This window comes from Cenococcum geophilum (genome assembly GCF_001692895.1).
Source record: "Cenococcum geophilum 1.58 unplaced genomic scaffold K441scaffold_20, whole genome shotgun sequence".
Taxonomy (NCBI): domain Eukaryota; kingdom Fungi; phylum Ascomycota; class Dothideomycetes; order Gloniales; family Gloniaceae; genus Cenococcum; species Cenococcum geophilum.
Genome location: NW_027137578.1, coordinates 214,984 through 359,162, shown reverse-complemented (window position 1 = coordinate 359,162; position 144,179 = coordinate 214,984). Strand labels below are relative to the sequence as shown.

At 38.4% G+C, this 144,179-nt stretch overlaps 12 protein-coding genes across 12 annotated transcripts; 9 read left to right on the top strand and 3 right to left on the bottom strand.

Moving 5' to 3' along the window:
* Positions 1 to 51,938: 51,938 nt before the first annotated feature.
* K441DRAFT_107697 (uncharacterized protein) lies at positions 51,939 to 54,048 on the top strand. Its single transcript, XM_067639938.1, has 2 exons — positions 51,939 to 52,697; positions 52,749 to 54,048. Exons 1-2 carry the CDS (start codon positions 52,214 to 52,216, stop codon positions 53,888 to 53,890), a joined length of 1,626 nt encoding a protein of 541 aa, XP_067504158.1. The 5' UTR covers positions 51,939 to 52,213; the 3' UTR covers positions 53,891 to 54,048.
* Positions 54,049 to 54,205: 157 nt separating this feature from the next.
* On the top strand, positions 54,206 to 55,651 carry K441DRAFT_719900 (uncharacterized protein; the record flags this gene model as incomplete). Its single annotated transcript, XM_067654033.1, has 4 exons — positions 54,206 to 54,352; positions 54,406 to 54,597; positions 54,665 to 54,952; positions 55,033 to 55,651. The coding sequence occupies 4 exons, from the start codon at positions 54,206 to 54,208 to the stop codon at positions 55,234 to 55,236; spliced, it is 831 nt and encodes a 276-aa protein (XP_067504157.1). The 3' UTR covers positions 55,237 to 55,651.
* Positions 55,652 to 55,984: 333 nt separating this feature from the next.
* On the top strand, positions 55,985 to 57,796 carry K441DRAFT_559767 (HET-domain-containing protein; the record flags this gene model as incomplete). Its single annotated transcript, XM_067643468.1, has 3 exons — positions 55,985 to 56,525; positions 56,583 to 57,459; positions 57,532 to 57,796. 3 exons carry the CDS (start codon positions 55,985 to 55,987, stop codon positions 57,794 to 57,796), a joined length of 1,683 nt encoding a protein of 560 aa, XP_067504156.1.
* A 12,879-nt stretch (positions 57,797 to 70,675) lies between these two features.
* On the top strand, positions 70,676 to 71,281 carry K441DRAFT_696235 (uncharacterized protein; the record flags this gene model as incomplete). The annotated part of the gene is made up of 2 exons (XM_067652868.1): positions 70,676 to 70,804; positions 70,853 to 71,281. The coding sequence occupies 2 exons, from the start codon at positions 70,676 to 70,678 to the stop codon at positions 71,243 to 71,245; spliced, it is 522 nt and encodes a 173-aa protein (XP_067504155.1). The 3' UTR covers positions 71,246 to 71,281.
* A 1,070-nt stretch (positions 71,282 to 72,351) lies between these two features.
* On the top strand, positions 72,352 to 72,779 carry K441DRAFT_677227 (uncharacterized protein; the record flags this gene model as incomplete). The annotated part of the gene is made up of 3 exons (XM_067651041.1): positions 72,352 to 72,381; positions 72,423 to 72,576; positions 72,640 to 72,779. 3 exons carry the CDS (start codon positions 72,352 to 72,354, stop codon positions 72,777 to 72,779), a joined length of 324 nt encoding a protein of 107 aa, XP_067504154.1.
* A 688-nt stretch (positions 72,780 to 73,467) lies between these two features.
* Positions 73,468 to 77,623, bottom strand: K441DRAFT_559809 (PNTB-domain-containing protein; the record flags this gene model as incomplete). The annotated part of the gene is made up of 14 exons (XM_067643471.1): positions 73,468 to 73,763; positions 73,834 to 74,002; positions 74,089 to 74,627; positions 74,692 to 74,862; positions 74,923 to 75,084; positions 75,129 to 75,269; positions 75,338 to 75,490; positions 75,549 to 76,010; positions 76,062 to 76,179; positions 76,233 to 76,493; positions 76,549 to 76,611; positions 76,662 to 76,665; positions 76,733 to 76,822; positions 76,881 to 77,623. The coding sequence occupies 14 exons, from the start codon at positions 77,621 to 77,623 to the stop codon at positions 73,468 to 73,470; spliced, it is 3,372 nt and encodes a 1,123-aa protein (XP_067504153.1).
* Positions 77,624 to 79,444: 1,821 nt separating this feature from the next.
* On the top strand, positions 79,445 to 82,605 carry K441DRAFT_610648 (P-loop containing nucleoside triphosphate hydrolase protein). Its single transcript, XM_067645543.1, has 7 exons — positions 79,445 to 80,736; positions 80,791 to 81,118; positions 81,177 to 81,257; positions 81,309 to 81,464; positions 81,521 to 81,586; positions 81,653 to 81,850; positions 81,920 to 82,605. Exons 1-7 carry the CDS (start codon positions 79,696 to 79,698, stop codon positions 82,276 to 82,278), a joined length of 2,229 nt encoding a protein of 742 aa, XP_067504152.1. The 5' UTR covers positions 79,445 to 79,695; the 3' UTR covers positions 82,279 to 82,605.
* A 1,856-nt stretch (positions 82,606 to 84,461) lies between these two features.
* On the top strand, positions 84,462 to 85,836 carry K441DRAFT_687014 (alpha/beta-hydrolase; the record flags this gene model as incomplete). The annotated part of the gene is made up of 3 exons (XM_067652051.1): positions 84,462 to 84,786; positions 84,858 to 85,058; positions 85,142 to 85,836. The coding sequence occupies 3 exons, from the start codon at positions 84,462 to 84,464 to the stop codon at positions 85,834 to 85,836; spliced, it is 1,221 nt and encodes a 406-aa protein (XP_067504151.1).
* Positions 85,837 to 87,386: 1,550 nt separating this feature from the next.
* K441DRAFT_610642 (TPR-like protein) lies at positions 87,387 to 89,192 on the bottom strand (the record flags this gene model as incomplete). The annotated part of the gene is made up of 2 exons (XM_067645542.1): positions 87,387 to 88,507; positions 88,764 to 89,192. 2 exons carry the CDS (start codon positions 89,190 to 89,192, stop codon positions 87,437 to 87,439), a joined length of 1,500 nt encoding a protein of 499 aa, XP_067504150.1. The 3' UTR covers positions 87,387 to 87,436.
* A 228-nt stretch (positions 89,193 to 89,420) lies between these two features.
* Positions 89,421 to 91,433, bottom strand: K441DRAFT_107515 (HET-domain-containing protein). The gene is made up of 3 exons (XM_067639937.1): positions 90,597 to 91,433; positions 89,890 to 90,516; positions 89,421 to 89,842 (listed from the first exon to the last, which is right to left on the bottom strand). Exons 1-3 carry the CDS (start codon positions 91,342 to 91,344, stop codon positions 89,649 to 89,651), a joined length of 1,569 nt encoding a protein of 522 aa, XP_067504149.1. The 5' UTR covers positions 91,345 to 91,433; the 3' UTR covers positions 89,421 to 89,648.
* A 405-nt stretch (positions 91,434 to 91,838) lies between these two features.
* K441DRAFT_659487 (uncharacterized protein) lies at positions 91,839 to 93,310 on the top strand. The gene is made up of 2 exons (XM_067648545.1): positions 91,839 to 92,366; positions 92,437 to 93,310. Exons 1-2 carry the CDS (start codon positions 92,187 to 92,189, stop codon positions 93,100 to 93,102), a joined length of 846 nt encoding a protein of 281 aa, XP_067504148.1. The 5' UTR covers positions 91,839 to 92,186; the 3' UTR covers positions 93,103 to 93,310.
* Positions 93,311 to 94,051: 741 nt separating this feature from the next.
* K441DRAFT_659486 (tannase and feruloyl esterase) lies at positions 94,052 to 95,801 on the top strand. The gene is made up of 2 exons (XM_067648544.1): positions 94,052 to 95,614; positions 95,665 to 95,801. Exons 1-2 carry the CDS (start codon positions 94,098 to 94,100, stop codon positions 95,732 to 95,734), a joined length of 1,587 nt encoding a protein of 528 aa, XP_067504147.1. The 5' UTR covers positions 94,052 to 94,097; the 3' UTR covers positions 95,735 to 95,801.
* Positions 95,802 to 144,179: the final 48,378 nt, after the last annotated feature.

Here is a 144,179-nt window from a genome sequence, read left to right as displayed (position 1 = left end):
AAGTAGAACTAATATAGCCGCCTTAAGACTATTAGAGCTCTATATAATAAGAAGCCGCTTATTTATATACTTAGCGGGCTAGCTTTCTACCTCCTATACTACTAAAACCTTAGCAATAAGCCGTTCCTAAACTTTAGTAAGTAGTTAGTATAGTATAATATCCGCCTAATTAAAAGCAGCGCTAGGGACCGTAAGATGGCCTTCTTGTATAACTTGTAGTGGAAGTAGGTTACTAAGGCATTCTAGGCTATTAGCGTCTTCTTATAAAAGAAGACCTATATTAGGCGAAGCGCTAGCACTAAAATAGTAGAGCTAAAAGGGGTTAGTAAGAACTAGATTAAACGCATTAGTAGGTAAAATTAGGAGTAGATAGTTAGCTACTATTTAAACTTATTACCGCGGGAGTTTATACGGATAATAGCTAGCCATTCGCTATAAATAGGCTGCTTTAAGATTTATAGGGTAAGCGTCGCCCCCTTTAATATATTACTGTTAATAATCTAGCTAAAGCTAGATGCCTAAAAGGGTTAGTTTAGCCCTTAGGTTAGCTAGGTTAATAACCTTGCGGCTATAGGCGCTATAAACCTCTTATTTTACCTCTGGGAGGTTATCCTATAGGACTTAATAGTCTTCTATAAGATGTTCCTAAGTAGCCCTATATAAAACCACCCGGTCTTTTAGTATAAGGCCTATTTACCCTTTATATAAAAGGTTAAAGCCTACCTATAGTAAGAAGAAGAAGGCCCTAGCTAGCTATTAATACTCTACTAGGCTATACTAGCTATTACGGACCGCCTAAAGACTATAAACGCCTAAGTACGTAAGCTATAGGCGTTATTTAACTATATAGCTAAGTCCTAGTAGGCGCAGTCTTTATAGCTTTAATTGCTTACGTCTAGCAGCCTTACCTTTTAGCTTAAGGTCCCTTTGGTATCCGTATATTCGCGTTTAATAGTATATTTACTAGTACCTCTATCTATTGCGGAATTAAGCTAAAATATATTAGCCTAGGTAAGCGCTATAGCTTCCCCTTTGCTAGCGCCACTATAGCTATAGCTATAGCTATTGTTACGGCACTGGCAGAACTTGGCAGAACTTGGTAGAACTACGCACCGGCAAGTTGCCACAGATTGCCGCATATTGCGGTCACGTGACGCGAAGATCGTATATAGCTTCGAGCGGCGCTCCCCTTCTTCTCCTTTCCTTTCTTTAGCTTTAGATTCTCGTTTATAGACAATCCAATCGTATAGGCTTGCGCGACCATTTTGCCGTACTTATGTCTTAATTAACTGAGTCGCTAATATTATCTAAAGCTCACTCTACTCTTTCTTCCTAAGAAGGAACTTAAATATATCTACGAGAATACAGAATAGGACCCTAAGGATATTACTAGGACCATAAGGACAGGACCTAAAAGAAAAGAACAGAACCCTAAGGAAAGGACCTATAAGACACACACAGACCAGAACCCCTAAAGAAATTACCTAGAATTACCTAACACCCCTACCACTATGCCACGAACTATAGTAGTAGGTAAAGCAGCTGTAGGACCCTTAAATACTTTAGATAAAGAAATAATTAACGTTTTAACCCCCTAGGCGGAGCTTGCGGCTGCTAATGCCGAAATTAAACGATTGCGAGAGCTGCTTAAAGCCAGAGATACCCCTATATCTAATAATGAGTTATTATTAGATAACTAAAGACTTACTATAGTCCTTTAGGCCCTATCCTAGCGCCTTAGTAGATCTACTAAGGCCTATATAGTACCAAAGCGGTTAGCAAAGGTTGCGGACCCTCTACTACTTATAGACGGAACCGACCCTATATTTAATAATTAGAAGCTCTAATTACGGGATAAGCTTAAAGTTAATGCAGACTACTTCCCTAACGCCTAAGCTAGAATGGCCTATATCTTTAGCCGTACTAGCAGAGACGCCTAGACGTATTTACGCCCGCGATACACTAAAGACTTAGTAGACCCCTTTATCTCTAAAGAAGAAATAATTAAACACTTATCTTCTATTTATAAGGACCCTTTTAAAGTATAAAACGCCCGCCTTAGCTATAAAAGCCTAAATATAAAAACAACGGAGACCTTTTCGGCCTTCTAAACCCGCTTTCTATACCTGGCCGAATAGGCCTAAATCCCCTAAGAAGACCTACTGCCAGACCTCTTCAATAAGCTTACCCTGGACCTATAGCGGGCTGTATTACCAGCTTATACTACGGCATAAACGTTAAAGGAACTTACGGACTATTGCCTAGCTATTAACCAAGGCCTCCGTTAAATTAAGGCACGCGCTAACCAGCTAAAAACTAGAAACCTTGCAAACTAGGCCGCAAGTACTGCGAGTACGGCCCGTAGTGCCCCAGTATAATTGGCAACTTCTATAGCCAACCCAGCAGCTGGCCGCGCAGCTACCCCTACTGCGGGCCCGGTGTATACCCGGCCTATATATAGCAACCCCCATATATAGGCCCTTAGCAATTAAGGAACTTGCTTCTCGTGCGGTTAAATAGGCCACCCTATAAGGAACTGCCTAATAAAGGCAAGGATAAACGAGGTCCTGTTAATTTAGGAGGACAGTACGGAGCCGGAAAAAGAGGAACCCTAGAGGAAGACTCCTTTTTAGGGTTAAAAGGGATTGATATGTTACATATTAATCTAGGTTAACTAGTTGGTAGAAAAAGCTGCACTATCCCTTATACTTTATTTCGCAATAAATATTAAGTTTTAACCTCTACTTTAGCTAACTTAGAAGTAAATGCCTTTACCTTAATTAATATAAAGTGCGCTGTAAAACTGGCTGACTTTTTAAATGCACCCCTTAAAGAACTGCCTAAACTAATCCCTATTCGCGGTTATAACGGACGGATAGGGCCACCTATTATAACTATCTTACGGATTTACCTCCGCGTTAACGGACGAAGGTAGTATAACGTCCCCTTTCTTATTACGGACTTAGGAAGCCACAATATAATCTTAAGAAGAAAATGGCTAGCCTATTTAGGCTTGCAGCTCGAAGTATGGAGTAGACGGCTTATCTGGCCCAAAACTCTACCCCTGACCCCTTCCTTTATAAAAGAAATCAGCATTATAATAGAAAACCTCGTACGGCCCTAGATTAATACCATTTACTAAGCTAATGCTATGCGCAGAGACCAGGCCTTTAAGAAGGACGTATAGCTTGACCTGTAACGGATCCGTATACTATGCCGCCCCTAGACTACCTATATTACGCCACCCGCACCAAAGACCTAGGAAGTTGGTAGTGACCTAGCTAAGTTCCCTATGGAGAACCCTATAAAGTTATAAAGGAAAGCTAGGGATATCGGACGCTATACTAAACTAATAGATAGGAAGGATAACTTATGGAAAATAGAACGTGAGCTAAGGAAGACTATAAACCCTATACCGCAAACTACGGCCCGATGGACGCTAAAGAAACCTACAAACCTCCTACTAGTTAATATCTGCTGTATTGGCGCTATAGGATTCTACCAGAACCTGGTTCAGCCTAATACTATTACCTTTATAACTAGCCTATATAAAATTAACTAAATAATTAAGGAAAAGGAAAACGAGCTTAGTGGATAGGAAAGCGGGCTTACGGATAAAGAACTAGTAGAGTAAAAACTACTTAATTAATACCGGAAATTTAAGAACGTATTCTCTAAGGCAGCGTCTAATATGCTTTTACCCTACCAACTGTATAACTACAAGATTAAGATCGAGCAAGATAAGAGAAGCACCCTTAGCTTTAGCCCTCTTTACCTACAGTCTATTGCTGAATTATAGGCTATAAAGTAGTACCTTATCGATAACCTAAATAAGGGCTTTATCGAGCCTAGCTAAGCCCCTTTTAACTTACCTATTCTCTTTATTAAAAAGCTAAATAGAGGACTGCGCTTCTACATTAACTACCGTAAGCTAAATAATATAACCCGTAAGGACCGCTACCCGCTACCCTTACTTAATAAGACTCTTACCCAAATAAGTAGAGCTAAGGTTTTTATAAAGCTTAATATCCACTAGGCCTTTTACCAAATTAGGATAAACCCTAGGTTTAAGAATCTTACTACATTCCGGACCTATTACGGGACGTATAAATACAAGGTACTTCCTTTTAGACTAACTAACGGACTAGCTACGTACTAGCGGTATATAAACGATGTACTCTTTAACTACCTTAATGACTTCTATACGGCCTATCTAGATAATAATATTATAATCTATTTAGAGAACGAACTAGAACACAAGGAGCACGTCCATAAAGTTTTATAATGGCTCCGCGAAGCTAGCCTCTAGGCCAATATTAAGAAGTTGGAATTCAGTGTCAAGCGTATAAAGTACTTAGGTTTTATTATTAGCACGGACGGAATTAAGGCCGACCTAGAGAAAACGACCGTAATTAACTAGTGGACGCCCCCTCGGACCGTAAAGGGGGTGCAATTATTTTTAGATTTCTGTAACTTCTACTAACGCTTTATTAAGAACTACAGCAGGATCGCTCGGCCTCTTAACCGCCTTACTAGGAAAGACCAGCCCTTTTACTTTAACGCCATGTATATGCAGGCCTTTAATAAGCTTAAAAAACGGCTAGTATTGGCCCCCCTACTTGCCCACTTTAACCCGGAATGGCCCTTGATGCTAGAAACTAATGCCTTAAACAGCGCGATAGCCAGTATTTTTTCCCAGAAGCAACCGGACGGAGAATAGCACCCTATTGTATACTATTTAAAGACTATAATAGATGCTAAACTGAACTACCACATCTATAATAAAGAAATGCTGGCTATTATCTCTAGCTTTTAGCACTAGTGTGCACAGCTAGAGGGGACCCCTAAACCTATTAAAGTAGTGTCAGATTATAAGGCCCTAGAATACTTTATAATAACCAAGGCCCTTATAGCCCAGCAGGCACGCTAGGCGGACGTCCTATCTTAGTTTAACTTCTTAATTATATATAGACTAGGCGCTGCGAACCGTGCGGATGCTTTTACTAGGCGTAAATAAGACCTAGGTGACTATATGGCTGCGAAGATCTTATTACGGACCTAGACACTACTATAACCAGAGCACCTTAACCCCTGGATATAGGCAGAACTAAGTACAGACCCCTTAGGCGCTAAGATATATCCTATTAACCCTTTAGGACTTAACTTAATTAACGAATTGCTGTAAATAAACCGTACGGCCCCTTCTCTATAGGAGTACTATAAAAAGGTAAAGAACGTTACCAGCCCATGGTCCCTCGAAAATGGATTACTTAAGCATTAGGAACGGCTAGTAGTGGCAGAGGAATAGAACTTACGGACTCGGCTTATTGCTGAAGCATATACCTAGGTCTCTATGGCCTACCCTAGAAAGAATAAGACCCGCAGGATTATTGGCGACCGCTACTACTGGCCCGGAATGGTTATAGATATCGACCGCTATATACGGAACTATAACGACTGCTGTAGGTCTATAATCCCACGAGATAAGACCCTAGGACTATTAAAACCTCTCCTAATACCCGACCGCCTCTGGCAATATGTCTCTATAGACTTTTATAAGCTACCTCCAGACTGTAACGGATATGATATAGTTATAATCCTAGTTAACCGCTTTAGCAAGCGCCCGTTCTTAATTCCCTATTACAAGAATATTGATGCTAAAGAGGCAGCCTAACTGTATATCCACTACGTCTACCGAATTTACGGACTATTAGATACTATTATATTTAACCGCGGGCCGCAGTTTATATTAGCCTTTTGGAATGAGTTTACCTAGATCCTAGGCATTAAGCTAAAGCTTTCTATAGTATATTACCCCCAGACAGACAGTTAAACGGAGATTATAAATTAATACTTGGACTAGAGACTCTGGCCTTTTGTTAACTACTTCTAGGATAACTAGGCCAAACTGTTACCCTTAATAGACTACGCCCAAGCGACCCTACCCCATAACTCTACCGGATTTGCCCCTATTTAACTAGAAATAGGTTACCTACCCCGTATAAGCTTTAACTGGGAAAGACTAAAAGGGCCCCAGACCGTACGCGAAAAACTATCTTATGAGGAAGCCCAGCAGTACGCTAAGCGCTTAGAAGAAGCCTAGAAAGTAGCCCGTACGAACCTAGAAAAGGCCTAAAAATTAATAGAATAGTAGGTAAATAAGCATAAGCGCGAGCCTGACTTTACTATAGGCGATATGGTCTGGGTTATAATAAAGAACTAGAAGATAGAATGGCCTAGCCGTAAGCTAGACTATAAGATGGCAGGACCGTATAAGATTCTTAATAAAGTAGGCAACTCGTATAAGGTTAAGCTCCTAGACTTAATTAAAGTCCACCCTATCTTCTTACCGGATAAGCTACGGAAAGCTATAAATAACCTACTGCCCGGACAAAAGAATAAACCTCCCCTGCTAATTTAAGTTAATAATAATAATGAATGGGAAATTAAAGAAATACTAGCCTATAAACTTGTAAAGGGAACGTTAAAGTATTATGTTAGTTGGAAAGGATATAACCCGGACCCTACTTAGTACCCTATATAGAACTTTATAAGTAGCCCCTATAAGCTTTAGGAGTTCTATAGCCGTTACCCTAATAAACCCGGACCGCTAAAGTACCTAGATAAGTGGATATAGTGCTAGTATAACGAAGACGATAAGCTACCAGAAGAATATAAGGACAAAAACGCCCCAGAAATTTCTTAGTTACGTAAGGTGTTGAGATATCCAGGAACTTTAACCGGCGGTTAAAGTTGTCTAATTGGTTAGATTCTCTTGCCAAGACTTTTAGCGGCAAAGCCTAAGGGCAGGCTTTTTTAGAGGGGGGGGTAATGTTACGGCACTGGCAGAACTTGGCAGAACTTGGCAGAACTACGCACCGGCAAGTTGCCACAGATTGCCGCATATTGCGGTCACGTGACGCGAAGATCGTATATAGCTTCGAGCGGCGCTCCCCTTCTTCTCCTTTCCTTTCTTTAGCTTTAGATTCTCGTTTATAGACAATCCAATCGTACAGGCTTACGCGACCATTTTGCCGTACTTATGTCTCGATTGACTGAGTCGCTAATAGCTATAGCCGTAGCAAGGGCCCGAGCCTAGTAGCTACCTAAGTAGCCGCCTATATATTATATATACTATATAGTAAAGTTTATATAAGCCCTTTAGTGCGGGTAAACTAAAGGGCTTAGAGGTAATCCTTTTATAGTAGCGCTAGATTTTAAATAGGGTAGTAAATAGCGGGCTAGCTAGTAGAACGAGCTCTAATAGTACTCCCTATAGCTTAAGGTTATTAAGGAGATTAGGTAAGTTATATAGGCCTAAAGGGTTAGTAAGGAAGCGGCTATATAGTAGGTTAATTAATAGCAGGAGCGGATATAGTACTTATTAAATTAGCTTTATAAACGGCTTTAAGCGGGTAAAAAAGCTTTAAAATAGTATATATATCTAACTTTTAAGGAGTCCTCTTAAAGCCTTTATCTATAGCCCCTTAGGGGCTTATTTTAGTGCGGTATAAGTTTAGTAAGGTACTTATATAATAGCGGCGCCTAATCTAAAACGTAAATATCTCTATTAACCTACGGCCAATTCTTACTATCTTAGTGCGAGTAGAGAGCCCTCGGATAGCTCTACGTATACTACTTAATAGGTATTAAGAGCGTAACGTTACTACGGCGTTACTAGCGATTAAAGATCAATTATGGATATAAGGTAATATCTATATACTACTAAGTATATAGGCCTCCTGCCTACTAAATCGTGACTTAGCGGCTAATTTAGCTATATAAATTAAACCGTAAATATACTATTAGTGTTTACGGCTTAGCTAAGCGCCCGCTTAGTCGCTAAGCCGTATATAATATATATAACCCCTATTAATATTCGCAGATATTTACAGCCGAGCCTATAGCTAAGCCGTAGACATCTTTAAATATCTTTACCCCTACTAATTAAGTCGCTAATACGCGCATACTATTAGCCTATTAGCCTAGCCGTGCACCTATATATTTACCCTATACGGTAAGGTTACTTATTTAGTAGGTATACTTTCTCTACCTCTTCTCCCTAGTTTATATCTGCGTATATAGGAAAATAGTGTGGGAGGGTACGACCACTCTCAGATAGGAAAGTCACAGTGCTGTCTGTTTATTGGTCGGTTGGTCGGTCGGTTGGTCGTTAGTTATAATCAATCAGTAGGAAAGCAGTTAGTAAGAAGAAAGGAAAGAATGTATTTCTAGTAGGTTGTGATATATAAGAAGGAGGGAAGCCGAAGGCTTGATATATACAGGAAAATGCCAAGGTACTAGGCGTAAGCCATTTTACCCCACTACATACCTCCCCTACTAAGAACGTTGTCCCCTAACGTTCTATATAATAGAAGAATAGCCTAAAGAAAGCATAGCGAAAGTAGAATAGAAAAAGGAAGGCATATCCCTAAAAGAACGCAGATAACCTTGTCCTTAGCTCTCCTATAGAACTGCTCTACGGCGTTCTATTATTTATAGCTAAGATCCGACCTAGTAACTAGGAGTAACTAGGATAGTAGTAAATTAGAAATAATAGCGACAGCAGCAATAGCAGTGATAGTAGTAATAATAGTAACAGCAGTAGTAGTAACGGCAATAGAAATAATAATAAAAGTAGATATCTAGCGCAGTAAAATAAAATAGGATGGTTAGTGGTAGAACGGTTAGTAACAGAACAGTTAGTAGAAGAACTTAGTTGGTATAGTAAGCAATAGGATATCTAGTAGTAGAACTTTTAATAGTAGAACACTTAGTAACGGCAGACGGTTGATAGCAGTTAGTTAGTAGTAGTTGGTTAAAACAGCAGTGGTAGAATAATTAGAATAGTGGAACGGAACGGTTAAATAGTAGTAGTAGAATAGCTAGTCGGAATAGCAGTAGCAGTAGCAGTAGTAGTAGAACAGTCGGTCGGCGGCGGTCGGTTGGAGTAGCGCTTAGTGGAAATAGTAGAATGGGACAGGTCGGTTAGAATAGTTAGGCGTTATAGTAGATCTAGCAGATCTAGAACAGTAGAGATAGAGCAGTCAGTTAAGATAGTAGGATAGAGCAGTTGGACGGAATAGCAGCAGCAGCGGCGGCGGTAGTAGGGCAGTCGATTAAGATGGCAGAGGCTATAACCCGACTTGATTGTTCGGCTAGTCGTCTGATATTAAAACTTTGCATCTAGCTCCGTATTAGTCTGCATTGTATGTAGCTTCTTAGTTAAGGCTCTGCCCGTGGCTTTGCACTAGGCCCTGCATCTAGCTGTACGTTTGGCTGCGCGTTTGGCTGTGCATCTGGCTATGCATCTGGCTGTGCATTAGTAGCTCTATATTGCATATTCTGCGTCCGTGTCTGCGTCCGTGTCTGCGTGTATGCGTGTATGGCTGCCTTAACTGCTAGCCGAAGACTGTCTAATTGGTTGGCGACGACGTGTAACTGATCGTTCGGTCGTTTGCTTAAGGTAGAAAGTCGGCCCGGTTAAAGGCTCTAACTGTCCTGACTTAAATGTGGAGACAGCGTTTAATTAATTAAGATTTGATAAGGCCCTGGCTTAACTTAAGGTGTTTTCTGCTGTATGTATAACTGGGGCTTTATATCTGTAGATAGTTGATTAAAGCTTCCGTGCAGACGTCCGATTGGTTAAGGCTTCGCATCTACTGTTTGTATAAGGCTTCGCATCTATAGGCGTCTAGTTAAGCTGTCTAATTAAGGCTCTGCACCTGTATACTCTATATTTATAGACTCCGTGTAAGACTCTATGTAAAGCTCCGTATTTATATCTGCAGGAAAGATTGTTTTGGTTAGCTAATTCGCGGGCGTTAAGACGGGCGGCAGTTGATTAATACGGGGGTGGGTAGTTAAGGGAAGAGGCTCTCGCAGAGGCTCTAAAACGTTAATTGACCGTATTTCTGACGTTCTTTTGGCCGTGTACTGGTTCCCTGATTAGGTCTAGTGCTTACGTGCCTACGTGTCTGCGTGCCTGCGGTAATGTATCTTTAACTGCCGATCTAAGACGTCTAATAGCGACGGTGACTGATTTAATTTAACTGTAATAATGTATAATCGACTAACGTTTAAATAGGGTATTAGGTTGGCCCGACCGAAGGCTTTAATTTAACGACTTGACTTGTATAGGCGGCGTTTGACTGATTAGGATTTAACTAAGGCTCTGGCTTAACTTAAGGTGTTTTCTGCTGTATATACAACCTGGGTTCTATATCTGTAGGCTCTATATCTGTGGACAATTGATTAAGACTCTGGCTGTACAGTTATTCTGTTAAAGCTTTGTATCTATATAGTTGATTAAGGCTTTTAGTGTCTACTAGATGTCTAATCTAGAGACCTGTCTTAAGACTTTCTCCCTCGCGAACACTAACGGCAGCTTTTTTTTGAACTACTACTATAGGCCTAGTGCTTTTCTGGGACGTCCTTGATAGCTACTTTCTTCTCTTTCTGGGCCGTCTTTGCACTTGGCTTCTTTGGCGCATCTTAGGCCTTTACGGCTGCTCCTTTGCCCTTACTGCTGGTAGTACGCTTACGTGTTCTTAATCTTCTTTTAGCTTAAGAGCCTTTTAGGGATTGTCTTCTGCTTCTAGTCTCTTTGTTATCTGGTGGCAGCTTCTTGGCTATTATAACTACCTCTGTTGTATATCCCTTGCCCTTGCGTCTATAATATAGTCCTTTTGTTAAAATGATCTCTGAGAAGTGCTGGCTCCTATATGTCCCATTCCTGTTTCCCTTGTAGTCCTTAATAAGGTCCTTTACTGGCTTAGTTAGATACGGCTTTGTCCTGTCTTTAGTTATATAAGGATGGCTTGGGCTTAATGTAGTTAGCTGTGCCCTGTATACGATCTCTCGCAGAGCATTTTTGTTAGTGCCTCTTTGTATGCTGCTTTATGGTTCCGCGGTGCTTGTTTCTAATATCGTGCTGCTGTCCTTATATGTAGGTCCCTTCCTTACCGCGGTATCTGTTCTTATTGTGTAGCTAGTATAGTACTAAATTTAGGTAGCAGGGCAGAGCTGTAATTAGCTGTTGTTTAAATAAGGAACAAGGTCGGCCCGGTTAAAGGCTCTAATTTGACGACATTTGACTGATTTGATGCAGTGACGGTGACGTACTAATATTAAGGCTCTGGCTTGATTTGATTCTTTAACTAGTTATGGCTTTAGTACGGTCGCTCGATTGATTAAGGCATCCGTGTAGTTATTTAATTAAGGCTTTGCGTCTAGCTCTGCGTCTAGCTCTGTATTATACAATTGGCTCTATATCTGTGTAATTAATTAAGGCTTTTAGTGCCGTTCTTATCGTGTAGCTGGCGTATTATTGAATTTTAGGGGCGGTGTAGAGTTTTGCTGGCTCTCTTGCTAAATAGACCAATTAGGATTTTTTATCCCCGGGATAGAAAATTGCTATTGGCTTGGTGATAGGCGGTAAGCTAAGCTGATATTTCTGCAGTAGGTTGTTGCGACTAACGCGTCTTAACTAAGAAAGTAAATAAGAAAGGAGCTTTAGGAAATATAGTAAATAAGCAGATAAATAGAAATCTTTTATACGGCCGTTACTAGCGTCCCTTCCCCTACCTTAGAACTTAACTGTCCCCTAGTTAAACATCCTATACCTTCTACGGAGCTTGCTATGAAGCCTGCGGGTTAACGGTTGACCTAGTTAAGTGTCCGTCTCTAAGACCGTCTCTAAGGATTAGATAATTTATTCTTCTTCCTAGCTTTAGCTGTTTTATCTATAGGCTATAACCTAATCTGGCCGTAATCTCCTAGTCGCATATTTTTCTTTTATGGCTTAGCCTATGTTACCTACTGTGGAGCCTAGCTGCACGGTCGTTTTTAAGGTCGCGGCTAAGGGTTAGACGATCCGTCTATAGGTACTACTTAATAATAGTCTTCCCTAGCTTTAGCTGCCTTATTTATAGGCCGTAACCTAATCTAGACGTAATCTCCTGGTTGTATATTGTTCTCCTGTGGCTTTATAGCTGTCCTAGTTGCACGGCTATTTTTAAGGGTTAGGCGATTCTGATAGTAGTCCTCCTAGTTTATACTTTTCTTGTTACTGATCTTTAGCGCTGCTCTGTTATGGAAGGCCCGCTGCTATGTTTGTTCTTTCTTTAGTCTGTCTAAGTCTACTCCTTAGTATGTACGGAGCCAGTTCTTAATACCTTTTAATTGTCCTTTATTGCCGAGCCACGGAAGTACTAGTCTAGGTCAATCGCGTGTTCTAGCTACTAGTCTTCTTTAATTAGATAGATGTATAAGTTCTTACTAAATAAGATCCTTTAAGTCTTGATACTCGTACTTAGTAAAACGGTGACTTCCTCCGTATTTAAAATAGGTCTATTGGCCTGGGCTAGATCGCGTGCTATCCTACTGACCCTATACGTCCCGCTGTGGTCGTCTAAAGGCAGTAGAATCTTGCGGATATTGGAAGTCCTGCGGATATTGAGAGTCTTGCGGATATTAAGAGTCCTGCGGATATTAAAAGTCCTGTAGAGGTTGAGAGCCTTACGGAATAAAGGGAGCTTAGGCGCTGTTCTGCTAGTCTTTATATCCTAGTGCTAGGCTATATTCTTATGCTGGGCCTTAAGCTGCGGCTTAATCCGTAGTAGGTAACTACTGCTATATTAGGGCTCCTCTGTATATACCTGGTCTACCTAGGTCCTAATGTCTTCCTTCCCTTTAGCGGTTAAGCTCCTTAAGTTCTGGGCCCGTTTCCTAATTGGCTTGACGGGCGTTGGCTGTTTTACTTGGCTGGAAGATTGTAGGTGGTTAAATGGCAGTATTTTTGCTTATGGCTGGCTGCTGATTATAGAACTGCTTAACTAGCTAACGAAGGCTCTGGTCCTTAGGGTCTATTTTTAATAGACGATCTGCGCCCTTATATGAACTAAGTCTGTCTTTTACGGCTCTTAGTAACTGATAGAAGTTAAAGGACTCTTGTCTATCTGGATTAGCTCCCGTTTTGGCTATAGCGTGTCTTTAATATTTAAGTGGAAGTCCTTTTGTAAACTAGTATCCTTGCTAACCGTTTTTTAGATTGCCTGCTTTGGTAGCCTTTTAGGAGATTAGTGTAAACTGCCTATAGTACTCGCGTATACTAGGTGGGCTGCTCCTATACTATAGTACGTAGGCCTCTAAGAATTCTACCGTCTCCATTTTATAAAAGTGGTTACTTTTTTAGTATTCTGCCCTAAGCTTTTTTATAAGCTCCGTCTAGTTACTAGCTATGAATTTAGGTAAGCTTTGGATTTATATCCCTATTTAGTAATCGCAGTACTTTAAAAGGCCCTAGTGCTTCTCCTTACTTATTGTGTGGTGTTAGATGTATAGCCATTTGTACTGCTTAATAAACTATAATATATCCTGCCCTGTAAAGTACGGAGTTTTAACGGTTTCTAGGGCTGGTATAGGCTGGACTATAATATAGACCTTATTTTAAGCCGTTGACTGCTGGCTATAGGGTGTATTTAGAGCTTTCTTGGGAGCTTGTAGGTGGTCCTTACGGCTTATATCCTTCGTCTACTAAGGGTCATTGGCCCTAGATGTCACGGGTAAACGCTACGGTAGGTCTGCTTGCATTGCCGCCTAAGGTAAGGGTATCCTAGATGGCTATCTTGGTGTTACTTTAGTACGTGTATGCTGCGGCTGGTTTACTTATATATCTGTGTCCCTAACGGAAGGCACCTGCTTCTTAATGCTTAAGGGGGGGTCTTCCTAAGAAAGTATAGAGTTTTTATTATCTGCTGTCACCGGGTCTCGATACGTTCGTCCGTTTCGGCCTACTGTCGTTTTGCGCGGTAGGGTGCTGTTAAGTCTTACGCTTCTGCCTATATCTACTTCTTTATAGAATGCCTCTGTAGCCGCTGCTGATATAATCTGGATAACTTAAAAGAAGATAAAGCTAAGCTAGAATAGGAAGCTTTTGAGGGCAGATCTGATCTCGTGTACTTGCGACCTTGGCTGGTATTCTCTCTTTTATTTCTAAAGGGCAGCGCTGACTTTCTTTACCGCTAGATGCCTTAGATCTCGTTCCCGTCTAATTAATTGGCCCTTGGATTGTTGTCTCTATATCTTTAATAAAGCTCTAGCTATGTCCGTGCGTAGGTAGTAGATATATTGGGTAACTCTGACCGCCGGTTGACGTTGTCTGATTGGCTTGTTGGTTTGCTTGATGTCCTTATACGTAACTTTCCAAGACCTTTGCCACTCCTTTTTGCTACTCTTTGGCCTATGCGTAGAGTCTAGCTATCCCGTCTTTTCCGGTTTTTCTGTTTAGGGACTGCCTGGTTCCCCTTGCTGTGTGATACTGTCTAGTTTTCTCCTACCGTCTTGTCTGTCTATAGCTGGCGGTTCTTTTGTAGCTGGTTGTTTTTCCGTAGCTGGTCGTTCTTTTATAACAATAGTATGTTCCTACGTGTATATAGTTGTGTGTAGAATGCCTGACTTCTAATCTAAAGAGCTTGCTGTCATCCCTATATAGAATGCTATAAAATATATAGGAGGGTACAACCACTCTTAGATAGGAAAGTCATAGTGCTGTCTGTCTGTTGGTCAGTCGGTCAGTTAGTCGGTCGTTAGTTATAATCAATTAGTAGGAAAGCAGTCAGTAAGAAGAAAGGAAAGAATGTATTCCCGGTAAGTCGTAATATGTAAGAAGGAGGGAAGCCGAAGGCTTGATATATATAGGAAAATGCCAAGGTACTAGGCGTAAGCCATTTTACCCCACTATAATAGGAACCCCTCCTTAGGGCGCAGCTTCTCTAGCAGCATCCTATATATCTTAAAAATGCCGTTAATTAGTTATATAAAGATTAACGTCGCAAATAATGCCGAACTACGCGCTAACGCGTAAAGTATCCTTACCCTTATATATTTTAAAAGATCTAAAAATATTTTTTTAAATTATAAGCTAAAGTAGAAAGAGTTTAAGATAAGTAGGTAGGTACTTTATAGAGCAGTATATTTATAACTAACGCGCGTCTTTCTAGGCCTTTTATAAGCGGAAGTAGTACTATAATAGCGATACCGTTATAGAAGAGAAACTACTTCTTTTCCTTATTAAAAAGGTTATAGGCTAGCCACTAAAAGTAAAAAGCTGTAAGGCTAGTAATAACGTGCCTTATGACAAGATACGGCTCTCCTAGCGCTTAGTTTATAGCTATATTACTACCCTAACGAACCTCTACTGGATGTAAAAGGGTATAGAAATAAATAGTTACTAGTCCCCGTAGGAAAATAATATTAGGGATTACCTAAAGGTTCTATAATGGAGAGACGCGTAGCGGAAAAAGGAGTAGTTTATAGATAAGGGTAGAGATACGCTACTTAACGGATATACAGAGGACGAGTTTAAAAGCGTTTACCGCGAGCTATAAGCCCGTAAAGACTCCTTACTAAAATACTACCTCCGCACGCTTATAGATATTCTACTAGGCCACTATATACTTACCTACGGCGGCGATAGGCGCTCCGCTAAGATCTTAGACCTATTTACCTTTAAGTTTAAGGGGAAAGGTCCTACGCGCTATATGCCCCTAATATTTACTATACGCGCTAGTAAATAGAACTAGTATAGCCGCCTTAAAACTATTAGAGCTCTACGTAATAAGAAGCTACTTATTTATATACTTAGCGGGCTAGCTTTCTACCTTCTATACTACTAGAACCTTAGTAATAAGCTATTTCTAAACTTTAGTAAGCGGTTAGTGTAGTATAATATCTACCTAATTAAGAGCAGTGCTAGGGACTATAAGACGGCCTTCTTATATAACTTATAGCGGGAGTAGGTTACTAAGGTATTCTAGGCCATTAGCGTCTTTTTATAAAAAAAAGACCTATATTAGGCAAAACACTAGCACTAAAACAGTAGAGCTAAAAGGGGTTAGTAAGAATTAGATTAGATACGCTAGTAGATAAAACTAGAAGTAAATGGTTAGCTATTATTTAAACTCGCTATTATGGGAGTTTATGCGGATAATAGCCGGCTATTTACCGTAGATAGGCTGCTTTAAGATTTGTAGGGTAAGCGTCGCCCCCCCCTAATATACTACTATTGATAATCTAGCTAAAGCTAGACGCCTAAAAGGGTTAGTTTAGCCCTTAGGTTAGCTAGGTTAATAACCTTACGGCTATAAGCGCTATAAACCTCCTATTTTACCTTTAGGAGGTTATCCTATAGGACTTAGTAGTCCTCTATAAGATATTCCTAAGTAGCCCTATATAGAACTACTCGGTCTTCTAATATAAGGCCTATTTACCCTTTACAATAAAGGTTAAAGCCTGCCTATAGTAAAAGAAAAAAGGCCCTAGCTAGCTATTAATACTCTACTAGGCCGTGCTGGCTATTATAGACTACCTAAAGACTATAAACGCCTAAGTACGCAAGCTATAGGCGTTATTTAACTATATAGCCGAGTCCTAGTAAGCGTAGTCTTTATAGCTTTAATTGCTTACGTCTAGCAGCCTTACCTTTTAGCTTAAGGTCCCTTTGGCATCTATATATTCTCGTTTAATAGTACGTCTACTAGCGCCTCTATTTATTGCGGAATTAAGCTAGAATATATCGGCCTAGGTAAGCGCTATAGCTTCCCCTTCGCTAGTACCGCCGTAGCTATAGCTATAGCTATAGCCGTAGTAAGGGCCTAAGCCTAAGCAGCCGCCTAAGTAGCTGCCTGTATATTATATATACCGTATAATAAAGTCTATACAGGCCCTTTAGCGTAAGTAGACTAAAGGGCTTAGAGGTAATCCTTTTATAGTAGCGCTAGATTCTAAATAGGGTAGTAAATAGTAGGCCGGCTAGTAGAATAAGCTCTAATAGTACTCCCTATAGCTTAAGGTTATTAAAGAAATTAGGTAGGTTACGTAGGCCTAAAGGGTTAGTAAGGAAGCGGCTATATAGTAGGTTAATTAATAGTAGGAGTAAATATAGTATTTACTAGATTAGCTTTATAAACAGCTTTAAGCGGGTAGAAAAGCTTTAAAATAGTATATATATCTAACTTCTAAGGAGTCCTCTTAAAGCCTTTATCTATAGCCCCTTAGGGGCTTATTTTAGTGCGGTATAAATTTAATAGGGTATTTATATAATAGTGGCGCCTAATTTAAAACGTAAATATCTCTATTAACCTATAGCTAATTCTTACTATCCTAGTGCGAGCAGAGAGCCCTTAAACAGCTCTACGCATACTATTTAACGGGTATTAAGAGCGCGATATTACTATAGCGTTGCTAGCGATTAAAGATTAACTATAGATATAGGGTAATATCTATATGCTATTAAGCGTATAGGCCTTCTACCTACTAAATTATAACTTAGCGGCTAATTTAGCTATATAAATTAAACTATGGATATATAGACATGTCTATGTGGCTAAGCGAGCACTATAGCAGCACCCCTGCATCTTAGCAACACTAACATCATTAACATTTACAAAATTGAGCCTTGCTTGCTTGCTTTCTATATTAGTCTTATTTAAGAGCCAATGCCTTATTTACTTAATTTCTAATAATTAATTGTTGCTGTTAATAACTTAACGACCTATACGCTCGTCTAAACCTTCGCGAATTATTTGTAAAAACCTTAAAAACTTAACTAATAACGACACACTCGACGAGCTAAACTCCTTAGAGGTTACCTACTAGTCTCCCTTACCTTCCCCTACACCTTTAGGCGATACGCCAGCATTATAGTCTCTATCCTCTATAATGGCGCCTCTCTCCGCGGCTTAACGCGAGACTTTAGCCGCTAAAAAAGCTAAAGAACGGCTCTAGTAACTATATAAGGAGGACCTAAGGATTAGAAGAGCTTAGGTAAAGAAGGTTAAGGACTAAGCAACCGACCGGAAAATAAGACTCCTTTAGGAACAGGAGGACTGTACTAAAATGCTACACGTCTAAAAAGAACAGGAAGATTGGGCGACTAAACTCCATATATTAAGCCTCGCTATAGTAATAGCAAGATTAGCTACGGTAGTGTTATCCTTAACCCTAATTAATAAACCAGGTAAGTTGCTCCCATCTATAGCCAATATCCTAAATACCTTCCTCCCTAGCGTCCCGAATAAAGAGATACTTAAGGTATTTTAGGGTACTTTCTTGCCTAATAACCTCTCTTGCCTCTGGATATACTAGCTCTAGTCTAAGCCTTAGAATAATATCCTTATCGTTAATAGCATCCTTTCTATAAGACTAAAAGAAGGGATAATAAAGGACTACCCGTCCGTTAAAGTATGGGTAAAGGGCTTCCTTAACTATATAATGATTTTAATCGTTATATATAAGAATCTTTTAGTAGATCTTATTCCCTAAATGCTTGCCTTCTATAATTAAGTTATTTAGCTATCTGCTACCTACTAAATTACTCCCTTAATAACTATGGCCTTAGAGCACTACTCTATAGTTATTTAAAAGAACTAGTTAGAGCTAGCTAACTAAAAGATCTTTAATAACTTCCTAGATATCTATTACAATCCTAGTACTTATAAATCCGCATCTATCTTAAAACGCGCGTAAGTAAGTACTAATATCTTAAGGACCTATTATAGCTTTAATAGAGGGAAGTATAACCTAGGTAAGGATTATAAGTTCCTATATACCTATAGTAAGTACGGTGGCCTATATACTATAAGGAATTGCAAGTAGTAATTACTAGAGAAAAGTGTTAATAAGGAAAAGAAAAAAAAGAAAGAGGATTTTATTAAGCTATACCTACACTCCGCCAAAACTGTGCTCTACCCTTATAGTACGGGTAGGCCGAATACTATACTATTATTTCCAGTTTTCCTGCCCTCCTTTCCTCTATAGGACTCTCCCTCCCCCTTAATTATTTAAGCGTGGGGGCGTTATCTATCCCTGTACCCCGGCAACCTCTAATATAATATTATTAGTATCTTAAAGTTCAGATATTAGATTAAGGTAAACCTAGAAATTAAGCTCCTTTTCTAGAAGAACTAAGCCTTAATAGCCGCAAATACAGTCCTAATCTTAGAGAAGATTAGCGCTAATTTAGATATAGGTAGGATTGTAATAGTAATATCTCCCGTTATATCCTTGCCGCTAGGTTTAGTACCTAAAGCGGATAGGGGATAGCGCCGTATTTATAACTTATTCTTACTATCTAGCCGATCTATTAACGACTTAATCCCTATAGTATTTGCCATACTATAATATTTAATAGTTAATTAGGTTCTCTAATACGTTATATATATAGGCTATAGTTATATAATTATTAAGAGGGATATTAAGGACGCCTTTTAGAATATTCTACTTTTTATTAAAGCTTAACGCCTTATAGGGTTCTCCTAGAAGGGTATAGTATATTTTAAACGTTGCCTCTTATTTAGCCTTCGAACTGCACCCTTTTTATTTAATCTTTTTACGGAGGGATTCTACTAGATATTTATTTAACATATCCTAAACGCCGCCTTAGAGCACTATCTAGATGACTTTATCTTTATACTCTTTAACGCTTCTATTCTCCCTTAATTACTTAGTATATATAACTAATTAAGCGACGAATTAGGCATTCTATAAAACGAATTAAAGAATATCAAAGGCACTACGGCTAAAGTCCTAGGTTATATTATAGATACTCTAAAGTCTAAGCTGCGTCTTTCTCCTTTAAAACAGGCTACTACGATTAAGAAGATTAATAAAGCGTTAAGTGGTAGATCCCTAACGCTGGTTTAGAGTTAAAAACTAGCTAGTAGACTTGCTTAGAGCGCCTAGGTAATTAGGCTTAGGCGTTTATATAACCGCTCTATTTAGGAGTTTATCTCTACTTTTATAAAGGTAGGTAGTTATTCTTACTAACGGCTAACAGCTAAACTTCGCCAAGACTTATTATGGTAGAGGGATACTCTTACCCTTTTAAATGGTATCCTCTTCTTTAATAATACGGATTAAAAATAATTTTATCTCTTTTTAGATGTATCTGGGATTCTTAATTATAGGGCCTTCTTCTTTTTTAAGGATTCTTAAGGGATAATATAGCCGCCCTATTCGGTATCTCTACCCTAAGATAATTCTTTAAGCTGCTACCCTAATGTAGAACACCGCCTTGCCCTAATTAATAAGCGGGAGGTCCAAGTAATTACGACCTTATTTTAGCTCTAGGTAACGCGGTAGAAGTATAGCTTAGTTTATATCTATACGGATAATATAGTAGCACTCTTAGGATTCCAGAATACGGTAGTAAAAGAACTAGGTAATTACCCGCTCCGTAAAATCCTTTAACTAGCTATAGCCTATAATATTACGCTCTATACGGAGTGGGTTTCCTCTATAAAAAACGGGCTAGCTAATACTCTATCTCGTTTTAATCGCAATAGGGTGTTATTATTATACCCACATTAGGATACTTCTAATTTACTATTACTATACGCTTCTTTATTATATTTAATCTAACGCTAAAATAGGAGACCTGGTCCCTTTTAAAGACCCCCTACCTAATTTCTGGATTAAGGTAAAAGCCCCCTTAGAATGCTTTGGCTAACTATTGTAGTATAGCCTTTCTAATAGAACAAGAGATTTATACTATCCCGCAATTAAGAGTTAGGAGGGCTACTGCGACCTTTATAGAGCGGTAAAGTACCTAGCGCCCCTTTACTACCTAGGAGAATGGATTACCTAATAGATTTTTAGTAATACTAGTTTAGGAATAAGCCGTATTAAACCTACTATAGTTAGAGCCTATATCTCTGCAATTTAATCCTACTATATTAACGCTAATTATAACACCTCCGTCTTTAATAATCCTATTATTAAGAGGATCCTAGACGGTATAACATCTATAAATCCCTTTACTACGGCTAAAAGATTGCTAATTACTAAAGATATCCTTGCCTAATTAGTTACCCTAAATGCCTAATCCGTTAAGGATCTTAACTTTAACGCCGCCGTTACTACGGCCTTTATAGGATTCCTTTATCTAGGCAAGATTACCTATACTAAGGCTTAGAAAGATAGCCACGCCTTCTTTACTATAAAATATACCAGAAACGATATAACGCTAGCAGAGGACTATATAATATTACGTTTAAAGTATAGTAAAACGGATATTAATTACTAAGGAGTCTTAATTACGATTGCCGCTTTAGGGTAACCTAAATGCGTAGTTTGAGCTATAAAACACCTATTTAAAAATAACCCCTAACCTAAAAACGCCCCTCTTTTTTGCTTTAAGAGATCGGCCTTTATAAGCTACGCGGTTAGGAATAAGCTAAAGTATAGAGTTGCCGCTCTCGGCCTCCACTCTAAGCTCTATAACAGATACTTGTTTTAAAAAGGTGCTGCTTAATACGCTTAAGATAACGGTTTTATAGACGGCCAAACATCAGGAAATTTTTTTTCGGGCTCGTTGTTGCAGTTTGCGGCAATTTGCGGCAAACTGTACGGTCGCGGCAGTCGTATATAGTCTTGTGCGGTTTACGCATTTTGCGGCAAACTGCACAGAGCCTGCGTATTTTGCAAGCAACTTGCAGCAAACTGCACAGAGCCTGCGCATTTTACAGCAACTCGCAGCAAATGCGCAGAGCCTGTGTATTTTACACGTTTTGTATATTTTATATATTATATATTTTGCACATTTTGCATATTTTATACATTTTATATTTTGTATATTTTATATTCCTATATAACTATATAAAATGTAGAGCTATTTATTAAGCAATTAAGATAAGGGGGATACTCTTTACAAAGGCTCCAAATTATCAATTGGCGCGTATTCCTGACGATCTGCTGGCTGGTATACCGATTTCCTAACTAGGGCCTAGTGCGCCTGCCTGCCTGCCTACCTGTCTGTCTATCTGTCTGTCTGCCTATCTGCCTGTCTACCTGCCTGCCTGCCCTGTCTATCTATCTATCTATCTATCTATCTGTCTATACCTGCCTAATGCCTACCTGCCTATGGCTACTGTCTGTGCCTACCTGTCTATGCCTACTGTTGTGCCTACCTGTCTGTACCTACCTGTCTGTGGCTACCTGTCTATGCCTACCTGTCTATACCTACCGTCTGTGCCTCCTGTCTGTGCTACCGTCTATGCCTACCTGTCTGTAATTTGGGGGAAAGGTCGGCCCGAATCGAAGGCTCCGCCTGATTCGATTGATCGATTGATCGTATTAATTCAAATCGTTCTCTACGGCCGTTCGCTGGCTGTATATTCGAACGGTGGTCTCTGGGGTGCCTACCTAGGAGGCCTTGATTCGATTCGGCGACGGGCCGATATTAAAGCTCTGGTTCAATTCGATCGATCGGGTGATTGAATCGTTCGGTGGTGGCGTTCGCTGGATGGTCGTTCGACGAACGGTGGTCGTCTGGTTCTGGCGACCGGTCGTCTACTAGCTGTCGTTCTGGTATCCTCCCTAGGGTAGGGAGGATATAAGGAAGGGTAGAAAATAAGGTGGGCTACCTTAGGTGTATATATAAGGGTATCTTGGCCAGAGGCATGTGTAGAGGCTATCGGGAATATATCGGGGACCCGATGCCAGAGCCTTCGTGTTAGAGCCTCCGTACGCCAGAGCTTCGGCGCAAAGCCTCGTGCAGAGCCTCTGTACGTAGAGCTTCGTGTAGAGAGCCCTATGCAGAGCTTCGTGTTAGAGGCCTTGCTGTAGAGCCTCGTGCAAAGCTTCGTGTAGAGCTTCGTGCAGAGCTTCGGTACAGAGCCTCGCATAGAGCCTCTGTACGCAGAGCTTTATGTAGAGGCCTTGTGTGTAAAGCCTCGCGTTAAGCTTTTATGTAGAGGGCTTCGTGCAGGGCTTTGTGTAGAGCTTCGTGCAGAGCTTCGTGCAGGAGCTTCGTACAGAGCTTCGTGGTAGAGCCTCGTGCAGAGCCTGCCTCTGTACGCAGACCTTCGTGTAGAGCCCTCGTGTAGAGCCTCGTGCAAAGCTTCGTGTAGAGCTTTGTGTAGAGCTTTCGTGTAGAGCTTCGTGTAGAGCTTCGTGTAGAGCTTCGTGTAGAGCTTCGTGGTAGAGGCTTCGTGTAGAGCTTCGTGTAGAGGCTTCCGTGTAGAGCTTCGTGTAGAGCTTCGTTGATGTAGAGCTTTCGTGTAGAGCTTCGTGTAGAGCTTCGTGTAGAGCTTCGTGTAGAGGCTTCGTGGTAGAGCTTCGTGTAGAGCTTTGTGTAGAGCTTTGTGTAGAGAGCTTCGTGCAGAGCTTCGTGCAGAGCCTTAGTAGAGCTTTGTGCGGAGCTTTGTGGTATTTTATTGCAGCCAAAAATTAGGGTCTGCTCTTAAGTCGCCGAATTTTAGCAATTTTAGCAATTTGCAGCAACTTGCACAGGGCCTACTTGCGTATTTACAGCAATTTGCACAGGCTACTTGCGTATTTATAGTAAATTGCCTGCAAATTGCCGCAAATTGCCAAAATTGCGACTTACGCAGGTTTTGCAGACCCCGATTTTCGCTTACGACAACGTGCCCAAAAAAAAATTTCCTGATGCCAATACAGCAACTGGGCCGGTGGTCCCTTATAAGCCGTTCTAGCTTTACTGTTTATTATCCCTAAAAGACCTATTCCGGCTAAAGTGTAAACTTCTAATATGGAACGCTAATACCGTTCTTATTATTACTCGCCCTAGATATAATAGGCGAAGGTATTTAGGCACAACGGCGTGTAGGAGTGCCTATTTTAGCACTCTAATATATTAACTTAAATCTCTCCTTTCCCCCCCTTTTTTATTTTTTATTTTTTCTTCCCCCTACTCTACCTTGTGTGGTACGGGCGCTGCGCTTCTAAGTCCATAGGCATTACGTTTAGTTAAGGTAGGGTAATCCCCTATAAATGGCCTTGCGAATATACCCATTCTTAATTAATGCCTTTAAGCCCATACCCACTAATTAGATTAATTAATCCTCTTTTCCGTAAGCGTGTAAATAATAAATAGATATATCTATGTGGCTAAGCGAGCACTGCAGCAGCACCCCTGCATCTTAGCAATACTAACATCATCAATATTCACAAAATTGAGCCTTGCTTGCTTACTTTCCCTCCCACCCGCACCTTTTTCTTTAGTTGTATATTTTGGGCTTTATAAATAGATACTGTAGCGATATGCTTGCGCACGGGTCTATGGGCATCACGTTTAGTTAAGGCAGGGCAATCCCCTGTAAATGGCCTTGCGAATATACCCATTCTTAATTGATGCCTTTAAGCCCGTACCCACCAATTAGATTAATTAATCCTCTTCTCCGCAAGCGTGTGAATAATAGACTATTAGTATTTATAGCTTAGCTAAGCGCCTACTTAGTCGCTAAGCCATATATAACGCATATAACCCCTATTAATATTTACGGATATTTACGGCCGAGCCTATAGCTAAGCCGTGGACATCTTTAAATATCTTTACCCTTACTAATTAAGTCGCTAATGCGCGCGTACTATTAGCCTATTAGCCTAGCCGTGCGCCTATATATTTACCCTATATAGTAAAGTCACTTATTTAGTAGGTATGCTTTCTCTACCTCTTTTCCCTAGTTTATATCTGCGTATATAGAAAAATAGGAACCCCCCCTTAGGGCGTAGCTTCTCTAGTAGCGTCCTATATATCTTAAAAATGCTATTAATTAGTTGCGTAAAGATTAATATTATAAATAATGCCGAACTACGTGCTAACGCGCAAAGTATCCTTACCTTTATATATTCTAAAAGACCTAAAAATATGTCTTTAAATTATAAGCTAAAGCAGAAAGAGTTTAAGGTAAGTAGGTAAGTGCTTTATAGAGTAGTATATTTATAACTAACGCGCGTCTTTTTAAGCCTTTTATAAGCGGAAGCAGTACTATAATAGTAACACCGTTATAAAAGAGAAGCTACTTCTTTTTCTTATTAAGGAGGTTATAGGCCGGCCACTAAAAGTAAAAAGCCGTAAGGCTAGCGATAATATGCCTTAGGATAAGACACGGCTCTCCTAGCGCTTAGTTTATAGCTATATTACTACCCTAATAAACCTTTACTAGACGCAAAAAGGTATAGGGATAAATAGCCACTAGTCCCTATAGGAAGATAACGTTAGAGATTACTTAAAAATTCTATAACGGAGGGATACGTAGCGAAAAAAGGAGCAGTTTGTAGATAAGGGTAAAGATATACTGCTTAATAGATATATAGAGAATAAGTTTAAAAGTATTTACTGCGAGCTATAAGCCCGCGGAGACTTCTTACTAGAATACTACCTCTGCGCGCTTATAGATATCCTACTAGGCTACTATATACTTACCTACGGCGGCAATAGGCGCTTTGCTAAAATCTTAGACCTATTTACCTTTAAGTTTAAAGGGGAAGGTCCTACGCGCTATATACCCCTAATACCTACTATACGCGCCGGTAAGTAGAACTAGTATAGCTGCCTTAAAACTATTAGAGCTCTATATAATAAAAAGCCGCTTATTTATATACTTAGCAGGCTAGCTTTCTACCTCCTATACTACTAGAACCTTAATAATAAGCCGTTCTTAGACTTTAATAAGTAGTTAGTATAGTACAATATTTACCTAATTAAGAGTAGCGCTAGGGACTGTAAGACGGCCTTTTTATATAACTCGCAGCGGGAATAAGTTGCTAAGGCATTCTAGGCTATTAGCGTCTTCTTATAAAAGAAGACCTATATTAGGTAAAGCGCTAGCACTAAAATAGTGGAGCTAAAAGGGATTAGTAAGGACTAGATTAAACGCGCTAGTAGGTAAAACTAGGAGTAGATAGTTAGCTACTACTTAAACTTACTACTATAGGAGTTTATACGGATAATAGCCGGCTATTCGCTATAGATAGGCTGCTTTAAGATTTGCAGGGTAAGTGTTACCCCCCCTAATATACTACTATTAACAATCTAGCTAGAGCTAGACGCCTAAAAGGGTTAGTTTAGCCCTTAAGTTGGCTAGGTTAATAACCTTACGGCTATAGGCACTATAAACCTCTTATTTTACCTCTAGGAGGTTATTCTATAAAACTTAGTAGTCCTCTATAAGATATTCCTAAGTAGCCCTATATAGAACTACCTAGTTTTTTAGTATAAGGCCTATTTACCCTTCGCGTAAAAGGTTAAAGCCTACCTATAGTAGAAGGAAGAAGGCTTTAGCTAGCTATTAATACTTTACTAGGCTATACTGGCTATTATAAACCGCTTAAAGACTATAGACGCCTAAGCACGTAAGCTATAGGCGTTATTTAACTGTATAGCTAAGTCCTAGTAGGCGCAGTCTTTATAGCTTTAATTACTTACGTTTAGCAGCCTTACCTTTTAGCTTAAGGTCCCTTCGGCATCTATATATTTACGTTTAATAATATATCTACTAGCGCCTTTATCTATTACGGAATTAAGCCAGAATATATCGGCCTAGGTAAGCGCTATAGCTTCCCCTTTACTAGCGCCGCTATAGCTATAGCTATAGCTATAGCCGCAGCAAGGGCCTAAACCTAAGTAGCCGCCTAAGTAGCCGCCTAAGTAGCCGCCTATATATTATATATACTATATAATAAAGTCTATATAGGCCCTTTAGCGTAAGTAGACTAAAGGGCTTAGAGGTAATTCTTTTATAGTAGCGCTAGATTCTAAATAGGGCGGTAAATAGCGGGCTGGCTAGTAAAACGAGCTCTAATAATACTCCCTACTGTCACAGCGACTCAGTCAATCGAGGCACGAGCGCCGTAGAACGTATGCAAGCCTGTACAATTGGTAGTCTATTGACCCGGATATCAAGATGAGGAGCAGAAGAAGGTCGTGGAAAGGACACGTCTATATACATGGAGCCAAGACGTAAGCGAACCCCCCTGACTAGGCCTTATCCAGGTTACGCGCGTCAGTGCCGTAACACCTACGGCTTAAGGTTATTAAGGAGATTAGGTAAGTTATATAGGCCTAAAGGGTTAGTAAGGAAGCGGCTATATAGTAGGTTAATTAAGTAGGAATAGATATAGTACTTACTAGATTAGCTTTATAAACGGCTTTAAGTAGGTAAAAAAGCTTTAAAATAGTATATATATCTAACTTTTAAGAAGTCCTCTTAAAGCCTTTATCTATAGCCCCTTAAGGGCTCATTTTAGTGCGGTATAAGTTTAGTAGGGTACTTATATAATAGTGGTGCCTAATCTAAAACGTAAATATCTCTATTAACCTACGGCCAATTCTTACTATCCTAGTATAAGTAGAGAGCCCTTAAATAGCTTTACGTATACTACTTAACGGGTATTAAAAGCGTAACGTTACTACGGCATTACTAGCAATTAAATATTAACTGTGGATATGGGGTAATATTTATATACTGCTAAGCGCATAGGCCTTCTACCTACTAAATTGTAATTTAGTAGCTAATTTAGCTATACAAATCGAACTATAGATATACTATTAGTGTTTATAGCTTAGCTAAGCGCCTATTTAGTTACTAAGCCGTATATAACGTATATATGTTAGATAACTTATATAGAGCTATTTATTAATAAAATAGGTTAATTAATTAATAATCTTAATTATATCTTTATCGTTAATTAACCTAGGGTCCCTAGGCTTAGACGAAGATATTTATAATACACGTGACCCGTATACGTAACCCGTGCACGTCCTACGCTATAGAGAATATAGATTATCTAATATACCCCCTTAGCTTCGACCTGGTTAAGGACGAAGCTAACCACCTTCTCGTGTCCGTTAGTGTATTAATTAAACTATAATCTTATCTAAATCCTTCCGTCTCGCTTTAATATTTTCCCTTAGGTCCTCTAATTGCTTCTCCTTATTTAGCTACTTCTTAATATCCACTATTCCGATTATATTAACGAAGCTCTTAAACCTCTACTTGGGCAGGGCCTTCGTAAGTCTATTAGCGATTATCTCCTTCGTCGCTTTCTATTGAAATAGCACTCGTCTTATTATATATTCTTAACGCAACTAGTGTTAATAGATATTAATATATTAAAGCTTTATGATTAGCTTTACCGTGTCTTCTATAATTAGTTAGAGTATCTAGGTATTATTACAGTTAATAATTAAGGGCTCGTTCAGCCTTAACGTTATTACTTTAAGCAGCCTACTAATAAAGATAGCTTCCTTTGCTGTCTGTAATAGGGCTAACAGCTTGGCTTCTATACTCGACGTTATAACTATACCCTGCTTATTTGCTCTCCAGGCAATTAGCCCCCTAAATAGCTTTATAATATATCCTTACGAGCTCTTTCTATTAATGGAGTTATTTGTAAATAATGCGTTGCTAGTATAGATAAATAATTGCGCTTTACTTCTACCGTCTCCGTTATCTCGTCCTTAGTCGCGTATTCCTTTATCTTTCCCTCTACCGTTTATTCCTTCCTTATCTTCTCTATAGTAGATTGCTCTGCTCCTCGTGCTATATAGGTACTAGATAACTCTATCTACCGCTTAATAGTGCTTTTAGCTTGGGTTCTAATTAAACCTTGCTAGCTGTAATACTGTAAAGGCAATATCCGGACGCGTTATAGTAGCTATATAGAGTATTAAACCCAGTTTTCTCTAATATAGCATTATAGGAGCTAGTAGGGATATAGGATGGACTAATAGGTCTATATTGGGGGATAGACGCGTCGGACGGATTATACGGTAATTGGTAGGGAGGAGTTCCGATTCTGCTATAGGAGTGTCTAGAAGACGCCCTCTGAGATTTATCTTATACTAGTTAGCTATCTTCTTAATATAGGCTTTCTGAGATAGCTATAGGAGCCTCTGGCTACAATTATATAGCACGTAGATTCCTAGGAACTATTTTAGCTCGCTAAGGGTACTTATTTAGTATTCCTTACTTAGCTCCTTAATTGCTTCTTGAGCTTTCTTCTTATCTATCTTTTAGTAGTAGAAGACAATATTATTAATATAGAAGAAGACGATTATTTTACCTTTTAGCATAACATACGGCTTCTAGGGTACTTCTTTGAAACCCAATTCGTTTAATAAGCTTATAAGATTCTTCTGCTATAATAGTGGTAATCGTCGTAGTCCGTATAGGGCTTTTCTTAAGCGCAGTACTTTGTTTGTCTTTCCTTTATTAAACCCTAGCGGTAGCTTTATATAAACGACCTCGTTAAGATTGTAATAGATAAACGTATTAACTATATCTATCTATATTATCTCTAGGTCGAATTTTATAGTAATCGCCATAAGGGTTTGGAAGGTCGTACTAGCTAATATAGTAGCTCTTATAGGTAGGTCTCCTAGGACCTATTAATTTCCGCAGACTACTAAGCATGCCTTACATTTCTGGAGAAATCCGTACTTGTCCGTCTTATAAATAAACACCTATATTAAGCTAAGGACCTACTGTCCCTTTACGTGCTTCTTATCTGTTTCTTAAAACAACCTTATTTAATAATAAGATTGGAGATGGGCTCGTTAAGCCTCTTAGAACTAATCTTAAAGAGGATACGTATTAAGGTCCCGAATTGACTAGGGTGGCGGAGGTAGGTTCTTCCTATATAATCTAATATCGCGTATTCTGCCTGATTTTAGCTTGCTGTCGTTAAGTTAACTATTAAGGTTAAACTTCCTTCCTACTAAGAAGGCGCTGTGATAGGTTGACGTGATCCTTTTGGTAATAAAGTCTTTAAACCTATTATCGCTGGCTTTCTTAAACAAGTCTTTAACTAAGTCGTTAGACACCCCCTAAGTGTTAAACGCATCTCCTGCTTAATAAGCGACGTTTTAATTAGTACCTTATATATCTAACTTTATAGGATACTCGACGTAAAAGGCATATAGAGATTCTTCGTCTTCTTCTATTGGAGGTAGTATATAGTATATATCTTCGAGAGCTTTTGCAAGCTCGAGATCTGCTAACTTATTAAAGGTTCGTACTGGCTTATTATTACGGACGCTTTAAGTACGATGTTACGACTACTTAGAGAAGAGACGGAAGAAGCTAGTTGGTTAATTTAGGCACGGTTTAGGATAGAGCCGATAGAACCATATAACGAGGAATGGTAACCAAGGTTATATAATGTGCTACGTATTAAACGAGAGGAATGAGAGAAACTTACATACCTTATGTATAAGACGTACATCACGTACAAGAAGGATTTTATAGGAGTACGGTTGTGTATTTAAGGACCCTCAGTCCCTACCTAGATAGTTCCTTTCTTATAATAATTCTTAGAATATAATTGGAGTTAATCTATTAGGCAACCACTCCACCAGTTGTTATTACGTTGTTAACTTTTATACTTGCATTTCCTACACACCTAGCCCATTAACGAGCCCATCGTAGTTCTTGCTACAAGGTTCCGTTACATAATTACTACCACGGTTACGGTATTAATATAAGAAGTTAAATAACATGCCACCAAAAGCAGCCACCACGACGCCATCAACGGTAGCAACTACTTTAAGGATAGGAGGTGATACTAGTATAGCAGATACTGACTTATAGCAACCTATAACAGTCGGACAGCTATAGGAAATAGTTAACTAGCTAATAGCTAACAATATAGTGTTGGAAGAAAGACTTAATGGAATAGGAGCAGCAAAGATTAAGCTACTATTAATTAAGAGATTTACAGGAGAGAGGTTAAAGCTTAAAGGATTTCTTATATAGATGCACTTTAAGGTCTTATAAGAGGGAGTAAAGTTACCTATACCCGTGGATCGGATAGCCTACGCAGGACTATTCTTATTAGGAAAAGCACTTAAGTAGTTTAAACCTTACCTTACGGAAATACAGGCAAACGGAATAATAACCACTAATTAAGACGTGCGATTTATGTTTTTAAATTAGGAAGGATTTATAGAATAACTTACGCAGATATTTAGAGACCTGGAAGAAATAACTATAGCGGAAAGAAAACTCCAGAACCTCGTATAATAAACTTTAGCAATTAAGTATACAATACAGTTCCAGACACTAACAACATAAGTAGAGTGGAATAATAGGGCGCTTATAGCACAGTACAAACAGGGACTTAAGGCTAAAGTTTAGGACGTAATTATCCTAATGGAAGATGCGGACACCCTAAGGGAACTAATAGATTAGGCGATTAAGATTAACAATTAGATCTACTAAAGGGAACAGGCTAAGAGAGGCTAGGATAAAGTTCTATAGTTATTACGGAGTGAGTATAAGCGGTGATAATATATAGCGAAGTAGGTATTATTAAGCTATGTACATAAACTGCGTAATAAAGTCAAGACGTTGCGTAAGGAAAGAAGGTAGGGAAACGGGAAGAAAGGGCATATATTATTGACTTGGTTGCTTAGTTAACACGTATATAGGCAGAATAGGGTTCAGGTTATAGTCCTGGTAGAACTTAGTAGAATTTGGTAGAACTTGGTAGAATATAGTAGAATGCCGTAGATTACCGTTAGATTGCCATTAGATTGCCATTAAATTACTATTTTACGGTTAGTCTCTAATTGCTAAGTTGGTGGAAATAGGTGGATGTGTGTAAGGTGTTATAGGGGTATCCCGTAACAGTACCCCCCCTTTAAACTCAAGCTTCTGCGAGATAGGGCTATAGTAGTTCTAGGTAGAGTTTATAAAAGTCTTCTACGGCTTATATAAGTCCTATAGAGTTAATAGGTTCCCATAAGGACTCAGTAAAGCCTCTCTATTTTATAAGATATATATATTAGCGTTTCCGTTTATTATACTTAATATTGTTAATTCTTTTAACAAAGTACTCATTCTTACCATCTACTTTAACTGGTGGGGGAGGGTCTTATATCTATCTAGGCAGGGCGTCTAATATAGGGGTAATAGGGTAGAGGACTGACGTATAGAATATAGGGTGGATTTTAACNNTATTAGGGAGCTTTANTTANTAGGNNTAAGNNNANANAACCTTTTTAANCTTATAAGGGCCAGCGTTCTTCTAATTAAGTTTCTTAGTAAGTTGTTTCGTGTTTAGATTTCTTATGTTTAGCCAGACAAAATTACTAATTTAGTAGGCTGGTGCTAGGGTTTGTTTCTTATTTGCTACGGCTTTATAAACAAATTAAGCCTATATCATCTTATTGGTAAGGAACTGTTATAGTTCCTCTATCTTCTCTATAAATTTATTTGCTTCTATAACTTATAAGGCGTAATAAGCGGGGTAAGGAATATTACTAAAGGGTTTAAAACCTATTCGTAGGTGCTGGCCATAATTGGCTAGGAATAGGGAGACTTTTGTGGTTTCTAAGACGGAGTTATTTGCGGTAAACTTGGCGAATGCGAGCCAGTTAATCCAGTTATCCTATAAATACAACGTGTATATCCGAATATACTGTTCCATTATAGCATTTACGCGTTTTATTTAGCCATCCGTTTCTAGGTAATACGCGGTAAATAATAGTGCTTTAATACGGAGTCGAGTAGTTAGTTCTTTCTAGAATGCTAAGATAAACTAGCTACCTCTATCGGAGATAATTGTTTTAGGGAGTCCGTGGAGTTTCTATATATAATTTAGGAATAGTCGGGCGACGGTAAGCGTTAATATATTAGGGTAGGCGATTAAGTGTTTTATTTTAGATAGTCGGTCTATAACTACTATAATATTTATACAGCCTCTACTCTTAGGAAGGTTAATAATAAAGTTAATTAAGATATCCTTCTATCTTTAGTCTAGAATAGGTAGTGGCTTTAAAAGACCGTTATACGTCTTATGCGAGGCTTTAGCTCGTTAGTAGGTGTGGCAGCTAGAGACGTACCTTCGTATTATATTGTATATATTCGGCCAATAATACTCCTGTTGGAGTAGTTTTAGGGTCTTTCCTTAGTCCGGGTGGCCGGTGACAGGTAAATCGTGTATATATTTAAGGAGTTTGAGCTTAAGCTTATCGTAATTAGGGACAACTAGACGGTTCTAGTAATATAAGCGGTTTCCACAGGCTTTGTATTTACTTAGAGAAATCTTTTTAAAGCGTCTAATGCTATCTTGTATTAGCTTAAGCGTCTCTTAAATGAACTTGTTATTTGGGTATTTATCAACTATAATCTGTTTAATCGATTAATTAGTTATTTTAAGGACGTATACCATAAGATCTTCGGTAGGAGGGTTAAATAGTTTAGGGCGAAGTAGGGTCTGATTTTAGTAAGAGCGCGCTTCTTCTAAGGCTAGCGTGTCTTACAAGCGTCGGGTTAGAGTATTAGGCTTCTGGCCTTGGACGCCTAGGCGGTACGTAATTAAGAATTAGAAACGAGATAAATATTCTGACTAGCGGGCCTAATAATAACTTAGCTGTTTTGTGGTTGTAAAGTACTATAGGTTCTTATAGTCGCTAAGGACCTTAATTAGAAATCCAGCGCCTTCTAGTTTAGGTCGCCATTGTTTAAAATATCTAATAATGGCTAATAATTTCTTATTATAGATCTTATAGTTGCATTTGGCTAGGCTTAGTCATTTTAAGAAGTATGCTATAAGGTATAATACTCTATCCTCGTTATATTGAGATAGGATGCCTTTAGTGACGTAGTTAGATAAGTCGGCTTCTATAACACTTATTCGGTTTAGGTTAAAGTATTAGAGTATAGGCGCAGTAGTAAATATAACCTTTAGATAGGTAAAGGCCTTCTTATATTCCTTGTTAAAGACAAAGACTTTATCCTTTTAGGTTAGAGCTATAAGGGGTAAAACCAGGGCGGAGAAGTTATTAATAAACCGTTAGTAGAAATTAGTAAATTCTATAAAGGCTCTTATATCCTTAACGTTCTTAGGTTCTTGCTAGTTTATAATTACTTTAACTTTCTTCGGGTCTATTTATATACCGTTTATAGAAATAAGGAGTTTAAGGTATAGGACTTCCGTTTTATAAAACTTGTATTTATCTACATCTAATTATAAACTAGCTCCGTATAGGGCTTATAGGATAAGGTTAACGTATTTCTAATATTCGGTTAGGTTATTACTATATATTAAGATGTTGTCGATATAAGTAGTATAGAAGATATCTAGGTAGGGGCATAGGGTGTTATTTATATAATATTGAAACAAGCTCGGAGCGTTTGCGAGGCCGAATGGCGTTACTAAGTATTTAAATAGTCTATACCGAGTACGAAATATAGTAAGCTATTTGTCTCCTTTTGCTATATAGAGGCGTTTAAATGTAGAGATAATATTAAGCTTTATATAGTAGCGAGCCTTACTTAGTCGGTTTAGTGTCTCCTATATTAACGGGATTGGATATTAGTTCTTAACAGTAACGGCGTTAAGAGCTCGGTAGTCTATATAGAAGCGTAGACCGCCGCCGGGTTTCTTAATAAAGATCACTAGTGCGGCTATAGGCGATAAGCTTACTCTAATAAATCCTTTGCTTAGGTTCTTATCTAAATACTTTTATAGTACTTAAAGTTCGTTTTAGGACATCCTATATAAGGGTCTAAATCTAGGTTGCTTTCCTTTTTTAAGTATAATCTTATAGTTATACAATTGGTGTTCCAGTAGCTTATTAGCTTCCTTCCATAAGAATACCTCTAGGCGGTTATAGTACTCTACTAGTACCTTTATAGCAGGGTTAGTATGCTTCTTCGGTGCTAAGGCCTTCTCAATATTAGCTATAGTAATAGTAAAGATTATATATTTAGGTTTTTTAGCAAGTTGCGCTAACGGAGTAGCTCTAATTATGTGGATATTTAGGGTACCAAGCTCGTTCGGCTCGTCTGTAGTTTCTTATTTAGGTTTAGGTTTAGTATTAGGTACGGAGTTAGTATTAGATTTAGGTTCGGGTTCTTTAAGTATTCTTTTCATCATAGGATACTAGTCCTTTTGGTAGTTTCGTATGCTAAGCTTAAGTTTCTATTTAGTTTAGGGTGGTGTAGTGCTTAGTAATAACTTATGGAGCTTAGTGGAATTTTCGGATCCTTAGTGGGTGTCGGTGGAATTCTTATGTTAGTGGAATTCGGTAGAAATCTTATGTTGGTGGAATCTAGTAGATTCTTTAGATTTTAGTTCTAGGTCTAAGTAGTAAGTTATAAAGCACTTCTGCTTGCAATGGGAGGCGGTAAATAGAAGCTTAAGGTTGTCCTAATTAATAGTTACCTTATATAGCTTTATCTAGGGTTATTTAAGGATTACTAAGTGACCTAGGGTGGTAACGAAAAGCTTAATTAGTTCTTCGTGGTTTAGGTATTAGAGTCTTAGGGTTACCACATAGGTAATATAGCCTAAGACGGTGCGTTTGCCATTAAATCCAAATACGTTAATATGCCAGTTAAGGGGGGTTAGGGTAAAACTATTATCTTATATAAAGATCTTGTTAATAAATCCTATGCCGCTAGCTCCTGTATTAATTAGGATTTAAGCGTTAGCCTATTAACCATTCTGCCGAAGATGGTAGTTAATAGTTATACTATAGTCCTAAAAGTCAGAGTTCGTAACGTTAAATGCGTTTAATAAGATCCTATAGTAGAGCTGTTTTAGAGAGCGACTTAGCTCTAGGACCTTCCTTTTAGAGGTAATTAGGGCGGGGTTCTTATAGGACGTTAGTTGGAGCTTTGTCCTTATAAGTGGTGCTTACTAGACGTAGGGCTAGAACTAGATAAAGATTAAGGACGGTAACCGGAAGATCGATATAGTAAACGGCTGCTAGTGCTAGCTGTTTATAAATTATTTTAGGGCATAGGGACGGAGCAGTAGTTTAAGAGGTGGGAGCCGCTTTTATATTTAAAGTAGAGGCCTAGCTTAATGCGTTGCTCTTATTTAGAGGACCCTAATAGGGCGTATCCTAGGGTCCCAGTGTTAATATCTATGGCGTTGGGGTGCTTAGGTTAAGATAATGACTTAGTGGGCGTTCGCGGGGTTATTATGTTGTACCAATAAACGGGCTTTAGTGTAAGGCGTAGTATATCGTTATACCGTTTGTTAATAACGTTTACGTAGGTGTTAAGAGTTTCTGGGAGGTCTACGCCTATTAGGGAGGTTTTTAGTTTAGGGCTTAGGGATTTAATAAGGCTGTTAATTAATACGGAGTTATTCCAGCCTATTTCCTTTGCGTAGCAGTTAAATTTGGAGAAGTATATTAGGAAACTTTTCTTTTCTTAAGTTATTTGGTTTATCTTTCTTTAAGCGGTAGCTTAGCGGTTTAGGTTACCGTATATAGCTTTAAGAAGTGTAACTAGGCTTTATACTAAGTTTAGTTAGAAAGGTTTAATAAGATTAGCTACGTCTCCTCCTAGTTAACTTAGGGCGTAATAGAGTTGGTTGGCTTCGGTTAGGTAGCGGTTAGCATTACCGGTTAGCTTATTTTTAAGCCGGCTTAAAAATAACTAAAGCTTTTATCGTTTACTGGTGAATACTAGGGGGTCTAGTAGTTTCTTGGATTATTTTAGTGCGGTAGTTGGCTCTATAGGGTAAGTAACTACTACTAATTTAGGGCTTATATTCCGCGTGTTTATCTCTAGAGATAGCGTTCGGTCTTAGGGCCTTAATATAGGCATCTTAAGGATACAGACTTCTTCTTAAAGTGCTTTAATTAATTATTGTTGTCGTGCTTTTTGTTTGGCTTGCTATTAAGTTAAAGTGGCTTAGTGCTGTGCAAGGGCGTCCGTAAAGGACTTCTATATACCTACTAATTATTCTTAGAGTGCGGCTATAATAGCGTCGGCCGTTATAGGGGCTTTAGGGTCGTTCTGCATTTTTAGAGGGTAGTGTAAGTTTTTAACGCAACGTAGTGTTATAGAGTGAGTATAAGCGGTAATAATATATAGCGAAGTAGGTATTATTAAGCTATATATATAAACTGCGTGATAAAGTTAAGACGTTGTATAAGGAAAGAAGGTAGGGAAACGGGAAAAAAGGGCATATATTGTTGACTTAGTTGCTTGGTTAATACGTATATAGGCAGAATAGGGTTTAGGTTATGGTCCTGGCAGAACTTAGTAGAATTTAGTGGAACTTAGTAGAATATGGTAGAATGCCGTAGATTGCCGTTAGATTGCTATTAGATTGCCGTTAGATTGCCATTTCGCGGTTAGTCTCTAATTGCTAAGTTAGTGGAAACAGGTAGACGTGTGCAAGGTGTTACGGGGGTGTCCCGTAATAATAGTTATATAAGGCGCAGAGTACGTAACGATAAAAGCCAAGTTAGAAACTATAGTATGGCGTAGAGCTAATAGACCTAAGTAGTACTAAAAAAGCCTATAAGAAATAGAGTAAACTATAGAAACCTAGAAGATAAGGATTAAGTAATTAAAGGTCTAAGGAGCAGAGGCCGAATTAGGGATCTTAATAGCAGAAGACATTTAGGCGGACTCTATAATAAGAAAAATAGTTTAAAAAAGGAGCTTGCATAAATTACGGAAAATAGGGTTATTATATTAGAGACTGTAGAAGTAGGCAGAGTTACTATATAGTAAAGGGTATAAGACTAGTAGACGATATATACGTATAAAGGGATGATAATATACTGCGAGGAACAAAAGAATGTTTAATTAGAAGTTTTGCGTTTTATTACAATAACGTATGCTAAATTTATAAGGACGCTAAGTACGGCGTAAGCTACTAGCTATAAGAGCTAGCACCTGCAGGATATAGAGGAACTAATAAACTAGTTCGCAGATCGAATATTAAGGACGATAAATTTGACCTAGGCGAAATATTCTATAACGATAAGGCAATAAGGGCCGCTTACTGGGAGTAAGTAGACCTTAGAGATGTTATACCAGAAGCAGAGGATAATTCTATTACTGAATAAGGAACATTAGTAGGGATCGAAACCCCACTAGACACGATGTCTATCGCTTTGTAAGACGTAAGAGAAGTAGGATAGTGAACCACTTTGGCACTTAATAAAGGCAAAAGGCCAAAGGCTTAAGATTCTTATAGCGAGATAAGAGATAACTAAGATTCTTAAGATAAGATAAGGTAAGCTTAAGGACCTACAATGGACAGAAACCGATGGAGTAGAGCAGCGGCTCAGTTTAAAGATATATAAATAAGCTTGGGATAAGAATTCCTAACGGCATAAGATTCTCAAAACGAGATAAGTGAGATCTAGGACTCTTAAGATAAGATAAGGACACTAGTTAAGCCTAGTTGGACTAAGGTAGGGGCTAAGCTTAAGTTAGAAGCAAGCTTAGGATTAAAGAATTTAAGGGGTTAAGAATTTAGGGTATAAATTAGGACACCTATAGATAAGAGGTAAGGAGCTTCTTTATAGATTAGAGAATCTGCGGTATAAATAGCAATTAGACTAGGAGACGAATATATAGACCTAGAGGACTTACTAAGGGAATATAGTGTTTAGCCTAAAGATTAAAAAGTTAATACTAAGATTAAAAAGCAAGGAGACTTTAAGGATTAGAGTATAAGGCGCAAACCAAAAGAAACTATAGAAGAATTTAGGTAAAGAATTATCGCATAGCAAGAACAGAAACTAGATAAGAGATCTAGCATATTAGGACATATAAAGGACAGAGCACTAGTATAAAGAATTACTAATAGGCTAAGAGCAGGCACACTAAAAGCTAAGTGGCTTACCGAACTAGAATAAGAAGAGAATCTAGGGATTCTAACTAGGTTCGAGGAACAATACATAAAGGGCTATTACGACGTAGTAATAAGAAGATACTTTCTTACGGACAGACCGTATACACTCTAGCAGCTGTACTAAAAGTAGTATAGGTAAAGGCACAATAATAAGTGGGAAGATTTCTATATATAGTTAGATNAGAAAGTTATCTAAAACTACCCGATTATAGAGAAGGCCATAACGCATATTAAAGGAGCCTTAATTATAACGTTAAAGGATCTANAGGAANNNTNAGAGGACTAGAGAAGNAANAGACGCATCTTAGTACCNGNGAANAAAGTNNNAACGTTTANATCAGCANNATAAAGGTTTAAACTTAGGGATAAAGACGAGCTAAGAGTTAACCTAAAGCACCTAGCACACTATATGTTATTATGGATTGCGTATATAGACGATATATATAAAATGCATAAGAATCTAAAAGAAAAGAATTGGAAATACCCTATGAGGATATACTGGATAACAGACGAGTAATAGTATAGGAATGCCAAATATATATATAGATAGCATCTAGCAGAGGTCTAAGAGGAAGGAAGTTTAGTACTTTAACTAGAAAGATTTCTTATAGAAGAATGCTTAGACGGATAATAGTAGTAGGAATACCTAAAAAACACGTATCTATAGTATATTAAAGATAAAAAGCGAATTAGATATTGGCTAAAGAGCGAGCTAAGTGTACTAGGATTAAGCAGCTAATAGTTAGGAAAAGTAGAGGCCCACGGGACTAGAGGGAGCCAGTAGTAGAGCCTTAGACCCTTAAAGGAATTTAAGAATAATACCTAAATTTACGAGTTAATTGGTAAGATCAGTAGTTTAAAGCGCTAATAAATAGTGGAGCAACGCAAAACTACATCTTACTAGTAGTAGTTAAGAGAATGGGACTACCTTATAGACAAAAGGAGTAACCTTACTTATTAGTTACGATTTCAGGAGATCCAATAACCTATAGAGGAGGGATTATTAATCTTGAAATAGGACCTATTTGGATAACTATTAAAGGGAGATAAATTAAGATATCTTTTAATATTCTACCATTGGGACGGGACAAGGCAGTATTAGGTATGCCTTAGTTATAGGAATACAATCTAAGGATTAATTGGATTATAGGTTAGGTCGATATTAGAGATACTTAACGCCGTAAGATATAATAATAAGCTAAGTTAGTATAGTACCAAGTAGGAGCAACCTATAAAGAAATAGAAAAAGGACTAAGTTATATACTAAAGAGATACTACAAGTACGGTAAGAAACTATAGTTACTAGAAAGTGAAAAGCTATTAGAATATGTAGTATAGGACTATAAAATAGAGTTAGAACCAGGAATAAGTTTAAAGTTCTTTCTAATCTATAAACTTACTAAAAAAGAAGGTAGGGCGTTAAAAGAGTTTATCTAGGAAAATCTATAAAAGGGATATATTAGACTATCGCAGTCATTAGCGGGTTATCCAGTACTATTCGTACTAAAGAAGAATAGCAAACTAAGGCTGTATATTAACTATAGACAGTTAAACAGCATCACTAGGAAGGATAGGTATCCTTTACCCTTAATTAGCGAAATCTAAGACAGGATAGGTAATGCGCAAATCTTTACAAAGATAGATCTAAGATAGGCGTACCATCAGATTAGGATTAAGGAAGGCGATGAATAGAAGGCAGCCTTTAGGTTAAAGGAAGGACTATATAAACCATTAGTTATATAATTCGGACTTATAAACGCGCCAGTAACGTTCCAAAAATGTATTAATAATGTATTAGGAAAACACTTGGATAAATTTATTATGGCATATCTTGACAATATTATTATCTACTTAATAACTAAGGAAGAACATGGGGAACACGTTAAATAGGTCTTAAAGAGACTATAAGAAGAATAGATGCTAGTAGCAATTAAGAAATGCGAGTTCTTTACTAGAAAAACTAATTTCATTAAATTTATTATTAAACTAGGCTAACTTAGTATAGATCCAAAGAAGATTAAGGCTATAGTGAATTGGCAGGAACTAGAGAACGTTATATAGTTAAGATCGTTCCTAGGGTTTTGCAATTACTATAGAAGGTTTATAGCGCAGTGGTTAAAGGATATTAAGCTATTTATACGGTTAACAAAGAAAGAAGAACTATAGGCATGGGGGGAGGAGTAAAGAGAACTCTTTAAGAAAGTTAAAGAGTTGTTTACCTAAGAGCCAGTTCTTAAGATCTATTAACTAGGACTAGAGACGGTTATAGAAATAGATATATTAGACTATATACTAGAGGCATACTTTATATAGAGGCATTAAGATAGATGGCACCTAGTGGTATACTATAGTCGAAAGATAACACCACTAGAGTTAAACTATAACATCTATAATAAGGAGTTGTTAGGTATAGTTACAGTATTAAAGAAATAGAGAGCATTCTTATAAAGTATAGAGAAACTATTTATAGTTAAGATGGATTATAAGAACCTAATAGGATTCCTAATAATAAAGGAACTTAACTAAAGATAGGTTAAATAGGCAGAGATACTTATAGAATACTATTTTGAGATTTAGTATACTAAAGGTACAGATAATACGCGGGCAGATACTCTAAGCTGTAAAGCTAAACTATAAAATAAGGGAAAGCCATTAGGGGCTTTATTATAAAAAGATATAGACGGACTAATTAGGTATAATTATCCGAAAATTATAGCAACTTAAGAAGATAACGAACTAGAGAAAGTCTACAAAATATTAGAAAGCTTTTAGGTATAAAGAATTCTAGAAGTATAGCTAGAAGATCTACAGACAGATATATATAAAAATTAAGAAGTAAAGTATATCCTAAGAAGCATAGCAGAGTAGTTCATGGAAGACTTCTATAAGGGACTAACTTAAGGACATAATGGAGCTACGGGCTTAGTGTTAAGACTTTAGAAGGAGTATATTATTAACGGAATCTGGAGGATAGCTAGAAAAGTTATAAAGGAATATCTAAATTGCTAAAGGAATAAACTAACGAGGCATAAGCTATATGGAGGGCTACAACCTATTAAAATACCAGAAAGACTATGGGAGGTTATATTATAGGACTTTATTATTAAGTTGCTAAAATTAAAAGATCCTATTACCGGATAAGATTATAACGCGATCTTAGTAATAGTAAATAAGCTTACAAAGTGGGGATACTTTATAGCATGTACAGAAGAAATCTTAGTGGAAGATGTCGCTAGAATCTACGTTAAAGAAGTGTTTATAAGATATAGAGCACTAAGTAAGATTATATCGGATAGGGATTTAAGATTTATAGCAGTATTCTAGGAAGTGTTCTTAGCGGAGTAAGGAGTTTAAGCAGTAACTTCCACCGCATACTATCCGCAGACAGACGGTTAAACGGAAAGATTAAATTAGACGCTAGAGTAGTATTTAAGGCATTATATTAATCATATATAGAATAATTAGGTATTACTATTACTAGTTATACAGTTCGTATATAATACAACACCCTAAGAAGGGATAGGCATATTACCATTTAAGGCAAATTACGGATATAAGCCAAGAATATTGTTATTACTATAATAAGCGAAAAAAATGAGTAGTACAGCTAAAGAAAGAATAAAGACGTTAATAAATCTTTATATAGACCTTATAGAATTAGTAAAGAGAGTATAAGAGAGAATAAAAAAGTACTATAATGCTAAGAGATCTAAGGGACTAGATCTTAAGGAGGGAGATAAAGTGTGGCTACTATATAAAAATTTTAAGAGTTAACGACTAAGTAAGAAATTGGACTACGTTAGGCTAGGACCTTTTAAAATTATATAGAGAATTTCACCAGTTATATTTAAGTTAAACCTACCAGCTAAAATAAAGATCTACCCTGTATAGTATATCGCAATGCTAGAGCTAGTATATAGGAATATTAAGCCACTGGTCTATAAAGTAGACACATATAGAGGACAAGAAGAAGATAAATAGTAAATATCGAAGATTGTTAATTATAAGGACATTAACGACAAAATATGGTATGAGGTTAAGTAGATAGGCTACACTAAGACTACCTAGGAGCTACTAAAGAATTTAAAGAACGCTATGGGAAAGGTATAGGAGTATTAGAAGAGATTAGGTTAGGTAGCATTAATAAAGAAGAATCGCCAAAGAATAAGTCACCTAAGGGGGACCTAAGAAGAGCAGTTGCCGAACTACTCGGATCTATTTCCTTCTCTATTAGAGGAGAATTTATTCTTTTATTACCTAGTTCCTATAGACCTTATTTTATAAGTTTTTACTCTTTAAAACAAACCTTCTTATAAACCTTCTTAAGACGAAGTAGATGAGTAGACGCCGCAATTTAAGTATCTAGGGCCTTCTATGCCGTATTATGGGAACGTTCCAACTTAGTAAGGGCTTGCGACAGTTCACTATCTAGCTGCGCAGCAGTAGATTAAATATAAGACCCTAAGATAAATTAATTAGGGAACCAGACGACTATTAAAAGTAATAGGTCGCGTATATTTAGCATTAGAAGTAGAGTGAACGTCATAGGACGAATAAATATTTGCTTTAGTATACTCTAAGCAAAAGGACGGTTGTTGTGAAGATGGGTTCGCTAACGTAATATAAACTAACCCCTCTTTCGAACAACAAGAATATAGAGACGGTATAATCTTACTAAGAGATAATATTGCAGCAATAGTGCGAGCACGACGTTGGGCATATAAAGAAGAAATTGCTTTAGGTATAATAAGTAATAATATTAACCAAATTAATTAAACGGATATTACACCTCTAGTGAACAACTTAGAGATGTTTTAAATCTTTAAGGATAAAGATAAAGAGGAGGGAGATAGTGTTACAGACGCTTTAAGTACGATATTATAACTACTTAGAGAAGAGACAAAAGAAGCTAGTTGGTTAATTTAGGCATAGTCTAGGATAGAGCCGATAGAATTATATAACGAGGAATAGTAATTAAGGTTATATAATGTGCTACGTATTAAATAAGAGGAACGAGAGGAACTTACGTACCTTATATATAAGACGTATATTACGTATAAGAAGGATTTTATAGGAGTACGGTTGTGTATTTAAGGACCCTTAGTCTCTACCTAGATAGTTCCTTCCTTGTAGTAATTCTTAGAATACAATTAGAGTTAATCTGTTAGGCAACCACTCCACCAGTTGTTATTACGTTGTTGACTTTTGTACTTGCATTTCCTACACACCTAGCCTATTGACGAGCCTATTGTAGTTCTTGCTACAAGGTTCCGTTACACTTATTGACGTTATTATTATCTTCCTCTTAAATTAACGGTTTAAATATTTCTTTATTATTTTCCAAAAGGACCTTATTCTTAGTTAAGGTATTAAGGAGTTAAATCTTCTTAATCAGCGTGTCTAACTTAGCGTGTAGGTCCTTTAAAATGTCCAATTACTTGCCGTTAAAGAATATCTTCTCATTAAAGATAACGTCCCTAGTAGAGATAACTATACCTTTATATAGGATCTAGATCCTATAGATATTAGTAAAGTTATAGCTAATAAGGTAGCTGATATAGGCTCGCGGATCTAGCTTGCTTAGCCTTTTCTTCTTTAGCTAGGCGTCTGACGTTATCGCGTACGCCCTATAGCCGTAGGCTTTTAGGTGCGCTAGTTGCGGCTTTTTTAATTTTTTATTGGCTAGGAAGGTATAGAACCTCTTATATAGCGATATCTAACCATTACTTTCTTATGGCGTTCGATCTTGAAGGTAGACTGTATAGTCGACTATCTCGTTCTATAGGTTGTGTGGTAGATTAGCTATAATTCTTATTACTTATACTTTTTTAATAATTACACCCCCTAAGCGTTTAGCGGTACTGTTTTAAGCTTAGGTATATAGCGCCGAAGGCTTAAATATAATCCCTTAAGTCCGTAGCTATTTAAGGGTTCTCCTTCTCCCTAGCTTGTTGTCTGATTTAATAGTGTTAACTTTAAGGTTATACCTTAAACGAATCTATTAGATGAAATCTTTAAGCACTTATAGTGTCTCCTTTTCTTTACTATGCGTTATTATAAAATACGGGAAGGTTCTTCTTAAGAAGGTATTATAGATAAATATAACTCGTACGAAACCAGTATATGCTTTCTTAAGGTTAGTCTAGTTAATATAGAGGTTAAGATAAGGTTTATTAATATTCCGTTTTAAGAACCTTCTTAAGACCTAACGCTTAATTTTGGCGAGACTGTAATGTTAATATTCCGTCGTCTTTAGGCCTTAAAGCTTAACTTCTAAGGCGTTAAGACCTAAATAATAAAGGCTTATAGGTCCTAGATAACCTAGACGTAGATATTATAAATATGTATCTCCTTTTAAATCTAGATAAGCGTCTCTTAATGATGCTCTATGCTTCTATTAGCGTAGTAGTCGGCTTATATTAAACGCTAATAGACTTCCTAGTTGGGCGTATTTAATAGTCTATTGTCCGTAACGTTCTTCTATTTAATATAAAATTATATTATCCTTCTAAACTAGAAGATTATTGTCTCCTTTATTATCCTAGTAGTACCCTTATTTTTAAAGTAGACGGAACGACACAAGGTTTATATTAAAGTCCGTATAAAAGGCAACGTCCTTAAGACGTAGGATTCCCTTGATCTTGTCTGGTTTTATAACTTAGATAGTGATGTCGCTATAGCCTAGTATAGGTACTTCTAAGCTGCCGGTAATAATATATTTGTGTTTTAAAGCTTTCCTAAAGTTATAGAAACGAAAGAGGTTATTAAAGATATGGAGAGTGGTTTCTAAGTTAAGAATAGTTAATAGCTTTAGCGGATGGAGTTAACTAGTGTAATACGATTCTAGGAATATTGTATTAGCTTCTCCCTTAATCTTAACTGTCTCCTAGCTCTTATCCTGTTATTATTAAGCCTTATCTTCCTGTTCTTTAAGTCTAATCTTTATAACTTAATTAGTGAGATTCTTATTCTTTTCTACCTTTTTTAGTGCCCTATTAATGCGCGTATCTCCTATTATAACTTCTATAGGTTTCTTGTCTTTAAATAAACACTAATAGTCCCGTAGGGAGTGTCCTCGTATTTTATACGCTAAGCACTTAGGTATTAGCTTTTTGTAGGACGTCTCCTTATCTACTAGTGTCCTGGCTCTCTTTAAGCGTCTATTATATACTAAGGCTCTTCCTCTTTATAAACCTTTAGTAGTATTAAAGTAATCCTTAATAGCTTGCTCTATAAAGTCTACATTAAAGGTACTCCCTCTTATAGTAGCATTGGCTTTCTTTAAGGGTGTTCTAAGTCCTTCTTGCAGCTCCTTTGCTACTTTATAATATTTAGAAGATCTTAACTTCTGCGGGTTATTTAACTTAGTAGTGTACTTTATACAGTAGGCGTCGCTAAAAGGTTAAATAACTTCTACTAAATCTTAAAGCTAGATTCTATCGGATATTTAAGGGATCTTATACTTCTCTCCTAGTACTATTACGTGTTCCTATTGATCTAACTACTAATTTAATTTTAATAAGTGTTTGAACCCCTTAAGGGCTTCTATATACTAGTGCTATACCTTCTTCTTAATAAACGATAAGGTAGGTTCTATGTTCTCCTTTAATTAGGATAGCCATTCTTTAACTATTAAGGAAGGGTTAAGCAGTAGCTTCTTCTAAATTGATACTATAGTTGTAATCTAGGTGCGTATCTATTGTAAATGCTCTTCCTGTTTTAGGAAGTACTTTATATCCTAGTCGTAGTATTATCTGCTATTCTCGTACGCTTTCTATTAATTTGATAAGAGCTGTGCATATAAGGTTATATTCTTATTAATATCTATAACCTTTAAATAAGGTGGTTTTTTAAGTAGACCTTCTTAAGGTGCTTCTGTAGCTGGGTTAACGTGGGCCTAAATTTGCTAATCTATAAGGGCTCGGAGTTGCTATAGCTATTGCTCCCAGTCTTTTAGCTTATTAAGGATAATTATAGTAAACGACCTTGACCTCGGTAGAGTTATTTAACTAATAGGCAGATGGGAATTAAGATAGAATTTATTGTTAGGATTGTCCTCGTCATTAAGATCGTCCTTGTCGTTAGGATCGTCCTTATTATTAGGATCGTCCTATAACAATTGAGGTGGAATCTCGTAAAATCTCGTGGAATCTCGTGGAATCTTGTGGTATCTCGTCCTGTGACAATTAAGGTAGGATTTCGATTAGGGTCGTCTTGTGACGATAAGGTGTTAGAGTCTAATAATGAGGTAGAATTTCTTTAAATAATTAAGTAATAGCTAAATAACTTCTTATGTTAGCGGACTAAGCTTATAACTATTAGATAACTTATATAGAGCTATTTATTAATAAAATGGGTTAATTAATTAATAATCTTAATTATATCTTTATTGTTGATTAACCTAGGGTCCCTAGGCTTAGACGAAGATATTTAAAATATACGTGACCCGTATACGTGACCCGTGCACGTTCTACGCTATAAAGAATATAGATTATCTAATAATATAACCCCTATTAATATTTATAGATATCTATAGCTAAGCCTATAGCTAAGCCGTAGACATCTTTAAATATCTTTACCCTTACTAATTAAGTCGCTAATACGCGTATACTATTAGCCTATTAGCCCAGCCATACGCCTATATATTTACCCTATACAGTAAGGTCACTTATCTAGTAGGTATACTTTCTCTACCTCTTCTCCCTAGTTTATATCTGCGTATATAGGAAAATAGAAACCCCCCCTTAGGGCGTAGCTTCTCTAGCAGCGTCCTATATATCTTAAAAATGCTATTAATTAGTCGCGTAAAGATTAACGTCGCGAATAATACCGAACTATGCGCTAACGCGTAAAGTATTCTTACCCTTATATGTTCTAAAAAACCTAAAAATACGTCTCTAAATTATAAGCTAAAGCAGAAAAAGTTTAAGGTAAGTAGGTAGGTGCTTTATAGAGTAATATACTTATAACTAATGCGCGTCTTTTTAGGCCTTTTATAAGCGGAAGTAGTACTATAATAGTAATACTATTATAGAAGAGAAGCTACTTCTTTTCCTTATTAAGGAGGTTATAGGCCAGCCACTAAAAGTAAAAAGCTGTAAGGCTAGTAATAATATACTCTAGGACGAGACACGGCTCTCCTAGCGCTTAGTTTATAGCTATATTACTACCTTAACGGACCTTTACTAAACGTAGAAGGGTATAGGGATAAATAGCTACTAGTTTCTACCGGAAGATAATATTAGGGATTACCTAAAGGTTCTATAACGGAGGGACGCGTAGTAGGAAAAGGAGCAGTTTGTAAATAAGGGTAGAGATATACTACTTAACGGATATATAGAGGACAAGTTTAAAAGCGTTTACTATAAGCTATAAGCCCGCGGAGACTCCTTACTAAAATACTACCTTTATACGCTTATAGATATCCTACTAAGCTACTATATACTTACCCACAGCGGCAATAGGCGCTCCGCTAAGATCTTAAACCTATTTACCTTTAAGTTTAAGGGGAAAGGTCCTACGCGCTATATGCCCCTAATATTTACTATACGCGCTAGTAAGTAGAACTAGTATAACCGCCTTAAAACTATTAAAGCTCTATATAATAAGAAGCCGCTTATTTATATACTTAGTAGGCTAGCTTTTTACCTCTTATACCGCTAGAACCTTAGTAATAAGCTATTCCTAAACTTTAGTAAGCGGTTAATATAGTATAATATCCGCCTAATTAAGAGCAGCGCTAGGGACTGTAAGACGGCCTTTTTATATAACTTATAGCGGGAGTAGGTTACTAAGGCATTCTAGGCCGTTAGCGTCTTCATATAGAAGAAGACCTATATTAGGCAAAGTGCTAGCACTAAAACAGTAGAGCTAAAAGGGGTTAGTAAAAACTAAATTAAATACGCTAGTAGGTAGAACTAGGAGCAGATAGTTAGCTATTACTTAAACTTACTACCGTAGGAGTTTATACGGATAATAGCCGGCTATTTACCATAGATAGGCTACTTTAAAATTTATAGGGTAAGCGTCGCCCCCCCCTAATATACTATTATTAACGATCTAGCTAAAGCTAGACGCCTAAAAGGGTTAGTTTAGCCCTTAAGTTAGCTAGGTTAATAACCTCGCGGCTATAAGCGCTATAAACCTCCTATTTTACCTTTAGGAGGTTATCCTATAGGACTTAGTAGTCCTCTATAAGATGTTCTTAAGTAGCCCTATATAGAACCACCTGGTCTTTTAGTATAAGGCCTATTTACCCTTTATATAAAAGGTTAAAGCCTACCTATAGTAGGAGAAAAAAGGCCCTAGCTAGCTATTAATACTCTACTAGGCCGTACTAGCTATTATAAACCGCCTAAAGACTATAAACGCCTAAGCACGCGAGCTATAGGTGTTGTTTAACTATATAGCCAAGTCCTAGTAGGCGCAGTCTTTATAGCTTTAATTACTTACATCTAGTAGCTTTACCTTTTAGCTTAAGGTCCCTTCGGCATCTATATATTTACGTTTAATAGTATATCTATTAGCGCCTCTATTTATTACGGAATTGAGCTAGAATATATCGGCCTAGGTAAGCGCTATAGCTTCCCCTTCGCCAGCGCCGCCGTAGTTATAGCTATAGCTATAGCCGTAGTAAGGGCCTAAGCCCAAGCAGCCGCCTAAGTAGCCGCCTATATATTATATATACTATACAGTAAAGTCTATATAGGCCCTTTAGCGCGAGTAAACTAAAGGGCTTAGAGGTAATCCTTTTATAGTAGCGCTAGATTCTAAATAGGGCAGTAAATAGCGGGCTAGCTAGTAGAATGAGCTCTAATAGTACTTTCTACGGCTTAAGGTTATTAAGGAGATTAGGCAGGTTACGTAGGCCTAAAGGGTTAGTAAGGAAGCGGCTATATAATAGGTTAATTAACAGTAGGAGCAAATATAGTGCTTACTAGATTAGCTTTGTAAACGGCTTTAAACGGGTAGAAAAGCTTTAAAATAGTATATATATCTAGCTTCTAAGGAGTCCTCTTAAAGCCTTTATCTATAGCCCCTTAGGGGCTCATTTTAGTGCGGTATAAGTTTAGTAGGGTACTTATATAATAGCGGCGCCTAATCTAAAACGCAAATATCTCTATTAACCCACGGCTAATTCTTGCCATCCTAGTGCGAGCAGAGAGCCCTCGGACAGCTCTACGCATACCGCTTAACGGGTGTCGAGAGCGTGACGTTGCTGCGGCGTTGCTGGCGATCGAAGATCGACCGTGGATATGGGGTAACATCCACATGCCGCTGAGCGCACGGGCCTCCTGCCTGCCAAATCGTGACTTAGCGGCTGATTCAGCCATACAAATCGAACCGTGGACATACTATTGATGTTGCTACCCCCGACCCTGTAGTCGGAAAAGCGTTGGCACCTGCATTCACGTGTGGAGAAGCCGGCCCAATTGGATCAAAAGCGCAACAGACGACGCAAAGCCCCGCCGTGTTGCTTATCGCTCAGCATCAGACCATAGAATCAATTAGCGGACATACGTATATCCGCAAGCGGATATCGCTAACCTTTTTTGTCAAAAAGTTGATTCTAAGCGATCCGACTTTGTTTGTATGTGGAGCAGTCACCTTCTTAAACGAAATTAATCTACCCCCCCACAACAGCTATTACCTTATAAATACCGTCAAATTGATCCGCAGAAGCAGCTCTATAATCGATCAATATATCTACCCCATCAGCCCCCGCGATGTCAAGCAGAAAGCGCCGCCGAATGGGCGATTCGCCTAGGCTCTGCACGAGGCTCTGCAAAGCTCTGCACGAAGCTCTACACGAAACTCTGCACGAAGCTTTGCACGAAGCTTTGCACAAAGCTCCGCACAAAGCTCCGCACAAAGCTCCGCACGAAGCTCTATGTACGAAGGCTCTGCACGAAGCTCTGCAGAAGCTCCGCAAAGCTCTGTGTACGGAGGCTCTCCACGAAGCTCCGCACAAAGCTCCGCGTACAAAAGCTCTGCGTACGGAGGCTCTGCACGAAGCTTTGCACCAAGCTCCGCACAATGCTCTGCGTACGGAGGCTCTGCAAGAAGCCCTGCACGGAGCTCTGCACGGAGCTCTGCTCGAAGCTCTGCACAAGGCTCTGCTCGAAGCTCTGCACAAGACTCTGCTCGAAGCTCTGCACAAGGCTCTGCTCGAAGCTCTGCACAAGACTCTGCTCGAAGCTCTGCACGAGGCTCTGCTCGAAGCTCTGCACAAAACTCTACTCAAAACTCTGCACGAGGCTCTGCTCGAAGCTCTGCTTAAAGCTCTGCACGAAGAGACCCGCAGTGCGGTTGAGGACGTTGCGGGTATCTATTCGGAGCCGTCGCTCCCGCTCCATCCTATAACTTCTTCGATTTTAAGTATCCGGCACCTAATACAGTAGCAGCTGTTCTAGTATCTTATTTAACCTTCTATCTCTATATATAATGAGTTTTTATAGTAGTATACTATAGGTTAGCTTAAATATCTATAACTTTGTAGTTAGTATATAATGAGGTTTAGAGGGAGATTATCTAGTATATTACGGATATTATATATCCACCTGGCTATAGTAGGTGCCTTAAGGTACCTATTATAAATCTATATAGGTTTTATATATATTAGCTAGCGTTTAATAAAGTTATACACGGTTACAAAATTGCTAATAACGCTTTTTTTTTTTTAATGAAAATGATCATAAGACCTGAAAATACCTAAGTAATAAAAATGATATATTCTAAAAGCCTATGCTCTGTTATATAATCGATTAACTTTAGGGAATAATATAAAATACTGGTGTTGAGTTATTTCAATCTCCGCAATCTCTGCAACGCGGATATTGTCCGAAAAACTAAGAAACGTTGGAAATGTGGCTCAGACGTGATTCTGGTGGTTTCGCACAAACGTAGTTAGTAAGCTTGCGGACCGATTGAAAATCCGCACCAACAGAATCACGTCTGAGCTTGCTGAGGTAAAGCATCCATTACAATCACCAACTCTTGGTGAGTTGGCCTCTACCGTTATAGATTCCCCGCAAATGCCAACATCTCACTGGAAAGTTTGATGTGGACCCTTTAGTTTGGGCAATCGTGCTTGAGTCACCATTCTGCACGACTTTCACCTCGTCCCACGAAAGTATATAAACTCCATCTCTCCTACAACCATGGAGACCCATCCTGCACATTCTACTCCATCTAATCATCAAGTGTTGTTCTGCAGCAATGTCTGTCCAAGACCCCATAAGCAAGAGCTCTATACTCTTGGGTGAGCAAAGAGCTGTCAATTTCACCCAGCCTCATCCCTTGCACATTATCACAGATGATGAGATCTCTCGCGCAAGTGCCATAGTCACGAGGCTTGTCCAAGAGCAAGACAAAGCCAATGGAACTAAGACACATATTCGCTTCAAAAACATGTCCCTCCATGAACCTCCGAAGGCATTACTACTCCCCTACCTGGATGCTGAAGCCGCAGGAAGGCCTCTTTCAGAGAGACCTTTTGTGCCGCGATGTGTGGATGTAATATGGAGCTCTGAAAATGAAAGAAAGATCACAGAGAGTATTGTCAGTATGGACAGCAATACAGAAGTGGGACGAATGCATGCTGCATATGGGCAACATGGCTCAATCGACCGGTAAGCATTTGTACATTGTCAGGTATGTCACTGCCTGACAAGGTATTAGATTCGAGTCGCGTCAGTCATCTGAAAAAATCCTGAATGATCCACTTGTGCTGCAAGCGGTCCGAGAACTTCACTTGCCAGATGATGCTGTCATACAGTGTGATACTTGGATGTATGGTGCGGATCGAGACTCGACACCGGACACGCATAAATTTATTCAGGCTTTTTTGTATGCACGTGCGCCTCATAATCACCCGGACAGCAATCAGTATGCGTTCCCGTTACCGTTCTCGCCTGTACTCGACATATTCTTGGGGAAAGTCGTGCGAATCGACCCTCTTGCCACTGGTGGTAAAGAAGATGGACTTTCGTATCACACCGGAGGGAAGAAACCGATGGCTCATTGCGTAGAGAATGAATACTATCATGAGCTTCAGAAGACCGGACCAAGAAAAGACTTGAAACCTCTGCATGTTGTTCAGCCTGAGGGCCCTAGCTTCACAGTTATAGACGGAAACAGCGTCTCGTGGCAGAAGTGGCGTTTCCGGGTTGGGTTCAACTACCGCGAAGGTATGACAGTGCATGATGTGAGGTATGATGGACGTCCAGTCTTCTATCGTTTGAGTGTCAGCGAGATGACGGTACCGTATGGAGGTATTTCTCTCAACCATCCCACTATACGCCAAATGCTGACACAATCACCAGACCCAAGGAGTCCCTATCACCGAAAGCAAGCCTTCGACCTTGGAGACGCTGGGGCTGGAAGTACTGCGAACAGCCTGTCTCTAGGTTGTGATTGTCTAGGCATGATCCATTACTTCAGTGGATGGCTCAGCAATGACCAGGGCAATCCCATTAAAGCGGAAAGCGTGATCTGCCTGCATGAACAAGACGGGGGGATAGGCTGGAAGCACACTAACCACCGTACCCAGAACGCGGGCATTGTGCGAGCGCGCAACCTTGTCTTGCAAAGCATTCTCACGGTCGGTAACTATGAATATATGTTCGCGTGGATGTTTATGCAGAACGGCAATGTAGAGCTTGAGACGCGCGCGACGGGCATCCTCTCAACCTCTCTGATTGATCCAGGAAAGACGTCCGAATGGGGGAATGTGGTTTCTCCGGGCATATTGGCCGCCAACCATCAGCACCTCTTCTGTCTGCGAATTGATCCAATGCTAGATGGACCTATCAACACCGTAATTCAAGAAGATTCCGTCACAGTGCCTCAGACGGAGCGCGAAAACCCACATGGCAATGCCTGGCGTCTAGTTAAAACCCCGTTCGAGACATCCGGTTTCGCGAACGCCGACCCACTGGCCAACCGCTGCTTTAAGATCGTCAACGAGAGCGTTAGAAATCCTATCTCTGGCAATCCGGTCGGCTACAAGCTCGTCCCGCAACCATGCCAGCTCTTACTCGCGGGCCTAGACTCCGTCGTGCGTCGTCGCGCTCGCTTTGCTGAGCATCACATTTGGGTAACTAAGTATCGCGACGGCGACCTCTGGGCCGGTGGGAAATGGACGAACCAGTCACTAGCCGAGATCGATGGGGTGCACGACTATGCGGCGAGGAAGGAGCGTGTGAGGAACCAGGACATTGTGCTTTGGCATACATTCGGCATGACGCACAACCCGAGAGTTGAGGACTTTCCTGTCATGCCAGTGGAGATTACAACGCTCAGCTTGAAGCCGGCAGATTTCTTTGAGAAGAATCCCGCACTAGATGTGCCGCAAAGTAGGCAGAGCGAGAATAAGAGTGTGCTGGTGCGAGATCTGCTGCCTAGTGTTGCGAAGAAGGTTGCGGAGCCATCTGAGGGAGCATACTGTAAAAAGTCGAAGCTTTGACCAATCACCCAGGCATTTCCAGCAGTTAGAGCGCTTTAAAAAGGCTATTGATAGGATATAGTAGTGAGGATGTTAAGCAGTGAAGCGATTGGACTTTCAGGGGTTCTCGATGGCTGAAAAGTGGAGATTACGTTGTCGAGTGATATGTTCGTGCTCTCAGCCAGTGACGTAATCACAAAGGTTTATATGCCACCCCTTACCCCCAACTTTGTTGTTGCTTCTTGCTATTATCTACGCTCCTCTAGGTCAGCATTAGTGTATCGTTTTTCCACATTTCCAAACCAGCCTTAAGGGAACCAATTGAGAATTATCAGGATGCCTAAAGCCAAGAAATCGCGCTCCACTAAGACGCGTTCGGACGCGTCTAAGACCGACAAGTCCGCGCCCCAGTCATCTTCCCGTCCCAACAACCACGACGAGGCTGCCAACTCACCAGACAATCGGAATGGACAAATTTCGAAGGTACTATTTATACTTCCTAATATTATTTGGCGCCTGTTGCTGACACTTACGAGTCAACTGCAGGCGACAGCTACCTTCTGCTTGTCCACTTGATTAGCACGAGTGATCCTACTATTTCCCGACTCCTCTCCGTCCCGTCGAGATATACCTTTGAGAAACTACACGGGGTATTACAGATTGCTTTCGGATGGGCTAGCTGTCATGCGTACTCTTTCAGCGTCTCAAAGTTATCTGAGCCGGGGGAGGTGTGTCACCCCTAACCATTCTTTATCGGGTCGCCTAAGCTAATAATCCCACCTCTCTTGTCAACAGCCGCCCAGTTTTATGAGCAAATACAGCAGAGAATTACTGAACCTTGTCTTAGACGACGAAATGAAAGACTGCTTCCCAGAACCTGAGAAAATCAAGAAAGTTTCAGACTACACCCTCGCGGATATTTACGACGGCGAACAATATCGAGGCAAGGTTGAGGTCTCCTACGAATACGACCATGGAGATAGCTGGGAACATCAGATTGTCTTCCTCGGTCATGCCGACCCAACGTTGCGTCGAGCAATGGGGATACCTGATGAAATGGAGGTGGTGTGTCTGGGAGGAGAGGTACGTATCATATAATGTCTACGGAATGGACATGCAAACGACGTCAAAGAGCAGCGTAGTCATCGCTAACCTATGCTTAGGGCCATCCATGTGCGGAAGACTGTGGAAGCACTCCTGGTTGGGAAGACCTGAAGGATTTGTTTAAGAGCAAGACGAAACGTGACCCTGACGGGCGGAGGCAATGGTACAAGACATTTTGTGCGAATGGCAATCCTAAGGGCCTTGATCCTTGGAAATGGAGTATCCTTGAAGTCAATGACGCGTTGGCGGACATAAAGGGATAAGGTTTATACTATGTGTAATACGGAGAGCAAACTATTGGATCAATCCTATGATGCAGGTTGGCTGCAGGGACGCAGTAATGCAGGTGGTCCATCTATGGTGGCTCTGCGACGATTTGGGGACAAATCATGTGACTTTTATTGGGTCTCTCGAATGTTCTCGCTAGGTTATTTGTCTGCGCTTCCGAGACAAGGCTGATTAGAGTTGACCAAGCGAGAGGTGGGGGATGTATATACGATGTCCTTAAGTTTTTCATACTATTGATATGGTAATTCTTTGGTTAATCTCCTCTGCAAACACAGGTAGTGTTCTTCTCAGGTCTAGAATCGGCATATCAGGAGTTTCCATATTCGTGGCTAGCTGGAGTGGCCGGTTGCGGGCCGCTGGGTATTCGCTAATAATGTCAAAGAAGTGGTAAAGGCGTCTGTGGCGCCTTTACCACAGCTAGAACGGGCCGCCACTTCACTCGGTCGGGTCCCGAAGCGGGGACTGAGTGACCTAGATCAGAAGCCGTTCCACCGTGTCAGTCAGAATAGGACGGGACGTTAAGCGGCTTCTCCACTCCCTCCGAAAGGCTCCGTGGCTATGAGGCTCTCAGCAACGCCGATAAGTGCCTAAACCTTAACTCCTCCCATCATGGCTGCTACGTTTAAAATCAACCAAATCCACAGCTCCACCACTTATAGGGATACCCAAGCCATCTGCATCCGTCGCGCCAGCCCAAACACTCCATGGTTTCTCGGCCCCGTCATGCCTCTTGCGGAAGGGTATCATTATAGCGCTACCAGCTCAAGAGATCTCTATCAGCCGTTAAAAGGTGCTCGAGATATTCGTATTCTTATCCTAAAGCACGGTTGCACGGATGACATACTACAATGCACCTTGGAGACAGTGGCATTGGATAGCGAGCCGCAGTATGAGGCGTTATCGTACGTTTGGGGTAATGAATCCAACCAGAGACCCATTATTTACAACAGCATCGAGACAACAGTGACAGCAAACCTCGAGGAAGCACTCGTCCAGCTACGTGATATCGAGAAAGACCGGACGCTTTGGGTGGATGCGCTATGTATCAATCAGCAGGATGATTTCGAAAAAAGCCTGCAGGTAGGCATAATGGACGACATCTACAGAAGCGCCAAGCTTGTCCTGATATGGGTTGGGAAGGCAGATGAGGAGACGGCTCAAGTCTGGGAAATGTTCTCGCTGATTGACAGATGGCATCCTGGGGAAATGGAAGATGGGGAGCGTGAAAAGCCTGAGGAAAATCAAGAGCGCGCAAAGAAGGTCTGTAAACTTATAGATGGCATTCTGCCACCAATCGATGCTCCAGCCTGGAAAACTTTAGGGAATTTTTTTGCTCGGCCTTGGTTTAATCGTGCATGGACGTTTCAGGAAGCCATATTAGCCCGCAAAAGCCTCATGCTCTGTGGAGATTTCTCTATTGATGGGCAGAGCTTCTTTAACTATACCCGCCATATTGACCATCTCCCAGATCAGTGGATTCAAGAAATTGGCCCTGGTTGGCTCTCTGCCTTCCAGACAGCTTCGTACAAGGCAACATACCAAAACTCTATGAAGACGGTGAACACAATTCCACATTGCGAACACTTACTCTATTTCACTCAACTTTCCATTGTGCTGCAGGGAGTGAGGCAGCGCAATGCCAAAGACGCACGAGATAAAGTTTTCTCCCTATTTGGTAGCTTTGCACAAACATTCGATCCCCCGCTGCGACCGGACTATTCTTTGAGCGTGCGAGACGTCTTCATAACCGCGGCAGCCTTGTCGCTGATTGCTGACGCAGACCTAACGGTCCTCAGCACCATAGAGCCTCGTCATAGTAGCTCCGAGCTACCTTCCTGGGTCCCTGACTGGCGAAATCCGTGGGTCCTCTCTCCCCTAGGCTACCGCCGCTCAGATGGCCGTAACGTCTTTTCCGCCTGCGGTAGCACTTCACCTGCAATTGGATTTGATTCGCAAAACCCGCACCTGTTAATGGTGCGCGGTGTATTCGTTGTACCTGTGCAGCAGACCATTCCTATTGATATAAGGCTAGGCGATCCGTCCACTACGGTGTCCTTTAACTGGCCAAGCGATTGGCCGGAAGAGAAGGTTACCACGATGAAACGCATAGTAGATACCACGTTGGCAGCGGACCTACTCCCATCTGGCGGACGACTGACTTTACAAGATGAGCTGACCACATTCCCAGCATATACCGCGTGGATAAGGGGCGGCGGGAAACCCCCGATGCCGCAAGAGGTCGAAGAAGAGGTCGTAAAGCAGAGGAAGAGTAAGTGCGAGGGGCGGAGCCTCTTCACTAGCTTTCAGTATATTGGACTCGGGCCCAGCACGATGCAAAAAGGTGATATCATCTGCATTTTGTTCGGAGGCCGAGTGCCTTTCGTGCTGCGTTCACGTAGTGGACCAGTTCGGGAGAGCTTTGATACGGATGACGGCTTTACGCTAGTAGGTGAATGCTACGTGCATGGACTCATGGATGGGCAGACTATGCAGGAGGTGGAGAAAGAGCAGACCATTGATTTCATTCTATGGTAGCGACATTTGGGGATGAATTAATCCTTACATCTGATCCCAGTTCTTCCTAGGAGTGATAGAGCTCATTATGTATTTGTGCGAGTGCTGCTTCTAGCGTATCATCGCTCGTGTTCTTGTGGGCAGGCGTTGGAGGGCCTAACGGTCTCTTTTAGGATAGCATTCATGCAGAGAATTCAAACGAACTGCTGCTACTAGCTTGAAGAGGTAACTGCTAGGTTCTATATGCTCCGTGCGATGAACACTGGGTGTTTCTAGCAGTTATGCCATCCAAGTGATTGCCGAATGGACTGCCCCTGATGAGGCTGAGTGCAAGGACGCGTACTCCTAAGTTATCACGTATCTCCGGACTCTACGGTCACTCCACCCTGTATTTTACCCTAAAATGGCCAGTGTTTTACCGAATATTACTAAGCAATTCACCGAAAAACAGATAGAAGATGGCGACCTACCTATCCTACTTATCAAAGAGTTTTATTAACATAAGGCAAAAGTTCCCGAAAGTTAAGGAGTAAGAAACAGCTGCCAAGAAACCCCTAAAATACTTGCCAGAGGGCTTAGAGCGGATGACGAAAGGAAATGCATCAGGGAAACCAACAGCGTATTTCAAGCGGAAGCGAGATCCAAGAACGGGAAAGTTCGACGACGCACAGCTAGTCGCGGAAATGACTCAAGTCATCAAGGATCCAATCTATGTGAGGTTTCCCTGCTCGAGAATTTGTTTTTCTTCTTCTTTGCTAATAGGCCGATTCGGAGCGCAGAACGTGCCGAAGATATTCAAATCTATCGAGATCCCTTACCTCAGCAAGCTCATTACCTCAGCAAGCTCAGACGTGATTCCGTTGGTGCGGATTTTCAATCGGTCCGCAAGCTGACTAACTACGTTTGTGCTGAACCACCGGTATCACGTCTGAGCTGGTTTCGTAGCACTTGTAGACCTCGTCAGCGATATCCGCGTTGCGGAGGTTGCGGATATTGAAATAGCTCAACACCAACATTTTATATCACTTCCCAAAGTTGATCAATTATACAACAGAACCTAGGCTTTTAGACTATATCATTTTTATTACTTAGGTATTTTTAGGTCTTGTAATCATTTTCGTTAAAAAAAAAACGCGTTGTTAACGACATTAGGGCTCTATAACTTTACTAAACGCTAGCTAATATATATAAGACCTATATAGATTTATAATAACCACTCTAAAAATAGCTGCTATAGTATTAAGTGCTGGATATTTAAACTTAAAAAGGTTATATAATAAAGCGGGTATAACGGCTATAAAACCTTTAAAAATAGCTTTTTATACTTTTTATTAAAAAAATTTTTATAGAAAGGATAAAACTTAGTAACTATATATGATTAATAAGGCTATTTTGTTTATATATATATATCGCGGACGTGCGGAGTACCTTAGGTGGTTATTGTTTGGGTAGGCCGCACAGAGGCTCCGCGTACAAAAGCTCTGCACAAAGCTCTACGTACGGAGGCTCTACACGAAGCTCTGCACGAAGCTCTACACGAAGCTCTGCGTACGGAGGCTCTGCACGAAGCTCTGCATACGGAGGCTCCGCACGAAGCTCTGCGTGAAGCTCTGCACGAAGCTCTGCGTGAAGCTCTGCACGAAGCTCTGCGTGAAGCTCTGCACGAAGCTCTGCGCGAAGCTCTGCGTACGTGTTGAAATGTAATGTGTTCATTGCTTGGATTACCTCTCTCCAACTTTGGAGGGCTAGTAGCTATATAATACAATATTGAGGAGGCTGGATACCCAGCCTCCTTACGACACCAAGAGGTCGAATCTCAACAGTACGGAGGCTCTGCACGAAGCTCTACACGAAGCGCTGCACAAAGCTTTTATATAGAGCCTCCGTAGTAGAGCCGTCGTACGCAGAGCCGCCGTGCAGAGCCTCCGTATACAGAGCTTCGTGCAGAGCCTCCGTATGCAGAGCTTCGTACAGAGCCTCCCGCAGAGCTTCTGTCGACCTGAATCAGGTTATCTTATCACCGACTCAGCAACCTCCCATTGGCTCAGTCATTGACTCAATCATTGACTCGGTCATTGACTCGGTCACCTACCCCTTGTTTCCATTGCCACCCCCCTACCCCCTTCTCGTTCCCATTTCCTACACCTTTCCTATGTATCAGGGTTGTAAACAATCAGCCACAATCAGCCACAATCGGATTATTGTGATTGCGAGATTCTAATTGACGATCACAATCTAATTAATAATTATAGCACGTGATAGCAGATTCCTTGGCACCCCGTATAATTAATCCTATTAAAGAGATATCTCTACCCCTAGAACCCTAGATAACTACCTACTTAAAATCCCGCTTCTATACCAGTTTTTTAAATATTCTGTTCTCTTAAGGCTGTCTATTCCCATCTTTATTCTTTCCCAGCTTATTATATAACGGCCACCTGAGAAAACCCTCTCTAGGTTATCGCTCATAGCTAGAATAGAAAGGATATTTATAGTAAGAATTAAAAGCCTTAGCTATTGTTTTCTTTGTGGCTCCTAAGCCTACTAATAAAGAGCTAGGCCCTATATTTAGTACGGAGCTTTAGAGCAGTAATCCTTATACTTATTAAGGCTTTACGGTTAAATAATTCTTTCTTTAAGATTATTTGCAATAAAATTAAACTTATTTAGCTCTTTTTCCCTTATCTAGTACTGTAAAGGCCTCTTATATAATATAGTACGAAGGGGATAGGAATCTTAGAATTGCTCCTAGAGCTACTTTAACTTTTAAAGCGTAGGTTTCTGCTACTCCTTTTTCTATATCTCTTTAATGTATTTTATACAACGCTAAGGCTAAAGAATTAGTGCTATAGCGTAGAGAGGAAAGCTATCTATTTTAGTATAATATTCGTTAAACTTTTCCTAAGCTCGTTTAATATAATGCTTTAGGTCTTAGTTTAATCTAATACTTACTAATGCCTATTATATCTCTATATATTTAATAAGGACGTCTATTATAAAGAGAACTTCGCTAAGGCTTAAGCTATGCCCTTAAAGTTTTATAGTTGCGCTATAGAAAGGCCTAAGGAAGTTCTTAATTGTATAAAGGAGGGACCAGTTGGCTAGGTTAAGAAAGTCTTTATTAAGTATATCTATATTGGCCTTTATATATTAGTTAACTCCAGACTTATACTAGATTATAGTCTCTAGTATTTACCACTAGCTATTCCATCTTATACGATTATTAAGAGGAATCCTTTATCCGATAATTAATTTAAACTATTTTATACAATTGCTTAAGGAGCGGGAGTGGATAATAATGTTATATACCGCCTAAGCGCCCCTATTACGCGGAATATATCCCTTTTATTCTCTTACGCGGCCTTATTATATATTGTCTCTAGCTTTATACTTCCCTTTTTAGAGAGCCTTTTATACGCCTTAATCTTTCCCTCCTAAGTAGCACTAAAGAGGAAAGTATTAACCGTAAGGTTAATAATATATCCTTAGCATTAAATTCGTTAGTAGACAGGATCCTATTAAATATCTTTATTCTCTAGTAGGAAATCGGATATTATATAACACAGCGTATTATTTATTAAAGAATTATTACTAATAATAGCCCTAATCTTTTATATAATACCGTAATCCAGTAGTACTAAAAGAAGGGTATTCTACTATTCTTCTCCGCTATAGTTTATAATTGGTTATAAAGCAAGAAGAGCCTACGCTCTTTACTCTTAAGTATTAATAAAATAGGAGCAAATAGCGAGGAGAGAGTAGTTATTTAGAGAGGTCTAGATATTAATAGAGAGATAAATATTTAAAATTACTAACTAAAGTTTTTTTTATATATTATCCTTTTAAGAATTAAATAACTGTTTAATCTTCTAGCTAATATCTCTATAAGCTGCTGTAATAAAGCTCTAGGACTCCTAATTTAAAGCCTAATAGAAAGTATAGAATTTTGGCCATTTAACTGTATTAAATAGAAGGTTTTATATAATAATTAAATTAATAAGGGCTTAATTAATAACTTCGTAATTAAGAGAGGACCTTAAAATAATAGATTTAAACTCTAATAGATCGCTCTTAGATCTAGCCTACCCCTAAAGATCCTTAAGTATAGCGTTTGCTTTAGTTTTTATATAACTTGTTTTTAAAAGGCTAATATTAATTAAGTAATTTTATTTAAGATGCCTCTGGAAATTTATAGTAACTATTATACTATACTTACAGTCTGTGGACTTGCAGTAATAGATTTTTTTTCCGTTTTTATCTTACGCTGGCTTATCTTCGTACGGTTCTCGGGTATATAAAAGGATTGGGCTTTAATATTTCCCCTTATTCTAAGAAGAAAGCTTAATTAATTAAAGAGTATTTGTAATCTGGGATAGATCTGCTTTAGAGCTCATTTTTCATACGATGTAAAAGGAGAGCTTTAGCTTAAAATTATTAATGTGGGAATGCTAAGCCGCTGATCTAATTGTAATTAGATTACAATTAGATTACAAACTAACAATCTAATCACAATCCAATCGATAATCTTATCTGATTGCAATCAGTTTAATCGTTTACAACCCTGACTATGTATATATAGAGGCTCTAGAGCCACCATTCAATAGACAGAGTCATCATTCTTTTCCTACAATCGGTGCACGGACTTCCGATTAACAGCTATGAGCCCGGGTTGCTTGCCGTATTGCTCCTATTCAACTATTTGATTTAATTGATTATACCCCTTATTAAATTACTACTTATTACTAAATCCTTCAACCTTTCTACAAGCACCTTTTAATATAACTTCTTAACCACCTACCTAAGCTATTACCACGACGGTAATATTATTGAGCCAAGCTAATTGGGACGAATAGATTGACCTTATTAGGCTTCGCGCCTAAATAGGAGACGTATAGAAATACGTTAACCCTTTAACTAAAAAGGATAAGTTACCCTAATTGGTTGAACTAGTCTTTCCTAGGCCTTAAGATGTAAAGACAGAAATAACCTTATATACAGCTCTCTCTAAGGACAAAAAGGACGAGCTTTAAATTCTCCATAAGAGGTATAAGACAGTAGAGAAGGAATATAAAAAGTAAAAGGCAGCCTTAACTTCTCTACAAAGCTATACTACTGGTATAGTAGCTAGACATCTAAATACCTATATACTGGGTATCGACTCGGTATATAACATACTAGTAACTCTTAAGGAGAGAGTTGCCCCTACTAATACTGCACATTAGCTCTACCTATCTACTTAATACGCTAAGGTTAAAAAGGGCCTAAAAAATTAGAACTTTGAGGCCTGGTTATAGCAGTAGGAGAAGACGTATAACAATTATAAAAAGATTAAATTGCTAGACGTAGACGGCGACTAAGTAATTAAAGACCTTCTGCTAGCGGTAGAGCTAGTATTACTAAATTAGGCCTTAATATAGAGGGTTAAATTTAACAAACACAACTAGGCTAAGGACTACGTAATATCTATATATTAACTAGTTAATATATATTAGAACTATTAACGACTAAAGACTACCTAGCAGAAGAATAGAGCTTAGCTTAGTGCTTATCACGGAACGAGGTCAGGAGGCTCTGTAAACGTCGTAGCATTGACTATAGTACACGACAGGATATTGCACGAAGGTGCAAAGAGGTGCGAAGGGACCAGCACTCTATATACTGTGGGGTGCCAAGGCTTGCTAAGGGCCGCTAGGCCGGAATCCGTGACAGTCCTAATGCAGTAAGCTTTTAGGGCAAGCCAATTAATAAGGCTCCTAAGGACGAGGCTCCTAAAGGTAAGGCCCTTACTACTACCCCTTCTAGGATGGCACGGAAGAAAGAAACCCTAATATGCTACTACGGAGCTGTTTACTAGTTCTAAAATTGCCCTTATATTAATAAGTTAGTTTAATTAAAGGACTAGAAATTAGACAAAGCTATAGCTAAGAAGGTTAAGGAAAAGATTACTAACGCCCTAGAATAGTATAAGCGAATACTAAAGAAGGTTAGGAAGTAGTCTTTAGAAAAAAAAAGCTCTACGGAGCCTAGATAAAAAGGAAGACAATAGTACCTTTTATATATATTAAATAGGCGCCTATAAAGTAGGCACTAACTATAAGCTACGCGATAGCATAATTCTTAATAACGGAACTACTATATACGTTATTAACAATTAATTAAGGTTCGTTAATAAGCTCTAACTAAGTAATAACTTTATATATACCGGGATGGGTATAGATCCAGTTAAGGGTATAAGGACGGCGGTAATTATTATCCGGACGCTATTAGGTCCTAGAAAGATCTTCTTAACTAACGCAGCTTATTTACTAGGTTTTTATATAAATTTAGCCTACCTAAGAAAGTTTAATAAAAAGGATATATAGTGGGATAATAAAAAGAACCTACTATATAAAAAACAATTATAAGACGTTCGCATATTATAAGCGCTATTATAATTAATTAACCCTAGAGTATAACAAGCTGCAATTAAAGACCCTAAGTAAGGCCTTATTTACAATTTAATTGCAAAACCCCCTTCCTAATTAGGAAGTAGCTAGTAGACTTTAGTATAAGAGACTAGGCCATATAAGACCCAACGCAATTAAGCATTTACCTTAGGAAGTAGGTAGTGCGAAACTTTAAGGTCTAGCGACAATTAACTATAAGACCTATGCTGTTAGTAAGGCTTATAATATTGTATTAAAAAGACTACCTATTAGTAAGGCAACTAGACCCTTTACTAAGTACATATTAACTTATTTCTAGAAATTGTAGTATATAACGGTTATATCTAGACAATATATTTTTATAATAAATTCCTATATTTAAATAAGGTTAAGACCTTTGCTTATAAGTTATTAACAATATAAGTAATTATATAATACTTAAATAGGGTAGAACGTTAATATAACCTAAAGATCGCAATAATTTAAATTAATGGCGAAACGTTTTTAGGTAGCGAGTTTAACACCTAGAGAACCCAAAAAGGAATATTACTAGAGTAGTTGGCCCTATATATAAAGTCTTAAAATAGTTTTACTAAACGTTTTAGAGGGGTAATTATTATTAAGTCTTAATATATATAGATTAAGGCTTAATTACCACAGGAAATTTAGATAGAAATTATTAGGGCTATAGTATATTTAATTAATCGGACACCGAGCGCCTAGCTTAGCTAGATAATACCTTTTAAGAAGCTCTAGTTAGCACTAGGGCTCTCGCCATTAAAGCCAAATATAGCTTACCTACGAGTATACGGCTGTAGAGCTTACCCACTTAAATATAATATCTTATATAGTAGTAAGTTCTTTAATTAACGTCTGATACGGATCCTATCTAGGCCCACGCAGACTACTCCGTACACAAGGGAAACTTATAAATTGACAAGAAGAAAACCCTTGTTGATGTAGGGGACGGAAAAACCCTATAAGCCACCTCAGTAGGATGAAAAACCCCTGTTTTGCCATGTCCGTCCGTAGCAGCGGCCCTGCGGGCCTACGGCTACGTCCTGTCCTCCTTAGATGTTTAAACTCCTTGGGAACCACTGCTTCCTTCTCTAGCTTATCCAAAGCTAGGGTTCACTACGTCCTAGCTAGGCCTTGCTATTCGATTGCTGTACTGTTGTTTCCCATATCTTAACCACCCCCTATATACTATCTCTTGTTAACCATTGCCATATACGCCTTGCCTCCCCCCCCCAAGGCCTATCGAAGGCGTAAGGGGGATTCATCCGTTCTACTATTCTAATACTAAAAATAAAAGCGGGATGTGTGTGTATATATCTGGGTATCTTTTATGCCTAGGCCCTAGTCGCTAGGCCCTCTTTACGGGCACTACTCCGTTAAGAGGAGACAAGGAAAACCATGGGGGGTTATCCAGCTGCTGGTTTTAGTAGTGTTACGGCAGTACGGCGAGTGACCGCATGCTCCGCGGGCAATCGGCCTAGGGGTTAGGAGGGGCCGTATATTTACTCATTCGTTCGTTCGCGTTCGTTCATTCGTCAATATAAGGTCGTCAATGCTTTCTATTGTAGGTCAGGGGGATGTTATCAAATGCCGTGTATCCATGTTGGATCGTACAGGTGCTCAGTAGGGAAACAGTAGCGGCTGTATTGTGAAGGGGTACCATCAGCAGTGGTTTTCGAGATCTCACCATCCCATGTGAAAACTTTTCACTACGCCCCACGACGCGTACAACCACCACCAGGCCCACCAGCACGCTGTGCGACGTCTCTGCGTTGGCTCTGAGTCTGATCTTCGAAGACCCAGGTTCGTAGCCGTCACCGCGTACAGGTGCAGAGTCCGATTTCGACGGCCTAATATCTTATATATATAAAAGCTTAAGCTAAGGGCTTATATTAGATACCTAGTGGGGTACTAGTTAATAAATATCTTTAGGGTTTATATACCTAGCAAAAAAAAGGTGATTTAAATAAGAGACGTGACGTTTAATAAGCAATTGCTCTATAATAACAGTTAGCTAAATCTCGCAAATCTGCTCCAAAAACGCGCGGATTAAATTTTAGAGGTAATTAATATATTAAATATTAATAGGATGCTTTAGGAAGAGCTTAATAAGATATTAGATAAGACGTTAGATAAGGAGGACGAGGTAGATATTAGTGGAAGTTAATAGGTGGATTCTAATAAAAATTAAGATTAAGTAACAGATTAAGATAATAACATAATTAGCCTATAAGCCTCTAAGGATAACTCTATACTAGGCCTCCCTACCCTAGCTAAGACGCTAAAACCTTAATTAAATACTACCAATATAGAGCCGTTAAGTGCCTTAATTAAGTAAAAACCCTAATTTAAGCTCATTTTTAGAGAATAAGCCTATCTAAGAAAGGAGATCCACGGCGATATAGGCGATATTAATATTATAATAAGTAAAAGAACTAAGAAGCCCTTAATGCGTTAAGAAGCTTACCTTATAGATATTAAGTAATTAGATACCCTTTCTACCTTCTATAAAGCTTTTACTACCGGAATTAAATATTACTAGTAGTAATTACACTGTAATAAGCTTTTATTACCACCTTATAGCTAAAAGGAGCTTTAAGCTTACCTATATAAAGATAGCTTTATAGAAGCTGCTAATAAGGAATTTAGTAATCTTAAGTAGTAAGGAATATTTAAGACTGTTAAACGGACAGTGTCGCTTAACGTCTTACTCGTTACCTAGGTGTTTATTTATAAGTTTAATACTAATAAATATCTAGTTAAATTTAAAGCCCGTCTTTATATATAAGGCGACTTATAATAACTTAGTAAAAAGGACACGTATATAGCAACCCTTATAGCAAAAACATTTAGGGCTATAATAGCGATCGTCGCTATATACAATCTAGAGACTTAGTAGTATAATATAGTTAATGCCTTTGCTAATAGCCTTATTAATAAGATAGTTTATATTAAGTTTCTAGATAGCTTTTAATAGAAGGGTAGGTATCTACTCCTTTAAAGAGCTTATACGGCCTCCAATAATTACTATTACTTTAGCTTAATAAGTTCTTAACTACCCTAATAACCCTAGGTCTAACGGCAGTTAATAGAGAATTATACCTATTTTACAATAACTGGCTAATTATATTCTTCTACGTTAATAATATTATAGTAGCCTACAGCATAAAAGACCTACTAAAGCTTTAACTCTTTAAGGAAGAGCTAATAAAGAAATATAAGATTAAGAACCTAAGAGAACTAACCTAGTTCTTAGGAATTAGAATCCTTTATAATTAACCTTAACAAAAGCTTTAGCTTTATTAAGATTCCTATATTAATAAAATCGCCAGCACCTTCTATTTAAAAGATTATTATCTAATATATACGCTAATAAGTACGGACGATCTCTTGCCTAATCTAGAGCAGGCCTTTAAGCAGCAGGTCTATATATATTAGAGAAAGGTCGGCTTACTACTCTACGCCACCTACATTATATAACTTAATATTACTTAAGCCTTAAGCAAGCTCGTAGAATTTCTTTATAATCCGTCGCCCCTATATAAAGCCGTAGTTAATTAAGTAATTCTATACCTCTATTAAACGAGAACCCTAGCGATTAAATACTTAAATAGGAATATTAGAAGTTAGATTGTTATCTATATAAGCAACGCTATATTTAGCAATAATCCTATTAGTTGGAAGAGTACTAAAGGCTTTATATTTATACTATTTAAGGGAGTAATTAACTAGCGCTCCACTAAGCAGAAGACTGTTATAACATTAAGCACTAAAGCTAAACTTAAGGCTCTATTAAATGCAGCTACCGAATTAATTTAGTGGTAGCGCTTCTTTTAAGTTATATAACTCTATATAAATAAGGAGTATATAATTAGCTGCGATAACCTATAGATAATTTAGCTGCTTACTAAGAACAGACCCTAATTAAACACAAAGCTTCGTTATATAGATATCCACCAGCACTAGCTTCGCTAAGAGGTTTAAAAAGGGTTAATTATAATTAAGTAGGTTCCTACTACTAATATAACAGCTGACGGTCTTATAAAGGCCTTACCAAGGCAGAAGCATAAAAGCTTTATTTAACAACTAAATCTAATTAATATTAAGACCCTATTGTAGTTAGATTTAACTATACTATTTAACCTATTTACACGATTTCCTTATTAAGTTCTTGCTTTTAGATGGTTTCTATTTAGTTTAACACTATAGATATTTCCTATTTAGGTATATCTAGCTAATCACCTACCAGTTAATTAGCTGGGGGGGGGTGTGTCGACCTAGATTAGGTTATCTTATTACCGACTCAGCAACCTCCCATTGACTCAGTCATTGACTCAATCATTAACTCGGTCACCTACCCCTTGTTTCCATTGCCACCCCCCTACCCCCTTCTCGTTCCCATTTCCTACACCTTTCCTATGTATATATAGAGGCTCTAGAGCCACCATTCAATAGACAGAGTCATTATTCTTTTCCTACAATCGGTGCACGGACTTCCGATCGACAGCTTCGCGCAGAGCTTCGCGCAGGGCTTCCGCAGAGCTTTGTGCAGAGCTTCGCGCAGAGCTTCGTGTAGAGCCTCCGTACGCAGAGCCTCGTGTAGAGCTTTGTGCAGAGCTTTGTGCAGAGCTTCGCGCAGAGCTTCGTGCAGAGCTTCGTGCAGAGCTTCAGATTCAATCGACGCATCGCCCGTTCGGCGGCGCTTTCTACTAGATATCGTGGAGGCGTACGGAGTAGATATACTCATCGATTATAGAGCTGCTTCTGCGGATCAATTTAACGGTATTTCTGAGATGGTAGCTGTTGTGGAGGTGTAGATCAATTTCGTTGAAAAAGGTAACTGCTCTACATACAAAACAAGTCGGATCGCCTAAGAAACCTTGCGAAAGTCTCTCAGACCATAGAATCAACTTTTTTGTCAAAAAGTTGATTCTACGGTCTGAGGGACTTTTCCAGGACTTTGTTAAGCGACGCGACTTGATTTGTATGTGGGGCAGTTACCTTCTTTAACGAAATTGATCTACACCCCTATAACAGGGTGGTTTTGGATAAACCTTATCGCGATAAGACGCAATGGATATCCTTATCGCGATAAGGATATCCATTGCGTTTTATCGCGATAAGTCTTGGCATACCCCAAATAAATTTTTAGTCGCCTTCCTCCTCTTTATCATTATATAAAATATAGTTTTAGAAGTGGAATTAGAAGCTCTTAACTCTATTAATACCTCTAAATTAAAAAATACAAGAGGTTGCTTAGCTCTTCAATATGGAATACCCGTCCACTAGGCAGTAGTATGGTTTTGGATAAATCTTATCGCGATAAGTCTTGGCATACCCTAAATAAATTTTTAGTCGCCTTCTTTATTATTATTATATAAAAATTAAGTTATATCATCCTTTTTTTCTATATTTTAGTAGGTGGCTCTATATATAGCTCTACATCCGGCTCTGCGCATGGAAGCTCTGCATACGGAGGCTCCGCACAAAGCTCTGCACGAAGCTTTGCACGAAGCTCTGCACGAAGCTCTGTATATGGAGGCTCTGCACGACGGCTCTGCGTACGACGGTTCTGCGTACGACGGCTCTACTATGAAGGCTCTATATAAAAGCTTTGTGCAGAGCTTCGTGTAGAGCTTCGTGCAGAGCCTCCGTACGCAGAGCTTTGTGTAGAGCCTCCTGTTGAACGGACGATTAGGAATGAGAACTCTGTTTTATTAAAGAGGGCTCTAGAAGCTCTCTTATATACATTAGGTAGGTCCCAAATACAATGACGACGACGTCGTCATGTAGTAGGTCATAGTTAAGAGAAACAGGTAATGAGACGTTCGATGAGATATATGAGCTCAAGATACGAGACAACTGAGATATAGTTCGTATAGACGATCTAGGTCGTCAGATAGTATTACGATGGTAGTAAGGAACTTCGATTTAGGTCGACACCTCCGTACGCAGAGCTTTGTGTCGAGCTTTTGTGGGTATAGGGGCGGCAGCGATTACTATCCAGACGCCATCGGGTCCCACGAAGATCTTACTAGCTAAGGCAGCGTATATACCAGCTTTCCATACAAATTTGGCCTGCTTGAGAAAGTCCAACAATAAGGATGTATGGTGGGACAATAGAAGGAACCTACTATACAAGAACGATCACGAGACGTTCGCCTATTGCGAGCGCCATTGCAAGCAATCGACGCTCGAGTACAACGAGCCGCGACTAAGGACCGGTCTTTTTGGGCCAATTGGGCGTCGACACATCATCTGAGAGAATATCCTGCTTGGATGTGCTGTGCTAATGAACGAGATTGTCCAGGGAGATTGCAACGTTGAATGAGTTCCGCCAATTCTTTGGACTGTCAAAACACACACCTTCAAGGACATCAACAAAGAGCCAAAAATAACCGACGCATTGCGTGATCTCTATGAAGACCCTGACATGGTCGAGTTATATCTAGGCCTAATGTGTGAAGGCGATGGACGCTGCCTGGATCCAGGAACTATGGGGCTTAACAGTAGCCTAACAGCGCTATGGGCAGGCGCTTTCTGTGATGCAGTGACTCTTGTCCGCTCTGATCGCCTTTATACAGTTGTAAGCGTTCATTTATGATCACTCCTAGATAAAGCTACATCCCAGTAGTTTACCAACTCCCCTCCCTTTCGGGATTGGAGTGTCGGCTCTCTTACGGCATGGGGTGTGCGTGAAGTATCATCGGATCCAGACACCATGAAAGGCGGAGCCTTTCACAGACTCTTCCAGCGCGTATTTCCTAGATATTTTAAGAATAACTCCGTTCAGATGTGGCAGCCATTCTACACCCCAGCCAAGAATCTGGTCCTCGCCAAAGAGCAAAACTACCCATCACAGACGGATACTTCGGATCTGATAATTGATAGCAAAAATAAGGGCAAGGCTTACAGAAAGCTCGCAAAGCACGACCCTATCAGTACCGAAGGGAAGTGCTACCGGCTGAAGTTGCCAGGCCTGCGCGGATTGTGTCCACTTCTAATTACAGCGACATTAAGGAAATGATCTTTAAATCCGAGAAGGCGCAATTCCACAACCCAGGAATCACAGATGAGGCAGTCCTTCCAAGCAGCTATCTGGGAGATATGATAGGCGAGGGCAAAGCGCTCTACGACGCTCTCGACGTGCTACAAACGCTCATCACGAAAGAAACCCCGCAAGTGTTCATGGAATACTTCGTAGAAATGTCGAAAGGGGTTACTGCACGCGAGCAGCGTAAGTTTCAGAAAGTGTCGGACGGACAAGTCACTCATAAGAACTCTGTCGATTGAAGCTGGCTCTAGAAGCTGTCTATATACATAGGGTAGGGGGCAAAAGACTGACGCTGACGACGATATGTAACGGTTACCCAATTGCCACCAGGTCGATATTGCCACTCATTCAGTAATAGGTAATATAAATACGATGGCAAGAAACAGGGTGGTGAGTTGGTGGTACCTGACAGTGACCTCGACAGTCGACAGAAAGTCAAAGACTGCCCCAGGCCTTGAGCAGGTGTACCAGATCGGTGTTGTCAAGGATTAAGTTACACATTGCTATTTGCGAGGTTGGCTACGAGATGACGCTCACACGCTACCAGTTATGCCATACCGGTCATTACCAGATTCGTTGCCGATTTACTTGGCTTCTGGGATAACGTCAAGACTGAACAACACAAGGACAGGCTCTACAACGAAAACCAAAGCTACAAGCACGTCGACAAATGCCGGAGCTACAAGGTATACGAGTCCGATGAAGCCACATTGTGGAAACGCCGAGTTGCTTTCCGAAAGTCCATCGAATTCCTCGAGAAACAAGCGGAATATGGTGCGGAACAGGCTCGGGCAGGCTGTCGGTTTACTGCTCGGAGCCTCAAAACTGCTGGCAACGATGATTATGTTGTGAGGGTGCGAGAATTTGGCGTGGAGGCGTCCAGAGAACTGGTTGCGAAGATGGGCGGCCCTAACGAGGCCGCGACAGTGATGCTGGCGATTGCGCTGGATGCAGCACATAAGAGAGCGTGGTGATAGTGAGTTGAGAATCCGCTTCCGATGATATGGGAATCCTAACAGTTTTAGTTCACAGAGGTGCTCGCCTGCTATATCGATCATCCTCACGAGGATAAGCCCGACATGTCACATTGGACCAAGATCCAAGCCTTGGTGTATCAAGATACGACACTAAACGCCTCGACATTAAACAGCTCGCCCTCACAGCTCTCACGGGTATGCTGAAATACATGGCGAAGCTTAAGGATCACCGCATCGCTCACGACAAGCTCGGCCGTGTAAACGCATCATCGGGCATCGAACAATACATGACGGTGCAGTGGGATCGTCTTACGCTATTCCCAGCCAGTGAGTCCCTCATTCGTCTTGCGGAAAAGAATACGGATTTAGACTAATGTGTGGCTTCTCCAGCTTGGAACCTCCGCTTCAACGGCGAGGGCCGGGGCGTGTACAAAGGCCCCGACAACGCTGATCAGGGACATAGTATCAACAAGGTCTACCAGAACCTGACACAGATTCCAGCCGGCGGGCCATACAGGTTTGGATCATGAGGTTCGGGCGTGGGTTCAGCAGCAGTTGCTGCGGATGCAAATGGCGTTGCGGCCAATCGCTAGGCCAAGCCTCGTGGTCTGCATTAGGTGAGAGGGGTGTGCGAAGGACAGACTGTATAAGTAGAGGTTGGATAATTGAATGCCCTCACACATTTTGCGGCTTTGGACGGATGCTGTTGCAGATGTCGACAGCTGATGTCGACAAACTCAGTCTGGGACAGGATGTGCTCATCCTACTCTCATGTTCATTGTAGAACCTTTGAGGTCAATGTAGTGTATAATTCAGCAAACTTGTATTCTATGATGGATAAAGAAAAAAATGCAGCTGGTTCTACGGGAACAATGACGAAAGTAATTGAGGCGGCCAGTTCCGGATTCGTGGACTGAAGTCTGTGCCTGATTGTACTTACACGCCCCAGCCATATCATCTCACTCGATCCACCCCCTGATAGCCATCCCTCAACTTCTCAGCGCTCAAGGGAGTTAAGGTGGCATTATAGCTGTCATTTGCATGATATGTGAAGCGATGTATGGAAAACAAAACTATGAGATACATGATGTATTTGTAATAGATAGTGCAAACTAGCTCAGAGCAGATCCCTCAGGCCTTGACATAAGGCCCGCTTGTATTCAGTTCCTTGACTCTAACGCTCGTTTAATAGCTAAGGCAAAACTTATTAGCACAATCTCAGAAATATATCCTTTGAGCTTCGCTCTTACCATCGCAGCTATCCTTCGCATCTCCAAACAACATCTTCGTGTTGTCCATATAGAACATTGGATTCGGCACGTCAGCATACCCGCTTGCCATGCCCCGTTTCATTACTACAACATGTTTGCTCTTCCAGGCATGCAAGACAGGCATACCGGCTATTGCGCTTCCGGACTCCAGCGCAATGGGATTGACGGTATCGTTAGCGCCGATGACGAGCGTAACGTCGGCGTCAGAGAAGTCGTCGTTGATCTCGTCCATTTCCAACACGACTGTCGCTGCGCATTAGCACGCATGGGCTTGGAAGATCGTTGAGGCAATAAGTTAATGGAGAGAACTCACTATCATACGGCACGGACGCCTCAGCAAGTAAGACATTACACTGGCCTGGCATCCTTCCAGCAACAGGGTGGATTGCGAATCGGACGTTGACACCCTTAGCCCGGAGCATGTGTGTAATTTCAGAGATGGCGTATTGGGCCTTCGCGACGGCCATTCCATACCCAACGACCTATACGCGGCGCACATATATCAATAAAGGTCCAAATGAACATAATCGCATAGCCCAAAGGGAATACGGGTTGGAGGCAAACTCACGATGATGACATTCTCGGCGTTGACAAGCACATCTACTGTCTCGTCAACCGTGGCCCTTGACACTTCTCCCTCAATCCTAACCACATTATCGGCTGGTGCGGCAATGCCGCCGAAAAGCACGTTGGTGAGCGACCTGTTCATCGCTACACACATGATGTAGGACAAAATGGAGCCACTGACGCCGATAAGCGCGCCGACGCTAGTGAGAAGAGGATTATCGAGCATAAAGCCTTCGGCAACCAGGGCAAATCCAGAGTATGCATTTAAAACAGTGATAACAACAGGCATGTCGGCGCCACCGATTGCAGCCGTGGTGGTGTATCCTTTGAGGAAGCTGAGAGCAGTGTTAGAAGTCAAGCATGCAGCACCGATCAGAGGTGCCCCCGGTGCTGCGGTAAGAAACACGCTCATGGTGGCTACATTCGCACCGAGTAAGGTGCTATTGATGACATGTCTGCCCGGAAGAATCCTTGGTCTAGAAGACATGCGGCCTGCAAGCTTGAGGAATGCGACGATTGAGCCGGTGAAAGTAACTCCACCTGTAAATACAAAGACGCGAGAGCTCAGTAGCTGTTAATTTCTGGGTAAGAACCAAGCGCTTACCGATAAGAACCCCCAAGTATGCGCTGACCATGTGAAGCATAGAAATATGTCCAATATTTGCCATCACGCTGCCGATGCTAGTGAGGACCGCTGCCAATCCAACTACGGAGTGAAGCGCTGCTACGGTCTGTGGCAATCCAGTTGGCGTAATTCGTCTTCCTATCAATGTTCCTGCACATGACTTCGGTCAAATTATGTCCTGGAAGCTTGAGAACCGCTTTAGATACTTACCAAGAATACTTCCAATGCCTGCAAGGCCGGCGAACTGCATCAGTACCTCTGGAGAAAAGCCAACTGCAGCAAGGGATGCGAGTATCCCGGAACCGACACCCAAAATACCGAGAAAATTGCCTCGGCGAGCTGTCAATTGGGAAGCAAGGCCAGAGAGCGAACCTAGACTATGAGCTTGCCATCATCAAATGGACAATCAGACTTACTCATGCACAGAATGGTGCTAACAAGATAGCCAGCTTGGACTAGGCCAGCCATACCGGTACTGGCGGCAGCAATATACCCACCACCAAAGGCCACAGCTGGAATTGCATACAACCAAGGGTATTCTGGAGGATCCGACGGGCCTAAACAACGTAATAAGTACGGCGTGAATGTAAATGAGAGACCTTGAAGTTGCTAAATCGAAGCGTACGTTTGAACATATCTAGCATGCGTTTTGTAATCACGAAGCCACCTGATACGTTGACAAAGGCAAGAAGAACTGACAACGCTCCAAGGGCTTGGGGAATTGTATCAGGCAAAATGCCGCCACCCATAACGAAGAAACCACCAACGCCAACCATGCCTAGAAGAAAACGTTAGTGTCGTCTATATCGAGCATCTTTTCCTCGGAAGTGCAGTACCTGAAATTGCATTCGTTACACTCATAAGAGGGGAGTGCAGAGCAGGCGCAACCCCCCAAACGACGCGGTATCCGACCAATCCAGCAAGCGCGAACGTAAATACATTGCTCATGAATAACGGGCCGGTGGCTTTTCCAAGAATAAGTGCGGTGCTCATCCCGGCGGTGACGGTCGCAACTTCTCGTGAGGCCTTTTCCCATGGAGTCATGGCTACTACACTTGCAGCTTGATCCGTGTCAACAGCCTTCTGCTTCGGAGGCGGCGATGCGGGAGGCGCGGGGCGAGGCGCTGGAGGAAGGATTTTCCCATTGTAAGTTACAATCGAACCTCGAACGACTTCATCCTTCAGGTCAACATCAAAATATTTGTCTCGCGGTGACATCGACAAGAGGAATTTGGTAATATTATTGGAGTAGAGGGTCGAGGACTGTGTAGGAAGCCTTGAGGGCAAATCATTGTAGCCTAACCTCGTGTAAACCTTAGTTCTAAAAGACCCAAGGGGGTGAGACAAACCAATTATAGTAACTCCATTGCGCTTGGTGAGATGTCCGGGAACAGTTGCCTCGCAATTACCTCCTGCCTCAGCGGCGAGATCAACTATTATAGAGCCTGGTTTCATCGCAGCTATCATCTATTCATTGTGTAAGAAGCTGCCATGCTCTGGAATGTGATAAGGGTGCGTACCGCCTTTGTGATTAATTTTGGAGCCGGCTTTCCAGGGATCAGTGCCGTTGTGATTAAAATATCTACCTCGCGGCATTGTTCGGTAAAAAGTTTCATCTCCGCTTCGATGAATTCTTTCGACATCTCTTTTGCATAGCCACCTGTACCAGAGCCTTCTTCTTCAAGCTCAACTTCAATGAACTCGGCACCAAGAGACTGTACTTGCTCTCGGGCTGCCGAGCGAGTGTCGAACCCTCGGACGATTGCACCCATACGGCGAGCCTAAAACAGTTACGCTTGCTTTTGCAATAGATGGAGCAAGATGTGGAGTACTAACCGTGGCGATAGCACTTAGTCCAGCGACACCTGCGCCAATAACAAGCACTTTACAGGGTGGGATCTAGATCATCGTTGGCCTAATCAATGGAATCATTAGGTCTAGTATTATACCTTGCTGAAAGTTATATTAGCAAAAAATTGCAACCAAAAAAAGAGTGTGGTGATCATTTTATCGCGCTCACCCAGCTGCTGTTACCTGACCCGTCAAAAAACGGCCAAAGTGGTTAGAGGCTTCCAAAACGGCTTTGTATCCGGCAATGTTGGCCATCGAACTAAATGATCACGCCGTTAATCTCCACCACTGTCATGGTACTGATGGCCAGGAAATACCTTAGAGCATCAAATACTTGAGCGCGGGAAATGCGAGGGACCATATCCATAGCAAACGAAGTAGTACCGCGGGAAGCAATTCTATCTACAACATGTCTATTCTGGGCGGGGTATAAGAAAGACATGATAGTTGCGCCTTCACGCAATGCATCCACTTCACTATCAGGGCCATCAACACTAGGGGCGCGGACTTTCAAAAGAATATCGCTTTGGGAGAATACAGTCCTACGGTCAACAGTCTTGGCACCAGCTTGCTCATAAGCCTCGTCAGTAAACTGGGCTTCGACGCCAGCACCGTGTTCAATCAAGACGCGCGAAAAGCCTTTTTTGAGAAGTATCTTGACATTTTGGGGCGTGACAGCGACACGGCGCTCGCCTGGATAGGTTTCGCGAGGAATACCGACGGTGAGGGTGGAATAAGGGCCAGCGGTAAAAGGGGGCGTGAGCGGAACCTCCTCCGAATATTGGTCGGAAGTAAGGGATGCATGACGGCCAGCGGTAGCGGATGCAGGCCCTGATGCAGGCGATGATGTGGACCATCTGTTCCTGGAATGGCTGGCGTTGACGGCCCGGGCATAGTTGAAGGCGGCTGGACGCACAGTCCAAAGCCCCTCTCTACTATGAACCTGAAGTGGCGCAGGGCGAGTGACCAAAGTGGAGGCACAGAGCCTCAAGATGGAGGGCCTCAAGGGCGTCGGTCGCAAGCGCGTCCGGCACGTAGCTTGGGTGCTTGCAGTCCACATACTGGTCCAAGCGCGTATCCGGGTGTAAGAAAGGGGTCCAAGGCGCGAAAGAGAAGTAGCATCTGCTAGATGTGGCCCTCAGACCAGTTCTGTCGGCAGACTGAGGTAGACAGGATCGCATGAAGAGCATGAAAGGAGCACGAAAGAATACGAAGATCCACGGTTTTTGCGACGACAGAGGTACATGGTAAGTAGTTAAGGAGCTCATGCGTCACGCGTCGGGTTGCATTCTGCCGTTGTTCCGCGTCGTTTTCAATTTGCGGGGGGAAGGGGCGCTTTGGGGTAGATAATGAGGGGGTGGCGCGCGGGAGAACAAGCTAAACTGGCAGCTGCAAAACTGCGGCGTTCGCTAACTACGCGACACGACACGGCAAAGACTCCGACTCTCTGCCTCTTTGCCTCTTTGCCCCTCCGTCTCTTCGCCTCTCTGCCTGTGCGTGAGCCTTAACCTACCGCAGTACCACAGTAGCTTTTGTTTCGAGTTAATGTTTGTCAAACTAAACCAAAACACAGTCCCCGATATTTAGTCTTGGACTGAAATGAATGGGTAGAAGCCAGCCAGAGAGAAGAGCTTTTAGATGCATCGAATATAGCCTTCGAGTATGGGTGCAGACAACGGGAAAAGCCACAAAGGAGATTGGGCGTACGCTTCTGTTACTCACAGTTTCGTCTCCCGTGACGACGTTTTAAATAGTTTTCGTTGCGCTTGCTACTATTGAAATGTAAAGCAGAGAGTCGAATCAGAGGCAAAGGCACGGAAAGGCAAAGCAGGCTCTCCGAGACAAGCGCGCCTGCCGAAGTCCCATTCGAATGATACGGTCTCGGCGGAAACCTTGAAGGATGCACGTGCGAATGCTGATCTCCAGCCCTGTGTTGAGGTTTTTACCTGGAAATCGAATTATGTTTCGACGAATGTTATACACTAAAGGATTATGGGTACTCACTAAGACAATAGAGTTGTCGTCTTGGGAATGCGATTCTGAGTACTGAATCCGTATATGCGGTATACTCGCTTACAAGGCAGGCGGGAATCAAGTTTTGACCTATTATGCTGGGCGTTAGTCTGAATCTAGTATCATTTCCGCGCATTTTCCGAGCGGAAATCAAGCGGCATCGGCTTCACGGTAAGAGCGAAGCAACCTCTCCTTCATAGAATCGTCTTACCGTTGATAAACCGTGTCACCATTGATGAAGTGTTCCCCCAACCACTGCAAAATTCATGTGCAGACCACTCCAACGTTTGCATCCATCAACTTGTCCAGTCTTAAACGCGCCAGAAATATTGCGTTTTCGCAACGCATTTCCAGCAGTTATCCAAAGTATTACCTAGGATCTTTGTCTCCGAGCTATGTATTGTTTCTTGAACGGTTTTACCATGACCCATTCGGGTTAGTACGGCAGGTTGAGGACAAGCGTTGTAGTTCTGCAGAGTTTCAGGCCTAAAGAAGGGAGTAAATTAGCAACGCATTTCACCCATAAGCCAGATTTGATACACAGTGCAGTCCAGGTGTTCCAGGGAGGTGGCTTATCGATTTTGGACCGTGTCCTCGGCCGGACATGTGCTTGGTGAGTCTATTGGGAAACTTCATGCATACGCAGCGTTGGGGCACCTGAAGACCAGAACTAGACAACACTCATAGAAAAAAGATTCTCAAAATGTACTACCTATGACTGAAATGAGGGATCTGGGAGGAACTGTTTGAACGGCCACATATGGTGTTGCGAGAATGGACCGGACAACAACCTTTTCCGAGGGCCGAAGTGAGGTGCTCTCCGCAATACCGAAAGTCATTATCTTTTCCACAGCTCCCTATGGCTTCTCAAGAGGCCGGCATAGCTATTATCCGATATAGAAGAACTAACAGCCTATCTATCCGTCTAAAACTTCCCCCAAAATAAATCATGCAACTAGAGCGTCGGTTGCCTATTTCACCGGTCTGTGCGGGGCATACTGTACCGTGGATTGCCTTGCTGCTGCCTGATTGAAAACAATACTTAAAAGACTCAGTGTTCGAACGGTTCAAGCACTTATCTGCGCGCTAATTACCTGAGGACTGATCTCAGTACGCAACATGGACGACAGCCGAAGCAGCAACCTAGGGGTGGAGAGTATCGCAAGTTATGTGTCCCATGGAACGGTTGCGGACTCCAGGGCTGATAGCCAGAACGAGGGCATCCCCCAGGATATTGGCCAGGTAGGGTCTACAAGTCTGGATGAGGCTAATGCGAAAGTCATTCCTTCAGCTGTCGGAATGGTTTGCGACTCCAAAAATCTCTACGAGGGCCCATCGAAGTGCGGATGTTGCACAAACTGGGTTGAAGAATACCCAGAGGATGTCACGCCCAAATTGGAAGAGACCGAAGCTGTTCAACAGTTCGCCATTCTCATCCGGAATAAGAAAAGTCACCAGTATGGCGGCAAGGCCATGCAAGTCAGTTCAATCGTAGTCCAGAGCCCACTGCTCAAGGCTGTTCTGGAGAACGTCTTTGAGGGTTATGAAGGAATCACAGCCGGTTTGAAGCACGTTACGTTCACGAGACCATTCGAGCCCTTCTTTTATCGGTGGAATCGTTTCAAGGAAGTCGTTGAGAATGAACTTGACGAGACTACCCGTTCCCATCTTCAACTTCTGTATACAGTCATGTCAGTCGAACTTGAGGAGACCGTTAGTACTTACCATGACCTCCTCAACCACAGTGTTATGACCTTCGACTATCTCTGGACGTTGTTTAAGCCGGGAGATGTTCTGTTGTGCAAAATGGATGGTAAAGACATGATGGTGAAATTGCAAAGCTCGGGATACAGCGGCTCGGCAGGATGTAGGGGTTTCTATTTAGACTCAAAATACGTGGACTGGAGCGGATTTGGGTTTGGATACGCATCTCACACAATCTCTATCCAACCCTTCCAAGGTACCAAACCGATCACGCAGTTGGAGGCTTATCCGGCAACATTCAACCCGCACTTCGAAGACATCAAGCACCAGCTTGTCAGTCGGGGAAAGCGGTTTGAAACTCTCCAGGGATACCACTACAAGGCGTACGATGGCTTGGCCGAGATCGTCATGAGTGCTAATTTTGGCAATCATTTTTTTGGGCCACGTAACCGAATGGTCAGTCCTTATATAGGATCAACGGTTAGAACAGAGTGGCTGACTTCTGATCAGGTTGACGGTCGTATAATCATTCACGCGGAGATGTATAACCGATTCAATCCCACTGCCCAGAGGCTTGATCCCCTAGGAATCACTTCCTTCGCGCCTAGGATACCGACCGTCGTTGATGGTGGGCATGAAGAAGATGTAGAAGATTTTGTAGAAGATTTTAGCTCCATCCATCATCCGAACATTGGACCAACTAGCCATCCATCTGTCCACCCACCTGGCCGCAGCTATGGTATGCCGAGTCGCTCCAGAGAATATACCCATCATAGACATCCGCCGTCTCTACCGCCAGCACAATCACAAGATCTCCAATTACAATATTCTCCTGCCGGTAAGTTCTGCTAGGACTGATAGGGTGATTTCATCTCATTTGACAACTTAATATGTAGATTCTGAGAGCCTTACCGAAGACCATCACCTCATATGCAGCTCACTTGTCAAGGGGTATTCTCTAAAACTGAAAAAATGGGGCAAGCAATCCTCAATCACTCGTAAGTTGCAAGACTGCTGACGACCACTAGCCAAGTTCAACATCGATGATGTAAAGGAGATTGTCTGGAATGATCGTGCGTTTGACAGTCTCGTCCTTCCGCAAGGGTATAAAGATCTCATCCTCTCCTTCACAAAGAGCCAAAGCATGAACAGTGAAGTGTTCGACGACGTGATTGAAGGCAAAGGTGGGTTCCACGATTGACGTTTGCGTCACCTCGACAAGCGCTAATACCAATCCTAGGTCAAGGGATTATTATGCTTCTTGCAGGCGAGCCTGGAGTGGGCAAGACATTGACTGCTGAGTCTGGTACGTTCCACAACATCATACATTCCAGGGACCCTGTGCTAGGCTAACCACAAGCGATCGATCAAGTGGCGGAGCATATGCGCGTACCTCTCTACTCAATGAGCGCTGCGGAGCTAGGCCTGAACTCCGCCTCCGTCGAGCAAGCTCTCGGAGATGTCTTAGAGATCACCCAAAAATGGAAAGCTGTGTTACTTCTTGATGAGAGCGACGTTTTCCTTGAGCAACGTACAACAGATGGCCTCGAGCGAAACAAGCTAGTATCCAGTAAGTAAATATCTGGCCTGGCTCCCTACCTAATTTCGAATAATCAACTTACATGTTGTCTGTCCTAAGTCTTCCTCCGGATGCTCGAATACTACCGCGGCGTGCTATTTCTCACCACCAACCGAGTCTCGGTTCTCGACAAAGCTCTAGACTCCCGCGTTCATGTCAAGATCACATACCCAGAACTTGACCTAGCAGCGCGCAAGAAAGTCTGGCATAATTTCATCAGCATGCTGCCTTCCTCATTTGTGGCATTAACGGAGGAGGATCTGGAATTTCTCGCGGAGAAAAAATTGAACGGAAGACAAATCAAGAATATAATTAAAACGGCCCAGCTGCTGGCAAGTGAACAGGAGAAGCCGTTGGACCTGGAGCATATGCACACTGTATTGCGAATTACCCAGATTGGAGAAGTCTCGGAGGGCTAGGTTTGACATTTACATGTCAGCACTATTGACAGGCTACTTCCAATAGGTCCTAGATAGCCTCAATACAGCTCTTCGCGCCTTATCGAATTTCGATCGTTAAAAGGCACGGAGCATCAATTAAAGATATCTCTGCTATCGCAGGTCTAGTTCCCTGCCTTCTGAATTTCTTGCTACTTCTAGATTCCCGTCAAGCATTTTTGTGGTATCATGATCGTAAGTAATCAGGTAACTTAATATACAGTTCTGATTAATGTCGTGTATTACTATACCAAGCGTTATTTCAATTAATGCTAGAAATCCTTCCCGATGGCACGAAAACACGAGAGCAATTTATTTTTTGAAATTGAGAATTCTCGTAACGTTACGTGAGAATTTCTTGTAACCAATATCTAGTTCATGAGGCTGAACCTCCCAGAAAGTATGGATTTTACAGATCAACCCTTCACTGTTAATGGAGTGCACAATAGATTACCACTGCTTACACCCTAAATACCACGTGTTTAAAACATTTGCACGTTATTAACTGCTTATATCTCTTTTTAGCCGTCTTCAAACTGCCTCCGAAGCCAAAGGGATACTCTTGAGAGAGTGGCCTTGAGAGCCAAGACCCGCAATATGGTATACACTGACACTTAAAATAAATCCCTGAGTGATCTGAGGGTGGGTATAAATATACTCCTCTTTCAACGTAGATCCTCTTCTTGCGGTGGTGAATCCCTTGAATAAGGCCAAACTCGTCCCTCGACAATCGCCGTCATCCGACCAAATTCAAATTCTTGATTTGTCAACGTCCGGGAATGGCTACCTACAGGGAACTGTTAGCGCAATCATGCCTCCAGACTGCACTGTAAATATCCCAACATGTAAAATGACCTAGCTGTTTTGTGTAACTCGCGCGAAGTCCCAGGTGATTACCTTTGGCTTCGACACATTCCAGGCCTACTGTACACTGGCCCGAACACGGCGCCAGCCGACCACTCCAAGAACTGCCAGATTCACTTGAGTTTGAAATACCCTGGAGAGTTGTGGTATTCCGTTTTGAATATGACCTATCACGGCTATGCAAGGCTGGGCGTGGGCGTCACGGGGAGTTTCTATTCCGCGTATTTTTTCTCACAGGCGGCAGAAAACACGGTTTGTTTCGCTTTTCTTACTCGTTGTAAGGGACTATCTCGTGCCATGAGAGATCTAACCATGTCCTTAGGAAAGTACCAAAGCACCATCCCCGGCCCAGAGTTGGTGAGCGGCCAGATCTACACTAAGAACGACAAGGTTGAGACTACATGGTACTGCTACCGTTTGGTTCCCCTGCGGCACTACCGGGATCCTCGGCATCAATAACAGAATGGCTCTCACAGCAAACTGCACAACTGCAGCCGGCGAACTCCCATGATGATGCCACGGTCTTCCACCCAGCAATTGCACGTTTCTTGGCATCCATGCACAAGGGAGGCGCTTGCTCGAGCAGCTTTAGGGGTGGTGAGGGTTTTCTAACGGTGATTGTTACGGTATCGGCGAAACCGGAGGTGCCGGGTTTGGTATTTCTACGCCAGGGGCGGTCGTGTCGGTTCCGTGGTGGGGTTGGGGGTGAAGAAGGGTTGGAGGTTGCCGACGCGAGTGATTTTCATTTCCGAGAAGGGGTGGTTTCCGGAGGTTTGCCTGCAGCTTGTATCCATTTCCAGTCCGTACGGACATGCAGTCGCAAGAGATATATGAAGGGTTGATATGATTTCCTGCCAAGCGACTGTGATGATGAAGGTTTATGGGATGCCGTGTCCCCGAAGGATTCATGGATTCAAGGATTGAAGGATTGAAGTAGCCATGACCAGTCGCGCGGGAGTCAGTCATGCATTGAACAAACGAGCGCGCCTGGACATATTCGGTCACAAACTTGATTATAAATGCAATTGCGACATGATTAACGTGCCTTCAGCCCTGGTTTCAAACGAGGGTGCCTGAGCATGTGACATCGCGTTAGTGAGATGACATGAGTGAATTGCGTTCTCGCTGCTCGCTCCAAGCTTGATGACAACCCAACAGTCACAACACACTGCAATTTATTCATAAAAGGAGATATAAGGCCCCGTCAGCCTTCCTACTTCCTTACTGCCATACCTCCATACTTCCTATATCCTTAGATCCCTCGCGCCTTCGCATATTGATCCCGAAATTTCTGGATAATCATGGCGAATGCTATTAAGCCTTTCAAGATTGCCGTACCGGACTCGGAGATTGAAGCTCTGAAGGCTAAACTTGCCGTTTCCACTTTTCCAAAGGAGGTCTCGTTCTCCAGTAATTGGGACTATGGCGTTCCGCTAGAAGACGTTAAGCGGTTGGCCCACTATTGGAGGGACGGCTTTGATTGGCGCGCCCAGGAAGCGAAACTGAATGAGGTCCCTCAATTCACAACTACAATCAGTGTTGACGGCTTCGAAGACTTGGAAGTACACTTCGTGCACCAAAAGAGTAAACGTGCAGAGAGCGTGCCGCTTCTGTTCTCTCACGGATGTAAGTGTTGCAGCACTCCTTTCGTCCTCTCGTCCCCTCGTTCCATACGACTTAGGCTCATGCCTTCACAGGGCCCGGAAGCTTCCTCGAATGCCTCAAAATTCTCCCTCTACTGACGGACGGAGATTCCGATGGTCCGTCTTTTCATGTGGTTGCTCCGTCGCTTCCGAACTTTGGATTTTCACAGGGATCTTCCAAACCCGGCTTTGGAATCCCTCAGTACGCCGAAGTTCTTCACAAGCTCATGCTGCAACTTGGATATGACCAATATGGTAAGTCTCGGGTATTGTTGGCTCGTTCAACCCAACTGCGAAATATTATCTTGCGTGAAGATTACTGACAATTCCATCTAAAGTCACCCAAGGCGGTGATTGGGGTTACATCATCACTCGGCTGATCGGCGCCAAATATCCCTCTCACTGCCTTGCTTCACACTTGAACTTTATCCGCGCTAATGCGCCTACGCTCGCAAAACACCCGATCCTTTACCTCCAATCTCTTCTAGCTCCGTATACGGCGAAAGAAAAGGCTGGGCTGGTCCGTACGAATTGGTTCCAAAAAGAAGGCTATGGTTACAACTTTGAGCAGAGCACGAAACCATCAACCATCGGCTTTGCTCTGAACGATTCTCCCGTTGCCTTACTTGCGTGGATATACGAAAAGTTGCATGACTGGACTGACAACTACCCCTGGACCGATGATGAAATTCTCACTTGGGTCTCTGTGTACCAATTCTCGACTGCGGGCCCGGCCGCTAGTGCCCGCATTTACTACGAGGCGGTCCACTCGAGCCATGAAGAAGTTCGGCAGTCATTCGAATACAATTCGAAAGTGAAGCTTGGTCTATCATACTTCCCTATGGATATAATCGTGCTTCCAAGAGTTTATGGACGAACGCTAGGACCTGTGGTGTTCGAGGTCGAGCACGAGGATGGAGGCCACTTTGCCGCCCATGAACGGCCCAACGTCTTCGCTGGGGACTTGAAGAAGATGTTTGGGAAGGGAGGAGGGGCGTATGACATTACGAGAAAACTGTGCCAGAAGCATTAGAGGACGTTATCATAGCTGAGGGCTCTGGTCGGAATGAAGTTATGAACCTATTTTTATAAACTTCAAAAGTGTTTGGAGCATGTCAATACATCTTCAAGGTTTGCTATTTCCAGGTTCTAACCCGACGCTTCAACAAGATTTCATCCTACGAGAATAGCCCATTGTCTAGTCATAGTTCATATCGTCAAGTTATGAGAACTATTTTGTGCACCAGTGACAAACGCTTACTCTTAATCAAGTGAGTAGCTACCTGTATAGTTGTTTCGTACTATATGGGCTTTAGAAAACCTCTTTTAAGGCACCCAGAGAACCTTACCAAGTACATTCATACCATTTCCGTTACCGGCACACCCTGTACTTCTTGACCGCTAAAGTCTATATGACTTCTTCAAATACTTAGATATAGAGAGAATATGCAATAACTTACACACCAGCAAATCAAGCACCCCTCATTAATACAAGCCTGCCTCATATAGCATATGCCTCTTTTCCATTTTAGTCGACTTGGCGGACGCGACATTCCCCACAGCTGCTCCCTGCTCGTTCTCCTACAATTCCCACGCACTCCCGATCGCGTAAACGGAGACGCCAACCGTCATTTCCGGCAAAACATTCCCCGCCTTCAGCATCGACTGCGCCAACGGCTGAAGTGGGATAGAACACCGTCGTCGCGCTCCTAGTCCCCCGGTCCAGGAACACCTCGAAGACGGGACCGGTCAATAAACCGTGCTCCATGTGCCGTCCGCGGAAAATGGGGGTTCGCGGCCGAGAACTCGTCGGCGGAGAAGACGCTGTCGAACCCACGCACCCCGCTGCGGTCCACGAAGAACGGGTTGTCGCCGCCGCCGCCGCCGCCGAAGAAGAACCCGCGCTGCAGATACTCGTTGGAGACCGGGGGGAGCTGAAGGCGAAGTTTGGCGTCGCGGCGCCGCTGACGGCAGTGTAGCGTCGATGTTGGAGACGTTTAAGAGGTGGAGCGCGTTGGGCTTTTGATGAGACGCGTGGTTGACGGAGACGGGTGCCGTTGCCCAGCGGCGGAGTTGGAGGCGAGGAGGGCGCCGAGAGCGGGTGAGATGTCCGTACGGCGCGCTGACCCGTCCCAGCCTACCCGCGTGGTGTTGGTGGGGTGGTTGTGGCGCGGTAGCAACAATGGTGTTTCGTCAGCCTTCCAAGGGGCCCGGCATTCGGGTAAACAGCAAGAGTGAATATTGCCACGACTCCATTATCTTGGTTCGGAAAGAATCCAGAAGTGTTATTAACGTCATCCGTAGAAAACCTTAAGGTTTTCTACTATTACAACAACATCAGAAGCTTAACTAATAGCTAGAAATTATAATTTAATCTCTTCTACCTATAATTTAGGTTGTTAGTCAAGTGTAATCTAAGATCTTCTAAATTGGTATCTATCTATGATTGCCTATACTTTTAAATCGTTGACGGGTAAATAGGCTGTATTTAGATGCGCTATAAAATTCACCTCGTAAGCTTGTATATGATTTTTCGTACTATAGATCTGGATTTGTCTTTGCATTATTACCTAATGCAATCTTAGGCACTTCTGCTCCCGCCGGTATGCCTATACTATCCCCCGTATTTTCTATTATATATTAATTAATACTTCGCTAAATAAGGGATATAAGAAATCTCCTAATTTACCTTGCTGGGGATTTAGGGATGCTAGCGCATGTTCAAGACGTCGACAGTTATTACTAGAAGGTCCTAAAAGGGCCTGGAAACTAGCAAGTGCTCTTAAATATATTGCTTTAGCCTCGGTTAGCCCCCCTTGGGCTGCGAAAAGATAGCCTAGATTTAATATTATATTAAGCGCCGGTCTATATCTCGTAACATTCTCTAGACCAAGGGCGTCTCCGTATCCTTGTAGCACCCGCACGTATGTCTGCTCCGCCTCAGCCAGCTTGCCTTGGTTCTTGTAGAGAATGCCTAGGTTACTAACCGTGTCAAGTGTTAATATGTGCTTCGGTCCAAGTGTCTCCTCGTATCCTTGCAGCGCCCGCATATACATCTTCTCCGCCTTACCTAGCTTACCCTGGTTCTTATAGAGAATACCTAGGTTATTAACCGTCTGGAGCGTCGATGTGTGCATCGGTCCAAGTGCCTCCTCCTTTCCTTGCAGCGCCCGCAGGTACATTTGCTCCGCCTCAGTCAGCTTGCCTTGGTTCTTATAGATAATGCCTAGGGTGCCGACTGTGTCAAGAGTCGATGTGTGCTTCGGTCCAAGTGCCTCCTCGTATCCTTGCAGCGCCCACATATACATCTTCTCCGCCTCACCCGCCTTGCCCTGGTCTGCGTAGAGAATGCCTAGGTTGTTAACCGTCTTGAGCGTCGATGTGTGCTTCGGTCCAAGTGCCTCCTCGTATCCTTGTAGCGCCCGCATATACATCTTCTCCGCCTCGCTTAGCTTGCCCTGGTCCGCGTAGAGAGTGCCTAGGTTGTTGACCGTCTGGAGCGTCGGTATAAGCTTCGGTCCAAGTGCCTCCTCGTATCCTTGCAGCGCCTGCGTGTACATCTTCTCCGCCTCGTCTACCTTTCCCTGGTCCGCGTAGAGAAGGCCCAGATTATTAACCGTCTGAAGCGTCGATATGTGCTTCGGTCCAAGTGCCTCCTCGTATCCTTGCAGCGCTCGCATATATATCTTCTCCGCCTCGCCTAGCTTGCCCTGGTCTGCGTAGAGAATGCCTAGGTTACCAACCGTCTTAAGCGTTAATATGTGCTTTGGTCCAAGTGCCTCCTCATATCCTTGTAGCGCCCGCATATACATCTTCTCCGCCTTTCCTAGCTTACCCTGGTTCTTATAGAGAATGCCTAGGTTGTTAACCGTCTGGAGCGTCGATGTGTGCTTCGGTCCAAGTACCTCCTCCTTTCCTTCCTTGTAGCGCCCGCATGCATATCTTCTCTGCCTCGCCCACCTTTCCCTGGTCCGCGTAGAGAATGCCTAGGTTGTTAACCGTCTGGAGCGTTGATATGTGCTTCGGTCCAAGTGCCTCCTCGTATCCTTGCAACGCCCGCATGTACATCTTCTCCGCCTCGCCTACCTTGCCCTGGTCTGCGTAGAGAATGCCCAGGTTGCCGACCGTCTGGAGCGTCGATGTGTGCTTCGGTCCAAGTGCCTCCTCCTCTCCTTGTAGCGCCCACATGTACATCTCCTCCGCCTCGCCCACCTTGCCCTGGTCCGCGTAGAGAATGCCCAGGTTGTTAACCGTCTTCAGCGTTGATGTGTGCTTTGGTCCATGTGCCTCCTCCTTACCTTGCAGCGCCCGCATGTACATCTTCTCCGCCTCGTCTAGCTTGCCTTGGTGCGCGTAGAGACTGCCTAGGTTGTGACATGCCCATGCCATGCCTTCGTCTACAACTAAGCCATTCAGTATAATATACGAACATCTAGCTGCATGCTGGAGAAGCCGTCGTTCTGTCAGCCACCACTTAACAGCCTCCTGTCCCGGGACATGTGATCCTACAAACTTTAGTACCAGCCTCGCTAGATTGTAATCCCACTCTTGATTTAGAACATGAATTATCCACGAGTGAACGCAGCCATGAATGCTATACCCTCTTGACTCAACCCATTCCTGCGAAGACGTGTCTACCTCCACCAGCCCGTGGTTACTCAGCACCCGCGCCGCGCTGTGGAAGCTTAACTCGTCTTGAGTAAGCTCACGTATCCACTCTGGGTCCTCTGAATCGCCGTGCTGAAGAAGCTCGAGCCAAAGATCCTGGTTGTTAAAGTATGCCCACAGATGAAGAAGCCTAGCCGAAAGTTCGTTCTGTTGTTTAACGTGGTCAAATGAAAGCTGCTATGTAGAGTAAAGCGTTCGGTCTTCGTACGAGCTGAGCTCAGGGCTCGTCTTCTGGAGTTTCATCCATGACGCTTTGTATAGGCGAAGATAGTCTGATAAACTTATCGCCACTTGGTCGAGATATGCCCCAGCCGTAGCTAGTGCAAGAGGAAGTCCGTCCAGCTCCTTGGCGAGCCTTACAGCATCGGGATCTAGCATTGAAGTTAGAGCTGTAATCATATATCTAGAACGTCCTCACCATTTATCAGTCCTTCTCGTCTCGATGTGTTTGACAAAATCTCAAGACTATCACGCACATTCTCCAGCTTTCGAATTTGGATAGTATGGCCGATTCTGACTTGCGATGACCGTGTTGTGATAATAACTGAACCTTGATATGATTTGGGGAGAAATTTGCGGATATCTAGTGCTGCAGGATCCGTGTTTGCTGGCAATTTTGGGTTGTCATAGTTGTCGTATATTATCAACCATCGCGTGTTATTGGGCAGACTCAGCCATAACTTAACAGCATCTATTACTTCGTCTAAGTTTTCTTTCATATCCATACTGCTTAGCCGGCTGGCCGAGGGATGTTCCCGTAATATTTGCCCTGCTACCTTGGCAAAGCTCTGCTTCAGAGCATCTTCGTCCTTAATGTTCAGCCAGAGTATGGCCGAGTAGTTGTCCTTGTGCCGCTTCGCGTACGCAACAGTAAGCTGAGTTTTGCCGATTCCGCCTAGACCGTGAAGAACAACAGTGCGACGTCCGCCGTTGCCGCTGAGTGTCCTATGCATTTCCGCGAGTTCCTCTTCTCTTGCTACAAAGTGCTCGATCTCAGAAACATCGGAGAGACTAAAGGCGATGGAAAAGTCCTCGTGTTTAAACCCTATTCCGGTTAATAACTTCCTAATATTTGGATGCATCTTTACGCTTGATGGCTGCTAGTGATAAGAGACAGCGACTTACCCTTTGAAGCCTTGTCGATCTCCTCCCGGAGCCGCCTCAACGCCTTCTCTCTCCCTTCACCATATATAAGTGGCATGTGGACGTCGAAAATGCCTAGTAGCGAGTACGCCTTGTCTTCTTTGCGTGTTGTCTCACGTTTTTCTGCCCATAACATACGCTCGGTGACGCTGAAATCAGACAGAGGACTTCCTTGAAGAGCTTTAACGGGAATTCCTGTTATTTCGTAGACATGTCGCTCTAGAGGATTTTTGTTGTCTAGTTGCTCGCCCTCTTTAGAAAAGAATTCAACTGATGCCGGAGCAATAAGCTCTTGAAGGGTCCAGCCCCGAGTGAACCATCTGCTCTTCCGAAATGCCGATTCCCAGGGCAGCTGGTTGGACTTATCGTTGGCGTCGAAGGCATGTCTCGAAACATCCGACAGATAGACATAGCATTTAGCCGCATTACGGTACCAGCGAAACATGGAGTTGATAGCCTCTGAGAGCTCGGTGCTGTTTGATTTGTCGATGCAACAGGTGTCCACCCAGAAGTATTGTAAGCCATCGCGTCTGGCCTGTTCTCCACAGAACTGGATCTTGTTATAGCCAGGCTTGCCCGCGCCAGTACCATCCATCAGGTCTTCGAAGGTGACCTCCTCAGTATCCGCTCCCCATGTGTGCGAAAGTATCGCATACCGAGGAATATCGTCGCCAACGAAGTCCTTGGTCAGGCTGAGCTCGCCAGCGTTGTTGCGTTCCAGAAGACGCATTACCCAGACCGCATTTGAGAGAACTCAAGGGAAGGGCATGTCAAGGCAGACGTGAGCGCATCTCGGCGAGCGGGCTGAACTTCAGTCAGACAACAGGCGCTGACCTCTACCGCTTGGCCCGCCAATCATGAATCTCAGTTTATCCCAGCTCGGCTAATTGGAGCCAAGATTTATTTTATGTGGGGCAGCTTGCCACGGCTGCCAGGCCTACGTCATCCGGTGCCTGGTCATATTGGTCAGGCTTGTGAAACTCTTTAGAGATAGCTACTGTAGATATATAAAAGATATAATGATAATAATTGAATAATACGCACCTGGACTAGAAATAATTATAGCTCCATGCACACTTGGTTACAGGTCATGCGACTGAGAAGAGGAGGGGCCTTCACTGTAGCTAGTAAGGGGATCCACGGTCGAGGCGTGGCTGGACGTTGCGCAGTGACGACAAAAGGGTGATGGCGCCTCGCACGTCCCCCAGGAACAGGCAATGAACAGGCAGCCTCATCCGTCGCAACAATCGCAACCATCGCAACCATCGCAACCAAGGTTTGATTGAAACGCCTACACCAAAACAGGATTTCGAACACATATTCCTGTCTCCCTTCCCGGCGACTCTTGCTCTCTTACTCTTCATTCATTTTTCTTCCTTAATTGTCCCCATTCTTCGCAATGCTTTTTTAACGTCGCTCGTTCATCGCAGCGCATTCGTATGGGCAGCTTTGCTAATCGCGTTCTTCCTTGGTGGGCGCCGCATTTAGCTGTGAGGCATCGACGCGCGTTGGGTCTCTACATATTTGAACACACATATTAGAAATATTGCGTAGGTCCCTCCAACCACCAAAATGAGGTCTTCCATCATCCTTTCTACCCTCTGCCTCGCCGCGACCGCCGTTGCGCAGGCCGTGAGCGAAGGCATCGCTCCCTCCGCCGCCGCGCCTTCTGGCTGCCAACCAAATTTCAGCGGCAACTTCACCCTCAACACCGCAGCCATTGCGAACACCCGGAAAAATGAAGCCTCAGAGGTCTGCAATCTCTCCCTATGTCCTTCAATTTACATTTTCGTCGATGCTGACTCTTTTCGTGCAACTCCAGGTCATAGACTCCGCGGTAACAGTAACTCTTAAGAATGGCATTCTGCATGACTCCCTTGGCCGCACCGGCGGCATTGTCGCGAACCGCCAATTTCAGTTCGACGGGCCACCGCAGGCCGGTTCCATCTACACGGGTGGCTGGTCCATTTGCGCAAATGACTCCCTCGCCCTCGGCGGCTCTGTTATCTTCTACAAATGCGCCAGTGGCAACTTCTACAACCTCTACGATATCTCCATTGGAGACCAGTGCATACCTTGCTACATCGTTATCGCGTCTGTTACCCAGGCTTCGCCTACAACCAGCTCCTCTGTTGCAGCGTCGGGCTCACTCAATTCTAACAGCCACCGGAAGTCGACAATTGGGAGCACAGCTTCGAGTGCGTCTGGTACAATTAGCGTGACATCTTCTATATCTACATCGGCGCTGGTTAGCGCCAACAGTGCGATAACCACAGGTGTGTTGTCTTCAGGCTTTGCCACAGCCGCTATTACAACATCGAGCAGCAGTGTCTCTGGGGCTGCCACAGCCGCCACGGGAACCGTGCAGTCTTCCCCCTCGGTTGCTGCGGCTATTGCGACCATTGATCCCGGCAGGACAGTTTTCGGTGTTGTCGCAGGGATGCTCAGCGCTGCCTTCGTGCTATACCAGCTCGGTAGATTTGGATAATTTAATGTCGGGTACGAGAAAATAATGGCTACACGTGGAGGACACTAGCATAGATGTTTGTGACAGTTCAAGTCCAGTCTGGAAGAGCTCCGAGGGACTGCTTTGCCTCCTTATTTCAAAGTTTCTTGTATATTGAATTATGTTACTTATAGCGATAGAATCGCAATGCAAATATGCCCATAAATTAGTTTTCACAAGCATTCCCTCGCACAGAGTGTTTTCGCGCTGATAATGATCTCCAATGTCGTAATGTCCGCACCCACATAACTGCACCACTCGACCGCAATTAGCGAGTCACTACCACCGCCAGAGAATGCTTCTAAGGCTCCGTCGTGGTTCCTCTATAGGTACGGGGAAATATATTACTATACAAACAGAAGCGGGAATCTTAACGTTCTTCTTATACTGCTACAACCTGTTGCGCGACCAGCTTCACCCCCCCCATTTAGCGAGCGCTCTGAAATTTTAAATTCGGTACGCGCATCCAATCTCGCCTGCTTGCCACCAGCTGTACATAGCAATTGTAGTGAACGGCTGTGGCTGCACGCAAGGTCCTTTTTGGTTGCCCTAATAGCCTCTAAAACTATAGTAAAATCCTTAACGCCGCCTATTAATAGAACTACTTAATAAGTCGTTTATTAGGTCTAAATAGCCGCACGAGTAGGTGTAGGAGCTATAGTAGTAGGCTAAGTTATTAAAGAAGCTAAGGGGACGAGGTAAAAGGTGGAAGAAGTAATACTTATTATATATATCTATACTACTTAAATATTAATTATAGTGTTATCTATCTATACTTTCTCATCTTAGAGAGGCCCTAAACCTCTAAACCTTCTTCCTAATTGGGACGCCAAGCTTACTTATATGGCGCTCGGGTGGCGTTTTAGTGGCGCAGGGGGGCCAGGAACTTTTTACTGCCGCCTCCGCAGGAATCTTCATACGACCACTTCATCTCCTTACCTCACCTACGTAAAATTGATTCGCTCTTTCTCTAAGTAATGTTTCTCAGACTCCGTGCCATTCTATACGCAACATTTTGTAATGTTTTTCTTGCCTCAGCCGACTTTAAGTCCACTTGCCTCTCTTTTCAACCTAAGGAATACTTTCCTAATAGCACTTTGAAGATCATAGAGTACGTCCCTGCAGGTACGAACCTTACATTTCCTGGAAATAGCCCGTCATGCGCTCGGCCGAGTCAGGTCGTACTCGCAGATATCTGCCGCGTGGCTTTGAGCATCCCAACATCGAATAGAAGCAGCGTAATTTTTGAGATATGGCTTCCTGAAAACTGGACCGGAAGGTTTCTCGGCACTGGAAATGGTGGCATTGATGGGTGCATCAAGTATGAGGACATGGCCTACACTACCCAGTACGGCTTCGCCACTACTGGATCGAACAACGGCCACAACGGCACGAGCGGACTTGCATTTTATCAGAATCTGGAAGTTGTGACGGATTTTTCATGGAGGTCACTACATACAACCGTTGTTGTCGGGAAGCAGCTCCTGAAAAGTTTCTATGGGAAAAGTCACACGAAGAGTTATTATCTTGGCTGCTCGGGTGGGGGCCGCCAAGGCATCCAAGCCGCGGAGATGTTCCCTGAAGATTATGATGGCATTGTCGCTGGTTGTCCAGGCATTAACTTCAACTATCTTTCGTCTTGGAGAGCCAGCTTCTACCCAATCACTGGTCCGTCAAACACTTCTGATTTCATCGAATCAGAGACGTGGACCAGCCTCATCCACAGCGAGATATTACGCCAATGCGACAGCCTTGATGGAGTTATTGATGGTATCATTGAAGATCCCACCCTTTGCAATTTCCACCCAGAGTCATTGATCTGCTCGACCTCAAACAGCACAGACTGCCTCACTCCAGCTCAAGTCCAGGTTGTACGCAAAGTATACAACCCTCTTTACGGCAACCAAAGTCAATTGGTATACCCTGGCCTCCAACCTGGTGCCGAAGTAATGGCTGTGCAGAGGCTCCTTGCAGGGAAACCGTTCGGTTACTCGGAGGATTGGTTCCGCTATGTTGTCTTCACAAATTCTTCCTGGGACCCTCTAACCTTCGACATTAATGACGCGTTTATCGCTGAACGGATGAATCCCTCGAATGTTCGAACCTGGCCTTCAAGCTTGGAACCATTCCGTGGTTGCGGCGGAAAGTTGATCGCGTACCATGGAGGTCAAGATAATCAGATCACGGGAACCAATACCGAACGTTTCTACAACTACCTCTCAGCGGGAATGAGTTCTCCATCCGGAGATCTGGACACTTGGTTCCGTTTTTTCCGCATCCCTGGGATGTTTCACTGCAATGGCGGTCCAGGGGCCTGGTCCTTCGGCCAAGGAGCAACCGCAGCTACGGGAATTTCGTTTCATCCAGATGTCAACATATTGGCGGCTATCGTGCAGTGGGTGGAAAATGGTACCGCGCCGGAGACTGTTACAGGAACCAAATTCATTAATGATACTGTTGAAATGGGGGAAGCGTATCAGCATAGACATTGCAGGTAACGGGGTTATTTCAATGAAGAAGATTCAGGCGCTAATTCCACGCTAGATATCCATACCGGAGTACTTACATTAACGGACCGCCTGCTGACCTGAGTAGCTGGACCTGCATCAAATAAATCAAACTAATATCGTGTAATCGGAAACATTTCTGAAAGGTCTTAATACCTGTAATAACCCTCCGACATTCTTAGGTAATCCTTCTACCCAGTGCTTTTATCAATATTCAATATCAGTATAAGGCCGTATTGATATTAATATTGAATATCGAATATAGTACAATCCTGGCATGGTGTTTTAATTGAAAGTATGCTCCACTCCCCCGGGCTCTGGTAGAGCTTTAAAATAGCTGCTCTCTCGCCACTGCCCTCCCGCCGCTATCGTCACCTTTATGATCCTTGGCGTGGTGTAACAGATGTCGGCTGCTCTCTAGATTCTGCCAAGAGCTCAGCCCCTCGTACTACATTCGTCGCTATAAGCCCCCTCGCGGTAATATTACTTTGTAGCTAGCTGTCGATCGGAAGTCCGTGCACCGATTGTAAGAAAAGAATGATGACTCTGTCTGTTGAATGGTGGCTCTAGAGCCTCTATATATACATGAGAAAGGTGTAGGAAATGAGAACGAGACGGGGGTAGGGGGTGGCAATGGAAACAAGGGGTAGGTGACCGAGTCAATGACTGACTCAATGACTGACTCAATGGGAGGTAGCTGAGTCGGTGACAAGATAACCCGATTCAGGTCGACACTAGCTCTTTAAGCACTCCGTACGTTTAATATTCGTACTCCCTAATAATATGCGGTCCTATAAAATTATTCGCCGTACACCTAAAAAGACTCGCGATGTATTTAGTATAGAGTTGCTTAACGCGTCATCGTCGCCAGAGCAGGTAGGCTAATTAGAATTAAGCTTAGAAATAGTAGAGGAGGAAGTATTATTGTCCTTAATTACGATTGTAGATAAGGAAGGCATGGCGTTAATTAAAGAGTAAGTGTACTAGAGGCTATTTTAAAGGCTGTTCTAGAGGCGCTAGAGGTAGATCTTGGCTAGGTTCCTTAGGTAGTTTATAAGCGTCTTATATAGCGAAAATAGTAGCGAAAGTAGCGAAAGTAGCGCTCTTAACTATTACTGCCTTCTTTAAAGGAGTATACTTCTTCTATAGTTTCTTTGGCTTTAGCTATAGCTTATTATTATCCCTTTTATCCTTTTTAATATTAAATATATCTTTTTAATTATGCTGCGGAATATAGTATTCTAAAGGCCTTACACGGTATAGCTTATCTAATAATCCTTCGCGATATTTATTGCCTCTATTAAGTTTTATTATTGTGACGGCTCGCACAAATGCCTCTAAGCTGAAGCTTGTGGATTGCTATCTAATAAAGATACTAAGCTAAGGAGAAGGAAAGGGGGTCGCGAGGGCTGGTGTTAACAAATAGGTAGCGCAAGCCGCCAAGGCGCTAGCAGTAGACGAGCTAATAGTAGGCGAGCTAATAGTAAGAAATAGTACCAGATAGTATGCGACAATACTAAATAGTATGCGACAATATAACAGGTGGTAAAATATAGTAGAACTTAGCAGGTGACGCGCTTTAGCACCGTTACATTACCCCCCCTCTCCTAAAAAAGCCTGCCCTTAAGCGTTATCTAAGCTCCTTATTATTATTTAAATTGTTATAATTATCTAACCCTTCTTCCTAGTACTTAATTTAGTTATCTAATTTATATAGCAGTTAAGGGAGGTTAGGGAGGCTAAGTAGAAGTCCCGTAGCTTATAGGGGGAGTACTTAAAGTTAAATACGGAATACCATTCTAGGTCTTTATTATGGCCTACCTAGCTTATTGTTACGGAACCCCACCGTAGGGGCCTCCATAGGAGAGCCCTGTGCTCTTACATACACCTCGCATATAGCTTATGTCAGCTACACGTAGGTATATTACCTTCTTACGCCCTTAACCCTTACGATTAATCGCGTAACGTTTTGTAGACTCCTTAAATACATACACTCTATAGCCACTATATTACGGACGCTTTAAGTACAATGTTATAACTACTAGGAGAGGAGTCGGAAGAAGCTAGTTAGTTAATAAGGGCATAGTCTAGAATAGATCTAGTGGAACTATGTAACAAGGAATAGTAACTAAGGTTATATAATGTAATCTATATAATCTATAAGATCTATATAATCCGTGACAGAGTAGATAAAGCGCACGTATATTACGTATAAGAAGGATTTTATAGAAGTACGGTCGTGTATTTAAGGACCCTTAGTCCCTACCTAGATAGTTCCTTATAGTAATTCTTAGAATATAATTAAAGTTAATCTATTAGGCAACCACTCCACCAGTTATTATTATATTGTTAACTTTAATTTACATTACCTATACACTTAGCCTATTAATAGAACTTACCGTAGTACTTACTACAAGGTTCCGTTATATAATTACTACCTAGTTACAGTATTAAATATAGAAAGTTAAATAATATACCACTAAAAGTAGCTTCTATAACGCTATTAACGGCGGCAACTACTTTAAGGTTAGGCAACACTAGTATAGCAGATACTAACTTGTAATAACCTGTAATAGTTAAACAACTATAAGAGATAGTTAACTAGTTAATAGAAAATAATACGGCACTTAAAAAAAGGGTTAATGGGATAGGCGCAGTAAAGGTTAAGTTACTATTAATTAAGAGATTCTTAGGAGAGAGATTAAAGCTTAAAGGATTTCTTATATAAATACATTTTAAGGTTATTTTTTTTTATTTTTTTTATATCCAATTGTATTATACTACGTACAATACTGCGCATGCAGCCTCTAGGCTATGGCGCTATAGTCCTATATACATAAATCCTTCCTAGGCAGCTTAATATGTACTAGTAACTAAGTAGACACTCTAGTCCATTTTAAATGCTAGGGGAGTTTTGTCCTAATATTTTGCTCTCTAATATTTAGTTTACACTAAGGAAATAAAGAAATCCTAGCTCTTTTATCTATTTCTACTATATTCTACCGTTTCTAGAGTAAAAAAAGCGCTCTAAAAGATAGATTTAATAACATTTGTATATAAAAACAAAGGGCTCTATATAGTTTGCCAGCTTGGAGACAACTACCAGTTATTCCTATACGACTTTTTTCGGTAATGTAACCTATTCTTCTCCTTACTTAAGAATAGGTAGGGAATTAGTAATTAATAGCTACTCTCCCTAAAAGTAGGCTACTAATAGTATTTTAGAAGGGCGAACCTTGCTACATAAACCCACCCTAGTAGGAAAAATTTTCACAAGGTTGTTTGTATAGGGTATAAATACCAATTTCCCTATACACCTTATATTTTACGTGCTAATAGTAACACAGGCTAGCCCCCTTCCCCTATCCCCTACTATAGCTACCCTAGCAGTACATCGCCTGCGGTGCGCCTGCGGTACGCCTACGGTACGCCTTCAGTCCTCTATAGTTTAATTGCCTATAGCGCGACAGCCGTAGACTAGTTGTAGTAGAGGTTGTTTACAGTATAATAGCTATAGACTGGCAGGTAGTTATATAGTAGAGTTTGATATACCTGCTTATCTAGGCCTCTACCTTAGTTTTTAAGTAGCTTTCCCTTACTAAGCCCTAGGGCTTAGGGCTTTCTATAAGCAGTTAGCTGCTACCACCAATAATACAGGGAATTTCACTAGTTCTCTTAGGTATCTTATAATAGGATTAACCTAAGTACTAGTCTGCCCCCTAGCAGTCTATATAAGAGTCTCCTCCTAGAGTTAGTACGCTTTTATACGGCTTAGGAGCTTTCCATAACCTCTAGTTTTACGCCTCTTATTATCGTTTTCGCCGGTATAGGCTTAAGCTGCCATTTATAGGGGTTGTAACTCCTATCTTACGCGCCTACTGACGTAATCCTATAAGGGCGTCGTAGCTGCATCTTGTAATGTGGAAGCCTTAGGTACCTTCTGCGGTTAAGGCCTAGCTAAAAAGCCTCCCCCACCTAAGTAACTCCTATTTGCTCCTTAAGCGTACCTTACTAGCGTACTGCCCTAGCGAGCAGTCCTATTTATTAGTACACTAACACGCGCATCCGTTCTCTTAAGCCACGTAGTAGTTTCTCCAACTAGGACGTAATCCTACCTACCTATTAGGTATACTAGGGGTTAGAGCCTAGCTAAGGGGTAAGGTCCCTAGAGCTAGCAGTGGCTACTATGCACTACGCCCTATAGGAGGCTGTAGTAGTATAGGGGCGCTATACCCTATACTACTGCTAGTTTCCGTTTCGCGTTACCTATAAGAGTCTTCTTATAATAGGCCGACCGTGTCTTGTAGGAGGGGGCTATAGAATAGGTCCCGTGCCGGGCAACCTACTCCCCCCTCTTCTACTAACTAAGCTTGTGTCCCCCCTTCTTATAAGCTGGCCTATATCTCTAACTATCACGACCTCGTCTGACTGGCCTGTGTTTCCCCTATAGCCTCCCCTATATATATATATTAGGTTACATACACCACGCCTATTAAGACCCTCCTATAAGTTGCCTTATACATATATACGTTAGGTTACGTGCACTACGCTTATTAAGACCCTCCTATAAGTCACCTACGACCGTAGGTCGAACGCCATAGGGCCGTCGAAGCTGGCCTGTGTTTCCGCTACCTAGAGCTTTGCCTATATTTCTACCTCATTAAGCCGTCTGGTCGCCGTTGTGTCGCTATTACGTCGCTGTCGCGTCTCTATCTAGGTCGCGCGCACTACGCCTATTAAGACCCTCTTCTGAGTTATCTGGGTGTTGGATACCAGATAGGCCCTAGTAGGGGGGCCTTAATGAGTTCTTTAGGTAGGGCCTTAACAAGTTCTTCGTGGTGGCCTTAGGGCCTTAATAAGTTTCATATGAGGTATCTGCGACGCGTTAACCTTAATAAGTTTTTATAAAAAGAGGTTCCCTACGCCCTCGCCGCATCCCTTTGCGATTTTAGAGCTAGTGCAAGCCTAAGGGTGTCCTGTTGTATAACTAGGACGCGTTTACGTCGACTGGCTATAATAAGGCCAGTTTCGGGCCTGGCTACGAGCCAGGTAGTCGTATATCGGGTGGTTTTCGTATCCTAGTTTCCCTTGATAGGCCTCCCTAGGTGGTAGAGCAGGAGCCTCAAGCGGAGGCAGTAAGGCTCCTGGTGTTGTTAAGGGCGATGCGTATGCGTCGCGAGCTTAACACCACAGAACCGCAGCGACAGCGCGCTGCACGCGCTGCGACGGCTCTCTACCATCGCCTCTGTACTTGGCCATCAAAAGGAACGATTTCCTGATGATGTTTCCACCCGCGGCGACGTGGACGCGTGCAGTAGGGCTTCGCGGGCTTTTTAAGGTTATATAAGAAGGAGTAAAGCTAGTAATACTTATAGATCAAATAGCGTACGCGGGATTATTCTTAATAGGAAGGGCACTTAAGTAGTTTAAGCCTTACCTTACGGAAATCTAGGTAAATAGAATAATAACTATAAACTAAGATATACGGTTTATGTTTTTAAGCGAACGAATTTGTGGAGCGACTTATATAAATGTTTGGAGACCTGGAGGCAACGACTATAGTAAAAAGAAAACTCTAAGATATTACGTAGTAAACCTTAGTAATTAAGTATATAACGTAGTTCTAAATATTAGCTACGTAAGTTAAGTAAAATAATAAGGCGCTTATAGTATAGTATAAATAGGGACTTAAGGCTAAAGTTTAGGATATAATTATTCTAATAAAAGATGCGGATACCCTAAGGGAACTAATAGATTAAGCGATTAAGATTAATAATAGGATCTACCAAAAGGAACAGACTAAGACAGGTTAGGATAGAGTTCTATAGTTATATAAGGCGTAAAGTACGCAATAACTAAAGCTAAGTTAGAAACTATAGTATAGCGCAGAGCTAATAGACCTAAGTGGTACTAAAGAAGCCTATAAGAGATAGAGTAAGAAACTATAAAAACCTAAAGGTTAAGGATCTAGTAATTATAGGACTAAGGAGTAGAGGCTAAACTAGGGATCTTAGTAGCAGAAGACGTTTAGGCGGACTCTATAGTAAAATTAATAGTTTAGAGATGGAGCTTATATAAATTACGGGAAATAAGGTTATTTCGCGAGGGATTATAAAGATAGTTAGAGTCACTATATAATAAAGGGAACGAGACTAGTAGTAGAAGATATATATATATAAAAGAATAATAGTATACTGCGAGGAACAAAGGAATGTTTAATTAGAAGTTTTACGTTTTATTATAATAACGCATACCAAATTTATAAAGACGCTAAGTACGGCGTAAGCTATTAGCTATAGGAGCTAAAATCTACAGAATATAAAGGAACTAATAAACTAGTTCGTAGATTAGATATTAAGGACGATAAATTTAATAAAGGCGAAACATTTTATAACGATAAGGCGAAAAAGGCGGCTTACTAGGAGCACGCAGACCTTAGAAATGTTATACTAGAGGTAAAGGATAATTCCACTATAGAATAGGGAACATTAGTAGGGATTAAGACCCTACTAGATACAATATCTATTGCTTTATAAAACGCAAGAGAAGTAGGATAGCGAACTACTTCGGTACTCGATAAAGGTAAAAGGCCAAAGGCTTAAGATTCTTAGGACGAGATAAAAGACGACTAAGATTCTTAAGACAAAATAAGGTAAGCTTAAGGACCTATAATAAACGACAACCGATAGAGCAGAGCAGTAGCTTAGTTTAAAGATATACAAATAAGCTCGGGACAGAGTTTCCCACAGGCATAAGATTCTTAAGACGAGATAAGTGAGATTTAAGACTTTTAAGATAAGATAAGAATACTAAAGACGCCTAGTTGGACTAAGGTAGGAGCTAAGCTTAAGCTAAAAGCAAGCTTAGGATTAAAGAATCTAAGGAACTAAGAATTTGAAGTATAAATTAGGACACCCATAAGCAAGAGGTAAGAGGCTTCTTTATAGATTAGAGAATCTGCAATATAATAGTAGTTAGACTAGGAGACAGATATATAAACCTAGAGGACTTACTAAGAGAATATAGTATTCGGCCTAAAGATCGAAGAGTTAATACTAAGATTAAGAAGTAAGAAGACTTTAAGGATCCACTTACAAGACGCGAAAAGAAAGAAACTATAGTAGAATTTAGAGTAAGAATTACTGCATAGTAAGAACAGAAGCTAGATAGAAGATTTAGTATATTAAGATGTATAAAGGATAGAGCACTAGTATAAAGAATTACTAATAGGCCTAGAGAAGGCACACTAAGAGCTAAGTAGCTTACTAAACTAGAATAAGAAGAGGATCTAGGGATTCCTACTAGGTTTAAGGAACGACATATAAAGGGCTGTTACGATGCAGTAATAAGAAGATACTTCCTTATAGACGAACCGTATACACTCTAGAGGTTATATTAAAAGTGGTATAAACAACGACATAATAACGAGTAGGAAGATTTCTATATATAGCTAAATAAAAAAGTTATCTAAAACCACCCGATTATAAAAAAGGCTATAACTTATATTAAAGGAGCCTTAATTATAATATTAAAAGATTTAAAAAAGCAATTAGAGGACCAGAGAAGTAAAAGACGAATCTTAGTACCTGCGAATAAAGTTATAACGCTTAGATTAACATAAAAAAGGTTTAAACTTAAGAGCGAAGACGAGCTAAGAGTTAACCTAAGACACTAAGCATATTATATACTATCGTGGATAGTATATATAGATAATATATATAATATATATAGAGCACCTAAGGATAAGCACTGGAAATATCTAATAAGGATATATTGGATAATAGACAAGGCGAAATATCGGAACGCCAAGTATATGTATAGTTAGTACCCTATAGAAGTTTAAAAATAAAGGAACTTAATACTTTAACTAGGAAGATTCCTTACGGAAAAATGCCTAAATAGATAATAATGGTGGAAATGTCTAGAGAATACCTATTTATAGTATATTGAAGATAAAAAGCAAACTAAGTATTAGCCTAAGTTAGACTAAGTATAAATAGGATCTAGTAGCTAATAGTTAGGAAAAGTAGAAGCCCATAGGACTAAAGGGAGCTAGTAGTAAAGCCTTAGACCCTTAAAGGAATTTAAGGACAACACCTAAATTTATAAGTTAAATGGCAAGATTAACAGTTTAAGGTATTAATAGATAGTGGAGCAATAAGGAACCATATCTCGCTAGCAGCAGTTAAAAGAATAGGATTACTACATAGATAGAAAGAATAACCTTACCTACTAGTGATGATTTTAGGAGATCCGATAGCCTATAAAAAAAGTATTATTAATTTTAAAACAGGACCTATTTAGCTAACTATTAAAGGAAGATAAATTAAGATGTCTTTTAACATATTACTATTAAGGAATAATAAGGCAGTATTAGGAATGCCTTAGTTATAAAAATATAATCTAAGGATTAATTGGATTATAGGCCAGGTCAATATTAGGGATACTTAACGCCGTAAGATATAATAATAAGCCAAGTTAGTATGGTATTAAGTAGGAGCGACCTATAAAGAAATAGAGAAAAGACTAAGCTATATACTAAAGAGATACTATAAGTATAGTAAGAAATTATGGTTACTAGAAAGTAAGAAGCTATTAGAGTATATAATATAGGACTATAAGATAGAATTAGAACTAGAAATAAGTCTAAGGTTCTTTCTAATCTACAAGCTTACCAAAAAAGAAGGTAGAGCATTAAAAGAGTTTATCTAAGAAAATCTATAAAAGGGATATATTAGACCATCGCAGTTATTAGCGGGTTATCTAGTACTATTTGTACTAAAGAAAAATGGCAAACTAAGGCTATATATCGACTATAGATAGTTAAACAGCATCACTAGGAAGGATAGGTATCCTTTACCCTTAATTAGCGAAATCTAAGATAGGATAGGTAATGCGCAAATCTTTACGAAGATAGATCTAAGATGGGTATACCATTAAATTAGAATTAAGGAAGGCAACGAATAGAAGGCAGCCTTTAGGTTAAAGGAAGGACTATATAAGCTGTAACCGACTACGGTGCTGCCGAGACAGCCTCAACGCCACCCAATATATTGATCGCAGATCAATATTGCTTGCAGATCACTGTTCCCATTTTAGCTACCATTTCATGTATATATTCCACTTAATACCCATAGATTTATAATCAAGTTGCTTGTTTAATTCCCACACACTGCAAAGCTTACATAAGCCATTAGTTATGCAATTTAGGCTTATAAATATACTAGTAACGTTCCAGAAGCGTATTAACAATATATTAAGAGAATACTTAGATAAATTTGTTATAGTATATTTTAACGACATTATTATCTACTTAATAACTAAGGAAGAATATAGAGAACACGTTAAATAGGTCTTAAGAAGACTATAAGAAGAACAAATGCTAGTAGCAATTAAGAAATGCGAGTTCTTTACTAGGAAGACCAATTTTATAGAATTTATTATTAAACTAGGCCAATTTAGTATAGATCTAAAGAAGATCAAGGCTATAGTAAATTGGTAAGAACTAGAAAACGTTATATAGTTAAGATTATTTCTAGGGTTTTGTAATTACTATAGAAGGTTTATAGCGTAATAGTTAAAGGATATTAAGCTATTTACGCAATTAATAAAGAAAGAAGAACTATAGGTATAGGGAGAGGAATAATAGAAACTATTTAAGGAAGTTAAGAATTTGTTTACCTAGGAGCTAGTTCTTAAGATCTATTAACTAGGACTAGAGATAGTTATAAAAATAGATATATTAGACTTTATATAGAAATATTAAGATAGATAGCACCTAGTAGTATATTATAGTCGGAAGATAACACTACTAAAACTAAACTATAACATCTACAATAAGGAGTTATTAGGTATAGTTACAGTACTAAAGGAATAAAGAGCATTCTTGTAAGGTATAGAGAAACTATTTATAGTTAAAACGGACTATAAGAACCTAACAGGATCCTAATAATAAAGGAACTTAATTAAAGATAAGTTAGATAGGCGGAAATGCTTATAGAATACTATTTTAAGATTTAGTATACTAAGGGCACAGATAATACACAAGCCGATATATTAAGTTAAAAAGCTAAACTATAAAATAATGAAAAGCCATTAGGGGCTTTACTGCAAAAAGATATAGACGGATTAATTAGATATAATTATCCAAAAATTGTAATAACTTAAGAAGATAAGTTAGAGAAAGTTTATAAAATACTAGAAAGCTTTTAGGTATAAAGAATTCTAAAGGTATAACTAGAAGATCTATAATCGGATATATATAAAAACTAAAAAGCGAAGTATATCCTAAGAAGTATAGTAGAGTACTTTATAGAAGAGTTCTATAAAGGAGTGACTTAAGGATGCAACGGAGCCATGGGCTTAGTGTTAAGACTTTAAGAGGAGTATATTATTGACGGAATTTAAAGGATAGCTAGAAGGGTTACTAAAGAGTATTTAGATTGCTAGAGAAATAAACTAATAAGGCATAAGCTATATAGAGGGCTATAACCTATTAAAATACTAGAGAGACTATAGGAAGTTATATTATAGGACTTTATTATTAAGTTACTAAAGTTAAGAGATCCTATTACCGGATAAGATTATAACGTGATCTTAATAATAGTAGATAAGCTTATAAAGTGGGGATACTTTATAGCATATATGGAAGAAATCTTAGCAGAAGATGTCGCTAGAATCTATATTAAAGAAGTATTCGCAAGATATAGAGCACTAAGTAAAATTATATCGGATAGAGATCTAAGATTCGTAGCAGTATTTTAAAAGGTATTTTTAGCGGAATAAGGAGTTTAAGTAGCAACTTCCACTATATATTATCCGCAGATAGACGGTTAAACGAAAAGATTAAACTAGATACTAGAGCAGTATTTAAGGCATTATATTAATTACGCATAGAATAATTAGGTATTATTATTACCAGTTATATAGTTTATATATAATATAACACCATAAGAAGGAATGGGTACTTTACTATTTAAGGCGAATTATAGATATAAGCTAAGGACATTATTATCGCTATATTAAGTAAGAAAGATAAGTAGTATAGCTAAGTAGAGAATGGAGACTTTAATAAATCTTTATATAAACCTTATAGAAACAGCTAAGGTAGTATAGTAAAGAATAAAGAAATACTACGATGCTAAAAGATCTAAGGGACTAGATCTTAAGGAGGGAGATAAAGTATAGCTACTATACAAAAATTTTAAGAGTTGACGACTAAGTAAGAAGTTGGACTATATTAGACTAGGACCTTTTAAAATTATTTAGAGGATTTTATTAGTTACGTATAAGTTAAACCTACTAGCTAAAATAAAGATCTACCCTATATAGCATATCGCAATGCTAAAGCCGGTATACGGGAATATTAAGCTACCGGTTTATAAAGCAGATATATATAGAGGATAAGAAGAAAACGAGTGGTAAGTTTTAAAGATTATTAGTTATAAGGACATTAATAATAAAACATAGTATAAGGTTAAGTAGATAGGCTATAATAAGACTACCTAGGAACCACTAGAGAATTTAAAAAACGCTATAAAAAAGGTATAAAAGTATTAGAAGAAAATAGGTTAGGTAATATTAATAAAGAAGGATTGCTAAAGAATAAGTTACCTAAGGGGGACCTAGGAAGAGCAACTGCTAAACTACTTAGAGTTGTTTCCTCTACTATAGGAAGAGAATTGGTTTTCTTATTTTTCTTATTACTAAGTTCCTATAGACCTTATTTTATAAGTTTCTACTTCTTAAAATAAACCTTCTTATAAACTTTCTTAAGACGAATTAGTTAAGTAGATGCAGTAAGACAAAACTTAAGGGCCCGTTACTAAGTATTAATAGCCTCTTTCTTAGTATTATGAGAGCGGTAAAGTTCCGCTAATACAATTAAGAGCTCATTATTAAGCTTTATAGCAGTAGATTAAACACAAGACCCTATAACAAATTACTTAGGGAACTTAAAGACTATTAAGGGTTATAGGACGTGTATATTTAGTGTTAAAAGCAGAGCAAACATCGTAAGACAACTAAATGTTTACTTTAGTGTACTCTGAGTAAGAGGAAGGTTGCTAAGATAAGGGACTTGCTAATATAATATAAATTAACCCCTCTTTCGCATAACGAGAACACAGAGACGGTATAATTTCACCTAGCGATAGTATGGAGGCAACTATACGCGCACAACAAAGGGTAAAAGAAGAAGAAGAAGCTTTAGGTATAATAAGTAACAATATTAACTAAATTAATTAGACGGACATTACACCTCTAGTAAATAACTTAGAGATATTAAGAATCTTTAAGGATAAAGATAAAGAGGAGAGAGATAGTGTTATAGACGCTTTAAGTATAATATTATAACTACTAGGAGAGGAGTTAAAAGAAGCTAGTTAGTTAATAAGGGTATAGTTTAGAATAGATTTAGTGAAACTATATAATAAAGAATGGTAACTAAGGTTATATAATGTAATCTATATAATCTATAGGATCTATATAATCCGTAATAGAGTAAATAGAGCGTACGTACATTATATATAAGAAGGATTTTATAGGAGTACGGTTATATATTTAAGGACCCTTAGTCCCTACCTAGATAGTTCCTTTCTTATAGTAATTCTTAGAATATAATTAGAGTTAATCTGTTAGGCAACCACTCCACCAGTTATTATTATATTGTTAACTTTAATTTGCATTACCTATACACCTAGCCTATTAACAGAACCCACCGTAGTACTTGCTATAAAGTTCCGTTATACACTGCCCTTATTCTATAACATTACGTTACGCCTTTTTACTACTAACGCTTAGCCTATAACCAATTCTACGTCTCTATAATACTATAGGCGCTACTAAAAGCAGCGTGTTTATAAATGACCTTACTTTATACTTCTAAGGAACCTATAATAGTAAGACGATATTTCTTACTAGCTACTATATTAAACCTAAAGAACAATCTAATACCTATACTTAACCTATAACGCCAATTAATCCTAGAAGAATTTGATTTATTAGCCCTAACCCCTAAGGAGATAGAGACTAATAATATCTTATCTTTTATTAACTATATAACTACAAACAAGTAAATAAAAGGGCTACTACCTATTAAAATCAAAATATAAGACGCTAAGAGGTTTATAAAAATGGTAGTATAAGACCCTAATAAATACTACCGCCTTCTATAGAACTACTACCTAAAGCTTATATAAGCTAAGATACGTACTGCTTAAGATCGCAATATTATCTAAGACCTATAAGTTTATAAGGCGCTCGCCGATAATATATATTAAAAAACTAAAGATAACCTCTATGTGTCTAAACGCGACGTCTAATAGTTAAAGAAGAATAAGATTATACTAATTGCTACAGTTACTAAAAAAGAAGGCATAATTAAATACCTATAATCTTAGCTTAATAAGCACATTTATAATAATACTAGACACCTCTTTATTATATATAACGCCACCTAAGTCTTTATACCCCCGGCAACTTTATCTACTTAACGCTTAATAAAGGGTTAGCGCTAAGCAGCTTTACCTAATAGAAACCCCTACTAAAGTAGCGATAATAAAAGCTATAATAATCGGACCTAAACTGCTACTATAGGATCTAATATACGCTACCCTAATCCCCTAGTCTTTTAAGGAGATTATAAGAAATACAGCTACTAGAAGATATAAATCCGCAAGAAACTAACTTAAAGCGCCTACCTTTTTCCTATAGAAGACACTAAGATTGGCTATATTATTAGGCGAATAAAGGGTATACTATTTAATAGACTCTTCGCCTAATAGGAGACTAGTAGCCCCTAAAAGTAGTAGTCTTACTAAGAAGTCCTTAATAATCTCAACCTAATATACCACGACTATAACCTACTAGCTACTAACTAAGCTAAACTACATGCCTTAAAGATAAGCCTTACTAAATTATTTAATAAGTTCTATATTAAATTCTAGGAATACACTAAAGCCCTTACCTAAGATAATACTAAAGACTAGGAAGATCTCCTTAAAAAAGTTACTTATTACCTTAGTTACGCAGCTACCAGCTATAACTACAACAATGTTTATAAGATGGTAGCAGCCCTATAAAAGATTAAACGACGACTAAATTAGATTACTACTACTAACCTTTACTTAAAGACCTCTCTATAAAAGCCCTTTAGACTTACTAAACCTATACATACTAAGCCACCGACGCCTACTACCTTAGGTGCTACTAGAGCTAATATTAACCTTTCTATACTAACCTTTCCGTAAAAACTCCTAGACGGAGAGCGTAAGCTACTTTAGGAATTAGAACGCTGCTATAGATGCTATTAAGAAGGCTATTATTACGATAACCTAAACTACCTAATAGTTAGGTTTAGTACCTACCGCCTAATACTTAACCTAATACCCTAAACACTAAATATATTATTATATACCACTACTATATAAGATAAAGATGTAGTAATAGTAGTAGAATTAAATACGGAAATGGAAAACGCTAAGTCTTAACCCTAAGTCGCGGGTTAGGACGCTCTAATAATAGAGGGATTTATATATTAGCCTACTTAATAAATAACTTAGTAAAGATAAACGGACGGAAATAGATAGTTTTACCTATAATAGAAACTACTGCTATAAAATAATATAAAAGCCGTTCTATAATTAACTGTAGAGCTACTAACTAATTTATAGATACCTAACTTATGCGTATTTATAACCTACCTACCTTACCCCTTACTAAAGCCCACGCCCTATAATTTACTAACGGTAGTTATACCGTATAGAAGATTACCTATATAGTATAACTCTATTTAGATATAAATAGGCACTAAAAAGAGCTCTAGGCCTATATTATACCACTTACTAACTACCCTATTATCCTTAGAATAAGCTAGCTTAAATAATATAACCCCACTATTAACTAGAAAAAGAAAGAAGCAACCTTTAACTCTAAATACTGTAGAGAGACTTGCCTAGGATATAGCCTAACCACCTTTATTTACTTACTAGGATATTAACCTAAGAAACCTTTTATTATTCTACCTATAACTAACTACTACTATATAAGTGCCGCGGCCTTCTACCGTATAGTATATAGGAAAGGCTAAACCGTTACTATAGCTTTCTAATTATAACTATATAAGCTTAATAAAAAATAAAACTACGTCCTCTATAGTAATAGGATAGACATAATTAACCTTTTAGAAGATAACGCCCCTATAGAACTCTATAGACTTTTACCTTTAGACTTTAAGAAGTTTATAAAACTTAAAAAAGGACTTACTAACAAAGAATTCCGTAAGCTCCTCCCTAAGAGGTACTACAACTTTATTAATATATGCTTATAAAAGGGCGTAAATATACTCCCCCTATATTAACCTAATAACTATACTATTAATATTAAATAAGGAAAAATGCTACCTTATAAGAGACCTTACCTAATATTAAAAGACGAACTTCTAGTTATAAGAAAGTATATTAATAAGCACCTTAATAAAGGGTTTATTCGTCCTAGCATATTACTAGTAGCTACCCCTATTCTTTTTACTAAGAAGCTAAAAGGAGATATCTAATTCTGCGTTAACTATAGAGGACTTAATACTATTATAATTAAAAACTAATACCTAGTACCACTTATACGGGAGACCCTTAAATAGCTTAGCTAAGCTAAAATCTATACTAAGCTTAATATTATCGCCGCCTTTAACTATCTTTAAATACAGAAAGGTAATAAATAGAAAACCGCATTTATATTGCGCTTCGGCCAATTTAAATATACTATTATACCCTTTAGCGTATATAACGGCCTAGGCACCTTTTAAAGCTATATTAATAACGCCTTATAGAACTACCTTAACGACTTCTACTCCGCGTACTTAGACGATATACTTATTTATAGTAATAACCCTTTTAAGTATACCAAACACGTTTAAAAGGTCCTATAGTGCCTTAGGGATATAGGACTTTATATTAACTTAAAGAAATATAAATTCTTAGTTATAAAAGTAAAATACCTTAAACTAATTATTACTACTAAGGGTGTCNNTATNGACCNTAAGAAGGTANNTATAATTACTAAATAGTAAGCCCCTAACTGTATTAAGGATATATAAGCCTTCCTTAGTTTTGCTAACTTCTATTAGAAATTTATATATAACTTCTTAGGCGTAGTAGCACTATTTATAGCAATAATACGAATAAAGGGCCTTTCTGTAAAAGGAAGAAAAACGTACCTATACTTTACCTAGACGCCTAAATATAAGAAGGCGTTCTAAGACCTTAAAAATGCCTTTACTAAAGCACCTATCCTAGCCCACTTTATACTAGGATAATAACTTTATCTTAAAACCAACTTTTTAAACTACGTTAACGCAGGCGTCCTTTTCTAGATAGGTGACGACGGTTTCCTTTACCTAGTTATATTCTACTCGTCTAAGCTTATACTATAAGAGTATAACTATAAGATCTATAATAAAGAACTCCTTATAATTATATAAGCGTTTAAAGAATTCTAATTAGAACTTTCCTTAGTAAAGCCTAACTAGCTAACTAAAGTCCTTACGGACCATTATAACCTTAAGTACTTTATAATTACGAAGTAGCTAAACTAACGCTAAGTATATTAGAATAAGTTCCTCTCTAGTTTTAACTTTAAAATTGTATATAGACTAGGAGTATAAGGTACTAAACCTAATAGCCTAATACGCCGCTCGTAAGACCTTCCTTAGTTTAAAAATAACCCCTATAATTAGTTCTAATAATAAATAATCCTAAAAGCACAAAATTTGGCCCTAGGTATACTATCTATAATAAAGCCAACTATACCTTAGCTTTATACTATAGAACTAGAGTTACCTCCTAAAATTAATAAGCTTATTACTATAGCATATAACACCTCTATTAACCTATTACTATATTAACTTATTGCCGTAAAGACCGTTAGCGCCTATACGCTACCTACTAACCTTTAAAGCTTAGGCTAAATTAATATAGCAGCCTTAGAAGTAAAAGAAAGTAGGCTCTATTATAAAGGTCGCCTATTTATCCCTAATATTATAAACGCTTTAAGTACAATGCTACAACTATTTGGAGAAGAGTTAGAGGAAGCTAGTTGGTTAATATAGGCACGGTTTAGAATAGAACCCATAGAACTATATAACGAGGAATAGTAACTAAGGTTATATAATATGCTACGTATTAAATAAGAGGAATAAGAGGAACTTATATACCTTATATATAATACGTACATTATATATAAAAAGGATTTTATAGGAGTACGGTTGTGTATTTAAGGACCCTTAATCCCTACCTAGATAGTTTCTTTTTTATAGTAATTTTTAGAATATAATTAGAGTTAATCTATTAGGCAACCACTCCACTAGTTATTATTATATTATTAACTACTATCTTTATATTTCCTATACACCTAGCCTATTAACAGAACCTATTATAGTTCCTACTATAAGATTCTGTTATATAATTACTACTATAGTTACGGTATTAAATATAGGAAGTTAAATAACATGCCACCAAAAGCAGCCACCATAACGTTATTAACGGCGGCAACTACTTTAGGGTTAGGGGGTAATATTAGTATAGCGGACACTAACTCGTAATAACCTATAACGGTAAGATAATTATAGGAAATAGTTAACTAGTTAATAGAAAATAATATAGCACTTAAAAATAAGATTAATGGGATAGGCGTAGCAAAGGTTAAGTTACTATTAATTAAAAGATTCTTAGAAGAGAGATTAAAGCTTAAAGGATTTCTTATATAAATATACTTTAAGGTAGTATAGGAGGGAGCAAAGCTAGTAATATTTATAGATTAAATAGCGTATACAGGACTGTTCTTAATAGGAAGGGCACTTAAATAGTTTAAGTCTTACCTTATAGAAATATAGGTAAACGGAATAATAACTATAAACTAAGAAGTACGGTTTATGTTTTTAAGCTAGGACGGATTTATAGAACGACTTATATAAATATTTAGAGACCTAGAGGCAATAACTATAGCGGAAAGAAAACTCTAAGACATTATATAGTAAACCTTAGCAATTAAGTATATAATATAGTTTTAAATATTAGCAATATAAGTTAAGTGGAATAATAAGGCGCTTATAGTATAGTATAAATAAGGACTTAAGGCTAAAGTCTAAGACGTAATTATTCTAATAGAAAATACGAATACCCTAAGGGAATTAATAGATTAAGTAATAAAGATTAATAATAGGATCTACTAAAGGGAATAAACCAAAAGAGGTTAGGATAGAGTTTTATAGTTATATAAGACGTAAAGCACGTAATAACTAAAGCTAAGTTAGAAACTATAGTATAGCGTAGAGCTAATAAACCTAAGTAGTACTAAAGAAACCTATAAAAGATAAAGTAAAAAACCATAGAAACCTAAAGGTTAAGAATTAAGTAATTATAGAACTAAGAAGCATAGGCTAAACTAAGGATCTTAATAGTAGAAGATATTTAAGCGGACTCTATAGCAAAAGCAATGGTTTAAAAATAGAGCTTATATAAATTACGGAAAATAGGGTTATTTCGCTAAAGACTATAGAAGTAGTTAGAGTTATTATATAGTAAAGGGAACTAAACTAATAGTATATAATATATATATATAGAGGGATAATAGTACACTATAAGGAACAAAAGAATATTTAATTAAAAGTTTTGCGTTTTATTATAATAATATATACTAAATTTATAAAGATGCTAAGTATAGTATAAGCTATTAGCTATAGGAGCTAAAGTTAAAAGAACTTAAAAGAACCAAAGAGTTAAATAAAGAATAAGATTAACTCTATAAGCTAGATTAAGATATTATAGCAATATACGGACAATAATTAGTAATAATAATAATAGAGTTAAAGTACTTATTAATTAATAGCAATAAGGATAGTAAAGGAACTAACTAGGGGTATCTAAACCTTAATAACGTAATAAAAGTAAAAACTAAGACCGCTATAGAGTAAGGTTTAATAATGGGTATTATAATACTATTAGATACGGTATCTATTACTTTATAAAATAGAAGAAGTAATATCTAGAGATAATTAAGTAAGTAGATAACTACTAGTACTAGCTTACTACTTAATAAAGGCAAAAGGCTATAGGCTTAAGATTCTTAAGACGAGATAAGAGATAACTAAGATTCTTAAGATAAGATAAGGCACGCTTAAGGACCTATAACAGATGAAAACCAATAGGATAGAGCAACGGCTTAGTTTAGCAATATATAAATAAGCTTAGGACGAAGTTTCCTAAAGGTATAAGACTCTTAAGATAAGATAAGAATACGAATAAAGTTTAATTAAACTAAAGCTAGAGCTAAGCTTAAGTTAAAAGTAAGCTTAGGGTTAAAGAATCTAAGGGATTAAGAATTCGGAGTATAAATTAGAACACCTATAAGTAAAAGGTAAGAAGCTTCTTTATAGATTAGAGAATCTATAGTATAAATAGTAATTAGACTAGGAAATAGATATATAGACCTAGAAAACTTACTAGGCGAATATAGTATTTAACCTAAAAATTAAAAAGTTAATACGGCGATTAAGAAGTAAGAGAACTTTAAAGATTTAATTATAAGACGTAAACAATAAGAAACTATAAATAAGTTTAAAGCAAAAATCCTTATATAGTAAGAAAAGAAACTAGATATAAGATCTAGTATACTAGGTCATATAAGGGACAAAGTACCTATATAAAAAATTACTAATAGGCCGAGAATAGGTATACTAAAAGCTAAGTAGCTTACTAAATTGGAAAATAAAGAGGATCTAGGGATTCTAACTAGGTTTAAAGAACAATATATAAAAGGCTATTATAACGTAGTAATAAGAAGATACTTCTTTACGGACAGACTATATATACTCTAGCAGCTATACTAAAAGTAGTATAGGCAACAATATAATAACAAGTAGGAAGATTTCTATATATAGTTAGATAAAAAAGTTATCCAAGACTACCTAATTACGGAAAAAGCAATAAATTATATTAAGGGAGCCTTAATTATAATATTAAAGGATCTAAAGGAACAATTAGAGGACTAAAAAAGCAAAAGATGTATCTTAGTACCTATAAATAAAGCCGCAACGTTTAAATCAGCACGATAAAGGTTTAAACTTAAGGATAAAAATAAGCCAAGAGTTAACCTAAAGCACCTAGCACACTATACGCTATTATAGATTATATATATAGATAATATATACAAAATGCATAAGAATCTAAAGGAAAAGAATTAGAAATACCCTATAAGGATATACTAGATAATAAATAAATAATAGTATAGAAATACTAAGTATATATACGGCTAGCATCCAGTAGAAGTCTAAAAGGAAGGAGATTTAATACTTTAACTAGGAAGATTCCTTATAGAAAAATACTTAGATGGATAATAGTAGTAGAAATGCCTAAAAAATATATATTTATAGTATATTAAAAATAAAAAATAAACTAGGCATTAGCTAAAGAACGAGCTAAGTATAATAAAATTAAGTAGCTAATAATTAGGAAAAGTAGAGGCCTATAGAACTAAAGGGAGCTAGTAGTAGAGCTTTAAACCCTTAAAGGAATTTAAGGATAATACCTAAACCTAAAAGTTAATTAGTAAGATTAACAGTTTAAAGTATTAGTAGATAGTAAAGTAATATAAAACTATATCTTACTAATAGCAGTTAAAAGAATAGGGCTACTACATAGGTAAAAAGAGTACCCTTATTTATTAGTAATAATTTTAGGAGATCTAATAGCCTATAGAGGAGGCATTATTAATCTTAAAATAGGACTAATTTAGATAACCATTAAAGGGAGATAAGTTAAGATGTCTTTTAATATATTACCATTAGGGAATAATAAAGCAGTATTAGAAATGCCTTAGTTACAAAAATATAATCTAAAGATTAATTAGATTACCGGTTAGGTTAATATTAAAGATACTTAATGCTATAAAATATAATAATAAACTAAGTTAGTATAGTACTAAGTTGGAGCGATATATAAGGAGACTAATTAGGGATTAAGTTATATACTAAAGAGATACTATAAGTATAGTAAGAAACTATAGTTACTAAAAAGTAAAAAGCTATTAGAATATATAGCATAGGACTATAAGATAGAGTTAAAACTAGAAATAAGTCTAAAATTCTACCCAACTTATAAGTTAACAGAAAAAGAGTTATAGGCACTTAAAAAGTTTATCTAGGAAAATCTTTAAAAGGGATATATTAGACTATTATAGTTATTAGTAGGATATCTAGTACTATTTATACTAAAGAAGAATAGAAAACTTAGGCTATATATTAACTATAAATAGTTAAACAGCATTACTTAGAAGAATAGGTATTCTTTACCCTTAATTAGCAAAATCTAAGACAGGATTAGTAATACGCAAATCTTTACAAAAATAGATCTAAAATGGGCGTACTATTAGATTAGGATTAAGGAAGGTAATAAATAAAAGGCAGCCTTTAGGTTAAAGGAAGGACTATATAAACTACTAGTTATGCAATTTAGGCTTATAAACGCACTAGCAATGTTTTAAAAGTATATTAATAATATATTAAGAGAGTACTTAGATAAATTTATTATAGTATATTTTAATAATAATAATATTTACTTAATAAGTAAGGAAGAATATGGAGAATACGTTAAATGGGTTTTAAAGAGACTATAAGAAGAATAGATACTAGTAGCAATTAAGAAATGCAAGTTCTTTACTAAGAAAACCAATTTTATTAGATTTATTATTAAACTAGGCCAACTTAGTATAGATTTAAAGAAGATTAAGGCTATAGTGAATTAGTAAGAACTAAAAAATATAACGCAGTTAAGGTTGTTTCTAGGGTTCTATAATTACTGTAGAAGGTTTATAGCTTAATAGTTAAAGGATATTAAGCTACTTATAAGATTAATAAAGAAAGAAGAACCATAGGTATAGGGAGAGGAATAAAAGGAACTGTTTAAAAAGATTAAGTAGTTGTTTACCTAAGAGCTAGTTCTTAAGATCTATTAACTATAGCTAGAAATAGTGGTTAAGATAAATACATTAGACTATATACTAGAAGTGTGCTTTCTATAGAAATATTAAAATAGATAGCACCTAGTAGTATATTATAGTTAAAAGATAACACTACTAGAATTAAACTATAACATCTATAACAAGGAGTTATTAGGTATAGTTATAGTATTAAGGGAATAAAGATTATTTTTATAAGGTATAGAGAAACTATTTATAGTTAAGATAAATTATAAGAACTTAATAGGGTTCCTAATAATAAAAGAACTTAATTATAGATAGGTTAAATAGGTAGAGATGCTTATAGAATACTATTTTAAGATTTAGTATACTAAGGGTACAGAGAACGTATAAGTAGATACTTTAAGTAGAAAGGATAAACTATAAAGCGATAAAAAGCCATTAGGGGCTTTACTGCGAAAGGATATAGATAGATTAATTAGGTATAATTATCTAAAGATTATAGTAATATAAGAAGAGAAGATCTATAAATTACTAAAGAGTAATTAGATATAAAAGATCTTAAACTTATAAATAAAGGATCTAGACTTAGAGTAGTATAAAAATTAAGAAGTAATATACGTACCAAGATCTATTATAAAGGAGTTTATTAAGTTATTTTATAAAGGACTAACTTAAGGATATAACGGAGCTATAGGCTTAGTGTTAAGACTTTAAGAGGAGTATATTATTAATGGAATCTAGGGACTAGCTAGGTAAGTTATAAAGAATATCTAAATTACTAAAGGAATAAATGTAACGGAACCTTATAGTAGAAACTACAATGGGTTTTATTAATAGGCTAGGTATATAGAAAATGTAAAGATAGTAGTTAACAACGTAATAATAACTAGTGGAGTAATTGCCTAATAAATTAACTCTAATTATATTCTAAGAATTACTATAAGAAAGGAACTATCTAGGTAGGGACTAAGGGTCCTTAAATATATAACCATACTCCTATAAAATCCTCCTTATATATAATATATATATTATATATATTATATATAGGCGTATACCGCGTATACTATATATACTGCGTATAACATTATATAACTTACTTACTATTCTTTATTATATAGTTCTACGGATTCCATCCTAAACTGTATCTATATTAACTAACTAGCTTCTTCTAACTCCTCTCTAAGTAGTTATAACCTCGTACTTAAAGCGTTTATAACACTATCTCCCTCCTCTTTATCTTCGTCCTTAAAGATACCTAGTATCTCTAAGTCGTTTACTAAAGGTATAATATCCGTCTAATTAATTTAGTTAATATCGTTACTTATAATGCCTAAAGCCTCTTTTTTTTATAAGCGTAATATTATACCTATACTATTGCTGCAATATTATCGCTTAGTGAAATAATACCATCTCTATATTCTTATTATGTAAAAGAGGGGTTATTTTATATTGCATTGGCAAGTCCTTTATTTTAATAACCCTCTTTTTATTTAGAGTGCACTAAAGTAAATATTTAATTGTTTTACAATATTCGCTCTACTTCTAACGCTAAGTATACGCGTCCTATAACTCTTAATAGTCTCTAAGTTCCCTAAGTAATTTATTATAAGGTCTTGTGTTTAATTTACTACTATAAAGCTCGATAGTAAGCTGTCTATCGCCTTAGCGGAGCTTCGTCGTTTACGTAACGCTAAGAAGGAGGCTGCTAATGCTTAACAACAGGCTCTTAATTCTCGTCTTGCTGCGTTTACTTAGTTAATTCGTCTTAAGAAAGTTTATAAGAAGGTTTATTTTAAGGAGTAGAAACTTATAGAATAAGGTCTATAGGAACTTAATAATAAAAAAACGGATTCTCTTCTAATAGAGAAGGAAATAACTCCGAGTAGTTCGGCAGTCGCTCTTTCTAGGTCTCCCTTAGGTGACTCGTTCTTTAGTAATTCTTCTTTATTAATATTACCTAACCTTTTCTCTTCTAATACTCCTATACCTTTCCTATAGCGTTCTTTAGGTTCTCTAGTAGTTCCTAAGTAGTCTTGTTATAGCCTATCTACTTTACTTTATACTATATTTTATTGTCTACGTCCTTATAACTAATAATCTTTAAAACCTACTATTTGTCTTCCTCTTATCCTCTATATATGTCTGCCTTATAAACTAGTAGCTTAACATTTCTATATACTAGCTCTAGTATTATAATATACTATATAGGGTAAATCTTTATCCTAGCTAGTAGGTTTAACTTAAATATAACTAATGAAATTTTCTATATAATTTCGAAAGGTCCTAGTCTAATATAGTCTAACTTCTTACTTAGTTGTTAACTCTTAAAATTTTTATATAGTAGCTATACTTTATCTCCCTCCTTAAGATCTAGTCCCTTAGATCTCTTAGCATTGTAGTACTTTTTTATTCTTTACTATACTGCCTTAGCTATTTCCGTAAGGTTTGCATAAAGATTTATTAAACTCTTTATTCTTTACTGTCACGGGATAGGGGCAGTGGCTAAAAAGCGTATGTATTTAAGGAGTCTATAAGACGTTACACGATCAATCGTAAAGGTTGAGGGCGTAAGGAGGTAATATACCTACGCGTAGCTGACATAAGCTGTACGCGAGGTATACGCGAGAGCACGGGGCTCTCCTATAGAGGCCCCTACGGTAGGGTTCCGTAATATTACCCCCCCTCTTATAGAGGCGGAGCTCCGGCAACGCTGTGGTTACTATATACATATAGAAGAGACACTTAAGGTATAGAAAAGAAGAAAAAGGGGGGTATTGCTAAAGGCTTAAAACGACGTTATGTGATAGGGCTTAGCATCTAAGAATCCGACCAATTAGATAACTTTGACCGCCGGTTAAAGTTCCTGAACATCTTAATGATATTCCGGTCACGTGATCGCACTTTACTATAATTTAACGGCAATCTAACGGCAATTTGCCCTTACGTAGTAATATACAACGGTTTAACTCTATAAGGGCTCCTATAGGGGATTAGGTATAAAGTCTCTGCTTAGGCCCGGTTTCTATAGGTTCGCGTAGTAAAAGTCGCTAATTAGATCCTTTACATTTTTAAAGTCTTCCTATAGTTGCCATTCTAGCTAATCTATATTAAATCCTATATATATAGCTCTGTAGTAGAGCCGTCGTCCTTTACCTTTACCAAAGTATTTAAAGTCGATAATTTATTTAACGGTCCACTCCTTATGGTTTTTGTCTTTGTTCTTATCTCGGATTAGTACTAGTAGGGGTTTAAGCTGTATCTGCCCTAATAAGGGGTTAGGCTAATAGAGGTGTAGTAGCTATAGGTAAAATACGGGCTATATCCTACGGGTGGCTAGGGCAGGTAGGAGTTCTAGCTTATATACAGCTCCCCTATTAATAACTCGTTTAATTAGATAAGGGCCGAGGTTCTTATAATTAAGTGACTTTATAGGCCTCTGCGTAGAGATATTACGTATATCTAGCTATACCCAGTCGCCAACACGTATCTCCGGTGGTGGCGTTTTATAACGGTTGGCGAAGTAGGCCTATTTTACTTAAGCCTAGGCCATTTCTCCCTTGCAGTAGTTAAGTAGATTTTTTATACGGTCTATATACTAGTCGGCAAGTAATATCTTAAGGCGTTTTCCATATAGTAGTTTCTTATTAATAGGTTCTAGTAGCTCTATGCCAGATTAGGGGTAATAACCCTTATTCGCGAAGAATGGGGTAAGTCCTGTAGTAGTTAAGACGTAGTTATTTACTGCGAATTTACCTAGTAGGAGGTAATCTACTTAGTTATCTTAACTATAGGCAACTACCTGCCGTAGGTACGCTTTTATACTAGTATTAGCGTTTTCTAGTTGCCTAGTAGTTTTATAGTAAAAGAATATAGACATTTTAACGGAGATGCTAAGGCGTTAGCAGATTCGTCTCTATATATCGGAGTTAAATTATATGCCTTGGTCGGACGTAATCGAGTTAGGTAACCTATGTAGTCGGTAAACTTCGCGAAGGAAGGCGTCAGTAACATCGCTAACGGCTACGCCTTCGGTTAGGACGTAGTGGCGCTCTTTTATAAGTCGGTATATTATTATAAGGATGTTCTTATAGGTACGGCCGTGTCGTTTATAGGGTAGTAGGTTAATAATAAAATCTATGGCGATATCTGCCCATTATTATATAGGTACTAGTAGAGGGTGCAATAGTCCTTAGTACTTTGTATTAAAGGCCTTAGCGCGCTTATAACTATAGCAGGCGCCTATAAAGCGTTTAACTAAGTCTATTATTTTTAGCTAGAAGTAGTATCGGCTAAAAAGCTTATAGGTTCCTCCTCTGCCTAGGTGGCCGCTTAATTAGAGGTTATAGGCCATTTAGATTAGTTGCCGTTGTAGATTTTCTAAGTTAGGGATAAATAGGCGGCCTCTATAATAAAGCCTATTCTCTTTTACTTTTAAGGCTGCTATATTAATCTGGCCTAAGCTTTAGAGGTTAGTAGATAGCGTATAGGCGCTAGCGGTCTTTACGGCAATAAGTTAATACAGTAATAGGTTAATAGAGGCGTTATATGCCGTAGTAATAAGCTCGTTAATTTTAGGAGGTAACTCTAGTTCTATAGTATAAATCTAGGATATAGTTAGCTCTATTATAGGTAGTATACCTAAGGCCAAATTTTGTACTTTTAGGATTATCTATTATTGGAACTAATTATAGGGGTTATCTTTAGACTAAGGAAGGTCTTACGAGCGGCGTATTAGGCTATTAGGTTTAGTACCTTATACTCCTAGTCTATATATAATTTTAAAGTTAAAACTAGAGAGGAACTCGTTCTAACGTACTTAGCGTTAGTTTAGCTACTTCGTAATTATAAAGTACTTAAGGTTGCGATGGTCCGTAAGGACTTTAGTTAGCTAGTTAGGCTCTGCTAAGGAGAGTTCTGGTTAAAATTCTTTAAACGCTTGTATAATTATAAGGAGTTCTTTATTATAGATCTCGTAGTTATACTCTTATAGTATAAGCTTAGACGAGTAAAATGCGACTAGGTAAAGGAGACCGTCGTTACCTATCTAGGAGAGGACGCCTGCGTTAATATGGTCTAAGGAGTCGGTTTTAAGGTAGAGTTATTGTCCTAGTGTAAAGTAAGCTAGGACAGGTGCTTTAGTAAAGGCATTTTTAAGGTCTTAGAACGCCTTCTTATATTTAGGCGTCTAGGTAAAGCGTAGGTACGTTTTTCTTCCTTTTGCAAAAAGGCCCTTTATTCGCATTATTGCTATAAGTGGTGCTACTACGCCTAAGAAGTTGTATATAAATTTCTAATAGAAGTTAGTAAAACTAAGGAAGGCTTATACGTCCTTAATATAGTTAGGGGCTTGCCATTTAGTAATTATGCGTATCTTCTCGGGGTCTATATAGACACCCTTAGTAGTAATAATTAGTCTAAGGTATTTTACTTCTATAACTAAGAATTCGTATTTCTTTAAATTAATATAAAGTCCTACGTCCCTAAGGCGCTATAGGACCTTTTAAACGTGTTTAGTATACTTAAAGAGGTTATCGCTATAAATAAGTATATCGTCTAGGTACGTAGAGTAGAAGTCATTAAGGTAGTCCTATAAGGCGTTATTAATATAGCTTTAGAAGGTGCCTAGGCCGTTATATATACTAAAGGGCATAATAGTATATTTAAATTGGCTAAAGCGCGATGCAAATGCGGTTTTCTATTCGTTACCTTCCCGTATTTAGAGATAGTTAAAGGCGGCGATAATATTAAGCTTAGTATAGATTTTGGCTTAACTAAGCCGCTTAAGGGTCTCACGTATAAGCGGTACTAGGTATTAGTTTTTAATCGTAATAGCGTTAAGTCCTCTATAGTNAATATAGAATTAGATACCTCCTCCTAGCTTTTTAGCAAGAAGGATAGGGGTGGCTGCTAGTAATATACTAGGACGAATAAATCCTTTATTAAGATACTTATTAATATACTTTTTTACAACTAGAAGCTCGTCTTTTAATATTAGGTAGGGTCTTTTATAAGGTAGCATTTTTCCTTATTTAATATTAATGGTATAATTATTAGGTTAATATAGGGGGAGTATATCTACGCTCTTTTATAAGNANATATTANTAAAGTNNTNGTACNTNTTAGGGANGAGCTTNNGGAGTTCNTNNTTNGTAAGTCCTTTTTTAAGCTTTATAAACTTCTTAAAGTCTAAAGGTAAAAGTCCGTAGAGTTCCGTAGGGGCGTTGTCTTCTAGAAGGTTAACTATATCTATCCTATTACTATAGAGGACGTAGTCCTATTATTTATTAAGCTTATATAGTTATAATCGGGAAGCTATAGCAATGGTTTAGCCTTTCTTACGTGCTATGCAGTAGAAGGCTGGGGTACTTACGTAGTGGCAGTTAGTTATAGGTGGGATAATAAAGGGTTCCTTAGGTTAATATCCTAGGGAGTAAATAGAGGCGGCTAGGCTATGCCCTAGGCAAGTCTCTCTATAATATTTAGAGTTAAAGGTTACTTCTCTCTTCTTCCAGTTAATAGTGGGGTTATATTATTTAAGCTAGTTTATTCTAAGGATAATAGGGTAGTTAGTAAGTGGTATAATATAGGCCTAGAGTTCTTCCTGGTGCCCATTTATATCTAGGTAGAGTTATACCATATAGGTAATCTTTTATACGGTATAATTACCGTTAGCGAGTTATAGGGCGCAGGCTTTGGTAAGGGGTAAGGTAGATAGGTTATAAGTATATATAAATTAGGTATCTATAAATTTATTAATAGCTCCGCAATTAATTATAGAACGGCTTTTATATTATTTTTTAGCAGTAGTTCCTATTATAGGTAAAACTATCTATTTCCGTTTATTTATCTTTATAGAGTTATCTATTAAGTAAGCCGATATACAGATCCCTCCTTTATTAGGGCGTCCTAACCTATAACTTAGGGCTANNANTTAGCGTTTTNNNNTTNTNTATNTAACTCTACNNCTATTACTANNTCTTTATNTTATANNGTAGTNGCNNATANNAANNTATTTAGTGTTTAGGGTATTAGGTTAGGTATTAGGCGGCAGCTACTAAACCTAGCCATTAGGTAGTTTAGGTTATCGTAATAATAGCCTTCTTAACGACATCTATAGCAGCGTCCTAGTTTCTAGAGTAGCTTATGCTCTCTATCTAGGAGTTTCTATAGGAAGGTTAGTATAGAGAAATCGATATTAGTTCCGGTAGTACTTAAGGTAGTAGACGTCGGTGGCTTAGTATATATAGGTTTAGTAGGCCTAGGGGGCTTCTATAAAGAGGTCTTTAGGTAAAAGTTAGCAGTAGCAATCTAATTTAGTTGTCGTTTAATCTTCCATAGAGCTACTACTATATTATAAATATTGTTATAGTTGTGGCTAGCGGCTGCATAACTAAGGTAATAAGTAACTTTTTTAAGGAGGTCCTCTTAGTCTTTAGTATTATCTTAGGTAAGGGCTTTAGTATATTTCTGGAATTTAATATAGAATTTATTAAATAATTCGGTAGGGCTTATCTTTAAGGCACGTAGTTTAGCTCAGTTAGTGGCCAGTAGGTTATAGTCGCGGTATATTAGGTTAAGATCATTAAGGACTTCTTAGTAGGACTGCTACTTTTAGGGGCTACTAGTCTCCTATTAGGCAAAGAGTCTATTAAACGGTATACCCTTTATTTGTCTAATAATATAGCTAATCTTAGTATCTTCTATAGGAAAAAGGCAGGTGCTCTAAGTTAGTTTCTCGTAGATTTATATCTTCTAGTAGCTGTATTCCTTGCGGTCTCCCTAAAAGACTAGGGAATTAGAGTAGCGTATATTAGACCCTACGGTGGCAGTTTAGGTTTAATTATTATAGCTTTTATTATCGCTGCTTAGCGCTGGCCCTCTATTAAGTATTAAGTAGGTAAAGTTGCTAGGGGCGTAGAGACTTAGGTGGCGTTATATATAGTAAAGAGGTATCTAGCGTTATTACGAATATACTTATTAAGCTAAGATTATAAGTATTTAATTATGCCTTCTCTTTTAGTAACTGTAGCAATTAGTGCAATCTTAGCCTTTTTTAACTGTTAGACGTCGTGTTTAGATACGTAGAGGTCATCTTTAGTTTCTTAACGTGTGTTATTAGCGAGCGCCTTACGAGCTTATAGGTCTTAGATAATATCGCGATCTTAGGCAGTACGCATCTTAGCTCATATAAGCTTTAGGTAATAGTTCTATAGAAGGCGGTAGTATTTATTAGGGTCTCATACTACCATTTTTATAAACGTCTCGGCGTCTTATATTTCGATTTTAATAGGTAGTAGCCCTTTTATTTACTTATCCGTAGTTATATAGTTAATAAAAGATAAGATATTATTAGTGTCTGTCTCCTTAGGGGTTAAGGCTAAAGCTAATAAATTAAATTCTTATGGGATTAATTGGCGTTATAGGTTAGGTGTAGGTATTAGATTATTCTTTAGGTTTAACATAATAGCTAGTAAGGGATATTGTCTTACTATTATAGGTTCCTTAAAAGTATAAAGTGAGGTAATTTATAGACACGCTGCTTCTAGTAGCGCCTATAGTATTGCAAAGATATAGAATTAGTTATAGGCTAAGCGTCAGTAGTAAAAAAAGGCGCAACATAATATCATGGGACGGGGGTAGTAGCTATAAAGCGTATGTATTCAAGGAGTCTACAAGACGTTACGCAATCGATCGTAAGGGTCAAGGGCGTAAGGAGGTAATATACCTACGCGTAGCTGATATAAGCTGTACGCGAGGTGTATATAAGAGCACGGGGCTCTCCTATAGAGGCCCCTACGGTGGGGTTCCGTAACATTTACTTAATTATACTACTTACCTTTTTTGCTTAATATAGCGATAATAAGGTCCTTGGCTTATATCTATAATTCGCCTTAAATAGTAATATACCTATTCCTTTTTGTGGTATTGCATTATATACAAACTATATAACTAGTAATAGCGATACCTAATTATTTTATATATAATTGATATAATGCCTTAGATACTATTCTAGTGTCTAATTTAATCTTTCTATTTAACCGTCTGTCTATAGATAATATACGGTAAAAGTTACTACTTAAACTCCTTACTTTACTAAGAACACTTCCTAGAATACTGCTACGAATCTTAGATCTCTGTTTAATATAATCTTACTTAGTGCTCTATATCTTATAAATACTTCTTTAATATAGATTCTAGTAATATCTTCCGCTAATATTTCTTTTATATATATTATAAAGTATCCCTACTTTATAAGCTTGTCTACTATTACTAAGATTGCGTTATAATCTTATCTAGTAATAAAATCTCTTAACTTTAGTAACTTTATAATAAAGTCCTATAATATAACCTTCTATAGTCTCTCTAGTATTTTAACTGGTTATAGCCCTCTATATAGCTTATACCTCGTCGGTTTATTTCTTTAGCAATCTAAATATTCTTTTATAACTTACCTAGCTAGTCCCTAGATTCCATTAATAATATACTCCTCTTAAAGTCTTAATACTAAGCCTATAGCTCCGTTATATCCTTAAGTTAGTCCCTTATAAAATAACTTAATAAACTCCTTTATAATAGATCTTGGCATATATATTACTTCTTAATTTTTATACTACTTTAAGTCTAGATCCTTTATTTATATATTTAGGATTTTTTATATCTAATTACTTTCTAGTAATTTATAGATCTTCTCTTTTTATATTACTATAATCTTTAGATAATTATACCTAATTAATCTATCTATATCCTTTTGTAGTAAAGCCCCTAATAGCTTTTTATTACTTTATAGTTTAGCCTTTTTACTTAGAGTATTTGCTCGTGCGTTCTCTATACCCTTAGTATACTAAATCTTAAAATAGTATTCTATAAGCATCTTTACCTATTTAACCTATTTATAATTAAGTTCTTTTATTATTAGAAACCCCATTAGGTTTTTATAATCTGTCTTAACTATAAATAGTTTCTTTATACCTTATAAGAATAATCTCTATTCCCTTAATACTATAACTATACCTAATAACTCCTTATTATAGATGCTATAGTTTAGTTCCGGTAGTATTATCTTTTAACTATAGTATACTACTAGGTACTATTTATCTTAATATTTTTATAAAAAGCACGCTCCTAGTATATAGTCTAATATATCCGTTTTAACTATAGTTAATAGATTTTAAGAACTGGCTCCTAGGTAAATAACTGCTTAATCTTTTTAAATAATTTCTTTTATTTCTCTCCCTATACCTATAGTTCTTCTCTCTTTATTAATCTTATAAGTGGCTTAATATTCCTTAACTATTAAGCTATAAACCTTCTGCAGTAATTATAGAACCCTAGAAATAACCTTAACTATATTATATTTTCTAGTTCTTGCCAATTTACTATAGCCTCGATCTTCTTTAGATCTATACTAAGTTAGCCTAATTTAATAATAAATCTAATAAAATCTGTCTTTCTAGTAAAGAATATATATTTTTTAATTGCTACTAGCATCTGTTTTTCTTATAGTCTCTTTAAGACCTATTTAACGTGTTCTCTATATTCTTCCTTACTTATTAAGTAAATAATATTATTATTAAGGTATACTATAATAAATTTATCTAAGTGCTCTCTTAATATATTATTAATATACTTCTAAAACGTTACTAGTGCGTTTATAAGCCCGAATTATATAACTAGTAGTTTATATAGTCCTTCCTTTAACCTAAAGGCTGCCTTTTATTTATCACCTTCCTTAATCCTAATTTAATAGTATACCTATCTTAGATTTATCTTTATAAAGATTTATATATTACCAATCCTATCTTAAATTTCACTAATTAAGGGTAAAAGATACCTATCCTTCTAAGTAATGCTGTTTAACTATCTATAGTTAATGCATAGCCTAAGTTTTCTATTCTTCTTTAGTATAAATAGTACTAGATATCCTACTAATAACTATAATAGTCTAATATATCCCTTTTAAAAAATTTCCTAGACAAACTCCTTAAGTGCCTATAACTCTTTTTCTATTAACTTATAAGTTAGGTAAAACCTTAAACTTATTCCTAGTTTTAACTCTATCTTATAGTCCTATACTATATAATTTAACAACTTTTTACTTTCTAGTAACTATAGCTTCTTACTATACTTATAGTATCTCTTTAGTATATAACTTAATCCCTAACTAGTCTTCTTATATATCGCTCTAACTTAGTACTATACTAACTTAATTTATTATTATATCTTACGTTATTATATATCTCTAATATTAACCTAACCTATAATCTAATTAATCTTTAAATTATATTCCTGTAACTAAGGTATTCCTAATACTACCTTATTATTTCCTAATGGTAATATATTAAAAGACATCTTAACTTATCTCCCTTTAATAGTTATCTAAATTAGTCCTATTTTAAGATTAATAATACCTCCTCTATAGGCTATTAGATCTCCTAAAATTATTACTAATAAATAAGGGTGCTCTTTTTACCTATATAGTAGCCCTATCCTTTTAACTGCTATTAGTAAGATATAGTTTTATATTACTTTACTATTTACTAATACTTTAAACTATTAATCTTACTAATTAACTTTTAGGTTTAGGTGTTATTCTTAAATTCCTTTAAGGGTCTAAGGGTCTACTACTAGCTCCCTTTAGTCCTATAGGCCTCTACTTTTCCTAACTATTAGCTACTTAATTCTATTACACTTAGCTTATTCTTTAGCTAATACCTAGTTTATTTTTTATTTTTAATATACTATAAATATATATTTTCTGGGTATTCCTATTACTATTATCCGTCTAAGCATTTTTCTATAAGGAATCTTCCTAGTTAAAGTATTAAATCTCCTTCCTCTTAAACTTCTACTAGATGCTAGCCGTATATATACTTAGCATTCCTATACTATTATTTATCTATTATCTAGTATATCCTTATAGGGTATTTCCAATTCTTTTTCTTTAGATTCTTATACATTTCGTATATATTATCTACGTATATAATCTATAATAGCGTATAGTATACTAGGTGCTTTAAGTTAACTCTTAGCTTATCTTTATCCTTAAGTTTAAACCTTTATTATGCTAATCTAAATATTATAGCTTTATTTATAGGTACTAAGATACGTCTCTTACTTCTTTAGTCCTCTAATTATTCCTTTAGATCCTTTAATATTATAATTAAGGCTCCCTTAATATAATTTATTACTTTTTCCGTAATTAGGTAGTCTTAAATAACTTTTTTATCTAACTATATATAGAAATCTTCCTACTTATTATTATATCGCTGTCTATACTACTTTTAGTATAGCTATTAAAGTATATACAGTCTGTCCGTAAAGAAGTATCTTCTTATTACTGCGTTATAACAGCCTTTTATATATCGTTCTTTAAACCTAGTTAAAATCCCTAAACCCTCTTCATTTTCTAGTTTAGTAAGCTACTTAGCTCTTAATATACCTATTAGTAATTCTTTATATAGGTACTCTATCCCTTATATAACCTAGTATACTAGATCTTATATCTAGTTTCTTTTCTTGCTATATAAGGATTCTTACTTTAAACTTATCTATAGTTTCTTATCATTTACGTTTTATAATTAAATCTTTAAAGTTCTCTTACTTCTTAATTACCGTATTAACTTTTTAATCTTTAAGTTAAACACTATATTCGCCTAGTAAGTCTTCTAGGTTTATATATCTATCTCCTAGTCTAATTACTATTTATACTATAGATTCTCTAATCTATAAGGAAGCTCCTTACCTCTTACTTATAGGTATTCTAATTTATACCCCAAATTCTTAATCCCTTAGCTTCTTTAACCCTAAGCTTACTTCTAACTTAAGCTTAGCTCTAGCCTTAGTCTAACTAGACTTTATTAGTATTCTTATCTCGTTTTAAAAGTCTTAAATCTTACTTATCTTATCTTAAGAGTCTTATACCTTTAGGAAACTTCATCCTAAGCTTATTTATATATTACTAAACTAAGCCATTACTCTATCCTATTGGTTTTTATCTATTATAGGTCCTTAAGCATACCTTATCTTATCTTAAGAATCTTAGTTATCTTTTATCTTATCTTAAGAATCTTAGTTATCTTTTATCTTATCTTAAGAATCTTAAGCCTATAGCCTTTTGCCTTTATTAAGTAGTAAGCTAGCACTAGCAGTTATCTGCTTACTTAATTATCTCTAAATATTACTCCTTTTATCTTATAAAATAATAGATACTATATCTAATAGTATTATAATACCCGTTACTAAACCTTACTCTATAGCGATCTTAGTCTCTACTTCTATTATATTATTAAGGTTTAGATACCCCTAGTTAGTTCCTTTACTATCCTCGTCGCTATTAATTAATAAGTACCCTAACTCTATTATTATTATTGCTAATTATTATCCGTATATTACTATAATATCTTAATCTAGCTTATAGAGTTAATCTTATTCTTTATCTAACTCTTTAGTTCTTTTAAGTCCTCTTAACTCTAGCTCCTATAGCTAATAGCTTATACTATACTTAGCGTCTTTATAAATTTAGTATATATTATTATAATAAAACGCAAAACTTCTAATTAAACATTCTTTTATTCCTTATAGTGCACTATTATCCCTCTATATATATATATTATATACTATTAGTCTAGTTCCCTTTACTATATAATAACTCTAACTACTTCTATAGTCTTTAGTAAAATAACCCTATTTTCCGTAATTTATATAAGCTTTATCTTTAAACCATTACTTTTACTATAGAGTCCGCTTAAATATCTTCTACTATTAAGATCCTTAGTTTAGCCTATACTTCTTAGTCCTATAATTACTTAATCCTTAACCTCTAGGTTTTTATAGTTTTTTACTTTATCTCTTATAGGTTTCTTTAGTACTACTTAGGTCTATTAGCTTTGCGCTATACTATAGTTTCTAACTTAGCTTTAGTTATTGCGTACTTTACGTCTTATATAACTATAGAACTCCATCCTAACCTCTCTTAGTTTATTCCCTTTAGTAAATCCTATTATTAATCTTTATCGCTTAATCTATTAATTCCCTTAGGGTGTCCGCATCTTCTATTAGAATAATTATATCTTAAACTTTAGCCTTAAGTCCCTGTTTATACTATACTATAAGCACCCTATTATTCCACTTAACTTATATTGCTAATATTTAAAACTATATCGTATACTTAATTACTAAGGTTCGCTATATAATATTTTAGAGTTTTCTTTCCGCCGTAGTTATTGCCTTTAGGTCTCTAAATATTTGTATAAGTTATTCCGTAAATTTATCCTAGCTTAAAAATATAAACTATACCTCCTAGTTTATAGTTATTATTCCGTTTACCTATATCTCTATAAGGTAAGACTTAAACTATTTAAGTGCCCTTTTTATTAAGAACAGTCCTGCATATGCTATTCAATCCATAGGTATTACTAGCTTTACTCCCTTCTATACTACCTTAAAATGCATTTATATAAGGAATCCTTTAAGCTTTAATCTCTCTCCTAAGAATCTTTTAATTAATAGTAACTTAACCTTTGCTACGCCTATCCCATTAATCTTATTTTTAAGTACTATATTGTTTTCTATTAACTGGTTAACTATTTCCTATAATTATCCTACCGTTACAGGTTGTTGCGAGTCAGTATCCGCTATACTAGTGTTACCCCCTAACCTTAAAGTAGTTGCCGCCGTTAATAGCGTTGTAGTGGCTGCTTTTAGTGGCATATTGTTTAACTTCCTGTATTTAATACCGTAACTATAGTAGTAATTATATAACAGAACCTTATAGTAGGAACTATAATAGGTTCTGTTAATGGGCTAGGTGTATAGGAAATGCAAAGATAGTAGTTAATAACGTAATAACAACTAGTGGAGTAGTTGCTTAATAGATTAACTTTAATTATATTTTAAGAATTACTATAAGGAAGGAACTATCTAGATAGGGACTAAGGGTCCTTAAATATATAACCGTACTCCTATAAAATCCTCCTTATACGTAATATACGTGTTATATATATTATACATAGGCGTACACCGCGTATATTGCGTATACTGCGTATAACATTATATAACTCGCTTACTATTCTTTGTTATATAGTTCCACGGGTTCTATCCTAGACCGTGCCTATATTAACCAACTAGCTTCTTCCAATTCCTCTTTAAGTAGTTATAACCTCGTACTTAAAGCGTTTATAATAATAAACTAATAAAGTATAAGCTATATAGAGGGCTATAACTAGTTAAAATACTAAAGAGACTATAGGAGGTCATATTATAGAACTTTATTATAAAGTTACTAAAGTTAAGAGATCCTATTACCAGATAAGATTATAACGCAATCTTAGTAATAGTAGATAAGCTTATAAAGTAGGGATACTTTATAGCATACATAGAAGAAATATTAGCGGAAGATATCGCTAGAATCTATATTAAAGAAGTATTCGCAAGATATAGAGCACTAAGTAAGATTATATTAGACAGAGATTTAAGATTTATAGCAATATTCTAGGAAGTATTCTTAGCAGAGCAAGGAGTTTAAGTAGTAACTTTTACCGCATATTATCTATAGACAGACAGTTAAATAGAAAGATTAAATTAGATACTAGAATAGTATCTAAGGTATTATATCAATTATATATAGAACAATTAGGTATCGCTATTACTAGTTACACAGTTTATATACAATATAACACTATAAGAAGGAATAGGTATATTACTATTTAAGGCGAATTATAGATATAAGCCAAGGACCTTATTATCGCTACGTTAAGTAAAGAAGGTAAGTAGTATAGCTAAGTAAAGAATAAAGAGTTTAATAAATCTTTATGCAAACCTTATGGAAATAGCTAAGGTAGTATAGCAAAGAATAAAAAAGTACTATAATGCTAAGAGATCTAAGGGACTAGATCTTAAGGAGGGGGATAAAGTATGGCTACTATACAAAAATTTCAAGAGCCAATAACTAAGTAAGAAGTTAAACTATGTTACACTAGGACCTTTTAAAATTATATAAAAAATTTTATTAGTTACATTTAAGTTAAACCTACTAGCTAGGATAAAGATCTACCCTATATAGTATATCGCAATACTAGAGCCAGCATATAGGAATATTAAGCTACTGGTCTATAAAGTAGACATATATAGAGGATAAGAGAAAAACAAATGGCAAGTTTTAAAGATCGTTAGTTATAAGGACGTAGACGATAAAATATAGTATAAAATAAAGTAGATAGGCTATAACAAGACTACCTAAAAGTTACTAGAGAACCTAAAGAACGCTATAGGAAAGGTACAGGAGTATTAAAAGAGAAAAGGTTAGGTAATATTAATAAAGAGAAATTGCTAAAGAACGAGTTACCTAAGGGGGACCTAGGAAGAGCGACTGCTAAACTACTTAGAGTTATTTCCTTCTCTATTAGAAGAGAATCCGTTCTTTTATTACCAAGTTCCTATAAACCTTATTCTATAAATTTCCACTCCTTAAAATAAACCTTCTTGCGAACTTTCTTAAGACAAAGTAGACGGGTAAACGCCGCGATGCGGGCGTCTAGGGCCTTCTATTCCACATCTTAAGAATACTTAAGCTTTATAAGGGCCTACACTAGGTTACCATTAAGCTTCGCAGTAGCAGATTAAACACAAGACCCTATAATAAATTACTTAGGGAACTTAAAGACTATTAAGAGTTATAAGACGCGTATACTTAGCATTAAAAGTAGAGCAAATATCGCAGAACGATTAAACGTTTACTTTAGTGCACTCTAAATAAGAAGAGGGTTGTTAAGATAAAGGACTCGCTAACGTAATATATACTAACCCCTCTTTCGTATAACAAGAATATAAAGATAGCATTATTTTACTAAGCGATAATATTGCAGCAATAGTATAGGCACGACGTTGCGCGTATAAAGAAGAAGAGGCTTTAGGTATTATAAGTAACAATATTAACTAAATTAATTAGACGGACATTATACCTCTAGTAAACGACTTAGAGATGCTAGGTATCTTTAAGGACGAAGATAAAGAGGAGGGAGATAGTATTACAAACGCTTTAAGTACAATACTATAACTACTTAGAGAAGAGTTAGAGGAAGCTAGTTAGTTAATATAGGCACGGTCTAGGATAGAACCCGTAGAACTATATAACAAGGAATAGTAACCAAGGTTATATAATATGCTATATATTAAATAAGAGGAATAAGAGGAACTTATATACCTTATATATAACACGTATATTACGTATAAGAAGGATTTTATAGGAGTACGGTTATGTATTTAAGGACCCTTAGTCCCTACCTAGATAGTTCCTTCCTTATAGTAATTCTCAGAATACAATTAGAGTTAATCTGTTGGGCAACTACTCCACTAGTTGTTATTACGTTGTTAACTACTATCTTTGCATTTCTTATACACCTAGCCCATTGACAGAACCCATTGTAGTTCCTACTATAAGGTTCCGTTACACCTAACTTAGAAAATTTACAACGGTAACTAATCTAAATAGCCTATAACCTCTAATTAAGCGGCTATTTAGGCAGAGAAGGAACCTACAAGCTTTTTAGCCGATATTACTTTTAGCTAAAAATAATAGACTTAGTTAAACGCTTTATAGGCACCTACTACGGTTATAAGCATGCTAAGGCCTTTAATATAAAGTACTAAGGACTACTATACCCTCTATTAGTACCTATATAACAATAGGCAGATATTGCTATAGATTTCGTTATTAACCTACCACCCTATAAACAATATAGCCGTACCTATAAGAACATCCTTATAATAATATACCAACTTATAAAAGAGCGCCACTACGTCCTAACCGAAGGCGTAGCCGTTAGCGACATTACTAACGCCTTTCTTTATAAAGTTTACTAACTATATAGGCTACCTAACTCGATTACGTCCAACTAAAGTATATAATTTAACTCTAATATATAGAGACGAATCTGCTAACGCCTTAGCATCTCTATTAAGATATCTATATCCTTCTACTATAAAACTACTAGGTAACCGGAAAACGCTAATACTAGTATAAAAGCGTACCTATAATAGGTAGTCGCCTATAGTTAAGATAACTAGGTAGATTACCTCCTACTAGGTAAATTTATAGTAAATAACTACGTCTTAACCACTATAGGACTTACTCCATTCTTCGTAAATAAGGGTTATTACCCCTAATCCGGCATAGAGCCACTAGAACCTATTAATAAGAAACTACTATATAGAAAACGCCTTAAGATACTACTTACCGACTAGTATATAGACCGCATAAAAAATCTACTTAATTACTGTAAAGGAGAAATGGCCTAGGCTTAAGTAAAGTAGGCCTACTTCGCTAACTGCTATAAAATGCTACCACCAGAGATACGTGTTGGCGACTAGATATAGCTAGATATACGCAATATCTCTATATAGAGGCCTATAAAGTTACTTAATTATAAGAACCTTAGCCCCTATCTAATTAAATAAGTTATTAATAGGGGAGCCGTATATAAGCTAGAACTCCTACCTACTTTAGCCACCCACGGGATATAGCCTATATTTTACCTATAGCTACTACACCTCTATTAGCTTAACCCCTTACTAGGGCAGATATAGCCTAAACCCCTACTAGTACTAATTTAAGACGAGAACGAAGATAAGAACTATAAGGAGTGGACTATTAAACGAATTATTAACTCTAAATACTTTAGTAAAGGCAGAGGACAATAGCTCTACTACAGAGCTATATATATAGGATTTAATATAGATTAGCTAGAATAGCAATTATAGGAAGACTTTAAAAATGCACAGGATCTAATTAGCGACTTTTATTACGCGAACCTATAGAAACTAGGCTTAAGTAAAGATTTTATATCTAATCCTCTATAGGAAGCCCTTATAGAGTTAAACCGTTATACATTACCACGTAAGGGCAAATTACCGTTAGATTGCGGTAAAGTGCGATTACGTGACTAGAATATCGTTAAGATATCTAGGAACTTCAATCGCTAGTTAAAGTTATCTAATTAGTTAGATTCTTAGATGCCAAGCCTTATTACATAACGTTGTTTTAAACCTTTAGCAATACCCCCCTTTCTTCTTTTCTATACCTTAAGTGTCTCTTTTATATATATATAGTAACTATAGCGTTGCCGGAGCTCCGCCTTTATAGAAGGGGGGGTAGTGTTACAGAACCCCACCGTAGGGGCCTCTATAGGAGAGCCCCGTGCTCTTGCGTACACCTTACATATAGCTTATATTAGCTATACGTAGGTATATTACCTCCTTACGCCCTCGACCCTTATAATCGATCGCGCAACGTTTTGTAAACTCCTTAAATATATATACTCTATAGCCACCGCCCTCGTTCCGTAACACTTATATAGTATTTTAAAACCTTATAGTCCTTTTTAACTGCTAGGATTTCTTTAACTTCCTATTTTTTATCTTCTATAATCTAAATTAGTGGTAAGGGGTTATTATATTACCTAGGTAATAGATTATTTATAGCTTTTTATAGCTGGTTTAGGGAAAAGATAGGGCAGATCTTTATTAATTCTAGTAGCTTAACCTTAAAAGAGTGTCCTACTTTTTAAAAAATCTTATATAGGCCAGCTATTTAATAGTCTAGCTTATAGCTCGGCCTTTAGGTTTTTTAGTTCTTTATTAATACCTATACCTTATCTCCTACTTAAAAGTCTACCTTATAATAATATTAATTCATATCGGACTCCTTCTCTTACGCCTTTTTTATAATTGTTTAGGCGGTCTCCTAGGCTCTATATATTCTCTCAGCAAATACCTAGGCCTCTTCGCGGCTAAGGCGTTTATAAGCCGTAGTGGGTTTAGTAGGCCTATTCTAATTAAAGGACGTTTAGGGTGCATACCTATTAAGCTGTTTAAATAGTAATATCCCTATACTATTATAGGGGAGTATAAGCTGCGCGTAGTTTATTATAGGTAGTAATTTTAACTAGTTATCCTAGTTAAAATACTAGTTTATAATCTCGGTTTAGCCGTCTATCTAAGAATAGAATATAGTAAAGAGTTTAATCTTAATCCTAAGGATATAGTAGAGTTTATTATAGAAATTTAATATAAACTAGGGATTATAGTTAAAAATAATTAATTTGGAGGCACTATAAGATTAATAAATATTATTAACGTAGAGGTGGGCTATATTCTTCGCAGTTATGGTCTTAAAATAAGAAAGGGAGACGGATTACTTATATAGCCGGTTAATTACTATAAAGGCCATATTATAGCCCTAGGCGTCCTTTAGAAATAACTTAAAGTCTATTATAATATATTACTGAGAATATTCTAAAATAGGTAGTAGTTATAACTACCTAGGGGTTTAATCCCTAGGAGTATCTATACGTTTATAGGTGTAGTAGTTTCTAATAAATTGTTCTATATTAGATAGAAGTCCTTACTAGTAGTAATAAGGCGCTAGTAGTTAGTAAGTTTTATCTTAACTAAGGTATACTATAGAGACTTAATAGTAGACTTCGCGGATTAGCTCTATTTGTAGGTTATTAATATCTAGAACTATAAGCCGTTCTTAGTATAAAAGTAGTCCTTCTTCTATTTATAAATTAGGGTTACTTTTTATAGCTTAGTCGCGGAGGGCTTTTAGGGAGTTAGCTATGCGGTTTATAGTTAGTATATAGTTAACTAGCCCTATTAGTTTATCTAAAACTTCTCCTTTTAAGGGTGCTAACTTATTCCGTTTAGAGTCTAGTTCTTTAAAAATTTACGGGTTAAGCTATTTGGAGTAAAAAAAGGCGCGCGTCTGGTATTAGGTCTTTAGCTTATTCTAGGGTTCTACATCTTATTCCCTTTAGGTTAATGTATTAGCTTTAATATTTTACTTGCTAGAATAATATATAATTATAAAGAAGAATTAGGAGAGTATTTTAGCCTAGCGGGCTTATTATTTAGTAAGTTACTCTATAGTTATAAAATACTTTAGGGCTTTATAATCCGTATATATTTTAATTTAAGAGTTAGTGCCTTTAAGCTCTACGCGCTATTAGGATAATAATCGGATAATAGCTAGTATTTCTTTATTATATACTTTATAGTTATACTTAGCTAGGTCTATTATTTTTAAGAAAAAGGCAATAGGGTACTATTTGCCGTCTAGGTATAGCTGTAATGGGATTTCTACTATAACTCTATTAGAAGCGTCCGTTTCTAGTATTAATTTAAGGTCTAGATTATAGTAATAAAGAATTAGAGCAAAAATAAGCTAATATTTTAACTCCCTAAAGGCTTTTATATAGTCATTATTAAAGATAAAAGGCGTATCTTTCCGGGTAAGTTATATAAGAGGCTTTGCTACAATTCTATAGTTACGGATAAATTAATAGTAGAAGTTATGAAAGCCAAAAAAAATCTAAATCGCTTTTACGGTATAAGGGGGTTTCTAGTTATAGATTACTCCGACCTTCTCTAGATTAACTTTAATTCTATTTATAGTAACAATAAACCTAAGATACTTTATATACTTTACCCTAAATATATATATTTTAATATTAACTTATAAGCCTATATTCCGCAGTCTCTTTAAAATCTTCTTAATATAAACTATTACGGACCTTATATTAGCAGTAATACGACTACTAAGAAGAGATATAAATAGGTTAGTTAAGATAGTACGGGAGGCGCTGGAACCGATTAAGCTATAGGATGAGAGGTAACCGAGTTATATAGCTAGTCACGTTATAAGTTCAGAACGTGGGAATATGGGAATGTAGGAACGCGACGTACTAACGTACTAACGTACTAACATACTAACGTACTAACGTACTTAACCTTTACTATAGGGAGGAGTTATATATTTAAGGACATACGGTCTCTATAGATAGTTTCTCTTCTTTATAGTAAATCTTAGAATATAATTAGAGTTAATCTATTAGGCAACCACTCCACTAGTTATTATTATATTGTTGACTTCTTATTTACCTATATACCCGGCCTATTAATAAGTCTACCATAGTTCCTGCTATAAGGCTTTGTTATACATTCACTACTAAGGTTACGGTATTAATAAAGTTAAATAATATACTACTAAAAGCACCAGCCATAACGCCATTAACGGCAGCAACTACTTTAAGAATAGGTAACGATACTAGTATAGCAAATACTAACTTATAACTAGTTACAGTAAGATAGTTATAGGAAATGGTCGATTAATTAATAGACAACAATAGGATACTTAAAGAAAGGATTAATGGGATCGGAGTAGTAAAGGTTAAGCTACTATCTATTAAGCAATTCTTAGGGGAGAAGTTAAAACTCAAAGGATTTCTTATATAGATGCACTTTAAGGTTATACAGGAGGGAGTAAAACTAGCAACGTTTATTAACCAAGTAGGCTATATAGGACTATTCCTAATAGGGAGGGCACTTAAGTGGTTTAAACTATATCCTACGGAGATATAGAAATATAGTATAATAACTACTAACTAAGATATGCGATATATATTTGCTAGTTAGAACGGGTTCGCGGAACAATTAACGTAAATATTTAGAGACCTAAAAGTAACTACTACGGCAGAACGAAAGCTTTAAAACCTAGTATAATAAACCTCAGCAATTAAGTATATGACGTAGTTTTAAACGTTGGCTATATAGGTTAAATAGAATAATAGGGCGCTTATAGCATAGTATAAATAGGGACTTAAGGCAAAAGTCTAGGATATAATTATTCTAATAGAAGATACGGACACTCTTAGGGAATTAATTAATTAAGTAATTAAGGTTAATAATAGGATCTACTAAAGAGAGCAGACTAAGAAGGGTTAGGATAGAGTTTTATAGTTATATAAGGCGCAGAGTACGCAATAACAAAGTTAAAATTAAAAACTATAGTATGGCGTAGAGCTAATAGACCTAAGTAGTACTAAAGAAAACAGAAAATGGAATAAACGACTATAAAAACCTAGAGGATAAGAATTAAGTAATTAAAGGTTTAAGGAGCAGAGGCTAAACTAGGGATCTTAGCAGTAGAAGACGTTTAGGCGGACTCTATAGTAAGAAAAATAGTTTAAAGAAGGAGCTTATATAAATTACGGAAAATAGGGTTATTACGTTAAAGACTATAGAAGCAGTTAGAGTTACTATATAGTAAAAGGAATAAGACTAGTAGAAGATATATATATATAGAGGGATAATAGTATATTAAGAGGAATAAAAGAATATTTAATTAGAAGTTTTGCGTTTTATTATAATAACGCATGCCAAATTTATAAAGACGCTAAGTATAGCGCAAGCTATTAGCCATAGGAGCTAAAATTATTAGAGTTTAAAGGAACTAATAAACTATCTCGTAAATTAGATATTATGGACAATAAACCTAATATAGGTGAAGTATTTAATAATAATAAGGTAATAAAAGTAGCTTACTGGGAGTATATAGACCTTAGAGATATTATAAAAGAGGTAAAGGATAATTCCACTATAGAATAGGGAACATTAATAGGGATTAAGACCCCACCAGATATAATATTTATCGCTTTATAAGACGTAAGAGAAGTAGGATAGTAAACTACTTTGGCACTTAATAAAGGCAAAAGGCTAAAGGCTTAAGATTCTTAGAAAGAGATAAGAGACGCTTAAGATTTCTAAGACGGGATAAGATAAGCTTAAGGACCTATAACGGGCGATAACCGATAGAGTAGAGTAATGGCTTAGTTCAGTAATATATAAATAAGCTTAGGATAAAGTTTCCTAAAGGTATAAGATTCTTAAAGTAAGATATGTAAAATTTAAGACTTTTAAGACGAGATAAGAACACTATATAAGCCTAGTTAGACTAAGGCTAAAGCTAAGCTTAACAAAGAAGCAAGCTTAGGATTAAGAATCCTATAAAACTAAGATTTCTAAACATAAATAAGGACTATTAAATAAACTAAAATTAAAAAGTAAGAAGACTTTAAGAATCTACTTATAAGGTAAAAACCGAAAGAAACCATAGAGGAATTTAGATAGAGAATCCTCGCGTAATAAAAGCTAAAGCTAGATTAACGGACTAGTATATTAGGTTGTATAAGGGACAGAGCACCTATATAAAAAATCACCAATAGGCCTAGAGTAGGTACGCTATGAGCTAAGTAGCTTACTAAACTAAAAAAATAAAGAGGATTTAAGAATCCTTACTAGGTTTAAAGAACGGCATATAAAAGGCTGTTATAACGTAGTAATAAGAAGATACTTCCTTACGGACAAGCCGTATACACTCTAATAGCTATACTAAAAGTGGTATAGGTAGCGACACAATAATAAGTAGGAAGATTTCTATATATAGTTAGATAAATAAGTTATTTAAGACCACCCGATTATAGAGAAGGCTATAAGTTATATTAAAGGAGCCTTAATTATAACTGTCGGTATTACCTAAGTGCACTTATATGGCCTATTAACTATTGAATTGATTTTTGTCTAATAGGTGTCGAAAGCAGAGGATCGTAAGGATCGCAGTGCCTAAGTAGGGGGCTGATAAGTCATCGTAAGGATGACTAATTAGAGACGTGACCACGTAACCTCTGTCCATATATTCCTGTCCATATATTCCAACAATAACGTTAAGGGATCTAGAGGAATAATTAGAGGACTAGAGAAGTAAAAGGCAAATTTAAGTACTCGCGAATAAAGTTATAGCGTTTAGATTAACACAATAAAGGTTTAAACTTAAGGATTAAGATAAGTTAAGAGTTAACCTAAAGCACCTAGTATATTATACGCTATTATAGATTATATATATAGATTATATATATAATATACACAAAAACCTAAAAGAGAAGAATTAGAAGCACCTTATAAGAATATATTAGGCGCTAAAAGAGTAATAATATAGAAATGCTAAGTATATATATATAGAGGGTATCTAGCAGAAGTTTAGGAGTTAGAAGACTTAATACTTTAACTAAAAAGATTCCTTACGGAAGAATGCTTAGATAAATAGCAGTAGTAAGAATGCCTAGAGAATATATATCTATAGTATATAGGATAAAAAGCGAACTAGGTATTAGCTAAAGAGCGAGCTAAGTATATAAAGATTAAGTAGCAATAGTTAGGAAAAGTAAAGGCCTATAGGACTAGAGGGAGCTAGTTGTAGAGCCTTAGACCCTTAAAGGAATTTAAGGACAACACCTAAATTTAAGAATTAATTAGTAAGATTAGTAGTTCGAAGCACTAATAGATAGTAGAGTAATAAGAAACTATATCTTACTAGCAGTAGTTAAAAAAAAATAGGATTACTGTATAGGTAGAAGGAGTAACCTTACCTATTAGTTATAATTTTAGGAGATCTAATAACCTATAGAGGAGGGATTATTAATCTTAAAAAGGACCTATTTAGATAACTATTAAAAGAAGATAAATTAAGATGTCTTTTAATATCCTACCATTAGGACAGGATAAGGTAGTATTAGGCATGCCTTAGTTATAGAAATATAATCTAAAGATTAATTAGATTATAGGTTAAGTTAATATTAGGGATATATAATGACGTAGAATATAATGGCAAACTAGGTTAGTATAGTACTAAGTCAGAGCGATATATAAAGAGACTAAGCAAGGCTTAAGTTATATACTAAAGAGATACTATAAGTATGGTAAGAAACTATAGAGCCTAGAAAGTAAGAAGCTGGCAAATTATATAGTATAGGACTATAAAATAGAGTTAGAGCTAGGGACAAGTTTAAGGTTCTTTCCAACCTATAAGCTTACTTAAGAGGAGTTAAGAGCACTTAAAGAGTTTGTCTAAGAGAACTTATAAAAGGGATATATTAGACCATTACAGTTATTAGTAGGTTATTTAGTACTATTCGTACTAAAGAAGAACGGAAAACTTAGGCTATATATTAACTATAGATAGTTAAATAGCATTACTTAAAAGGATAGGTATCCTTTACCCTTAATTAACGAAATCTAGAATTAGATAGGTAATACGTAAATCTTTATAAAGATAGATCTAAGATAGGCATACCATTAGATTAGAATTAAGGAAGGCAATAAATAGAGGGTAGCTTTTAGGTTAAAGGAAGGACTATATAAACTATTAGTTATGCAATTCGGATTAATAAATATACTAGCAACATTTCAAAAATGAATTAATAGTGTATTAGAAGAACACCTTAATAAGTTTATTATAGCATACTTTAATAATAATATTATCTACTTAATAACTAGGGAAGAATATAGTGAATATATTAAATAGGTTTTAAAGAGACTATAAGAAGAATAGATGCTAGTAGTAATTAAGAAATGCGAGTTCTTTATANGGAAGACCGATTTCGTTAGATTTATTATTAAACTAGGTTATATTAGTATGGACCTAAAAAAAATTAAAGCTATAGTAAATTGGTAAGAACTAGAAAACGTAATATAGTTAAGGTTATTTTTAGGGTTTTGCAACTACTATAGAAGGTTTATAGTATAATAGTTAAAGAATATTAAACTGTTTACTAGGCTTATAAAGAAAGAGGAGCTATAGGTATAAAGATATAAATAAAAAGAGTTATTTAAGGAACTTAAGGAGTTGTTTACCTAGGAGCTAATCCTTAAGATCTATTAACTAGGACTAGATACAGTTATAGAAATAAA

Bases quoted from the DNA above. Each gene is read 5' to 3' on its own strand.
- K441DRAFT_107697 (XM_067639938.1), top strand. From the start codon at position 52,214: ATGTATGGTGCGGATCGAGACTCGACACCGGACACGCATAAATTTATT. The intron at 52,698-52,748 runs GTATTTCTCTCA...CACAATCACCAG, and splicing joins GATGACGGTACCGTATGGAG to ACCCAAGGAGTCCCTATCAC.
- K441DRAFT_610648 (XM_067645543.1), top strand. From the start codon at position 79,696: ATGGACGACAGCCGAAGCAGCAACCTAGGGGTGGAGAGTATCGCAAGT. The intron at 81,587-81,652 runs GTACGTTCCACA...CGATCGATCAAG, and splicing joins GACATTGACTGCTGAGTCTG to TGGCGGAGCATATGCGCGTA. The intron at 81,851-81,919 runs GTAAGTAAATAT...GTCTGTCCTAAG, and splicing joins GCGAAACAAGCTAGTATCCA to TCTTCCTCCGGATGCTCGAA.
- K441DRAFT_107515 (XM_067639937.1), bottom strand. From the start codon at position 91,344: ATGCGTCTTCTGGAACGCAACAACGCTGGCGAGCTCAGCCTGACCAAG. The intron at 90,517-90,596 runs GTAAGTCGCTGT...TAACCGGAATAG, and splicing joins GATCGACAAGGCTTCAAAGG to GGTTTAAACACGAGGACTTT. The intron at 89,843-89,889 runs GTGAGGACGTTC...CTTCAATGCTAG, and splicing joins ACGAGAAGGACTGATAAATG to ATCCCGATGCTGTAAGGCTC.
- K441DRAFT_659487 (XM_067648545.1), top strand. From the start codon at position 92,187: ATGAGGTCTTCCATCATCCTTTCTACCCTCTGCCTCGCCGCGACCGCC. The intron at 92,367-92,436 runs GTCTGCAATCTC...GTGCAACTCCAG, and splicing joins GGAAAAATGAAGCCTCAGAG to GTCATAGACTCCGCGGTAAC.
- K441DRAFT_659486 (XM_067648544.1), top strand. From the start codon at position 94,098: ATGTTTCTCAGACTCCGTGCCATTCTATACGCAACATTTTGTAATGTT. The intron at 95,615-95,664 runs GTAACGGGGTTA...ATTCCACGCTAG, and splicing joins TATCAGCATAGACATTGCAG to ATATCCATACCGGAGTACTT.